General features: G+C 35.0%; 8 protein-coding genes across 12 annotated transcripts; 5 read left to right on the top strand and 3 right to left on the bottom strand.

Annotated features, from left to right (window-relative positions):
* The first annotated feature begins 1,299 nt into the window (after positions 1 to 1,299).
* On the top strand, positions 1,300 to 3,254 carry LOC133302741 (MYB-like transcription factor 4). The gene is made up of 3 exons (XM_061502556.1): positions 1,300 to 1,539; positions 2,018 to 2,147; positions 2,485 to 3,254. The coding sequence occupies exons 1-3, from the start codon at positions 1,410 to 1,412 to the stop codon at positions 2,906 to 2,908; spliced, it is 684 nt and encodes a 227-aa protein (XP_061358540.1). The 5' UTR covers positions 1,300 to 1,409; the 3' UTR covers positions 2,909 to 3,254.
* A 12,203-nt stretch (positions 3,255 to 15,457) lies between these two features.
* Positions 15,458 to 19,073, bottom strand: LOC133302745 (neutral ceramidase 2-like). The gene is made up of 8 exons (XM_061502559.1): positions 18,769 to 19,073; positions 18,240 to 18,448; positions 17,959 to 18,004; positions 17,605 to 17,863; positions 16,793 to 16,918; positions 16,642 to 16,705; positions 16,327 to 16,496; positions 15,458 to 16,012 (listed from the first exon to the last, which is right to left on the bottom strand). The coding sequence occupies exons 1-8, from the start codon at positions 19,071 to 19,073 to the stop codon at positions 15,458 to 15,460; spliced, it is 1,734 nt and encodes a 577-aa protein (XP_061358543.1).
* A 2,484-nt stretch (positions 19,074 to 21,557) lies between these two features.
* Positions 21,558 to 25,996, bottom strand: LOC133302748 (zinc finger CCCH domain-containing protein 40-like). 2 transcript variants are annotated; one of them, XM_061502564.1, is made up of 5 exons: positions 25,709 to 25,996; positions 25,215 to 25,484; positions 23,610 to 23,833; positions 22,468 to 22,661; positions 21,558 to 22,350 (listed from the first exon to the last, which is right to left on the bottom strand). In XM_061502564.1, the coding sequence occupies exons 1-5, from the start codon at positions 25,811 to 25,813 to the stop codon at positions 21,815 to 21,817; spliced, it is 1,329 nt and encodes a 442-aa protein (XP_061358548.1). In that variant the 5' UTR covers positions 25,814 to 25,996; the 3' UTR covers positions 21,558 to 21,814. The 2 variants fall into 2 exon arrangements, with proteins under 2 accessions (XP_061358548.1, XP_061358547.1); XM_061502563.1 differs by having other exon boundaries at positions 21,558 to 22,661; positions 25,709 to 25,995.
* Positions 25,997 to 38,492: 12,496 nt separating this feature from the next.
* LOC133302744 (uncharacterized) lies at positions 38,493 to 40,487 on the top strand. Its single transcript, XM_061502558.1, has one exon. It carries the CDS (start codon positions 38,493 to 38,495, stop codon positions 40,485 to 40,487), a length of 1,995 nt encoding a protein of 664 aa, XP_061358542.1.
* Positions 40,488 to 53,253: 12,766 nt separating this feature from the next.
* LOC133302751 (U-box domain-containing protein 11-like) lies at positions 53,254 to 56,366 on the top strand. The gene is made up of 4 exons (XM_061502568.1): positions 53,254 to 53,577; positions 54,399 to 54,515; positions 54,602 to 55,027; positions 55,119 to 56,366. The coding sequence occupies exons 1-4, from the start codon at positions 53,299 to 53,301 to the stop codon at positions 56,187 to 56,189; spliced, it is 1,893 nt and encodes a 630-aa protein (XP_061358552.1). The 5' UTR covers positions 53,254 to 53,298; the 3' UTR covers positions 56,190 to 56,366.
* Positions 56,367 to 57,484: 1,118 nt separating this feature from the next.
* Positions 57,485 to 60,091, top strand: LOC133302742 (pentatricopeptide repeat-containing protein At3g12770-like). Its single transcript, XM_061502557.1, has one exon. It carries the CDS (start codon positions 57,485 to 57,487, stop codon positions 59,951 to 59,953), a length of 2,469 nt encoding a protein of 822 aa, XP_061358541.1. The 3' UTR covers positions 59,954 to 60,091.
* A 2,158-nt stretch (positions 60,092 to 62,249) lies between these two features.
* On the top strand, positions 62,250 to 63,976 carry LOC133302756 (uncharacterized protein At1g66480-like). Of its 4 annotated transcripts, XM_061502577.1 has the most exons (3): positions 62,250 to 63,058; positions 63,092 to 63,128; positions 63,606 to 63,976. In XM_061502577.1, exons 1-3 carry the CDS (start codon positions 62,505 to 62,507, stop codon positions 63,660 to 63,662), a joined length of 648 nt encoding a protein of 215 aa, XP_061358561.1. In that variant the 5' UTR covers positions 62,250 to 62,504; the 3' UTR covers positions 63,663 to 63,976. The 4 variants fall into 4 exon arrangements, with proteins under 4 accessions (XP_061358561.1, XP_061358560.1, XP_061358559.1 ...); XM_061502576.1 differs by having other exon boundaries at positions 62,250 to 63,116; positions 63,603 to 63,976; XM_061502575.1 differs by having other exon boundaries at positions 62,250 to 63,128.
* A 6,020-nt stretch (positions 63,977 to 69,996) lies between these two features.
* LOC133302740 (putative 1-phosphatidylinositol-3-phosphate 5-kinase FAB1C) lies at positions 69,997 to 77,513 on the bottom strand. Its single transcript, XM_061502555.1, has 11 exons — positions 76,164 to 77,513; positions 75,033 to 75,830; positions 74,774 to 74,927; positions 74,340 to 74,684; positions 73,511 to 74,227; positions 73,101 to 73,432; positions 72,871 to 72,994; positions 72,557 to 72,727; positions 70,938 to 72,377; positions 70,573 to 70,839; positions 69,997 to 70,389 (listed from the first exon to the last, which is right to left on the bottom strand). The coding sequence occupies exons 1-11, from the start codon at positions 76,727 to 76,729 to the stop codon at positions 70,135 to 70,137; spliced, it is 5,169 nt and encodes a 1,722-aa protein (XP_061358539.1). The 5' UTR covers positions 76,730 to 77,513; the 3' UTR covers positions 69,997 to 70,134.
* Between the last annotated feature and the right edge of the window lie 56,552 nt (positions 77,514 to 134,065).

The raw sequence follows: 134,065 nt of genomic DNA, 5'->3' as shown, positions 1-134,065 counted from the left end.
GCAAACAAGATGATATCCTTGCTATAAAAATAAATAAACAAATTAATACTAAACCAGTGTATATATAAGATACTAACACATACTAAGGAAATCACTTTTCGTTATATATTAGCCTATAACGATGAAAAGGAAAATATGCCAATTGTGCAAATGTATGACTAAATTTACCTTCTCGTCATAAGAATTGTATGACTTATGTTTAAATCAAGTTTACCTCTCATCAGCTTAAGCATTTTACTTAAAAAATAAAAAGGGAAATTAAATTATTAATCAAAAGTACTCTAGACACGTATATAGATAGGAATGTACGTGCACTAACTAGTCAAAAGTTGTGGTCCGTTGTAACCAAAAACGAAAAAATAAAGTGGGTAACCGTTTGCTGCACACAAGATGAACTATCAAAGTGTCTGTTGGAAGAGATCATCCACAAAACTTGTCGAGAATAGGCCACTAATCAAATTTTTGCATATATAGCACAATAGAAGAAAGAAACAACCTATCATGTGAAAACATGCATCCACCTTATAATCTGATTTCGCTCAAGCAAAACAACAAATGAGTTGGAAAAAACTAACAGTCAACCCCGTAACATGTGACGCACCGCCAATTTATCCTTCACAATTTTAATTATTTTTACATTTTTTTTTTTGAGATATTCCAATCAGTTCATTGCTTCGCGACTAGTCTGATTCGGGACAGATCCGAGGATCAAGACTTTAAACTCTTGTCAAAGACAATACTGGAGAAGATCGAACATCATTTGGTTCTTTTTACATTATTTTTATCACGCCATTTTTAATACTTCCATTTTTAGTTAATAAAACAAGAAAAACATACATTCCAATACAATTTTTTACGATAGTTTTTCCAAACTAAAGAAGTGTTAAAAACTTAAAATAGTGTAAGATTTTATATATAAATAACATCAATTTTCTTTTTCTTTTCTTTTCTGTGTATGCTCACGTTTGCAACCTAACATCATGCAGATTAAAATCAGAGGGTAAGTTAGATCCAATTTAGATGAGTCAACCTAACCGCCAATCACATTAAAAACAACCGTATGTCATACTATACTCTCAATTTGGTTAGGAAGTATAAACAAAATAACCAATACATATTCCAAATTTCCTAAACCATGTTTTGCCATCTCTCTCTCTCTCTCTCTCTCTATGAAGGTGTGTTGTGAGTCACGCATAAACCACGCAGTCGCGTATGGGCAAAACCACCGGTCCAAGTCAACTAATTTCACTTCCTTATATTCAAACACCAACCAAGTATTTATTACCTCCTTCGAGTTTATCACACCCTGTTCAGAGTTCACTTGGTGATCCTGCATATCGATCTCTCTCTTTCTCTTGTCTTGGTTATTCTAGTTGTAGCTGGGGTTCCACTCCTTGAACGTAAAAAGAATGAGGAAACCTTGCTGTGATACCAAAGACATGAACAAAGGAGCTTGGTCCAAACAAGAAGACCAGAAACTTATAGATTATATCAAGAAACATGGCGAGGTTTGTTGGCGTACACTCCCTCAAGCTGCAGGTATTAAACCCCTTGCAACCCTGCAATAAAATGAATTAATATATGAGGTAGGATTCTTTGACACCGGTGTCAAAAAAGATCAATGGTGTCACATGCTTGCAAATCAGAGTCGTTGATTTTTTTTGATCTAACGGTTCTGAGATGAGGTGTCAAAATTGAAATTTGACACCAGTGTCAAAGATCCTACCTCTTAATATATATTATAATTTATATGCATGTGGCATCCGAATATATACATACATATATGTAACAAGCATATATATGATCACACATGCATAATGAATTTACAACATATCCAAAAGAACTAATGGGAGATGGTGTGTTTATATGAGAGCATACATCAATTCCTTTTAAAAACATCTATATCAATTGTTTAATTTATGGTGTTTCAAATATAACCTCTTATTTTGATTTAAATGATTAAGGAAGTGACTTGATGGAAAAATTTAACACACATTTTTGGTTTGATGTTGATTAGGTTTACTTCGGTGTGGTAAAAGTTGTAGGCTGAGATGGATAAACTATCTACGGCCAGACCTTAAAAGGGGAAACTTTGGTGAAGATGAAGAAGATCTCATCATCAAGCTTCATGCACTGCTAGGCAACCGGTGCGAATATAATTATAAGCATAACATGAACCCACTTTTTTTGTTGCTCTTGACATTATATATATAAAAGTGTAAGCCTAATCTCAAAAATTAGAACAACTGAACCCACTTTTTTAACTGTTGATTCCACCTGCATCTAACAACTCATACGAGTAAAAATTAGAACAATTAAATACAATTGAGATCAACAATTGATAATAAGTGTAAGACTTAAAAAATTTTAATACATATAATTAGCAACATTATCACCACTAAATAATATAAATGATTTTTTTTTTCATTGTTTGGTTGTATAAATTGGGCTTATTAATTAATGTTTCACATTGATTTCCTATAGGTGGTCACTAATAGCTGGTAGATTGCCTGGTCGTACAGATAATGAAGTGAAGAACTATTGGAACTCTCATATAAGAAGAAAACTCATTAGCAAGGGTATTGACCCAAATAACCATCGTTTAAGCAAGAAAATCCCTACCCTTCAAAATCCACCAATGTCTGATAATTCAAAATCTTCAGACTTGAAAGACAATTGCAAGAATGTGACAAGTAAGGCCAATGTTGACAGTTATGGTGAAATCTCAGATGCAGCAAGTGGCGAGGATGAGTCATATGCCCTGCCAGATTTAAACCTTGATCTCACTATGAGCGTTCCTTCAGCTTCTCCCAGTATCGCTGAAATCAATCTAAAACCAATTCATGAATCAAAATCATCAAGGAAACTGCATTTTGCTTCCTCTTCAACACTTGTTTTGTTTAAGTAATCAATTTGTTGGCCCAAATAGATAAACTTAGCAAATTATCATATGGAAGGGCAAGTTTTGTGATAATTGACTGCCAGGGTAAGAATGTGAGGGATTTGTGTTCAGTGACATCCTAACGACAAGAAAAAGGACTACACTTGTGTTTCATTTTAAAGGATGAGAAACCACAGCTAGAATGTTGAAACAACGATCTGATCCTGTAAATGAAAAGGCTATATATCTCCTTCATGGAAATTCCAATTCTAAGCAAACAGATAGATTGAATCCACTGAGTAAATGTACTTGTATTAATAATTTCTTTGTGTTGATCCTGTAAAAATGATGAACTTATTAATGAATAATTTACTTTTTCGGTGTTTACTACAGATTTGGCAGTTATATCATTCGGCCTTAACAACAGCGGAAAGAAGATAACCAAAAACAAAAAATGAGTCCGCGCATTTAACGACATATTAAAGCTCAGAGGAATTTAAAACCATTCAGTTATTCAAGTTCATTCATTCAATAAGTGATTTAGGGTGTGCATGATAACCATTCTATTTTCCAGCATTGTTTCTGAAAATAAATAATTTTTTTCTTTTTTTTTTTGGTGAGGACTTTCTTTTTTCTATTTATGTGTCTTGGAACAGTTTCTGAGAAAAATAAAATGTGTTTGACAACATGTTCTATTTTTATTCTGAGAATGAAAATTGCGTTTGATAACACAACAAATAATAAAATAAAAAATCATTTATATTAAGAATAACAAAATTTAGATCACTACTTTCCTTTTCATATGGTGTGGTGGTGGTGGCGGTGGCGATGGCATGGTGGTGGTGATGACGACAGTGGCTGTGGCGATGATGGTAGTGGTGGTGGCGTGGTGATGATAGTGGTGGTGGTGGTGACGACAGTGATTGTGGTGATGGTAATGGTGGTTAATGACGATGGTCGTGATGGTGACGGTGGTGGTAGTGCTTGTGATGGTAGTGGAGGTGGTTATGATGGCATGGTGGTAGTGATGGTAGTGGTGACATCGAAGTGGTGGTGGTGGTAGTGGTGACGATGACGGTGGTGGTACGACGACAACGGTGACGATGGTGGTGGTGGTCATGTCAGAATGGTGGTGGTGGTGGTGGTGATGATGGTAGCGGTGGAGAGTGATTAAGAGAAACAAGTGTTTCTCATATTGTGCCTGAGAACAAAAAAGCAGAAATTTTTTTATTCTTTTTCTGTTCCCTAGCACAAAAATTGAACCGGTTAATTCTCGGGAACAAAAAAAATCGATTTTGTCAAACACTATTTCTATCCATTTTTGTTCCCGAGAACAAAAATTGATTCTGGGATGGTTGTCATGCACACTCTTAGTTACATGACAATAAACTCAAAGAAATCTAAAATCATTCAAATATTCAAAAATTTCTTCATCCAATGAGTTATGAAAGAGTTAATTAAACCTCCTACGCAATATTCAAGGAATTGAAATATCTGATAAAAATGTTTATCTCTATAACATTTTGTTGAGGTAGGTCAATGTTCCTCCTTTAATGCTGATGGCTTGGAGTCATACGCCGCATATCAGGTGTAAGGCTCGATGTCTGATGGTTCTCAACCACTCTAATAAATGCTCCATCACATCTTCATTAACGAAGACCGAAGAAGGGGAAGTTCTTTCCCCACACCTATATAAGGTCGAGAAAACCGTTTGAGAAAAGATTTTTGATGCTCGATCCTCTGTAGAGAAGTTAGAGATCAGTGGGAGTCCTCTTTAGAGACGTTTGAGAGAAAAACCACCATTGTTAATAAAGATTGAGAGTACCACCATTGTAGGTAAGGTTTGAGAGTTCCTCTGGTGAGACTAGAGAAGTTCAATTTTTTGTAACCTGCTATTTTCATAGTGGAAGTTTAATCTGGACTAGTGTCCCATGGTTTTTACTTCTCCGCATTGGAGGAGGTTTTCCATATTAAAATTGTTGTATCATCTTTGTTTCCTACATTTTTTCTCTGCTTCTATGTTTTCTGCGTTTCTGAGATTGAAGAAGACAAAGTATGTTTGCTGTGTTGGCCAAACGGTAAGCAAATGTTTGACGATCGGTTCTGACTGAGTGTGCTGACCAGCTGGGATAATGTTAGCCGATTGGCAACACTGTTTCCGTATGAATTGACTGTTTGAGGGATCGTGTCCTAACAGTGGTATTAGAGCCTGAGTTCGAAGGGTTCTAAGGGTAAAGAGATGTAGACAAATGACAGTATTTCTCATGATGGAGACATGTTAAAACTGACAGTTGGCAATTTTACATACTGAAGGGACACCTCTATTGCAAAGATCTCTACGAGCCTATCCTGAATGCCAATAGACCCGGAGGGAAGAATGAGAAGGAATAGGATATTTTAAATAAGAAGGAAGTAGCTATAATTCGAAAATATATTGATAAAAGTCTCTTCGAGCATGTTGTTGAGTTTACCAATGCCCATGAGTTATGAACGAAGCTCAAGTCCATGATTCAGAAGAAGACTCCCAGGAATAAAGCACACCTGATTCTCCGACTTGCATAATTTGAATACAAGGATGACATAAATATGATACAGCATTTGAACATATTCAAGGGCGTTGTGAATCAGTTATCAAAAACTAAAATGAAGATAAATGATGAGCTTCAAGCTCTGTTGCTGCTCAGCTCACTACCAGAGAGTTGAGATACCTTGGTGGTGACTTTGAGAAACTAAGTTCAGAAGGAAAGTTGACTCTAGATGTTGTAACAGATAGCCTTTTGAATGAGGAGTCTCGAAGAAATGAAAGGGGAATTTTCAGTATTTTTGAAGGGAATGTTGTTGAGAGCAAAGGAAGGAAGAACCGGTGTGGTAAGAGCAAGAGCTATGGTCGTGTCGACCAGGACAAGTACAGAGGCCGGTCGAGGCCAAAGTATTAGCTGACCTGCTTCTACTAAGGGAAGCACGGTCACAAGAAACCTGATTGCCGGACTCTGAAGAAAGATCTGTAAAGCTGCAATGTAAAACTTGACCAGATTATGCCCAAGAAAAAAGAAGATAAAAGCACCACTGCAGTGGTCGCCAACACTGATGTTGAGGTGTTTATTCCTGGTGAGGATTTTCTGAATGTTGCATATGATGACTAAGTGTGGATAGTTGATTTTGCTTACAAAAAAGCTTGACTTTGGTGTTGTGAAGATGGGGAACCAAGTCACGAGCAAGATTATTGGTGTTGGAGAAGTAGCGTTGACCACTGATGTTAGCTGCAGACTTATGTTGAAGGATGTAAAACATATGCTTGACATGAGACTGAACCTAATCTCGGCCAAAAAGCTAGACGTCGGGTTAGTGAGTTTCTTCTATGGTGGAAGATGGAAACAGGGCAAAGGAATCTTGGTGGTTGCCTGAGGAAAGAAAGAAGGTTCCCTATAACTGATGTAGGAGAGACCAATGCAATCCGCGGACGAAGCTAATATTGAGTTGTGGCACAAGAGATTTGGCAACATGAGTGAAAAGGGCCATGAATCCTGAGCAAGAAAGGCTTGTGGCCCGGACGACAATAGCATATGACCAGACAAAATGGGCATATGCTGGAGAGCTGTATGCACTGCCTTGCTAGAAAGTAGCACATAGTTTCTTTTGTCCGACCTGCTCAGCCTAGAAGACGTAGGTATATTATAGACCTCGTCCACATCGACATCTGCTTTATGGGAGAGAGATCGCTCAGTGGATCTCAATATTTTATTTCCTTTATTGGTGATTATTTCCTCAAAATATGGGTATATTTGTTGAAGACCAAATAATAGGTTCTCCAATTCTTTAAAGAATTTCATGCTACTGTTGAAAGGGAGACCGGTCGGAAACAGAAGGTAGTCTGATCGGATAACGGGGAAGAATATTGTGGCCCGTTTATTGTCGGTCGGTATAAGAGTCTAGAAGACACCCCCCGAGACTCCTCAGTTGAATAGTGTTGCCGAGCGGATGACCAAGACGATTGAAGAGGAGGCTAGATGCATGTTATCTCATGTCGAGCTGCCAAAACCGTTTTGGGGTGAAGCATTCTGAACGGCTGTTGATCTGATTAATTTGTCTCCTTCCCAACCGCTTGAAGGAGAGATTCTAGAAGAAGTGTGGACCGGTCAAAAAACAACCTATAATCACTTGAAGGTGTTTGGTTGCAGGGTGTTTATGCATATTCCAAAGGATGAAAGGGTGAAGCTGGACGGCAAGACTAAAGAATGCATATACCTTGGTTAGCCTAGATGTGAATTTGGATATCGACTTGGGGATCCAATCGGAAGGAAGGTTTTGAAAAGCAGAGATGTGATCTTTCATGAAGATGAGACCATCAAAGACATCTCAAAGCCCAAAGTTTGTGTTGCCGACCAGCGTGAAGAATCAGTCCCTCTTGTCCGGGCGAAAACAGGGGGAGAAACAACTACCGATTTGAACGAACAAGAAGATCATCACCAATCGGGCAGTAAGGAAGGTAATGAAGAACAAGGTGATGTCGATCGGCCAGAGGTCCCGAAAGAGAATGTTGAGCAGGACCATCATATTGATCGACCAGAAACAAGACACTCTACTAGAGTAAGGCGACCAAGTATATTGTGGTTGCAAAAGAAGGTGAGCCACATAGTTATGATGAGGCCATGTCGTGTATCGACTGACATGAATAAGAAAAGGCTATGCATGACGAGATGAAGTCCTTGCGTGAAAAATATACTTATAAGTTGATTGAGTGGCCCAAAGGGAGACATGTGCTGAAGAACAAATGGATCTATAAGATCAAACATGAGGCAGCCGGTCAAAAGCCAAGATGCAAGGCCAAGATTGTAGTGAAATAATGTAATTAGAAGAAGGAAATTAACTTTGATGAAATATTCTCATCGGTCGTCAATATGACTTCAGTTCGAGCGGTACTTGCAATGGCAGCCTCAATAGACTTAGAAGTTGAGTAGATGGACGTGAAGATTGCATTCCTTCATGGCAAACTGGATGAAGAGATATACATAGAATAACCTGAAGGGTTTTGGGGCGGCTGGTATAGGAGACTAGGGGTGTTCGCGGTCTAAATTGGATTGATTTTGGAAGCAAAAATCATCTAATCCAATTCCTTCGGTTTGATCATATAATCATCCATTCAGTTTGAAATTTTTTTCAAATCCGATCCGATCCAATCCAATTTTTTTCGGTTTGGATTGGATCAGTTTTTGGTTTTTTGAAAATCTTAAGATTTATTTCATGATTATTGTGCAAATAACATTTTTTGTATATATTGACTTTGTAATTTTTTTTTTTGAAATACAAAAGCATTAGTAACTATAAAATAGTTTTTTTTTTTGGTAATGAGATAAGAATTTCTACAAAGATAAAATATTGTTGATAAGATGTGACTAGATTTTTTCTTGCGTTTAGTTGATGGGTTAATGGGTCTTGGGTTTATAAATTTTTGGGCTATGATTGTGAAAAGACCCAAGTAGGTAGAGGAGAATTAATATATTAGATCGGTTTGGATTGGATCGGTTTTCATCAACCCATCCAAAAACCGATCCAATCCAATTAAAATTTGCGGTTTTTTTTTTGTTTTCGATTTTCGGTTTTTCGGTTATCGGTTTTTCGGTTCGGTCACCACGGTTTGAATCGGTTTGGATCGGTTGATGAACACCCCTAAAGGAGACCAGGTTTTCATTTAGAGAAGAGGTTGTATGGCTTGAAATAAGCCCCTCGGCAGTGGTACAAGAAGTTCGAATCATTCATGACTAATCGCAATTTCAAGAAGACTGAGGCCGACCACTGTGTTTTTGTGAAGAGGTATAAGGCCAGAGGTTTCCTAATTCTACTTTTGTATGTTGATGGCATGCCTGATTGTGGGGCGGGATAAGACTAAGATTGCTGGTCTGAAGAAGGCATTGAACTTATCATTCTCAATGGAGGACCTTGACCCTGCAAAATAAATTTTGGGAATCAAGATCGTAAGAGACCGACAATGAAAGTTGTTGTGGTTGTCCCAAAAAAAGTATATAGAGAAAATCTTACAGAGATTCAGCATGGACCAAGCCAAGACAGTGAGCACTCCCCTGTTCGGACACATAAAGCTGAATCAGAAGCAATGTCCGAGATCAAATAAAGAGAAGGAAGAGATGTTGAATATCACATACCAATCCACAGTCGAAAGTTTAATATATGCAATGGTTTGCACAAGACCAGACTTGGCATATGTTGTTGGAGTAGCCAGCCGATATTTGTCTAATCCCGACCAGAAACACTGGGAAGCTGTGAAGTGAATTTTCAAGTATCTTAGGGGAACAACGAAATTATGCCTCTGATTTGGAGAAGGTAGGGTCGAGTTGCAAGGCTTTATGGATGCTAATCTAGGGGGAGATTATGACTCAAGGAAGCCAACGACCGGATATTTGCTGACTTTTGCAGGAGCTGTCTCTTGGAAATCTAAATTACATAAGTGTGTTGCTTTTTCGACGACCAAGGCTGAATATATTGCTTCTACTGAAACCAGCAAGGAGATGATGTTGATGAAGAAATTTTTACTTGAACTTGGTCATAAGAAGGACAAATATGAGCTGAAGTGTAACATCAAAGTGTCATTCAACTGACGAAGAATTCAACCTATCACGCCCACTCGAAGCATATTAATGTGTGGTATCACTAGATCTGGGCAGTGATAGAAGAAAAACATCTTGAACTTGCACTACAACAAAAATGGCATTTCACCACGACAATTTAGCAATGCGTAAAGCACGTTGCAATTAGTGCGCGTAGACCCGTTTAAACTGCTGGCCATCACTGGCACTGACTTCCCACTCACTACCCCGATTTCCCTGGATGTCTAAATACCCAAATACATTTCGATCACTTATGTTCACTTAGCATTTATGTTTTGAATTTAATCAATATAATTTTAATTTAAGCTATTTCAAATTCCTATATACAAATAGTAACAACTTTTTCTTTCTCAATTTTAATTTATTACTTCTCTATTTTCTCTATCTCTTATTTTCACAAATCTAATTTTCAATCTCAATCCCAATCGTATGTCTCAGCCGGCCAAAGCAAGTGAAAGACGTTGCTCACCAAGACGAAGTTGTTCGAGTGCTCACTAACACCCTCGAAACCGGAAGCGTAATCACAATTTCTAAATCCCTCTTCTTCTTCTTATACTTCTCAAGATATCTAATTCAATCGCTTCGATCTTGTGTTATAGTTCCCTCACATGCTCTTCCATGGTCCTCCCGGCACCGGAAAAACTACTACCGCACTTGCAATCGCGCATCAACTTTTCGGGTAACTTAACCTAACCTTGTTTAATGTTGTGCAAATAGACCTCTTAAGTGTCTTCAAGTACCTTTAATTTATTTCCTATTTGTGCTGTCACAACTATAAAATATTTTTGAAAATATTTTAATTTTGAAAATATCAAGCTCCTACTCTGCGTTTTGCTATTCTTGCTGTGTTCTTCATTCTAGTTTTGCTAAGAATCTCATCGTCGGAGTCGCATGAATCGAAGGTAGGGATTTCTTTTGGTTTGTAATTTTGGATTATCACTGATTTAGCTTTAACTAGTGAAATTTCTGTTCTTAATTCAAATTGATTTAGCTTCAGCCGGTGAAATTGTGTTCTTATCTGAAAATGCATGTTAGGTGTTTGACAAAAGGTTAAGAAAATTGGACACTTGTTGGTTACTTTGGTACTTCTGGTGATTGTGTTGAGACATTGTTTATCTTGATAAATTAGTATTTTAATTCTTCTTGGCACATTATGAGGAAAAAAAAAAGGAAAAAAATGTGATTGTAAAAGTTGGGTTGCTAGTTGACTGAACACGGTTCTGATTTACAAATGATAGAGCATTGGTTAACCAGGTTTGGAGGACTGCGAGCACATATGCTACAAGGATCTTGTAATAAAGGATCAACAGTGGAATGCTTATATTGATCGTTCTCCTGGAGCTGCCAGTTATTCAGAGGTATTTTCTATCATCGCCCTTGCTTCTTTTACTCACCATATTAGTGATTGCAATCTGCAACTTATCTTGATGATGGTCTGATTTATTCTAACATTAAAGTTATTTTCTAATGATTTCTCTCTCTTAATTACTTTAATGTTTGATTCTGCGACCTTAAAGGAAAGGTTTCTATATGTTGAGTTGTTGTCAGAGAAATGTAGTGTTAGTTCTGAAATGAAGACAATGTTGGGGAAGAATGGCAATTAATTGCAATATGCTTGTAGCTTTTTAAATAGCTTAATTATGGAATGGTTGTCTTTACATGTTTATGATGATTAATCCCTTCCTTTACAGGAACGTTTCTATGCTTGTGTATCTGGTTGCGGTTACAAGGTCAGTATTGAATGGCTAATTTATTTTTCTAGTAGTAACAGCTCGGAAAATCAATAAGCCTGATTTAAAACATGTTTTCACCAACAAGAACAAAAACATGTAAAGCGCATTGGTTGATAGAGTATGAGTATTTAGGAAAGAATTAAAAATATAATATTATTACAGGTATTAATTTCACAAGATATCAATATTCTCCATAAAATAATTTACAAAAAAAATAAATAAATTGTAAAATGAACAGGATTAATTTTACAAAATAAAAAAATAATCAATTAAAAGTTTTGTTTACAGTATATGTTTTTCCTCGTTCGTTTGGTTTCTGGTATATTGAATTGTACTAGCTTGTACTTCATTAGTCATTACTTGGTTCACTTAGCATTTCCAAAGTGTTTTTTTCTTCTTTATTTTATTTTAATCAAATTTTGGTAGCTTGTAATTCATTGGGACGTTTTTTTTTGGTGAGTTAAATATATTTTCCTTCTTTAATATTTTAGATATATTCAGATATTCTCTTCCTTTGTTTGGCACAGAAATTTTCAGTCCACAATTTTATTTTATTTTTGCAGCTATTAGAATTTTTCATCAAGAAATTTTATATTGATTAGCATATTGTCTTTATGAAAATATCTTAGATGGCTATTGCACCTTTTGGTAGTACATCAGCTACTCAGTGGGGAATTCGTCCTCAACTTATCACGAGATCGAGTACAATTGGCAAGATTGCATCATCCTGCTTCAAGTGAGTTCTATGTTTATATATTTCTTGATTAATGCTGATGCTCTTGCACATGGAAAAGAGCTTAATTACTTTAACATAGTTTTATCTCTCATATTATGCTCGTGATATAACCATAAGCTTTTATTTTTGTTAAAAATAAAAAAGTTTGACTTAGTATAAAATCTTTTTTCAAAAGTTTACATTACATAAAAGTCTCTGAATAGGTTAATTAGATATATAAATTTTCTAATGTCAAAACCCACGTCTTATAATGAAATTATGATATCTGGATTCTGGTATGAAATAAATATGATATATTAGAATATAATTAATGAATTGAGTAATAATTATAGGATTTTGATTATACATAAATAATAAATAAATATGTCGCATTCACGAGTTAGTTAGAGTTGTAAATGCTTATGCTATAGCCTATTTAAATAAAAAATTCTCTTGAAATGTCTAAACTTATTTGTTAAATAAAAAATTATCTTGATATCAGGACCTTATGTCGCACCTTGGTCTACGTTGTTCATGGTCATGATCTGCTGGCATGCTTAAGAACCAAAATACGAACGAATAACAAAAAATTGAGGCAATAACGAAGTTGGTGAATTGGATGTGTATGAAGCGTACTAGAATGGTAATAATACCGGGAAGGACTAAGCTCAATACAAATGACACTGCTATGGGTAACCCAAGTCTAGTTGAGTGTGGTGGGATAATTACAGATTAGAATGGCAGCTGGTTAATTAGCAGGATTTTCCTATCGAATTGGCCATTGTTTTGCTCTAATGACAGAGTTGGTGAGGATCGTCAAGGGACTTGAGTTATTATTTTTTTTTCTTTGGAACACTTTATTTTCTGAGTTATGACTTAACAATTCCTTTGAAGTTCCTCAATGGTTGCAGATTTTTAACCATCAAACTGACCCAGTAGTCATTTGTAATAGAATCTTGAAAAGCAGCAGAGTCTCATGACAAAGATGTTAATCGCTCCTTTAATTATGTAGCCTAAAAAATAAAATAAAATAAATTTACTGGTTAATTCTGGTGGATATTTCATACATATAAACTAACGACTAACAAGCTTATATTTGCTTTTGTTTTACCTATGCAGGGGAATCATGTGTTTGAAGTTCCAAATGGCTACAAACTGAAGATAATACCAGGAAGCCCAGGTCTCTTATACTTTAGAAATATGTTTTAATCACCTAAAGTAATATAAGTTAGTGTTGCTATAATGAATATTATGAGAATGTTAGTCTTGTAACCCCTAGTCAAGTTGTTTTTGTTTTGTTTATTTAAATAATGTTACTGATTCAAGTTCATGAATCTCGGTTTGGATTAATTCAGGTTTAGCAATCCAATTAGATCCAATTGAACAAGGTATATATGATGGACAATGGAAGTTGCCTGGAATTAGAAGATAAAAGATTCTCACATTCAGCTAGATTTAGTAGAATCATAGACCACTCACCACTTCAGATGTTTCCTGCGTAAATCATGGTTTACAGCTTGTATTGGAGTTCACCTTAATAATTGTGATTACTAAAATGACAGGTTGAAAAAACGTTACAACCTTTGTCACATTTAGTTGTTTTAGGCTTTTATTGTATTATGTCGATGGCCTTGTAAAATCTGTGTCCCTTCCCCCTCTAATCTTCGAGTTTTCCTTCACCTTTTTTTGACTTTTTTATTGGGATGATGTCCTTGTAACTGACATTGTAACAATGAGAGGGATTCAAGCAATAAATATGGATCTATTTAATTAATTGCAGACCTCTTTTGTAATTATATACATATACTGTCCTTTAAGATCCACCAAATATCTAAAAGCTTACACCCTTGGCTGTATTGTAAAATGTATTTTGTTAAATTGTGTACTACACTTTATTATTTGATTATTTCCCTTAATTTGGTTCTTGGTTCTTGCATCAAATGCAATTTTTATTATTTGTTTTTATATGATAAGGATAATTTGTAATATTTTTTATTTAAAAAAAAAAATTCCTTATAGCCACGGTTTTGTTTGTGGCAAAATAAACTTTTAATCATTGGGATCTAAATCATTTAGCCACGAAATAATGTGGCTAACATAACTGAAACCGTGGCTAATTCAATGTTACCACACTCGTTTTGCCCGTGCTTACATGCGAATAACACCGTGGTTAAAATAATGCAACGCCCATTTTAGCCACGGTTTTGTAAACAGTAGACAATTTGTTTAGCCACGGTTTTATTCATATTTTGCCGCGATATTTGTCGTGGCTAAAAGGAATTTCTGTTGTAGTGTTGCTAAAGTACATACCGACCGGAACTGGGATGATATAATGACGTAGCCGATCGGTGTAAGGAAATTTGAAGATTGTTGTGAAGGTGTTAGTCTGCTGAACCCAGATCGATAAACTGCTGACCCGAAGCATTAAAGTCGAAAGGGAGAGAATTGTTCCTTCTTTAATGCTGACGGCTTGGAGGCTTGGGCATGCACCGCATATCAGGTGCAAGGCTCGATGTCTGATGGTTCTCAACCACTCTAATAAATGCTCCATAACATCCTCATTAATAAAGACCGAAGAAGGGAAAGTGCTTTCCCTACACCTATATAAGGTCGAGAAGACTGTTTGAGAAAAGACTTTTGATGTTCGACCCTCTAAAGAAAAGCTAGATAGTGAGAGATCTCTTTGGAGACGTTTGAGAGAAAAGCCACCATTGTTGGTGAAGATTTATCACCATTGTAGGTGATGTTTTAGAGTTCCTCTAGTGAGACTAGAGAAGTTCGATCTTTTGTAACCTGTTATTTTTATAGTGGAAGTTTATTCTAGACTAGTACCCCGTGATTTTTACTTTTCCGCATTGGAGAAGATTTTTCACGTTAAAATTGTTGTGTGTTCTTCTTCTTCATTTTTGTTTTCTGCATTTTTTCTCTGCTTCTGTGCTTTTTGCATTTCTGTGATTGAAAAAGACAAAGTTTGTTTGCTGTGTTGGCCGACTGGTAAGCAAGTGTGTGCCGACCAACTGTAATAGTGTTAGCCGACCAGCAATATTGCTTTCGCTCAAATTTAAAATGATATGGTGGCATATTTATTCTAAATTTAAAATGATATGGTGGCTTTTTTTTTGGTAGATATGGTGGCTTTTTCTACGTGATACATATGTTGTACATAGTACTGATAATTATATAAAAATAATAATAATGACAAAAAATTGAAATATCAAATCATTTGGGACATTTCTAATCTGTTGGATTTTGTCCCGTTTATTAACACCAACTGCAGTTGGATGAATTCATTTGTCACTCATGAGGTAGGATTTAAGGACATCAATAAAGCTTTTGATTTATTGAGTAAGGGCTTAGGGAAGTTTATTCAATGCGTGATTTGCATGGACAAATGAGGACATCTTATGGAATAAGCCCTTGAATCATGACATGCAATATTAAAAATATTGGACAGTGCTCCTTTCTTTTTTATTTGATGAAAACATTCTTATAAAACAGGTATGCTATTCTATTGCACTGCAAATGCACTTGAAGCACCAGTAAAGTATTTAATTGGGGAGGCGATGGTGATCTTTGATGCTCCAAAGTGTTTTAGTCTGTATACTCCAGAAATAGCATCATTTGGTATTTCCCATTCTATGGTAGCTAAGCCATGCAAGGAACTATTATCTACTTTCCACTTGAAAAACAAGCTTAAATCATCATCATCATAAGTAGCAATCCACCTTTCCCCTTGAAGCATCTCCACTGCAGCAAATGTGCCTTCTGTTAGAAGGTCATTTCTTGGATTGGCACTCCAGAATGTAGCACTTGGTCTATCTCCTTTGGTAAAATAGTCCCTTGCTGGAAAGGCTATATCTTCCTTTATGTCACCAAATTTGATGCCGTCTGGAGTTGAGTCTCCAAAGGGACCAAGTAAGAGGCTTAGTTGTACAGATGAAAGATCAGGTGGCAAAGGACCTTTTCCAATGATTTTTTCCCCTTTACCCATTGCTTGTGCTAGTTTCTTAAATTCTTGGATGTATGCAGATAATGTGTGAGGACCATAGAGTGTTGAAGCAGCCTGCACATTTTGTCATTACTTATTAGCAATAATTTAGATCTAGCTTGTCTCAAGATAAAACCTGAAAGCTAAGTTAGCATGTGCTGCTTGCTTATGCCTGGTATAAAAATGGTATTAAGACAGAGCAATGAAGAAACTAAATTAATCTAAGCTTTAATTAATTACACATTTCATTGGATTAATTAAAGTTAGCTTATTGCCACTCTTGAAGTTAAATAAAAAGATAGATCTTCTTTTAACACCAATTGCTTCTGTCAAAAATGGGTTTCCAATAGGTTTATAGTAACTTGGCATCCTCTTCTGTTCATCCATACCTCATACCGTTGGTGCTGGTATTCTTCAAAAGTCGCAATATATTGTGAGTAAGTATTTGTCAGTCCTGCAATAACAACATGTGTTTCATCATTGAATTCTCTATTGCTGCTAGATATTAATGTCTCCTTCACTGCCTCTCTTAGCCTTCTGCCCGCCATTGTTGTGAACTCTGCAATAGTCAAAGGATTAGAGCATGTGATTCTCCTTCATTCTGTACTTATCAATAATGCAAATTCTGTTGAAAACTTCATATTAAGTTCTAGTATTTTTCCTTCAGATTCAATTCAAGGTCTGACAATGGCAAGAACACAAACCTCCAGGTACAGAAAGAATGATCAATTTTCCCAACCTCAGCATTTGAATTGGAAGAATTGCCGGCTGTACAAATATCCAAAATACTATTGATCAGAACATTGTTATCTTCGTTTACATAAATAGCTGATAAGTACTTAACTGTAGTCTTACCGCCCAAGGATAAGGATCAAACATTTCTCCAGTGCTCAACAAAACTTGCTTTGGTTTTTGACAGTCCACTTGATATTGACTTGGTTTTTTCAGCAAATCCCTCGTAGTTTTCCAAAACGGATTAATCTGCACAAATGGATCTTATTTAATGCTTAATGCACAGATAGAAGAATAAGCAAAAGCTTGATACAAGGATGAGTTCTTGAAATTCCATTTTGGGTTATTTAATTGAACTTAAAATGGGAAGTTGCTGAGTGCTGGAAAGGTCCTACTCTAATGGGGCCTTTGTGGCATGAAGGATAAGAAAGAAAGGAACAATGGCTAATTCTACTTGTAAGGTGAGTTAGCATATGTTCCCTCCTGAAGTCAAAAATTCTATAGGAGGTATGATCCATTTGAATCCACAATCACTTGTGACATTGAAGAGGGAAAACTTGTGTAAGTTATGTCATCCTCACTTCCCCATTGGTTTTACCATTATTAGAAACTTAGAACCCCCAAACCCATGATATGATTGGGGAGTCCTTAGTCGGAAAATGTTATAGCTTCAAGTTTTTTTTTTTTTTTTTTCAAGTCTTGGAATAAGGTAAGGTTGATTCTTCTGACCGGAAGGTTATGAGTTTGAGTCCGGAATGTAGCCTCTTTGCAAAAATGCAAAGATAAGGCTGCAATCGACCCTCACCCCTATCCTTCCAAGTCGGGGAGGCTTGTGGACCGGGATTTGCTCTTTTATTAGCTTCAAGTTTTTACATACTCACTCATCATCATTGGGAAGTATATGTATTGCAAAGCAAGTTTGTGAGGACACTTACCTCTGTATCACCTTGTTGAAACCCAAAAGCACCTGGCCCATCTGTAGTGCCTGCTGCAAAACCAGGACCAAGAGCTGCAGGACAGGTTTTAACCACCTTGTTGCTGTCCAATTCAACTTCGATGTCTGTAAAGTTGAGATACACATGGCGATAATCAATCTTCCCTGTCAGTTCCTCTGAAGCAGATCCCAACAGTTCCACAGCAGTTCTGAATTGCCTATCACTTATGATCATTGTGCTTAATATTTCATCTGGGTACCTTCTCCATGCAAAATTTAAAGCACATCACGTGCACATCTTTTTCTACAAGCATTAGGAAACAAACATGCATACACCTCATCTGTTTATACCTGCTTATATGCACTTGCACTCCTGTTTATACCTGCTTCCTTCACATCTCCTACAAGAAAGAACAAAGCAATATATCAGAATTTCACGTATGCAAGTTTGAAGTAATACCCTCATGAGTTCTTAAACATTCAGTAGTTGTTGATTTTCATAATATATATTTGAAATAATACAAACAACCAATAAATATTTAATAATTTAGATGTCAGTGACAGAAAGAAAAAAGAGCACCAAATTATGAGGTTGAGTTCATTTATAAAAGCATGGAGACACTGAGAAATGTTCACCTATATTCATAAAAATGGAACCAGGCTTGAGGTTGCTATGAGCTTGAATAATACTTTGTTCTATTGCGTTAGCAATGGCATCAAAGGATTGTTTCACGAAACCCAGAGAAGTCACAGAGTAAACCATGTACTGCAGATAACCGCCAGGGCCAGCATGTGTATGAATCCCACTAATCGCTACATTTTCTTCAGTATACAAATTTCCAAACCTTCACAAAGATAATCATTACGAAAAAATCATGCTATTTTTCTACTTATATATGCAGAGTATTTACATGCACTTTCAGTTTAATAAGATTCGTTGATATATATAAGATTTTTTAAGGTATTTAATATTTTTTAAGGTATTTAATATTTTTTGGTTTCTCTTAGTATCCCAATTTTGTTTTTCTGATTATTTTTGGTCTGGACTGTTGAACCATGCAACTGAGTCATGTCATATGTGCGTAACTTGGTGTATAAAGTGAAGTCCAAAAACCATGTTGGACAAATGCTTTTAAGAGAAGATGTGTTAGCTAAATTTTTGTACCTTAAATTAAGTCTCTCAAGAACCTTAATAGTTAGAAGCTGCGATGCCATTCCCGCATCAAGATTGACAAAAACAAACCTAGGGCCTTGAAGGTTCTCAGCCACAATGAAAGTTCTAGCTCTTAGCCTGAAATGAATACCAGCTGTGTTCTGTTCAAAGTTGGCATAACCCATCATGTTCACATCAGCAGCAGGACCAGTCATGTCATAGCTTCCCATTCCAATTAAGTACTCACCATATATGGTTTGCATCCAACTCCAAGCACATACCAAACCCAAAGCAACAATAGTAGGATTTCGCCCCATTTTGCTAGTAATTCCCTTATGTTGATGTTAATCTTCTTATATACATAATTACTAGCTGAGAATTTCTTGGATTTCGATACAGCTCGAGCTAACTAAGTTTGTTCTTTCTTCCTGTCGTTAGCTTACATGCTGGAATCAAGTTTACTTCGGTTAGTACGAATATGAATGTGATATCCAAGGTATACTTCTGTCCCTTACTGGGATCTACAACTTAGCTACCACTGTGCATGTGGTTGCATTGCATGTTCTGATATATAAAACTTCACTTTAAGGGCATGGAAGAATAGTAGTAATGGTAGTTTCCTTTTTGTTCTGGGCATTGAATTTAAAAAATATTGTATTTAGTGAAATACTACTGGTACATGATTAGATATCGTTACCATTATGATCAGAAAAATAGCTAAAGCACACCAATTTCTCTTATTGTTGTATTGTACAACATCTTATACTAAACAAGCAGTGTTCATTTTCTTTTATACATCACAAATTACTTGCTATACACGATGGTTATAATTGAAAAAAGATCCGAACAAATATATATGAAGATCAATGTTATAACATTATGAGTTATTCTTCATTGTGTTAAGGTCCAATTTTATTGAAATTTATTCATAAAGAAAAAACAAATCTTTAACCATGTTCAGAAACTTGAGGTTGCCAATGAAATTATAACGAATATATGGCAAAAATAAATTGTTGTGTAGCTTTCATATTGCTAACTTTGTCATCACTCAAAGCTGAATAAGCTAGAACAGGAAGCAACACGCACGAAAGGTACAAGCTAAACACGACATAAAAAAAAAATTCTTGAGGACTTCAGGCAACAATTAAAGGACAAAAAATAGTGCTTGATACTGCTTTAGTGTTCACTAGGCATTGTCTTGATAATATCGGAATCACCTGTAAACGTCATTATCAAATAATCAAGAAAACGAAATCATAAAATTGCTTTGTAATCTTACATGAAAGAAGGTAGGCAATAGATACCAGGATCAATAATGCTGAGGCAGCAAACCCTGTAATATTTGCCGCATGCTGTGCCCAAATCCACGTTGTCTAATGAGCAATACTACTTTGTTATTGATGATTGATAGAGAAGACAAAAATTCAAGAATCACAAAAATTGTCATGTTTGTCCATTGACAAATTCTCGGTTATCACATCTTTGATGTCACACAAGCCTATTTCAACTCGTAGGCTGAAAATTATAACCATTTGCGTAGTTGAGGAAAACAAGCCAGTGAGTTCTGATTCTGTGAACTACTCATGTTGAGGCACATAAGAAACTAGTATCTAATGTCATAGTCACAAAGCATGTCGAATCCACTCTTTTAAAAAAAATTAAATAAATAAGTGAACTCCACAAAGCATAAATAAGTGAACTTCACATGCTTTGTGTCTCTAACATAGGCAAAAAAATTTATTTATTGCAATTTAATTAAATAATTACATAAATATGACAGTTTTTAAAAATTTTACAAATCTATTGCACAATGTGACGTCACTTTTGGGCGTCACATGTGACGCCTAAAAGTGGCATCACATTGTGCAGCTTATATAATCCCCCACTCTTCCATTCACTCTTCACACCTCTTCTCTCTCTTCACACCTCTTCTTCTCTCACTCTTCATGTCTATTCCCTTTAATTTAGTATTTGAATTTTATTTCTACTATTTAAGAATGAGTTTACGTCCTGATTCTGTTCGTGTTGTGTTATATTACAATGGTAGGAAGATAGAAGGTCGACGAGGTGTCATGTTTGCAGGTGAAAAAAGACCGACACGTATCCAACGCAACGCAACCATTGGCGAACTGCATCAGAGAATTCGGCAGAAGTTAAGTCTTCAAGGCAACCAATGTATCACTCAGAGACGCCCCAATAGATCTGTAAATACTCCTCAAACTGCAATAAATGTGTAATTATTTAATTAAATTGTAATAAATAAATTTTTTTGCTCTCTAACATGAGATACTAGTCTACTATAACATGAAATTACTATTCACCTATATAAAAATGCCTCCTGAGTTACAAGAAAGTTGGAATAGTAAAAGCAAAAGAGCCCATGTTAGCTCGAGTATCCGCGCTTCTGTAGTTGCCGTGTTGGACCCCTTCTCAAGGGGATTTCATATCTTCTCAAACCATAAAGATGAGAAGAGGAGACAACGTGATCCACCCAAAGAATCTCACTCTAAGCAAACTTCCCAAATCCCAAGTTGCAAGCATCTATTCTAGCACATAAAATGGACATGCAGAACCGGAGGCAAGGCATTTTGTTTAACAATCCAGATTAAGAAGTACTTGCAATGCTGGGGAATAAGCAAACACCAAAACCACTTCTAGTTCTCACTACATTTAAAGTTGTTTAATCTCTCGAGGCATGCTGAAAACACCCAATTAGTAAAGCCACCCCGCACTAGATATTTATTTAAACGTTTAAATTCGAATCCCATTAAAAAGGAAGAAAAAGGAACAAATTGGCCAATTTTTACCAGATACTTTATTACCAAAAGCTGAGCATGACAATGCTCTGACCAGGAAGACAAAGGGTAATTAAAAAAGCACAAAATTGAACCGTAAATCAACTTGTTCAAGCCACAAGGCAAAACAATATCAAGCTACTTGAGACAGTATATTGGCTGCCTGAGCCAAAATATCTTCCCTTTCGACATGGTCAGTTTAAGGAAAAACTATGCCTAATAATAATTCAACATAGCAACAAGCACTAATACATGGGCAAATTTCACTGCTGCTGTGACCCTGATGTTGATGTTCCAGTTTCGGCTGGTGCAGACCCAGTCTGTGAAGACCCTGGCTGCATAGAAAGCTGATATGGATGATTTGGAGCTGGTGGCTGTGATGTAGCCAGTGGAGCATTGTATGGTGGTGGGTACTGTTGATAAGGGGGAACTGGTGGCATATAACCATATGGAGGGTAATACTGATGATGATATTGGCCAGGTGGAGGTGGCATCATTGGATGGGGATAATGTTGCATTTGCTGCTTCTCCAAGCTGGGTTTGTTCTCCCCAGACCCAGTAGGCCCACCAGGAGGACCATCTTGAGATGGGACAAGAGCACCCATTCTTTGAGGATCCATTGATGGGTAATAGCTTCTTTCCTGCTGAGGAGGAGGAGGAAGTGGATTGTTGTAGTAAACAATTCCTTGGGTTTGATCCTGGTTCTGCTGCTGTGATATAACTGCTCGAGGCAACAATCCACTATGAGCCACAGATGCCTGCTGCCTTGCTTGATCAGAGACATCTGACTCAGGTTTTGCTGACTGAGGCCTGCCCCACATCAGCTTTAGCCTTAGGCCTTTAATAACCAGTTTGTTGGAGAGTTCTTCTGCTGCCTTTTCTGCACCTTCTCGGGTTGTATAGGTTACAAAAGCACAAGCCCGTTGGAGAACCATTTTGATGGATTCGATTTCTCCATGGGCATAGAAGTTATCCCGCAAATCCTGCTCAGTGACCCTAGCATCCAGTCCACCAACATATAGAGTTTTAATGCTCTCATCCTCAGGAGCCTCCAGAGAGGTCATCTCTCCTGCCTTGCCAAGTAGCTTCATAGCCACCGGATCATTCACCCTGCATGTTTAAAGAACATCAAGACAAATTCTTCTAAAGAAAAACAAAGTTAAAAGCATGAAGCATATTTAAAATGTCATCAACTACACAACAAAATATCACCAGTATCTGTAGTTACAAGGAAATTGTGCAGACTGCAGAAAATTAAAAATCAGAAGGATATAGGCTAATATGAGATTGAAAAAAGAATTATTATTGTATTCATGATGTGGATTAAAAAATAGAAACCATAAGGTTATCCTCGAAATAAGTTTGATACGTATTTGTTGGCTATTGACTGTCTGCTAAATCATTTTTGGCTATGTTAAAAATTAAAGGTAAGATACTATAAAGCCATCTTCATTCATCCATGTTAAAAAACTGTCTTACTACACATTAACATGTAAAATACAAGTAGCAAAAACAAATAAAATGTTACTAAAAGTAGGCAAAATTACAGTTTACGAACCATACAGGCAAGGTACGCTTTTCATTTCACCAAAAACCAAACAAAACAAAATACACGACTTTAGCCACATACAGCAGGAAACAAAGAATGAGCCAAACTTGCAAGTAAATGGAATTACTAACTTAGTAATCATGAAAATTTCCCACTTTGAATCCTCAAATGTTAATGCCAAATAATGGTCAAGTGATAAAAGTTATATGATGACTCAATGTAGTGGCATATGGTTTGCTTGTTGTTTGAAACAAAGCTCCAACAAGCATGCCTACTTTTCATCATAGTTATAGAGTAGGTCATCACACAGAACAACCTCAAAAGAACCAAATGAATGCCTGATAAAGCAACAGCTATCCCCATCGTAAAATGGAAAATGCTTGACTTGCTGCCCAGTGCTAATGACAATACATGGCAAAACTAAATTGGAAGAAAAAGAGTAACTGAAAGAGAGCTCAGGTTAGAAAAACCCACAACCAAAAGTGGAAGCCATTTACAACCATACATACCCATAATAACGATCTTTGATATTTTGTTGAGACAACTCCCCAGTTACAGGCATCTCATGCCTATAAGGGCACTCAGCTCCTCTAGTACACTCACCCCTTATGTAGAAACTGCAAACATGTGCCCGGTTTCTTTTGTAATATGGTGTTGTCCTTTGAAGCTTCAGAATAGTATCATTTGGGCGTGCTTTACCAAAAGAGGATTCATAATCTATACCAGCTCGAGCCTGCACAACGTAACGATTTTAGTAAAAAGATCATCCTGAAGTAATGACTAATATGAACTGGGTGACAGTAGCACATAAATTTTAAAAAAAATTAAATTGATAAAAAAAACAGCACTGCAGAAATTTGTAATTTTAATAGCCGGTGCCAAATACGAATGTGAAACATCAGATTTCCATGGTTGAGGAATTATGCTTGTAAGAAGGCAAAATAACTTCATTGCACTTCAATAAATTATGGCTCTTTGCAAGAAAATGTAATGAAGCAGTTTTGGGTAATAAATATAACTCCAAAATATTACAAATCCGTGTAAAACACAACAAAATAAGAATTCACTCGCAACTACTTATGGATTGAACTTAAACTCATTCCTACTGAGAATTTTACCTAAAAAAAATGAGAAAATGATATCACAAGGTAGATAGATAACTTCAGGTGGAAACTATGCAAAACTGGAATTTAAACAACATAAAAGCGTATAAAATCTCAAAGATGAACACATATGCTAGTGCAGTCAATCAGATAAAAGAAAACAGCTGAGAGATGAGAGCACACAACACACATTATGAGTAAACTCGAGGATCAAGCCAAGTTATCCAGAGATGGCCATATATAATCCAAAACACAGAAGGTTATTGAATTGATTAGAAAATGGGGGAGGGTGCAGACTCATAATTTGTCGTAAAATATTATTCAAACAAAATCTTCAATGGTTTTTTCTTCAACTAACCCACATCTATAAACAGTTAGGGCAGAGAATTGAAACCAAGACAAAGAGAGAAGTGAATGTTCGGAGTGGCTTGGCTCCTTGGAACAATTTTTTATGACTAGCTTTAATGGTTTTGGTAGAAGCTAAATATTTATGGCAATGAGCAATCTACATGAAAGAAGCAAAAGCAGTGGTTCAATCATCCAGCGAAGCAAAAAATGTTGCAGCAGCAAGTGCTACTGGTCACACAAAATGAATAAAGAAAATGTTTTTAAGACACCAGACAACTCAAATAATGCTTCATCATGATGGATTGTAAGACACGAGACAACTAAAACAATTGTAGCTCAAGCAATAAAATTTCAGCAACTACCATCCATAGTTGACACTCTTGGTAGTAGCAAAAGTAAATCTATCAGACAGATGCAAGCATCCCGAATATTGCAAAGCCAATGCATATCTGAAGTTCCCATAATAAAAATGTAATATAAGATATTTAATTTGTCAGAGCACGCTTTTTCATATGCAAATTGAAACAACAACAATAAACTTAGGGGCAAACAACTTGCATCTTGAAACAATTACAACTCATTACTTTCCCCATCTTTAATGAATTATGTTCAACACTTCAACTATCATCAACTATAAGCATGCTTTATCACAAGAAAACATACCCTGCGGTCGTGCTCTTCAGCAAAATACTCCCTATTAACATCACTCTTTGGAATGGCATCATTGGAATCGATACTGAGAGCTGTGTCGCGAACTTGAACTGGGAGTCCATATTCAAGATCCAGAAGGCACACTTGGCAAACATTCTTCAATTTGCTACATGTCTGGCATATCTCAGTTTTCTTATATCTAGCATCTCGACCAGGTCTCCATCTAAACACAGTAAATGGCCGTGTACAAATCTTACACTCCTTGTCATAGTCTGCTTTTGTCTGCATCCAAACATAAACACAACAAAAACCAATTAAACAAACACCTCTTCTTCTTTTTTAGGTTTTGTTTTTCACTACCAACTTCCTGCAACACAATAACCCTTTCGATTTCACAAAATAAAACAGAAACATTCAAAAGAAGAATTCAATCACCAAGAAAGACAAAAAACAAAACAATCCAACAAAATTTAAAGCGAAAGTGGGTGCGGGGAAAGAGAACGAACCATTCGAACATAAGGGCTGTCTCCAAGGCAGGATTCGCAGATGATGGGGAAATCGGAGCGCTCCCAACCGTCGGCTTCGTGGTCCCTCAGCAACCTATGCGCCATGTTTAGGGTTTGGAGGGGTTCTCCTCTCTCTCTCTCTCTCTCTCTCTCTCTCTGGTTCAACAACTACAACGTCTTCCTTCTCCTTAAATGGTTTCACCAGAAGAAAAACAAGAAGAAGAAGCAAACGAAAAAGAGCGTAAATTGCGAATCGGGTTTCTGCAGAAGTAAAACAAGAAGAAAAAACACCAAACGAAAAAGAAGTAAATGCTTCGAATAATAAAGAAAATCAAAAATTTGTTTTCACTTTTATTTCTCAAATTACTTTTTAAACGATGTTTATTAAGATGGACTTTCCAAACTTGATTCTGAGTGGGTTCACTTTTATAAACTTTATTTCAGAACCTATTTGATTAAAAATATTTCTCATCTTAAATGACATAACACCTCTGTACTTTTAAAAGAGATAGACACAGAAAAAAATTTTATTTAAACTTTAAATTAAAAAAATCATTCACTTTCTCTCTCTCATGATTTTCATTTTTTGTGTCTCTCTTTTAAAATGGCATAATTTATATCATTTAAAATGACAAACACCAAACTTTTTTTTTTGTTTTTTTGAAAGATACTTTTTAATTAATTTCTTCTCTCTAAATTGTTTCGTACATTTTCAGAATTTAGATTTTCTAGCTTCTAGTAAAAAACTGTAAATTACACTATATTTCTTAAAAATTTATCCAAGCGCTCTTTAATCAACTCGATTTTGTTTTTAGATTTCCGTACCCATTCATTCATTATTCGATTAATCTGGTAACTCAATTTTAGTCATTAGGTTTGATAAAAAGTGATTTATATTTAGAAAACTTTATTTAAAAAGTGATTTTTGACTAAATTATTTGGATATTATTAATCAAAATTATTTTGAATATATCATTATCAAATCAAAGTTAAAATTATTTTTTTGTATATGACCTGTTCTAACATAATCAAGTAATATGCTATGGAGCAACCGACCCAAAAGAGACCGCTAGACCTAGATCGGATCATGTATTTATAGATGGTAATGTAATGCGGTAATATAATTCCCATAATATAAAAAAGGACGAGATAAAGTAGGATTATGGACTCTCTTTTTTAATTCATCGTATGCAATATCATCTTAATATTATTAATTTTAGGAAAAATTTATTTTTATCTACTGTAATTTTATGATTTATCACTTAATTCTTTGTCGTTATAAACTTGTCACTTAAATCTTTATACTTAAATATTTTTTCTTTTAACCTCACGTGATTTCAAATTTTTCACTTACAAAAATATATCATTTATACCCCTTGTGGTCTTATAAATATATAAATATTTACTTTTTCTAAATTTTATTTTATATAAGGAAAAAGTATCTAATGTTACTTTAGATAACTTTGTCTAATATTCATCAAAACGACGTCGTTTTGTAGTTAAAAAATTAAAAAATTAGAATGATAAAGACTATTATAACTCTGAAATAAATTAAAATTACAAAAATACTATGATTTTTGTCTCAAAACGACGTCGTTTCGGAGAACATTAAATAAGTAAGTTTAGAAAACACAAACCCTTTATATAATTATGATGTTATCAAATAAATAATTAAATATTAAATTTAAAAGTATTTCAAGTTATTTATTTTGGAATTAATTTATAAATTATCTTAACTTTTTTATTTATTATTTAAAAATATATTTAATATTATTTAAGATAAATTAAATATATATTATCAAAATAAGATATTTAATTTCTTTAGATAATTTTATAATACAATCAAGTAAAAAATAGATAAAATAAAATAATATTAGATTTGAATTTATTTTCATGATAAAAATAAGAACAAAAATCATTTTTATTTATCTGCCTTAAATGCATTAGATGAGGATATAAAATAAAAATAAAAAAATTTATATGTATAAAGTTATAAGGATATAATTGATATTATTATTAAATTAAATTTAAAGAAATAATTTATATTTTTCGTTACATAATATTAATTTATAATATTATAATAATATAAAATAAAAGTTGAGAAAAAAATAGGTTACGTACATATAAGATCACAAGAAGTAAGTCATATATTTTTATAACAACAATGAGTGTAAGTGAAATTTTGAAATCATATGAGATTAAATGATAAATTATTCGAGCACAATAAATCTAAATGACAAATTTAAAATCATATGGAGTCAAATAATAAATCATAAAACTTCCTTAATTTTATATAATTTTAAATTTATTTCATAAAATGATGCAAAAGTAAAGAAAATATCGGCTTTGACCAGCATTTTCTTATGACTTTTTATCAAAGTCATGGCTTTTAACCACCGCTTAGGGTTAGATTATACTTTTTAGTAATCTTTACTTTCACCCATTGTTATTTGTGTGCTTATCATTTAGCATCGTGTAGTTTAAAAATAATCACTTATATCCGGTGTGATTTTCCTATGTGTCATTTAATCCCATAAATAACTAAAATGCTCTCATAAACCTACCAAAAGAAAATGCTCTCATAATATAAAATGTAAAATATACCCATGACAAACAAAACACTAAATTAAAGATGAATTGTCAAAAATATCCTGAATTAAAATAAAATCATAATATATTTTATCTTATTAAACTTTAGAAACTTTGCTAGTCAACGACACCAGATCCTTGTTGTTCCAAATTGATGTTTTATCTTTCTATTTCACCTTGACAAATGGTTCGTGAAGGTTATTATATCTGCTACTCCATCAGAAAAGAATATACACGACCTGGTGTTAGATATTACTCTAAGCCATTATGTATTCCATCCAAGGGACCTCCTTCACGTGTTCAATAAAAGGAAGAACATCTACCACATTCTGTACATTACAATCAGTTAGATGCAAATTCTATAAACAATCACCTCAACCTAACACCTTTGGTATACAGTATCTCAAAAACTAGCTCAAAGGGTGAGAGTGTCCAAGGCCTTATAAAGGCCATATTAGTTGCTGATACAACTAATGTGGGACTATATATTTTAACACGCTCCCCTCACATGAAAGCTCATTGGACTTGAAGAGTGGATGATGCAACAGGCCCAGCCAGTCTATCTATGCTAAGAAATTCCACTAAGATTAATTGGGAGTCGGCGATATTTGAACCCGGGACACGACACGAGACTCTGAAACTATGTAAAGAATCACTTCAACCCAAAATCTTAAGGAGTTGTTAAGTGAGAGCCTTTTTAATGATTTATGTTATTCTCTAACACATAATATAGCTAGACGTTAGAATTGGCCTTTGTACAAGTTTTAATAAAGTGATTGCGGATATCTGCTGCCGCTGAATTACATGAGTGTCTGCAAAAAGTTGGCGCAAACAAAAATTCAAGAAGCTTAAGAATTAAGACAGAATCAATGCAATGATAAATGTGAATTTCAAGCAATATATTCGTGATTTAAATATATGGCGGCGACCATGTTCCAAACAACTACTTTAATTGACATTGTCCAGCTTATTTTCAAACCAAAGGTTGGTGTCTACGGTCAAAACATATCTATAATGAAGATTAAGTTCCCAGCCTATCATATTTGTCAAAAGCAAGCAGAATGAAGAATATACAGGTTATTAAGAACCAAAAAAAAGAGGAAGCAAAAGGCCAGCAATATATTATACACGAAACACTACACCTCCCTCCTCTCTCCCAAAGAAATAGCAGTACAAGGCTTTCCACACTTTTATAACCATATATAAAAAATCAAACCCTTTATTTCTCTTCTGAAAACCAATAAAAACATAATATGTTTTTGAGTTGCCACTTTAACAATTAAATTATAAGGAGCTTTGCACTAAAATGGAAAAAGGATCATCCGAACCAAGTTTGCTACTTGATATTGTAGGCTGTATAATTATGATTTAGATTAGACCTGTAAAAAAATATCATAGTTTAAGTAGTGCCTAAGACTTTCATTATCTAATTCCTTTGGTAGGCCAAGAACATAAAGACAATGGGTATTAAAAGTAGGTGAAACTAGCCTAAAACCTCCAGCTTACCCAAGAATCTTCAGATATATATTCTATTTAGATTTGTGACTTTATTAGGATATTACAAACGTCTATTACGCATTGCAGAAGAAAAGAAATATTTACAAGAAGCAAACACAGGGTTGAGGTAATCAGATAGATACCCTGGCCTTGCACTCAATTTATCAAAGTGCTCCAAGATAAAAATGCTGCATGTGTGCCTCAACACATATTTGGCTTTGGCAAGTGAGAAATTTAAAAAACAAGCATTATCATTGCAGGGAACAAAAATGTGGCCGTGCAGATTGCCAAAAAGCACCCACTGCAGATGTAATATTTTTCAATTACAACACCAACACTGAGTTCACAAAATAATTAAGTATCATATAAAAATTTCTATTATCTCCAAACATAAATTGCTAAATTTGAATGCTATTGGTGTTGCTGGCTTGCTGCAGTGGTTGTGATTCAATAGCACTTGAACTTCCGGTTATACTTGAACTTTCAACTGCATTTGGCCCAACCCAAGGCTTAATTTTAATTAGGGATAATTTTGATCTTTTATTTTTAATTTAATATTTTGTTTATCAAGGGTATTTTTTATATTTTATATTATGAGGATATTTTAATCATTCAGCGGGTGTTAGAAATCGACAATCACACAAAATCGAGAAAAGAAAAAAGAGAAGAGAGATTGACATGATGATTTATCCTGATTCACCAAATATAGGCTACGTCCAGCTTGTCTGTACTATATCCATCTTACCGCCACTCGTTACAAGTCACTCGGTTTACAAAGAAAATATAAATAAGATTAGAAAATACTAACAACTATTCATGAGCTAAAGCCCAAATTGCTAAGAAAATTACAATAAATCAGAGATCCCCACAATAGTACATAACGTCTACGGGCATGGGGGCGCTGCTCCCCAGACTCCCGTCCACTCACCTGGGAGCAAAATCTCAGTTGTCCTTCTGCTGACCCCGACAACAAGAACATTCATCAACATGCGAAGTATGAGCCACCCAAACACTTTCCTCATTTCATAGAGACATTATTTAGGTCTTTCTTCTTCTTTATAAATAAATTTCACAGATTTATTTTGTTACCTTAGTCAATTTTTCCCCAATTTTTTAATAGAGCACAAAATGTCAGGGTAATAATTCTCAATACAATTCACTGACACAACATGAACATGTATGTATTTAGTTCAACCAATTTTCAAATTCGCGTCAATTGTGTATTAACTTGCAGACACAATATTAGTCCACGTTAATTTTTCTTCAAAGTTATTTGTGTTGTGACATGTCAATATAATAAAAATAATGTTTAGTACATAAGTTATGTATATAGTGTCAACTCATATAATAAGTGTGATACTTTAAAATTGATGAGCTATTTGTGTTGTGTCGACTTGTAAAATAAATGTATTGTTTCGTGTCAATAATAAGTCCTTAATTCACTATGTATTAAGGATTAAATTGAACAATTAATTAAATTAAATTCAACCAAAACACATGAAAAATTATGATATAATTATTGATTCATCTTAAAGAATATTACAAACATTTTTTCCTTATTGTTATTAGAGAATTTCACACCTTAATTAAGGCCTTTTTGCCTGCATCACAACGCCGAGCTCAGCATTTTTGGTATTGTACTGTATTTTGTTTTTTTCCAAGTAAATTCTTGCTATATATGTAATGTCATTTTCCAATATGACATCTAGTGGATAAACAACAAAATCGGACGATGTTTACGAAATATACTATATTAATAAATCATAGTAAAAAAAAATTACAAATGTAGTACGTAGTGTTAATGTTTAGGGGAGCCCAAATCAAGGAGATTAATATCATCCACGTATTAATGAGCTAAGTAACAAACCTATTATAAATGAACTCGACATCACATAAAATCTTAAGTGATAGGCTCATTAAGTTCATGGATCCTCATATTTATATTTTATTATTCACAATTAAATTCTTAACAATCTCTTCAAGTGTGAATCCTATAACTTGTCAACTTTCCCTTGGATGCTCATTTCTTCGAATATTTATGGAATTATCAACCAAGAATGAGCAAGTTTTAGTTTCAAAACATGAGTTATCTATCATCTCCAAATACCTGACCCAACCAATTAACCATTGATTTAGATATCACTATTACACTGTCAAGAAGAGCCCAAACAAATAAGACTATCACCCACGTATCAGTGGGCTAAGCAGCAAGCCCACGTCACATATTAACAAAAAATATTAAGGATTTGACATGTCCAAAAAATAATGAATTCGAAAAATTGTAATTTTTGAAAAGGATGAAAAGGTTCAAATCGGAATCGAATTAGTGAATTAGAACTTCGAATATCAGTTATTAATTACCAAAATAAATAAATAAAAAATTAAATTTATGAATCCTCACATTTATATGTTACTTGTTTAGACTATATCTTTTCGTTGTAGTACTTTATCATCTAGATTTGAATTCTCAAGAGTTAAAAAGATGAAAATTAATATAAGAAAAATAATAATTGTTATTCCTACCACAAAATTCGATGCCTTGGGGATACGAAAAAGGCTTTGAAGGCAATGGTATGAACCTAAACCTTGCGAACCAAGGGAAAATTGCAAGGGAAACTAGAAAATACAAAGGTAATGATAAAATGAATATAAATTATGATTGAATGTGTATAGAATTTCATCGTAATAATAATTAAAAGGAAAAACTTCACTTTCACCTGCTATGGTTTGTGTGTGTATCATTTAGCACCTTATGGATTTAAAATTATTATTTATATCCATTGTGCTTTTACCATGTATCATCTAACCCACTGTCAGGCGGGTCCAGGTGTCATCACACTTGAATACTCCAACAATTTCCCTCTCAAGTGTGAAACTCATCATTGATATGTTTCCCCTCAACCGAGTACTTCGGGACCCAAGTTCTCAACCCGCCTCCTAGCCAATCCAGCTCTGATACCACTGTCAGTCGGGTCTATGGGAAGCCAATGGCAGAAGATCACCACCAATAAGCTAAGTGGATCAAATACACCAAGTGGATTAACTTGCAGACACAATATTAGTCCACATTAATTTTTTTTTCAAAGTTATTGTCAACCCAAAACCTTAAGGCATTGGATTCATGAGTCCATCCACTTATATTCACTTCACTTAGCTCATTACCAACCAACGTGGAATTCATCACACTACTCCAACATAAAGAGGAGTACCTTTCATCACTACTAGGACCCTTGGAGAGGTAATAAACAAAATAAACTCATTAAAACCTATTGGTAATAAAATATAGAACCTTCACTTGATGGAGGCAATGACTTTGCTCAATGTTACATTAATCATGGATGATTGGATAGAACAAGTCTAACAATTGATCTTTGGATTATGTAGAAACACCTAAGATGGAAAATAAGCAAATGTTAAATAAAATATAAACGGCACCAGAAATTGGTTAATTAAATGGTTGTTATATATATATATATATATATATATATATATATATATATATATGGGTTTAGCAGATGTACAGTGGCCGAATCTAATATTTGGTGTGGTCAAAAAATTATAACTATGTACTACGGGTATTACATAATTATAATATTAAAGCTATTTTTTCTCTCTTCTTAATAACTTTTCAAACTGTTGTTGGGTGATGTTGGAGAAGAAAAAAATAATTTTAATATTATAATTATGTACTACCCATAGTATATAGTTAAACTTCTGAAAAAAGGGAAAATACAACTTTAATATTATAACTATGTACTACCTGTAATATATAGTTATAATTGTTTGACCGCACCAAATCTTATATCTGGTCACGAGACAAATCATTTTAACATATATATATATATATTTGGAAAATAAACTGTGCACAATTTCTTGACGCAGTTGTTTACATTAAATGGAAAATAAACAAATGTTTTCCAAAATAAGTGAAGTTAATTACATTTTTTTTCTTAAACTATGCACAATTTCTGGTGCAGTTGTAACCAAATTCAAGTAATTCGATCTCATAAAGAGCCCATTTGGTTGGGCTTCTCAAGAAAAGTGTTTTTTTTTTATGTTTTGTTTATTTTAGAATTGTTTTTTACAAAAATTAAAGTTATTTAGATTTTTAAAAAATATTTAACTTTTGATTTTTGTTTTTTTTTAAAGGTAAAAGTTTTAGCTTTAAAAGAAATAGATTTTTAATTTTTTTTATCACTACTGCTTCTTTTAGATGGAGACATCCAAACATACTTTTTCTGATAAGTACTTTTTTTAAAAGAAAATAGTTTTTGAATAAATAAAAAACACATCCAAACGGCCCTTTATCATATATAGATGTAATCACAACAACATGAATACTTTTTTTTAGTTTATTTTTAAAGTATCTATACAACCTTATTAATTTTAAATTACTCACATCTCAATAGTTTATTATTATGAATAATTATTACATATTGTTCTGGCATTTTTAGTACTATCTCAATACAACATACTAACGATTTTGTATTTAGTAATTAACAATGTTTTCATTCAATTTACAAAAAAACAGTCGAATTGTTTTTCTTTTCTATACTAGCCTACTTTTTGTTTTTGAGAAAAAAGAAATTATGCTTATTTAACGCATTACTAAAAGGGGAAAAAAAGATGGTATTAATAAAAATTAAGTGAACGAATTGGAACTGCTGTCAATTATCATTGTTATTTTGGGTCCTACGGCACTAAATTAAACACGCGTTTTGAAAGAAGGAAAGACACGGGAAAGGATCTTCAAAGAGTTATTGGATACCAATAGATTGTGTTGTGTTTGGAAGGAAAGCAAAAATGTGCAACACGATCCAAGGTTTGGTGTGTTGGGAAGTGTTTGTAATAATTAATTGAATTGAATCAAATAAAATGAAAGGATAAGAAATAAGCCTATGGTCATCTAATCTAATTAATCAAAACCCCCCAAGACAGCTAATTAATTGTTGGGGCCACGTCTGAAGTTAATCAATAAGCGTGTTGTCTTTCTGTTATCTATGACCAATCAAAGTATATAAGTTTGAGATTATCAGGCTAACATAATTCTTCTTTTAGCATACAATGTCGTGATATATAATTGTTTTCTATAATTAATTGGACCCCTCATTGTTGACAAATACAATAAATTAATACTTATCCCACTCATTTCCTCATTCAACTTATCAAAATCTCTTTCTTTCTGTTTTGCTGTTCTGACTCAACTAGCACCGAGTCTTAACCGAAGCTCCGTTCCTCATATGATTCACCAACTCTTAATGACTTCCTCTTGTTGAGCTGTTGAGTCCAATTTCTCCATTGACAAAATTATACTAGATATTGTATGTATAATTAATATTTAGTAAATTATATTTCTTTGATACAATTAAAGTTTGGGTCGATCTAAATATTAGATCTCTGTGGGTATCAATTCCTTATTTATAAATGTTCTTAAAATGCATATTATTGTCACAAATATAATTGAAGTATTAACTTAAATGATAATCCCATTTTTTCAAAATTTGACTTCGAGTATACCGAGAAAAGCGGATGACGGAATAGCAAAGGTTTAGTTGCTTCAGGAACTATTTTAAGTCTTGAAAGTGACCGATCAGTTGCTGTTAATGACTTATGTTGGCAACAAATAGTCTGAAAATGATGTTGCCTTATAGCTTATTATTATCATGTTGACCTTACGCCAACAATGAGATATAAGTGCCTAAACAAGCAGTTATATATTCTGTACTCTTTTACTGTAATTTATAAAGGATTAAAAGTTTGTCCTCTTAAATTATGTAACTTATGTCATTTTAGCAATTTATAACTATGTACTAAGGTAGTACATAGTTATAATATTAAAGTTGTATTTTTTTCACTTTTCACATCAGCAAACAATGTCTGAAGAGAGAGAAAAAAAATGCAATTTTAATATGAAGGATAAAGGTGATTGAGGTGAATGAAGTACTGTGTGACCTATATTTTTTATTTTCAAATTAGAACCATTACCTACTTGCACTGATTCCTTGCCATTGTATGGTGTTTTGTTGAGCAGATTGTTGACATCCGGTTTAAAGTGGTTAGTGGCACTAGAATTAGGGTACTAGTTTGGATCCATTACAGAAAAGAATTCACCATCATGTTCTTGCTTTGAGAAAGAAGCTTCAGCAACATGAGGTTGTGGTGTCCTTGCATTGGCTTGATTGAAAGGGCTAGGAAAATTTTGGTTGAACCTGTGATGACACTCCCAACCTATGTGTCCATATTTGCCACAGACCTGGCATTGAGGTCTGTTTTCTGAGTTTCGACCTCCTCCTCTTTGAAATCTTCCTCCTCTGTTAGTATTTATGGCTCTATTGGAATTATTGAAGTTATTGTAACCTCATATATTGTTATATCCCCCTATGTTATTGTATCCTCCTCTAAAGTGGCTTCATCCTCTATTGAATTGCATTTATGTTATGTTTTCCTAAAGAGTTCCTAATTCTGCTTTCTTGTGTTTTTCTAGCCTCTTCTCCTGAGCCATGAGTAAAGCTTCGATTCCTCCCATAGTGTATGGGTCTTTTCTTGAAATCACAGAGGTGACAAACAGATCATATTCTTCACTAAGACCATCCATTATTCATCAATATGGTCCTCTACATCAATGGGTGAACCTGTTGCAGCCAACGCATCAACAATTTTCTTTATTTGGAGGAGGTATTTGCAGACACTACTATCTTTCTTTGTGTTTCTTAGCTGAAGTTTCAGCTGTTAACTTTTGCCCTAGTTTGTGAGGCAAAGAATTCATCAAGTTTGTGCCAAACTTGGTAAGAATTTTCAAAACCTACCATTCTTGTGTCGATTGTTTCTGACATAGAGCCGAGCAGCCATGAAAGCAAAAGTTGATCTTGTTGTTCCCATATTGCAGCATTGCTTCGACCATCATCTGTGGAATCTGGTGATTCTTGAGTTATGAACTTGGAGGGATTGTAATCTTTGATGGTAGCCACGGCCTGTTGCTTCCAAGGCAGAAAATTTTCTTCATCCAATTTGAAAGAAACTGGATTAGAAAAGGTATGAAGAGAGTTTGCAATTTGCGAAATTGTGGTTACATGGGAACTTTCTGTGGATTCTGTGGTCTCCATGGATCAAGATGAGCTCTGATACCATGTAAGATATCAAATATACTTTTGATAAAGATAGAAATCAAGAAATGAGTTCTGAGAGCTCTGTGAGCTTGTGTATTCTCTGTAAAACTAAATCTATATGTACATTGAGAGTTTACATTGTATTTATAGCCTATACAATCAGAAGGAGAGTGATAACTGAATAACTAAAGTTAGTTAGAGTTTGTTGTGATGATTAGTGGGTCGTAACTGTCTATTGGGCTTTCAAGATCCAAAAAAAGTATTCTATTTGATAATAAAATTTGAGACAAATTTAATTTGAGGTTCTTAATATAGCCTGTGTAATTGATAATTTAATGTTATTAACTTCGAAATTTATATATTCCATGCCTGAACCTTGAATCCCTCCTTCGCTCTCATATTCTTCCTATCTATGTATGTCTTGCTCTCTCACAAATCACAACCACCACTTTTTCTTAGATTATGCGATTTTTAAGAGAGATAAAAAAAGAATGGTAGTTGTATGTACAAAATTTCTCACATACATTACAATATGGGTGTTCGCGGTCTGGATTGGATCAGTTTTGAAAGCAAATATCATCCGATCTAATCCTTTCGGTTTAATCATTTAATAATCCATTCAGCTTGGATTTTTTTTTTCAAATTCAATTCAATCCAATCCAATTTCATTCGGTTTGCATTGAATCGGTTTTCGGTTTTTTGAAAATCTAAGATGTTATGGACCAGGAATAGGCCCATGATCAGTAAGGCCCACAATCAGGGCAGGCCTACAGGTAAGCATTATAAATAGGAGCTGGACGCTACAGGTATGACCTAATCTCTTTTTACTGATACGCACAACGAGACAGTACGCACACAAACACCTCTTCCAAGGCTAAGGCCATTAGATAATGTGTGATCTGCTGTCCTCAAGATACCTAACTCATAGATATCCAGAGAAGACACCTGGATCATAGATCAATCATCCAATCCCAATTGGACACATCTGCTTAAGGCAGAACATTGGCGCCGTCTGTGGGGACCTTTTCCACGGCAAACGTTGTGAAAGTCAGCAAAATCGATGGTGAGAACTACGAGGAGTGGTCTCCGTCAGCCCACCATATCAAACCTCCAGGTTCCTCCTTCTGTTAGGGAAGGTCCCGCGGAGTCAAGGCAGCAGATGCCGCAAATCCCAGATTCAGATGCGGTGCACGTTAGTGACGTGCATTCAGATTCAGCATCAACTCCTGCGGTCAACCCAAATGCCCCGTACCTCTCAGGGTTGCAACCAATTGAGGACGCAACGACAGAAGCCCCGGATCCACAGGTGACGAATTTAGCTATAGAGGTCGTACTTCGAAGGATGGAGGAATTGGAACAGCGTAATGAGCTGCAACGGCAAGCAGATGCAAGACAAATCCAAGATTTGGAGGATCGGTTGTGGCGCGCAACAAACCCAGATCCTGAGCAGGCCATCGCGTAGGTGGTGACGGATCTGCAAACTGCGAACCCCCAGCAGGGCACTCAAGAACGCTCCAACCGTCCTGCAAGGGCTAATGCTGGACCCGGGTGCATCCCACAAACCCTAGTGCATCCCACAGCCACGGAACCCTATGGGCCCGGGACACGATGGACACAATCAGCAACCCCGGCGCGCGCCAGACCCGCAGCGACTTGCCGAGATCCACCGTCAGGGGCCCATCGCTCGGGCTCCAGATGGCGTAACCGGGGTGTACCGAAGAAAATACAACAGGGGGAAGTACAATGACAGTCCCTTCGCTGATGAGATCGTGGAAGCCCCATACCCGGAAAATCTAAATTTATCCGAGTTGATTAAGTATGGCGGAACACAGGATCCGCAGGTACACTTGGATGCCTTTGATACAACTATGTACATCAAAGGGATAGAGGAACCCTTAATCACAAGGCTTTTTGCAACTACATTAACTGGTGCGGCCCAGGCGTGGTTTTCGTCATTACCGGCGGGATCTATCAAATCCTTTGAGGAGTTTGGTGGGCGCTTCTTACTAAATTTCGCCACCAGTAAGAAGCAGCCGAAGTCAGAATTCGCATTGGGAAAAATTAAGCAGCAGCCAAGGGAGACATTACAGAAGTACTTGGATCGGTTCAAGTTAGTCGCGCTCCAAGTACCCGGGTTGCCAGAAAACGTTCATTTACACCTGGTGATAGCCGGGCTACACGGAACATCCCGGTTAGCTAAATCAATATATAAGGATCCGCCTCGGACCTTAGTTGAGTTCAATACACGTTCCAAAAAATACCTGGAGCTCGAGCAGATGGAATGGGAAAATATGGACCAAAGGCAACAGCCTGGTCAGGGAGAAAAGCTCGGGGGCCGACGGATAAATGACCTTCGAGGAAAACGGCAGGACGATAGGCAGCAAGCCAAGGGAAGGTTTGATAAATATGCCCTCTTGAATTCTCCTCGGTCGCAAATATGGCGCGAAGTCGCGTTCACCGATATGAAGAAAGTCGAGCGACCTCGGCCATTACAAAACCAGGCTGGTTTGGATCGAACCCGGTACTGCGCATTTCACGACGGTCCGGGTCATACAACAGATGAATGTTGGGATCTTAGAGATGCAATTGAGAAATACATTAGAGAGGGGAAGTTGCGGCAGTATTTGATCCGTACGCAGGGATGGAGGAATAGGAAGAGAAGACGAGGGCGGCTAGGAAGCCCGCCCAAGGAAAGGAAGTTTAAAGAAGAGGGACGAGGTAAGAAGCCGATTAAAGAAGACGACGAGTTCCAAGAGCCGGAGTTCGAGTGCAACGTGATCAGTGGAGCTTTTGGCGGTGGTGGCGACACCATGAACGCACGACGTAAATATTTGCGTGAGGTGCTTTCAATTCGAGAGCGCCCTAAGTTCAAACAGGAAAAGGAACCAGAACAGCCGCTGCTATACTTCACGAAGAAGGAACTCAAGGATGTAGTGCCAGGGCATGTTGATGGGTTGGTGATTACAGGAACATTGGTAAATTGCAGAGTTAGGAAGATTTTCCTGGACAATGGAAGTTGTGCCGATATAATTCTGTGGCACGCATTTAAGAAGATGAATTTAGATGAAGAAGATTTGAAGGCTTGCAACACACCTTTAATTACGTTTAATGGCCATAACACTACTCCCAAGGGGTATATTGATCTTCGATTAACATTGGGGACTAAGGAGGCATACAAGTCCGAGAGGGTGAGGTTCATTGTAGCCGACTTTCCATCCGAATACAACGTGATTTTAGGAAGACCTATAATTCATGCCTGGGACATGCTAGTCTCAACCAAGCATCAAAAGTTGAAAATGATTGGTAAGCAGGGGACGGTACTTACCATAGCTGGGGACCAAAAGGAGTCTCGGGATTGTTATTTCAGATCTGTACGGATGGTGGACCAAGATCCCAAAGACGTAGCTACGGCTAAACAAGGTGGTTACCAACCTTCGAAGCGGAGCTCGGTTAATATGGTGGAATTGGATATGAGAGATGAAACACAGATGCCAAGGCCGGAACCTGAAGGCGAGTTAGAGGAGGTAACCGTGGGAGCGCCAGGACAAACAACGAAGATAGGAATTGGGTTCATTCACAGCAGCTGAAGGCCAGCTTAAAGGGTTAGTGGTGGCAGTGGACTATTTCACAAAGTGGGTTGAAGCGGAGCCAGTCGCAAGCATCACTTCGGCTCGGATTCAGCGATTTTTGGAGAGGAATATAATATGTCGGTTTGGGATTCCAGCCGAGGTGGTAACCGATAACGAGACCCAATTCGCAAGCAAAGGGTTTCAGAACTTGATGGAGAATTTCCACATCCGGCATCGCTTTGCCTCGGTTGAACACCCTCAAACAAATGGCCAAGCAGAGGCTGCAAACAAAGTAATCGTGGAAGGACTTCGAAGGCGCATGGAGCAATCTGCCAAAGGAAGGTGGGTGGAGGAGTTATATTATGTCCTGTGGGGGTATAGAACCACAATTCAGACTTCTGTTGGGGAATCCCCATTCAGGTTAACTTATGGGTGCGAGGCCATGATTCCGGTAGAGTTGGGAGAACCATCTTGGAGAAGGGTTCAAGCCCTGTCGCAAGCAGAAGAGGTCAACAGCAGTAAAATAGCCATAGAGCTGGATTTGATAGACGAATGTCGGGTCATGGCGCACTGTAAAAATGTTAGCGCCAAGCAGCTCGTGGCCAATAGGTTCAATAAGAAGGTGAAGCCCAGGACGTTTGAAGTGAAGGACTTGGTGCTCCGACGAGCAGATGTCGGAGGACGGAACGCGGCTGATGGGAAGTTGGCTCCAAGACGGGAAGGCCCGTTCAGGGTAAAGGAACAACTTTCAAGAGGGGCCTACATTTTGGAAACCCTGCAGGGGAAACGCCTGGCAAGAACCTGGAACACGGATAAGCTGAAAAAGTATTACAGTTGACGGAAACCTCAAGGCCTTTTCTTTCATCTTTTCTTTTATTGTATTATGCAATTTGAATTATGAATAAATTTTTGTTTCCTGTTATAATTGAAAATATATCATGAAGCAGCAGAACCAAAGTGTTTCTACCATTAGAAATAAATCTGAGGTATTTGAACCTAACCCGCCAAGGTGACCGGGGTAGGAGTTCTAACCTTGCAAAGGAATCCGGGGTATTTGAACCCGTCTCACCCAGAGGGTGGGATTGAGTGTTCTAGCCACGGAAATAAATCTGGGGTATTTGAACCTATAATAGCCCAACTTAATTAATTAGTAAATCAAGTGTAATTAATTAATTAAGCATGTTTTACTGAGTGAAATTAAGTATAAGGCTTAATTAAATGAATCTGAGTCACTTTGGAGTTAAAAAGTGTACTCAGTGAAAATTAAGGGGTATAAATGGGTACTGGTGAAAGTGCCCAAAATATAAAAATAAAAATAGTAATATTCCTAGAATAATATTCCAGACTTTTGGGTAAAGTTTGGTAATTAATGGAGTTGAATAGATAGATGAACCGATACCCGCTTTTTAACCACTTAACAAAGTTAAGTGGCATAAAGTAAAAAGCAACCAATTCCCCTCCCCATTTTCACGACACCAGCAGAAAGAAAAGAAGGAGAAAGAAGAAGAAGGAGAAAGAAGGAATGGGAAAGGGAGAGAGAGAGAGAGAGAAAGCAAATCTCAACCAAATTCATCCGTTCAAAAGCCTAAACCACGTAGATTCTTCCCCTCTTTCATAATCCTAGCTTTGTTTTGAGTGGGAGTTATTGGGGAGAGAGATATCAACCCTCCAAAATTCGCCCCTTTTGGTGAGAGTTGGGGTTTTGGGGTGATTCTCTCCATTGAAGCTTGGGGAGCGCTCATTGCATCGTTGTGTGGTCATTGGTGGTAAGTTTCCACCACTTTGCACACTAAATCCCTAGATTTTTGCATGAGTTAGGGTTTGTGAATAGTGTATTAGGGTTTTCATAGAAATGTGATTAAATTGACTATGCTCTAGGAAGTTTGAAACTTAGTAGATGTTATGAAAAAATGCTAGAAATGAGCTTAGTAGTCAAATGAGTAGGTTTGGAAAATTGCAAGAATATGACACTTGGTTATGAGTTTTCTTGCATTGTTGAACCATTGTTTGGTTGGTCATTGATTGTATCCTTGTGTTGTCTAGGATTGAGGCAATTGGATCAACCTTAATTGACCAACCTTTGGAGCAAGCAATGGAGTTGGATTAGTCCTTGAAATAGGTAAGTTCATCCTTGTGTTGTGGTATGAATAGGATAGCTTGGATTGATGATGATGAGTTATCCTTGAATGCAATATGTTAATTGCATTACCCTTGTATAGGTGTATGTTTGTAAAAGTTGATTGCTGAAACTGTTGGTGAAGAACAAGGGTCGACTGAAGCTTTGAGGTAAGCCTTCGGACCTTGGGTGTAATTCCCTTGACTGTTCTACCAAGCCCTGAAAGGGTAGAGGTTGTGATTGTGTATATAAATGCAATAAAATAGTGTAATGCTTTGTTATACGTATGTGTATGCATTTGGTGTGGCATAAGATGGTGTTTCCCTATGTGGTATGTTGCATGACGATGCGTAAATCATACTTGGTAGTTAGCTGGCCAGTAGGACTATTTGCATCTGAGTTTCCTTAGGACAGCTTGAGAGCTCGAGGGATTTCTCCTGGAGATGTATTGCACTTTGCATAGATATGTATTTACTGCATTATTATTGTTATTGCTATTACACTGATATGGAACTGTGGGGTGGAGAGATGCTCCAAGGACCCCTGGTTTACTGGATATATTCGTATATCTCACCCCGTGTTGTGGGGACCCCCTTTCAGGTAAGGATGCTGCAGGAGCCTCTGGTGGCAAGTGGCCATATCTGGATTATGCATGAAATATGGCACTTCTTTGAGTTTATGCATGCCTTTTGTAGTTGACATGTATAGGATTTTATTTTGAAAGCCCATGATCATTTGTATATCTTGATTCATTGGATGAACTTAGCCTATGCTCATGCCTTTGGTTACACCTTTTGTTGATGGGAGCCAAGGGAATGATCATAGTGTTTTGTAAGCTAAGTTCTATGATTTGTAAAGGATATGTAATGTAAATGATGCCTACTTGAAATTCAATATATGCATGCTTGTTATGTATTGAGTTGTTGAATTGGTTGGGCTGAAATCAATTAGGTACCCTCTTCGTTTAAACTGGTAAACGATGAGAAAACAAAGGTCATGCTGCCCAAATTCTAGCTAAATCTCATGAGGAGAGGTTGGATGAGTGCTAGGATTTAGTTTTGGGGCATGGACATTTGGGGTTTGTAATGGGGATGCATTTTCCCCTAGGCTTGGACTTGAGAAATGTGGGAATTGGAATTCCCTGGCAGCGCGCTTAAGCGCCCAGGAGCGCGCCCAAGCGCCCTGCTGCCCCTGCGAGTGCCAATGCATTCTGCCTCCTCGCGTTGGAGCGCCCAAGTGGGGGCTTAAGCGCCCAGGATTGCGTGCTGGAGCACCCTGGCGTGCGCTTAAGCGCCCCTTGCTGCAGAAAGTTGGGTGGCTTACTGCCCCCTCGTGTTTTAGCGCCCAGGGTGGGGCTTAAGCGCCCAGGGTTGCGCGCTTGAGCGCCCTGGTCCGCGCTTAAGCGCCCTTCGCCACTGAAGGAGGAGATGCTTCTGTCTCTGCGCGCTAAAACGTTTCCGTGGGAGCTTGAGCGCCCAGGATAGCGCGCCTGAGCGCCCTGTTGCGCGCTTAAGCGCCCATCCACACTGGAATGCCTGATGCTTACTGCCTCCGTGCGCTTAAGCGCCCAGATGGAGGCTTTAGCGCCCGATAGCGCGCGCTCGAGCGCCCGGTAGCGCGCTGCAGCGCGCGGGGCCTGTGACCAACACTCTCTTGTGTTGCTTCAAATTGTCCTAACTTGGGCTACAGTGCTCTGATTTGAGCACGGTTTGAAGCCACGGGTAGCTAATGAAGAAACCTACAATATAGTAGAAGTTGTGAAATAAATAAGAAGTAAATTAATGGTTTAAAAATGGAAAATGAACATGATGTTGAGCTTAATTTATCTGTTTCCGCAAAGTAATATGGTTATGATCACGAAAATGGGTATTATAAGTTCGGTACGTTTTAAAATGAAAAATTTATCCGGATTTTAATTGAACCCATGTGATTGTAACTGCGCTTAATATCATAATGCGATGTTAACAAACCAGTTCTAGAACGGGGTGTTACAGAACCCGTCCAGCCCAAAGGCAGGATAGAGCGTTCTAGCCCCGTAAGGCAATCCGGAGGAATTGAACCCGTCTCACCCACAGGGTGGGATTGAGTGTTCTAGCCCCGTAAGGCAATCTGGAGGATTTGAACCCGTCTTACCCAGAGGGTGGGATTGAGTGTTCTAGCCACGGAAATAAACACGAGGTATTTGAACCCGTCCAGCCCAAAGGCAGGATAAAGTGTTCTAGCCCCGTAAGAAAATCTGGAGGGTTTGAACCCATCTCACCCACAGGGTGGATTTGAGTGTTATAGCCACAGAAGCAGATACTAGGTATTTGAACCCATCCGGCCCAAATCCCGAGTAGGGTGTTCTAGCCCCGTCTAGCCGCGGTAAAATTTGAGGTATTTGAACCTGCCTTGCCTTAAGTGCAACTTAGTGTTCTAACCCTACGGCTCGGGACAAGATGTTTGAACTTGTCCTCCCAAAAAGGGATCAAAAGGAAACCAAACATACAGGGTAGAAATATTCCGCAACAATATGTCGGAAGTGATCAGATATCATCAAAAGCAAAAACAACGGCCAATATGCAGCCTGGAATTCAAGAATGTTAATTCGAAAAAAAAAAAGATTACAACATACTTCGGCATCCCGGGTCTTCAAGGATGATCCGAGATAAGGGGGAAAATTTCTCTCATTTCTTGCTCGAATTGCTGCGCCACGGCTTCCATCACTGGATTCCCGGATGGCGGTACATCGTTGGTGGTTTCCGTCTCCATAACTGACGGGAAGAACGTGTCGCCCAAGACATATCCGAAGCAATCCAGTTGATCCGTGTTCAAGGTCGCATCAGGATTGAAGTGCTTGATCTGGTTCACAGCATTGTTGAACGCAGTTTCAGCAGCGTTCTCCAGCACGGATTGACTATTGTCGTAATCAGCTTGCAAATTCTGGACATCAGTCTCCAGTTTCTGGACCTGCTGACTCAGAGCAGCGTTGTTCCTCTCCAACTCGGATAAGGACGATAGTTTCCCTCTGATAAAGTTTATGATGGCTTCCTTGTCTACCTCGAGTCCGAAGGAATCCGAAATAAGCTTCATGTCAGCTTGTTATTGCTCCAACAACGCTGTAGCAGCAGCAGCGGATAGGGTCAAACTCTTGTTATCCTCAACCAATTGGTCGTGGGCAGCTCGGAAGGTGTCCCTGTCAGTCTGGAGGGCATCCTTTTCGGTATGAAGCTCGGAGTGCTTCTCCAGCAGAACCGAGTACGGTTTCACCAAAGAAGCCGTTTTGTAAGCGTATAGTTCGGCCATCTCCAGTTCTTTTACTTGGGCCTGTGACAAAATGCCAGTCCCGTAAAATTCTTACGGTGGACGAGTCACCCCACGCAATTCTGTAGCCACTCCAGTTGCCCATAGAGCACCTCTCTTGAGCTCGGTAGGGAGGGGTGAGGGAGCCGGACTACCGCGCTCCATAGATTCAGCAGCCCTGGGAACCCCAGTCGAACCGGCGGGAGCGGGTGCTTGGTAATTCCCAATCTCAAGCCAACTATCATCACTGGTTAAATCCAGCACGGAGGCGGCGGTGGTCGCTCGAGGGGCATTGCTCGTCCCAGCAAAAGGACTGGCGGTCCGTGGCCGCTTCAGGGCGTGGGATTGCGTCCGAGCAGAAGACTTCCCTCGCCGGGCTAGAACGTAATCTGGAACCTTGTCCGCAGAAGGATTCATTTGGGAACCTGCATACATGAGAACGCAACCCGGGGTTAGTAAGCAACACACCAATAACACAAAATATGAACATATGCATATAAAATCCGTACTAGTCTCGGGAAGGTCGGTTGCAGACTTTGCCACTAATGAGGCGGCGCTCAGATGCCCTTGGGCCGCGATGTGAGCCAGCAAGGTCTTCGCATGTGCCTTTTCCTCGGCTGACAAACCCAGCCGGTAGTCTGCCGGCTTCCGCAAGTGGTGATCATAGGACTAGTACATGGGGAATCTCCCTTCCCCGTTCTCATGAAGAAACCACGGCTTGGCACCGACCTCGGCAACAACTTTAAAGAATGCACCTTTAAAGTCCTTAAAGGAGTCACTGTATACTGAAAATAACCTTCTGGATTCCGGTTTCTTTCCACCACGACCCCGGATGCTGGTCCATCCCTTGAGCTCGGCAGGTTCAGACCCGGTGCGAGGGGTGTATATATTAAAAAAGAAAAAAAAAAGAGGCACCGTGCTGGGTACGGACAACGAGGTGCATAATTGTTCGAAGGCAACAATATAAGCCCAACCATTGGGGTGAATTTGTGTGGGGGCAAGGAGAAGGTGATTCAGTAGTTGAATTTTAAAAGCGGAAAATGGAAAACGGATACCAATTTTGGTGATTAAGTCACGATAGCAGAAGAAAAATGGCGGTTCTTTGGGATTCCGGCCCGAGCAGACGGGTTCGTCTTCGGCGGGACAGAAAGTATCAAATCCCTCTGGGTTGCCTATGGGAAGCCCGGAGATCTCCTCCGTCGTCATATATGACCGGAAGCTAAGCACCTCCTCGGTCACCCAGGGAAGCTGCTTACGAAGAGTCATATCCACGGCAGAAGAGCCTTGCTCGGCAGGGCTGATGTCGGCTTCTCGGCCGTGACTGGATGATGTCATTTCAGGGGCAAATTCTGCAGAAGGGGACCCCATCAAAACCTAGAACAGCAAAAATGGGGGATTAAAAACAGAAACAGTACGTGACAAAAAGTGTACGTACCTGAGCTAAACAAGCTATCGTTGGAAGAGTCGGACGAATCATCAGAGGAAGACAAGGAGGAAGAAGCAGGATCTGGTAATCCAGGATAATGGGTGCAACCTCCTAGCACCGCATCGGCCATAAAATCGTTCCCTCTTTCAATAAATCGGCTGCTAAGATAGACACAATTAAAACACGGATCTATGTTTTTAGCACCTGGGATGGTGGTTTCGGACTGAACAGGAACTTGAAACCAGGTAAGGCTTGGAGCCGGGTTAGAAGCCGAATTGGCAGAACCTAAGCCTCTACCTAGATTTGGATGGGAACGACAGGATGGAACGGCCGGGATTCGGCCAGATCGTTGGCGATGTCCTCGTGAGGAAGGACGGGATGAAGAACTTCCTCTGCTTCTATTGCCGCGGTAGCTTCTAAGCAGGGCGACCTGGGTTTCGTCCTGAGTCCGAGGTATACCGTATAACCAAAACCTCGCTCCGGGAGGGAGACTCTGGACGTATCTATCCTCATCCCGTATGGCTTGTTCTTCCTCCTCTCGTAGGATCTCATCACTACGGCCAAAAACGCGGGGGCATGTGGACGTCCTTCTACCGTGCAAATTCCCCCCGCTCATGCTATTAAGGGGAGAGCAAGGCATAAACAGGTGGGCAAGATAATAAAATGGAAATAGGCAACTCGCAGTTAAAATACCCAAGCAAAGCATCCTGAAGGGTATATACCTAAGTACACGTAGCCTAAACAAGCATACCCAGAAACAGAAAATGTGCCCCTGACAAGCATACATTTGAGCAAAAGGAAAATCAAAGCAAGAGAGGAGGAAAAATAAAGTAGGTTGAAGCACATACCTGGTGTAAGTAGAGGATGCGAGAGATAACAAATGGTGGGGAGCTGGTGAACGGAAGGAAACCTTATGGAACGTAATGCAGGAAATACTGGAGAAAGTTTCTCAGCGCGTAATGCGTAATGCAGCAAGTAAGGAAGTGAGAAAGGAGGAGGCACAAATCAAATAGGTGAAACCCGCGAAACCAAAGGTCAAGGGTAAAAGGGTAACTTCGGGGGGAAAGACGGTTGAAAGGACGCTGGGGCAGTCGCAATAAATGCCAATGGCTCGAGTAGGCGTAATGGCGCACGTTGCGCAGATATGAGAGGGCCACGTGGAAAGTTGTAATGATTGCCTGCAAAAGGAGGATCTGTTGCGATTGCCTAGGCACCCATTTTCACTCCGGCATCCTGAAGGCTCTGCTACTCGGCTTTACATCCCGGCATCCTGAAGGCTCAGCATACCGGGCTGGGGGGCAATTGTTATGGACCAGGAATAGGCCCATGATCAGTAAGGCCCACAATCAGCGCAGGCCCACAGGTAAGCATTATAAATAAGAGCTGGACGCTACAGGTATGACCTAATCTCTTTTTACTGATACGCACAACGAGACAGTACACACACACACCTCTTCCAAGGCTAAGGCCATTAAATAATGTGTGATCTGCTGTCCTCAAGATACCTAACTCATAGATATCCAGAGAAGACACCTGGATCATAGATCAATCATCCAATCCCAATTGGACACATCTGCATAAGGCAGAACATAAGATTTGTGTGATTATTATTGTGCAAATAATATATTTTTTGTATGTATCGACTTTGTAAAGTTTGTATAATGATTATTTTGCAATCTAGAAGCATTGTACAACAAAAAGTTGAATTGTCGTCTTTTATCTCCAACAAAAAAATTATAATTTATATTATGGTTGCCTGAGATACGAAGTAACCCAAATTTTGATCCTATAGATGAGTTGTTGTACAGCAATAATCCATGTAATAAAAATATATTATGTATCTTACAAAAAAAAACATAACATAGATAAAGCATAACCCATTTTCTCCAACATGATGGGTTAATGAGTCTTGAAAATAGAATTTTGCTATATGATTTTTGGGCTATAATTGAGAAAAAGGCCCAAGTAGGTAGATGGTAAGGTTGGGGAATCATTGGATCAGTTTTCACCAACCCATCCGAAAACCGATGCAATCCAATTAAATTAAATTTTGCGATTTTTTTTTCGATTTTTGATTTTTGATTTTTCGATTCAGTCACCGCATTTTGAATCGATTTGGATTGGTTGATGAATACCCCTATTACAATGCTAATGTACATAAATATTTTAAGTATGACGACAACTCGACAAGTACCTATTGAGATAGTAATGAGTACGAGTCCTATACAAAAAAATAAAAATAAAATTGTGAGGTATGTGTTATACCAATACTTACTTTCACAAGTTTTAGGTAATTATTTTATCTAACTGAATTACTTTTGGAACCAATTTCGGATTAGATTAGTTCTATCCAATTCATGTAATAAAATTTGTTTATATTAAACGATACGATTTATTCCTTTTTATTCAGATTTTTTTTTTATTATATTTTCCTTTTGAAATCTTAGTGTCTTGTAATTCCATACAAAGAGCAACTTTCAAAACCAATATTCATTGGTTTAAGTGGCAAAAATTTTATTTTCCTTGAATAGAGAATTAGAGATCTCAAGTTCAAATTCTTTAATGGAAAAATTGAATATAGATGTTAAAAGAGCCATCCCATGCACGACTCTCTGAAATTGAATTATATATGTGCAACATATACTATCTCTCCACTAATTCTGACTTTAAGCTTAGGCTTGATCTAAGCCAGAGAGTATGAAATAGGAAAATAGAGAAAATAATTAATGGTTCCGCTTCTTCAAAAATATTTCCTTTCTTGTTTAATTTATTGATTGATTAAGTATTAAATTAATTTAATCACTAATTTACTTAAACATTTGACCAGTGAAATGCTTATATTCTGATATATCATATTATTAATTAAATGTAAATAAATTATTAATTTAATTAGCTTAATAATTAATTAATATTTGAAAAATAAAAAAGAGCATACCTAATAATTAATTATGCTTACATATTAGGTTAAATTTGTTTAATTTTACCAACGGATGTTAATCCGTACGGTAAGTAAGGTTTCAAATTTGATTATCTAAAAAAGAAAGTTTCAAATTTGATTTTTATAAAATATGGAAAAAAAAATGCTGAAAGATATTTCTTTCCCTAAATGAGTTTAGGGCCTTTTGACCTTACTGATTCAAGAGCAAACTCCACCATTTATTTTATCATTTTGATAAAATATTTGGTTTTTATATATAAGAAAATTTCGAAAGTTACACAGATTGAGTCAAAAAGGCTCAGTCTACCGACTAAACTCAAATTAGACGTAATTCAAAGACATTTTCAGATACTATAGATGTTTGAAAATGTCTGACAAAAAATAAAATACAATTACATTATTATTTAATTTCATGACTTATATGTAAAGAAATAGAAAATATTTTCACAAGGTGAACTTTTTATCATTCTCCTTATAAAATATATTCGAATCAATCCGAGTCTTACGCTAAAGAAGCCTTCACAACTTAGGCAAAATCTTAATAGCGACAAATTTTTAGTAATTGTCACAGCCACATCGATTACATTACAAATATAATATAAACTATACAATTATTTATTTGCTATTATTTAATAACTTTAGTTATTGGAAAATTTAGTTACATGATATGATATCAAACTATTTATAATAAAATGATATAGAGTTTTATTCTTGTCATTTTTATTGTTTAAATAAATATGGTAAAAAAATTTAGGGTTTTATTATTCTCCTTCAACATAAGATAGGTATCTTATGTTGTAGAGATAAAATGGGTGGGTCCCACCATTATAAGAAAAAAGAAAAGAAAAAAGGTGAGGTGCGGAAATCGAAGTGAGAGAGTAGAAGAGAAGTAATCTTATGTAAAAGGAGAGTAATATTTCCTAAAAATTTAGTACTGATAGATGTGTCTTTTATTATCCACCTGTCAAGTTCTATGACCTCTTGTATGAGATGTATTAGAAATATAATATAAAGTATAAAATCATTTATTTACTTTAACCTAATAACTTAAATTTTTGAAAAAATTCGATAAACACATCAAAATTAAAAACATATACGATTGACTTAATTATGTTTAGTTTATTTTCAATACCACATTAATCCACGTATTCCTAATTTTAATAAGAGAATACGTGTTACATGAATATTAAAAATTTACTAGCTAAGTCTAAAAAAAAAGCCTCCCATTCGGTGAAAAAGCTATTACAATTTGTCATAAAAAGATTACAATAGATAAATTACCATTCTCTTATGTTCATCCAAATAATAATAAATAAATAATGACAAATTAACTATTCTATTTCTACTTTGTTTTTGTTTTTGTTTTTCATTTGTATTCCCTCATTTTGTTGTCAAGCACAATGATCTTAATTTTTTTTAATATGAAGTATATGATAGTAATTAATATTTAAGAGGGACTAACATTGTTATTTGTAGCAATGTACAAAAGAAAGAACTAAACCTTAGGACAAAACACACACGTATGTGCAAAATAATTAAAAACATAAACAAAGTAATAGAACATTTAAAAAGCCATTTGTTTAGTGTAATGAGATTCTAAATTCTAAAATAATTTATTCCAATCAACACAAAGCGGAACACGCCTCGCGCCTTGCCTCTACGGCATCGCTCAGCCTGCAGCATTGCAAAGATCTACACTTGTAAATAACCAACAAATAAAAACTAATATTATATTTATATTATATTACGAATCTTCTTTTCTTCATTTCTTTTTTCCATTTTAATTAAACGTTTCATGATTGTCTTAGTAAGACGACAATATGATGGCTTTACAGGTTGGCAAACGACCTTGCATCCTTACCCTTTTTTCTTCCTTTCTTAGTGCTCATATTCCAGCTAGCTACCAAAATCATAATAAAAAAGTAAAATATCATTGAAAAAACAAAAAAGATATGTTGCCTATGCTCACGCGGAGCAAGATATAGGAAGTTAGGATAAACATTAATAATTACAAAATTTTATGACAAATATATTAAAAGCATTATTTAATTTTATTTTTTTAAGAAACAAATATACGATATAAATAAATAAAAATCCATCACAATCGTGCTGTAAGAATAGAAACGCGAAAATAGTTAGTAATAAATATTCACGGTCGAAAATAAAGAAGACAAGCTGTTGTCAAGGTATAAAGAAACGAATTAGGAAACAAAATATTCACTCTTACGGTCTTTACCGATTTGTGTCAGTAGAGAATCGAGAAAATCAGGTCAACATATTAGGAAGAGATAATATTATTTTTATAGAAATGTTAAATCTTTAAAGTATTTCTCTATATTATTTTTATTTATTGCTTTAAAATTACTAACTTAACTAGAATGAAGAATCCCATTGACATATTCATTATATTGGTGTCTTCGCGTTAGAAACAGAAATTTTTTTTTTTTTTTTTTTGATAACATTAATGGGCAAACATTTTCTTAAACAAAACAAACGCACAGACGTACTTTCCTACATAGGATTTCGCATCTCCACAAATTTTAGCATTATAATTCATAATATTCCAAAATTCCAAACCCAACTGAAAGTCATAGTGAAGGTAACCATAATGTGCACAAAGGAAAATTATCATGATATAAAATAAAAATAAAAATGAAAGATAGTGTAGTTGGTTGCATTACAATTCATAATATTCCAAACCCAACTGTATCCTCTTGTTTCCATTCTCTCTCTTTCATTATCCTTCAATCTTTCTCCGAGATTCTCGCTTTCCACTCTTAAACCCTCTCTAATAAATTTACAACTATATTAAATAATTTCCGTTTTTCTTTTAAATTGAATTAAATATTATTAACTAATTAATTAATAATTTGAAAACCAGATGAAGGCGAATCCGAGAAACTCATAACATAATTGTTGGTACGTGTCCACACCCGATAAGTCTCATCACGCACTTTATTAGACTCTTTCTGACTTTCCCTCGAACACATAAACTGCAACAATGGCCGGCGAGCTCGCCGGACACCACACGCCGGAGCTCCTTAGTCTGGTTCACGACATCGCCGGAATGTGCGCCGGGGCTGGAGGTGTGTCCTCCTCCGCCACCGCCATTGCCGCCGATGCCATGTTTAAGAAGGATTGCACCGATCTGGTTCGCAGGATCTCCCTCCTTACCCACTTGTTCGAGGAGATTGGGGAACTGAACAAGGTTTTCGATTCTGCTTCCAGTTCTTCCGCTACTGCTTCTGCTTCTGCTTCTTCGTGGTCCTCTGATCTGGTCCTCGCTCTTCACTCTGCTAAGCGATTGCTTTCGGTGGCTAGGAACTTCCGTTCCAATTGCTCTTCTGTGAGTTTCTCCATCTAACGCTCGTCCTTCTCATCCTTCTGTTCTTTGTGTTTCCGAATTCATGCTTCTGTGCATTGTGTTTGGTTGCTATTTGCTGAATGCTGCTATTGATGTGCAAAACAAATCAGGAGAATTGATCTAATCTCACAGAGTGTAGTTCCTGCTTTTGTTTCTTGGGTAACCTGCATCAGCGTGTTAGCACAACCCCACATTTGAATGTGGTTTTGTTGGGTCTTTCAATAATTTAGATCTGTTTATTTTTCTTTTCTTTTTATTCCTCGTCATAATCGTGGTACAATTTGATGAAAGAATACCACGTTCAATTTGATGAACCGAAACAGCATCACATAATTTTTGTTTATTTATTATTTTTGGCTTTAATTTGGTATTTTGTGATTGGGTTGAGTCTGCAATAATTTGTGTTGATCTAGCCATCTTGAAGTTCCTAACTTGCCATCCGTCCATTGTTACTTATGAGAATAGACATTTCAGGAAGTGATATAACCTTTATCGGATTTGAATCCATTGCTTACATTACATATGTTGTGTGGATGGGTATGATAAGTGCTATCAAACCACTATATTCACTATATTGTTTCATTGATTGGAATCGTTCTTCTGTTCGGCATTTTGTATATTGTTCTTTGTGGTTGTCTTGGTAAATATTTATATCATTACAACATTTTCTTCAAATAGAGATGGTTTTTCACTTCTCAAATTATTTAACTTGGAATCTTACGAATGCTGAATTTCTGTGGGCATGTATATCTGTAAAAGGATGTCTGTGTACATTTCTGAATTTTGGTATATCTTGATTTAAGGATGGAGCTGCCAAGACCATTGTCTTCCAATTTCAGTGTGTGACATGGAAATTGGAAAAATTATTAAGCAACTTACCATATGACAATTTAGACATCTCAGAGGAAGTCAAAGAACAGGTAGAACTTTGATAAATGTGGTGTTTTTGTTACCTTTACCGACAACTTCGTTGATGAAATTGCTGATATTATCTTCTTTTTTCTAGGTGGATTTGGTAAGAACACAGTTAAGAAGAGCTACAGAAAAATATGGGTATATGATTTCAACAATGCCATCTTATGAATTATCCCAGCCTCTGGATCAAGAACTTAGTCAGGTTCTTGGCAAATCTCTGAGTGGATTGCACAAACAAAACAGCTGTCCTGAACATTTATCAGAACTAGACAGCATTCCTAAAATCAATGGAGGGAAAAGTTGCAGCACATATCGAGCAGGATCTCGCTTGGAAAGAGCAAGGAGCATTTCTGAGGTTTCCTTATCAAATGTAACTGATCCTGAAAGTCAAGAGATTTCTGAGAGAAAAAGTCAACCTCAAGTTAAAAAGCCTGGAGCAATAGTAATTCCTGAAGATTTTCTATGCCCTATATCCTTGGAATTAATGAGGGATCCCGTTATTGTGGCCACCGGTCAGGTAAGTTCGTCTCAGATGTTGTGTAAAATACAATGCATTTTCCTGTGAATTCTTGAGCTCATCTATATTTCATGCTTCTTTTGTTCCGCAGACATACGAGAGATCTTACATACAGAGATGGATAGATTGTGGTAATGCAACATGTCCGAAAACTCAGCAGAAGCTCCAACATTTGACCCTTACACCTAATTATGTTTTAAGGAGCCTTATTACTCAGTGGTGCGTAGAGCACAACATTGAGCAGCCAACTGGACTAACTAATGGCAAAATAAAAAAGAGTGATGGATCGTTCAGAGATGTTACTGGTGACATAGCAGCAATTGAAGCTCTGGTCCAGAAGCTCTCCAGCCAGTCTGTTGAGGAGCGTAGAGCAGCTGTTACTGAAATTCGATCACTATCCAAACGAAGCACTGACAATAGGATACTGATTGCTGAAGCCGGAGCAATTCCAGTTCTAGTGAACCTTTTAACTTCAGAAGATGTATTGACGCAAGACAATGCAGTTACTTCAATTCTCAACCTTTCTATATATGAAAACAACAAGGGACTTATAATGCTTGCTGGTGCCATTCCATCCATTGTCCAAGTCCTCCGAGCTGGAACCATGGAAGCAAGAGAAAATGCAGCGGCAACCCTCTTTAGCTTGTCACTTGCTGATGAGAACAAAATAATAATTGGTGCCTCAGGAGCTATACCCGCATTGGTGGAATTGCTCCAAAATGGGAGCCCTAGAGGGAAGAAGGATGCAGCAACAGCATTGTTTAATTTGTGCATTTATCAAGGGAACAAGGGCAGGGCCATTAGGGCAGGGATCATCAAAGCATTGTTGCTGATGCTTACAGATTCAAGCAAATCAATGATTGACGAAGCCCTAACAATAATGTCGGTTCTTGCCAGCCACCAAGAGGCAAAGGTTGCTATAGTAAAAGCCAGCACTATACCAGTTTTAATAGATCTTTTGAGGACAGGATTGCCTCGCAACAAAGAGAATGCAGCCGCCATTTTACTTGCCTTATGCAAGAGGGATGCTGACAATCTTGCTTGCATAAGTAGACTCGGTGCTGTCATACCTCTTTCTGAACTTGCTCGGAGTGGTACAGAGAGGGCCAAACGGAAAGCTACTTCATTATTGGAGCATCTTCGTAAGTTACAACAGGTTTGAATGGTGAAGTTCTGCAAGGAACTTCAAATTTAATATCTTCCTCTCCGATTATTTGACATAATTTTCCACACTTCGGTTTGCAAACTGATCATACGAGGGTGAAATAAGCAAAGTCAGCCTCATTGGTTCAGTTCATTCTTTCCTTCTTTTTTTGGTTTGTTCTTTGTTGACCCCTCTAAGAGCGTGTAAAGAAATCAATTGATGTTGTTTAAGAAATTCTTACGAAAGTTTCTATTTTCCTCTTCGATCCCTGTTGAAACGTTAACTGTATGATGAGCTTCCAGCTACCTACAATAACTAAAACTGGACAGTCACAGAATTAAGACATTGTTTGAGTCTCAATAATGTAAACAAATGTATAAAGTATCAGCACTGATAATGTTATTTGGGCTCCCGAATATGCTGTGATGCTTATAGTCTGACCATGGATAATGGGCAATCATGGATAGTTTTGTCAAGAATCAGTTATTAGATTGGCCAGCAATGAGTAATTCAAACGATCACAATCCTCCAATCATGTTCCTTTGGAGTTTATGAGTTTAATTCTGACGCAGCTTTCAGAGCAAAGGGAATGGTAGGAAGAAAGATACTTTTTGGTTTTCGAAGTAGTCTTCTAACTTCCTTGGCTGAAAAACAATAAAATAAGAAGGAAAAGAAAGTGTTACTGGCCAAACTTAATTGTGTTTGCATTGGTTGAAAGTTTTTGTGCTCTTAATTCGTGCAAAGGTTACGTGACAAGAAGCTTTTACATTCACTGAATTGCGACCTTTTATTCATAATTTGCAAGCTACATGGAAGCCAACTAAGTTACAAAATGACAAAAATCGGTGTTAAATTAAAAATTTTGACACCGATATCAAAAGATCTTTCATAAAAATTATATCATTTTAAAATTGACCATAAAACATTAACTTAAAAGTAGAAATATTTGTTTACCGGACAAAAAAAAAATATTCAATTGGTATAACTCAATAATATAAGTTTAAGTAAAGAGAGAATCTGACTTTGATTCCGTAAATATATTTTTGGAGATGGTCAAAGAGCTTTCATTTTAAAAAATATCAAATATACTGATGATGGAAAAGAAACTTAAAGTACAAATTGATTTAAGGATCATAACTTTTAAATGTTAAAAATCTCAAGATCATAATTTTTTTTGAAAAAATTAATTAAAATTCTTGATTAGAAAATAAACAAGATGAGGTCTTAAAATTTTGAAAATTTTGGCAGAGCAGACAATAGCGTTAGAAGTAGCGCCCTTTTAGACTAACCTCTTGTTCTTCCTCTTATGGTTGATGCCTTTATCGTATTTTCACCTCAGAGACGCAATTGCGAAGGCCAGGATACCCTGCAGCTGCAGGCTCATTTACAACGCTGCACCTGCACCACCCCCAACATTTGCTTCTATTCAAGATGCCCCATTCAACCAACCTCCTTCCGTCTTCTCCTCACTCTTACATGATTTCTCGAATACCCTTATCCATGTCAAGTCTATTCATGCACAGATTATTAGGAATTGGGTATCCACTGAACACTTTTTGGCGGCAAAACTCATCAAGTCTTATTCTGATTTGGGTTTTCTTAGTGTTGCCCGCAAGGTGTTTGATCAATGTTCTCACCCAGAAACCACTCTTTGTAATGCCATGATGGTTGGGTTCCAGAGAAACCATCAATACAAGGAGGTTCCCAAGTTGTTTAAAATGATGGGGTCTTGTGATATAGAAATTAATAGTTACACATGTATCTTTGCTCTCAAGGCCTGCACCAGCTTATTGGATAATGAGATTGGTATGGAAATTGTTAGGACAGCTGTTGGGAGGGGATTCCATTTGCATCCTTATGTTGGCAGTTCAATGATTAATTTTTTGGTAAAATCTGGCAATCTTGGTGATGCGCGAGCTGTCTTTGATGGGATGCCTGAAAGGGATGTTGTCTGCTGGAATTCAATCATTGGGGGTTATGTGCAGGAGTGCCTCTTTAAGGAGGCAATTCAAATGTTCCTTGAGATGATTGGTTGTGGGATAAAGCCAAGTCCTGTGACTATGGCAAGCTTACTCAAAGCTTGTGGAGAAAGTGGACTTAAAAAAATTGGAACATGTGTTCACAGTTGTGTCCTTGCTTTAGGCATGGGCAATGATGTATTTGTGCTTACTTCATTAGTTGATATGTATAATAATATGGGTGACACTGACAGTGCTTATTTGGTTTTCAATAGCATGTGCAGTAGAAATTTGATTTCATGGAATGCTATGATTTCAGGATATGTTCAAAATGGTATGATACCTGAATCTTTTGCTCTATTTCATAGACTAGTCCAAAGTGGTGCTGGGTTTGATTCAGGAACCTTGGTGAGCCTTATTCGGGGATGTTCTCAAACATCTGACTTGGAAAGTGGAAAAATCCTCCACGCTTGTATCATTAGAAAAGGACTTGAATCAAATCTAATTTTGTCCACTGCAATTGTTGACATGTATTCTAAATGTGGTGCCACAAAGCAGGCAACTATTGTTTTTGGAAGAATGGAAAAAAGGAATGTAGTTACTTGGACTGCTATGCTGGTGGGTTTATCGCAAAATGGCTATGCAGAGGATGCCCTGAAATTATTTTGTCAGATGCAAGAAGAAAATGTGGCTGCCAATTCTGTCACTCTTGTTAGTCTTGTGCATTGCTGTGCCCACCTAGGATCTCTCAAGAAAGGAAGGAGTGTCCATGGTCATTTGATCCGGCATGGTTATGCATTTGATGCAGTTAATATGTCAGCCTTGATTGATATGTATGCCAAGTGTGGTAAAATTCACTCTGCTGAGAAGTTATTCAATAATGGATTCTGTTTAAAAGATGTCATACTCTGTAACTCTATGATCATGGGTTATGGAATGCATGGTCATGGAAATAATGCTCTCTGTGTCTATGATAGAATGATAGAGGAAAGGCTCAAGCCAAATCAAACTACATTTGTTTCTCTTCTAACAGCTTGCAGTCACTCGGGCCTTGTTGAAGAGGGTAAGACTTTGTTCCACTGTATGGAAAGAGATCATAACATTAAGCCTAGTGATAAACACTATGCTTGTCTTGTGGATCTTCTTAGTCGAGCAGGCTGTCTTGAGGAAGCAGATGCATTGGTGAAACAAATGCCCTTCGAACCCAGCACGGATGTGTTCGAAGCTTTGCTAAGTGGTTGCAGAACACATAAGAATATTAATATGGGGATACAAATTGCAGATAGATTAATTTCTTTAGATTATTTGAACTCTGGAATTTATGTCATGTTATCAAATATATATGCTGATGGAAGACGATGGGAGTCAGTGAATTACATAAGAGGCCTCATGAGGATACGGGGCCTGAAGAAAACACCTGCTTATAGTTTGATTGAAATAGGAAACCGGGTATACACATTTTTTGCTGGTGATGATTCACATCCTGGTTGGACAGATATTTGTCAATTATTAGAAAATTTGAGGCTTGAGGTGGAGGCTTCTGGTTACCTTCCTGATACCAGTTGTGTTCTTCGTGATGTAAATGAGCCATTGAAGGTTAAGTTGCTCTGGGGACACAGTGAGAGATTAGCTATTGCATTTGGTCTTTTAAGTACACCATATGGAAGCTTGATTAGGATCACCAAAAATCTTCGTGTTTGTGTTGACTGTCATACTGTTACCAAATACATATCAAAAATAGTGAAGAGGGAAATTATTGTTAGGGATGCTAATCGTTTCCATCATTTTGTTAATGGGGAATGCTCCTGTAATGATTACTGGTAATGAGGACAAGCTGAGAAGCTATGGGCAAGTGGCAAAAGTTACCTTAATGAGGACATTAATCAATTGGCTAATGTCACATTATTGGTACCCATATCTCTAGTCTGGGAGAATTTACAAGAAGAGAAATATGTTTATTTCATCCTTAAATTTAACCAAACCTACCAGTCAATTGTGTTATTGTGGCGGGTGGTGTTGTAATTCAATTCTTTAAAAAAAATGTCGTTAGTGTTTGGCATCACTTCAAAACTTCCGTAATTTGGTGGTTGGTTTGCATGAAGAAACATGGGAGTTGGTGAACGTTACAATCGTCTCAAGTAGTAAATCACGGGAAGAACACAGTATGAATAAATTAGATCTAGCACAAGATTTGTTGAATTACTCACCTCTCCTTTCTATAAACAATTCATGATTTAAAGTTTTAAGACAAAATCTTTTCTGTTTATCTTTTTTAAAATATATATACTTCCTCTGAACATATGAAGCTAAAAAGAAAATAGAATGTTGGTGTAATTATATGGGAGGTTGTATAATTTATTAATAATCATATGATTCCATTAATCTTACAAAGTTTTATTTGAATATTCTATTTCAATTGAAGTAATCTTAGCCTTTTAGTTTATAATCTTAATACAATTAAATTCAATTATAAATGAAAAATAATGATACGATATTGCCGCAGTCACTCTTATGATATGGCCTTTATATGTCAATTTATGCTATTAATATACTGTGAGCTTAGGATAAATAAATTTTGTTATTAAATCTTAATAAATAAATAAATTTAAAAATATTAAAAATTACATTGTTTAATATTTCATAAAATATCCAGTGACTAAACCCTTATTCTGAAATGAAACCATAATAACGATAACCCCAATGACTAGGCAACACGACACAATTTGAAGGAGATTTTTTTGTACAATTTGAAGGGCTTCTGGATGCTTGGATTTTATCAACAGTACTGTAGCCGAATAACAAAAGAAAGATGCTTCTCAAGTAAAATGAATAATTAACAGTTTGGTCCAATAACTTTTTTGGAAGGAAACCTCTTCTAATTTGATGAGCCGACTATCAGTGTGGACTGTGGACTCTAATTTTGGCCTTTAGTATCTATTCAAATCCCAAATCTTTATCTTTCTTTCTTTTCTTTTTTCTTTGCTCGTATTCCTACCCGTATTCACATGGCAAAGGTAACCGTAACCCAAAGAAATTTCATAGTTAATTTAATGCAACTTGGATATAAATTACTATGTATTAAAACGTCTCACTTAAAAGAACAAATTTTGGGTACAGCTGACGTAGATACATCCTATTCAAAAAAAATAAAAATTTTGAGATTTAGATAAAAGGGAGAGGTTATAGTTACTGCCTCTTTTTCTTACGACATCTTACTAGCAAATATTAACCGTTAATTTTTGTTAATCTAACAGTTATAATTTATTGAAAAATAATAATTAATTAATAATAACCCAATAAATTATAATAGTTAAAAAGAGAAAAGTATTTCTTTAGTCACCGGAGATTTATCTTCAGTTAACTTAAACGACGTCATTTTGGGATTATAAGATTAAAAATTATAATGATAAAGACTAATATAACCCTGCAATATATTATAATTACAAAAATATCTTGATTTCTGCCCTAAAACAACGTTATTTTGAGCTCACTGGAAATAACTTTATCTCCCATGACTGAAGAAATTCTTTACCCATTAAATTGACAGAAATCATAGGATAAAATTTAATAATAAGAATAAGAGATAATAAGTGCATCTTTTCTCGGAAAAAAAAAAAAGATGTACACAAGTGAATAGTAACTAAGAAATTTTCCACTTGAACGGAAATCACATTTCAATTAATAACTACGAAAAGGAATGCCTTGATGATGAAATCAAGTACTTGTTCCACGTATACGAACAAACCAAAGTCAAAATAAATCTCAAAATCACATGCGAAAATTGCCCGGCTTTGAATTCATGTATCCTTGAAACCACGCCGCGATTGCCGTTAGTCACGTCTTCGAAAATATCAGAAAACTAAACACTTCATCCTTAAAAAAACACAAAGTCCACTCTGTTAGAGTTTTTTAAAAAAATATCGCCATTGGGGCCTTGTGTAAAATATTGAAACATGGTTGTTGAAAAAGAAAATTAAACTCAGAAGATATACAGGGTCACAACTCACAAGGCCTTTAAGAGACAAATAGAGTCGTTGGTTATTTATGTTTTTTTGTTCTTTTGAGAGCGAAATGCTACGTTGTTTATTGTTTTCTGTTTAGGTATTTCAGTCAAAAATTTGTCTCGTTTTTAAAACTTGCCTTCTTTGTTGACCAAGGACGCCCCAAAATCAGGAACAAGTATAAAATCTTGCCCCCACCAATTCACATGTGAGCATTAGCACTTCGAGCCCTTTGGTGGTTTGTGAGGATTACCCGGAACGAAAAATTGTTTCTTTTTTATCAACCTTGTTGAAGGGCTATTTTCAATGCTCTTTGGTGCCTCAAACTCACAAAACTAAAAACCAAAGACAAATCATAGTTACTTGGGGTTCTAATGGGTAACGCCTTTGGTTCAAAGAAGACCACAAAGGTCATGAAAATCGATGGTGAAACATTCAAGCTGAAGACACCAGTGAAAGTTGGCGATGTGCTTAAGGATCATCCAGGTCTTGTTTTGCTAGAATCTGAGGCAGTAAAGCACTATGGAACAAGAGCAAAGCCTTTGGAAGCACATAAACAATTGCTACCAAAGAGGCTTTATTTTCTTGTGGAGCTTCCCAAAGAGACAAAACCAAGAAGGGTTCGCTCTGGCATTAACATGAGTGCCAAAGATCGCCTCGAGAACCTAATGCTTACTAGGAGGTCTGTTTCTGATCTTTCAATCATGAAACAAAGCAACAACATGGATGGTTGTGGTGGTGATGAACAAGAAAAGGAGAATGGTGGGGTGAGGTTGAAAATGAGGCTTCCAAAGGCAGAGGTGGAGAAGTTGATCCAAGACTGCAAAGATGAGGCTGAGGCTGCAGACAGGATCATGCGTTTATATATGGCTAATGGAAGCAGAGAAAGTGAGAATAAAACTGAGGAAAATGGTGAAAAGAAGATGGTGTTCGACCAACAAATGCATTGCAAGGGTGGTAGAGACAGAGTTAAGGATAGTACAAAGGCACGACGCGAGGTTGGTTTTTCTTAAAATTAGATAACTTTTATGGTCATGGATTTTTTATTTTTTTATTTTATAAAGAATCAATTCAACCCAAATTTCAATCCAAAAGGTTGTTGTGCTTGAAGCATGAATATTTCATAGATCCATTTTTTAAGTTCTACTTTGTGCTAATTTAATTTCACTAAAAAATGTAATCATGAAAATCGATTCCGTAACTCTGGTGAATTCTGTTTGGATTTTATGTAAACATATTCTTTTAAGTCCCATCTAGAGCATTCATTGAAACTTTTGTAAGTCACGTTGCATTAAACAATTGTGTCATATAAACGGTGTGAAAATTTAAAATTTTCTGTGACAATATTGCTCTTTGTCCTCTCTTTTTTATAACTTCTTACTTTCATAAAATTTCATACTTTGTGTGACTGAGTTTATTACTTATGAGTATGAATATGGGGTGTAACTAAATTGAGTGTGTTGAATTTGCAGAAGAGGGTGAGTTTTATGCCAATCACCGAAGGAGGGATTCAAGTAGCTGTGGCTTCGTGACCACTTATATGTTATATCACATTAAGCATGAAGCCAAACATTGAATCCACAGGGATGCTGTTAGCCTGGCGAATATATCACCAAACGAAGGAGCTTTTGTTACGCTTGGTTTAATAAGAGTTATATTATACTTAGGATCACAATGGTTACAGTTGGATATTTGTATCTATATTTAATTTGTTTCATAGAATAGAATCTTTAGTAAAATTAATTGCTCTTTGGCGCAGACACCTGTTGCGACTTGTGACTAATTGTTATCCTATGTGTTGTATAAATAGCATAACTCCTAAAATGATATCTGTACCCTTATATAGAAAGACACATTATGTATGATTCACTTGATAATTAATTTTTCAATTATATCTTGTGCTTCTCCCAGTTGATTGTTTATGATAACCTACCAGTTTTGAAGTTGGAATAAGAATTAGTCGCAAAAGGTAACAAGGAAAGCATGGTAAATTACAAGCATACGATCCCTCAATCAGAACTCGACCATGGAACAAGTTATGAATGTTCATATGTGAATGTTTAATAAGCTATGAATATGAACGATGAATAGTGGTGGAATTAGAGAGGGGTTAGGGAGGACGATCGCGCTCCTAAGTTCATACAAACCTTTGTCTTAATCCCATTCAGACTTAAGAGAATGATAATATAATATAAGTTCACCCTCCTCGATCAAATTTAATCTTCCAATTTTCATTCTTACCATTCTTTGTATAGGAAGAAATTTTGAAATTTTTGTCCAAATTTGAATATGTACTATAACCCACTGTTCCATTATTTACCTGAGATGTGTGACCCTTCGCCCCTCTCAAAAAAAATTCTTGACGATGATACATACAAGATAGAAATTCAGATACCACGGAGGTAGGTCTCGAGGGTAGCAGACTCAGATTGTATAAATATTTTGAATGGTCAAAATTTCTTAAATTATTATCCCCAATTCATCGAAATGGTCCGCAAGATTAAGTTTTTTTTTTTTTTTTTTTTTTTTGGGTTCACCGTCATCAAGCTTTTAACCTTAATATTTTAAGCTAATAAAATTCTTTATTAGATTAAATTTATAATATTATTTAATCAATTTTAAATAAAATCTCAGTCGTTGAAAGTATTATTTTCTAAGAGGTTTGGATTTTTTTAAAGAAGTTCCATATTACAAATGGTTTGGTTGTTGTGTTCGGCATAATGAATTAGTTTCTCTCGAGCCAATAAAAATGTTCTATTTGTTTTTAAAAATAGAAAGTTTAAAGAGTATCTAATTGATCCACTTACATTTGACCAATTGTACATGGTCCAACTATTGATTCAATAAGTTTGGAGTCAATCAGAATTGTGACCCAATAAATATGGTTCACTTGTTAGAAGAAATAGCAATTTGAAATATAACAAATTGCGATCAAATCCAAATCCAAATGAAGCCGCATATATGATTGTGATTTGTTTGGAAGGAAAAGGAAAGCAACTAATTCGGCATGATTTGATATCTAAGATTTGTGACGTGTTTTGAATAATTTAGTTGTAACTATTCATTTATCTATATATTTTTAGAAAGTAGTTATCGTTATATTTATTTTTAGGGAATTTTCTTATTTTTAGGATTTTAAATTTTAAATTAATTTGTAATTAGTATGTAAAATGGTGTTTAAGACCCTTGTCATAGGAGTTAGATTTTGTTATTTTGATAATAAAAATTGAGAACTGGAGTGTTACTATTTTATTGTATCATAACTTTCTGTTATGCCACACTTTCTATGCACTTTGACATCATTTGGTATCAGAGCACTAGGTTGCCTTTAACCAAAGGCTGAACATAATCATAGAGGTCGTGGATAGCGAAGTTGTGAAAGCAAGGGACATGGATTCATTTCTTAAGAAGACAGACAACCGCGTCAGATAGACCCGCAAGACTTAGAAAATGAAGAGCTCAAAAGGCGGATCCAGGATTTGAAGCGACAACTTGAGCATGCGTTGGAGAAAAAAATTCAAGTTGTGTAGCGGCTACTTGTGCGGGCGCAGAGCAAGAAAATCCAAGATTTGGGGCATGACTCGTGCGAGCACATATCGAGAAAATTAAAGTTTTGGAGTGACAACTTGTGGAGGAGCGGAACATGAAAATCCCAGATTTTGGGCGACGACTTGCGTATACAAAGTCGAGAATTCAATTCGAAGAAGGAAGGGAATTAAAGGACGCATATGATGACGAAGAAGAGGACGTTAATCCCTTGGGGATTCTAAACCATGGACAGAATTGGGAAGTATCACCTAAAAATCAATCCATTTCTCAAGATATCAAGATGCAAATCAACATTCATGACTTTGATGTCTATGATGATAATACAGTTTATGATGATTATTCGATTTATGATAATCATCCATCTTATGATAAAAATTTGGTTTATGATAATAATCCAGTCTATGATAAATCTAGTTGAGAATTTGATGATGATGATATAATAGAGGAAGAATTATTAATTGAGTTTTACCTAAAGAGATTGATATCAGTCAAGATGAAGAAGATTCGAGTATGAATATTTTCCTAGTAGGGAAGGATGATGCACTTACAGTTGACCAATTGCACATGGTCCAACCATTGATTCGAGAAGCTTGGAGTCCACCAGAATTGTAGCCCAATAAGTATGCTCAATTGTTAAAAGAAACAATAATTTGAAATATAACAAATTGCTATTAACTCCAAGTCCAGATGAAGCATTAAATATGATTGTGATTTGTTTAGCAAGAAGAGGAAAACAATTAATTTGACATTATTTGATATCTAAGATTTGGGATGTGTTTTGAATAATTTAGTTATAATTATTCATTTATTTATTTATTTTTAGAAGGTAGTTTATCAATATATCTATTTTTAGGATTTTAGATTTTGAATTAATTTGTAGTTAGTTTATAAAATGGTGCTGAAGACCCTTGTTGTATGAGTTGAATTTTATTATTTTGATAATAAAAATTGAGAACCAGATGATTACTCTTTTATCATATCTTAAGAGTGTGCATGACAACCATACTATTTCTTGGCACTGTTTCTGAAAAGAAACAATTCTTTTTTATTTCTATGCTTTGGAACAGTTTATGAGAAAAGAAAAGTGTTTTATAACATGTTCTATTTTTATTATGAGAATGATAATTGTGTTTGACAACAGAACAAATCAATGAATAAAAAATTATTCTTATTAAGCATAAAAAAATTTAGATTACCATTTTCCTTTTCATATGGTGTGATGGTGGTGGTGATGGCATAGTGGCGATTGTTGTAGCGGTGGTGGAAATGGTCGCGATTGATGTGGTATGGTGGTGGTGATGGTAGTGGCTGCGACGATGGAGGTGGCAGCGGAGGTGGTAGTGGTGGCATGGAGATGGTAGTGGTGGTGACAACAGTGGCAGCGATGATGGTGGTGGCGATGGTAGTAGCGGTAGTGGTGATGGCGCGGTGATGGTAATCGTGGTGGTGGTGGTGGTGATGACAGTGACTGCGGTGATAGTTGTGGTAATCGTGGCGTTGTGGTTGTGATGGTGGCATTGTGGTTGTGATGGTAGCGGTGGCGTGGAGGTGGTGGTGGTGGTGATTGTGATGGTGGCGATGACATCTGGGTGACGACGGAGACGACGATAGTGGCGGTGGTCGTATCAGGATGGTGGTGATAGTGGTAATAATGGTAGTGGTGGAGAGTGATTGAAAGAGACAAGTGTTTTTCATTTTGTGACCGGGAACATAAAAAAAAAAATTGATTCTTTTTTTTGTTCCCTAGCATAGAAATTGATCCGGTTCATTTTCGAGAACAAAAAAATAAACTGGTTGTGTCAAACACTGTTTCTATCCATTTCTGCTCCCGGGAATAAAAATTGAAAAAAAATAAACTAATTATGGGAAGGTTGTCATGCACTCCCTAACTTATGTTGTGCCACCTTTTCTCTGCACTTTCGGCATCAATAATTCCCTTTTTCTCGTAATTGAAATAAAGATTTTTGGAAAAAAATTAAGAGTGGGGGAATTATAGTCGCAATTTAGGGTCAAGGCAAATCCCTAAGCTAAATGGTAGTCATGAATAGGAGACTCTTAAATTTAAACTCAAGTTATGTGTTTGTTAGGGACAAAAGAAATATCAAGTGAACCAACTTTTTTTTGTGTGGTAATGAAGTGAACCAACTTTCCTTGACTGCAATATTGTTACTTATAAAATTGTTACTACTGATATTAATGTTGAACTTGAAGGTTGGTTACGCACTATTAATTTTAAATTATTATGTTTATTTTATTGTAACTATTGGTGAAGTTTTTTTTTATGCTTCTTGGTTTTCAAGTTTCTCCTGTCATTCTGTTTTTAAAAAGTGTAACTTGGTGGCTGATTGACTTGCAAAGCATGCTAATAATACTGGTCATAGAATGTGGACTGAATCACCTCCTAATTGAGTGATTGCATTGAGAAATACCTTCACCTCAAAAGCTAATAGCTTTTGAATGTATTAGGTAAGATATTGATATAATACATTAGTAAGATTACAACCACCAACGGACCGTGATATAATAAAATTATACTAATCCGTGAACCATGGTTGAATTTGGTTTATGAAATTGATGAAGCATAAAATAAGGTTTAAGTTAATATCTTCCATTTTCTATTAAATTTTAGTATATTTATATGATCATCAAGCATGTGGATCAATTGATAAGGAATTATTTCATATTAATCAGTATTTCGAGTTCGATTATTGGACATATAATTGTGTTAAAATCTTGATAGCAAGAGCTTTGACGCTATTGTGATCCTTCCTAATTCGAATTGGATTAGTCGGATAACCGATAGAGAAATCCAAATATATGTGTGTGTGGGTAAAGTATTTCTTCAGTCACTGGATATCAGTTATATCCAGAGACGCCCAAAGCTACATTGTTTTGAATTAATGAATGGTGTTTTCATAATTTTAGTGGAATTAATGAATAGTGTTTCAGTAAAATTTATATGATAAAAAAAATAAAATTATAGAAACATCCTTCATTAATTCAAAACGACGTAATTTTAAGGGTCGGAAGATAACTTATTTTCAGTGAAAAATACTTTACTCTTTATTTATTTATCTATTTATTTAAAAGTGGTTTAGTTTTTTATTATACTTTCCCTCAAATAAAAATGTGTTATTCTTAATTTTATTTATTAAAAATCTTAAATTTCTTTTTACTTAACTATGCATATTCTCTATTTTAGTTTTAAATATTTTTTTTTAATATATACTTTCCTAAATTCTAACCCAAAAAAATAAAAGAGTACATTTCATTTGTATCTTCGCTGACTAATGGCTTTCTGATGTCACTATGCAAAGCATCTATTGTTGACTAATTATTCTTGTTGACTGTTTTAGTTTTAAATATTTTCTTTTAGGGGAAAGCTAATATTATGTAACATAATATAAAATTTGTTACCTACTCACACATTGGTTTCCACAACAGCATTTTTTATTTTTTGTTTTTATTATATGTATAGGACCCACATGATTTTTGTTTGAGTAGAAAAAATGTTTTAGATTATGTTACATGATGGTAGATTTACCCTTTCTTTTAATGCTCTTTCCTAAATTTTAACCCAATAAAATAAAGAATTTCTCTTTTCTCATGTCATGAAATAATATCTCTCATGCTATAGATATAGCAAGTGATAAAGCTCATCACTAGTTAAAACAAAAAGAATAGCACAAATTTTGATATCTCATAACATGAAAAAATTATCTCCTATTACATAAGAAAATAATTTCCTTAAAATAAAATAGTGCATTTCCTTTGTATCTTAGCTGACAAATGGCTCTCTCATGTCACAATGCAAAGCATCTATTGTTGACTATTTCTTATGTGCGGAAAAAATAGAAAATAATCCAAAAAATGCCGTCCAAATAGTACGCTTTCATGTGCAAGTCAATTTAGTAAGCTCTCAAAACATGGCCTGCACATGTAGAAAAGTCGAAAACCTCTCTTATCAAGCAAATTTCCTCACTTTTCCATCTAAACATGTGCCAAAAAGTTCACAACCTGTTATATTCCAGGAAAAAGCACAAGCTTCCGTAAGCCGTGAGGCAACTCTCTATCATTCAAAGAACGCCATCTTATGGCCAATCAAAGCAAAGCTTAAATAATTTTAAAATACATTTTAATCTTATCATAATATTATGTTATAAAATACAATAGACTATAATATAATATACAAAATGAACACAGGAACACAAATGTCAAATTAAAAGAAACAAAGAATGCATTAAAAGTTAACATTAACCATTGGATGTGATGGAAATATTTTTTATTAAAAAATGGTAATATTCCCATTTGTATTGATATAATTTTTCTTTTTAGAAGTAAAATACAACTAGTTGTATCCAAAATATCCAAGGACTATCCAACATGGATAGGCAACTATTATGAAGGGCTTTCCTTGCCACAGAATGTTGAGAAAAGAATACAATTATAAAAATTTCAGGATGACCACTTATCAGGTAAGGTGAGAAAGTAGGTTGTCATAGCCTTCCTGAACCTTTTCTTGTATTGTTTAGGAGAAATAATTGTTGGGGCAGCATTTTTAGGACCCCCAAGTATCCCAGATTGCTTAACCCATGTCTCCAAATGCTTGTCCCAGGTGTATTGTCTCATGTAATCAATGATCCCCAAAACAAGCTCCTTGCGCTCATCATCCACCCCCACCAGCAATGAATAATCCATTACATCAACAGACTGAACCAAAATGAAAGCCAGTGAGTAACCACCTTACAAAACAGGCAATTTCTACAATTTAAATAAGTGGTAAAACCATGAATATGAATGTTAAAATGGCAAGTTAAAAACATTTGTATCAGAGTAACAAGTGAAATCATATGTGGTATCAGAATTGAGTTATGTAACCAAAATAAAGCTTACCGCCAAAAAGGATGTGTCATTCCAAACAGCTCTCTCGAGTCTTCTCTTAGCCCTACTCCCAAGGAATATAGGTTTTGTCCTCAAAGTTTCTAACAAATTCAGGTCTAACATTACTTTGTTTGTCCCTGTTGTATCCGCATTGTACCTAGATCTTTCTGAGCCCTTGAGATCATATATCCTGGATATTTTTCTGTTATAAAAGAGATTCTCCATTACCATCAGGTCAACTTTTGTCTCCTTTCCACCTTTTGGGTATTTGATATTCACCTGTCACCAAACAAGATATATTAATTATAAACATTAAACTTAACATTTATCAAGAGCAGTCTGAAGCTTGTATACAAAGCCAAAGAATGAGTTCTCACCTGATATATACCAAGAATTTTGGCAAGGCAAGTTGGGCCTCCTGAGTTCAAGGAATCCATCAGGTATGTGAAATACTGAGGTGCAAATTCTTCAAAGGAATCCAATTCTGTCCTAGTCACTTGTTTAATAATAAACCTCTCATCCCATGACTTGGCAAAATACACATTACTTTTGCCTCCTTGTGCGCTCCATCTCTGGCCACGGCTCAAGGATCGCACAAAATCGACTTCATGGGGACAGCACTTTCTTCTAAGTGATTCAAACTGCTTTGCAAAATAGCAAGTGACAGAAAAATTCACTTTACCTCCAGCACCCAAAGAATCATCTCCAAAAGAAATTTGTAAGTGTAAAGATTTTTTGGAGTCCCTACTAAGAAGAGAACCAATAGAAGGTGTAGCATCTTCAGATCTATAACTAACATAATTGATAAAATCCAAGTCCAGAGCACCCCACGCCGAAAAGCTTGACGTGCCTAAATCTTCTTTGTTTCTCTCTCTCCAGCCCCCTTCATGTAGTTCTGACTTCCCAGAAACCCAATCTTCGTATTTCTTGGAACTAAGGGCATATGAAATTATGCTACAGAAATCATTGTCATAAACAGCAATGACTCTATCACTCTGACGGTTTTGGGGAAGCAGCAACCGAGCACCTTCAGCTATGCGAGGCACGGAGGAAATGAACGATGGCGTGGATCCCAGAATCAGATTTAGATTTTGTACCTCCCATGGAAACATTTCAAAGTGAGTTTGCAAATTAGGTACATGGTCTCTAACCATATTCCTGTAATCTCCAGAAGCATGAAAAGATTTAAGTGTCAAAAACGAGGGCAAGACCTCCCTAATTCTTTCCTGAACTCTTAATGCTGAATCAAAAGAATGAACTCTCATTGGTTGTGTCAACATTCTCAAAGGAGAATTACCACTAACATTGGTTTGAAATTTATGAAGTGGTTCAACATTCAACGGAGGTTGATCAGTTCCGGTCCATGCAGAATCTATTTTCTCAGAAAGATTGGATTCCTCAGATACTGTTTGGTTGGCAACAAATTCACCACTTGAATGTACTTCCTCTCCATCAAGATGACATGTAAATGCTTCAGAAGCACAAGGTTCAAGTGGGTCATCCGGCTCTGCACGCATATGACTTTCATGAGACTCGTCCAATTTTGAAGGCTGAGAATAATTTTGCTCAAGCCCACAGTCAAGATTCTGATCCTTATGAAATGAGTCAACACTTAATTCTTTAACATCCGTACCTAATTCTTTTTCTTCTTTAAACTTGGAACTTAAGCATCTTTTACTAAAAGAGTCCAATGAGCATAGCCGGTTATCCCAAACATGTGAACAAATTAGAAGTGAAAGTCTCAAGCGATTTAGTTCCAGAATGTCTAAAGCCATCTTCTGTGGTTGTGGGGTCTCTGTGGCTGATTTTAACAAACGCTATACACACGCATAATTAAAAGGGAAACAGAACAGGAAGTTAGATTCAAGTATATTCATAAGTGAAATGTCAGAATACGAATACACATACAACACTTGCACACTTACGAGGTTCAATAAACCAAGTATCCTAATATAACAATGATAAATTGACACCAGATATAAATTAGTTTGCTCACATGATAATCAGTTCTTCCTCTTCGAAGCATATCTTTCAGATCTGTTATGTGGATATAAATGTCAGAGGTATCTGACAGCTCATTTCCAATACCAGGAGATACAATCTTTTTTTCAAAGCGTTCAAGCACATCTGATATCTCCACATACAAGGTTTCCACTTTACTAAAAAGCTGCACAAAAAAGAAGGGGGGAGTTAAAATTTTGATAATAAGGAGTAGATAAACACAAATTTACAATCAATCTAGACTCTATATTGTTCAACACCACTTTTAAAATGTTCAAGCAAATATTGATAGTAGTTTTCTAATATCACCTCTCCTGCCTCCTTTCTAATCCACTCCTGTTGGATGTGGCCAAATTCCAGCATAGATGGAGGAAGATGGACAGAAAGAATATCAATAAGGGAATACCGGAAGAAAGCAACCATGTTCCCAAACCTGTTTACATCAGGTTGTTTATCACCATTTCAAGTATCAAGAAACAACAAAAACTGCATAAATAAACAGAATAATCAATTAGTGATTCCTTGTCTGGATGATTTACCCATAAAAACGGAGGCAATCCCTCTGCAAAGAATGTCCACAGGTTGCAACTCGATTTGCAGTTGCATGGTTTGAAAAGCTAAGTTCCAAGAACTTTCCAAAAGACAATCCCCAGGCAGCATCCGACATAACAACTCTCCGAGTTGCTGATGGAACTCCATCCACAAGAGGACACTTCAGACACCGGTGCCACATCCAAATCTTGCCATCGCTTTCCCCTGGTAGCTTCACAGAGGGAAGGCGCCTAACATTGACTGTAAGATTTCCTTGCAAGTGTGTAAAACAAAGGACATGAGCCTCTGGTGGCTCTTTACAAGACTGACAGCAAGATGTCTGGAAAAAAACAATTCTAATCATTTCACTTCAGAATTAACTGGTACCAGCAAACACAGAAAAATAAACACAACTTACCTGACCAAACAGATCATTCCGAAGATATCTCCCAAGTGGCTTATCAAAAGAGCTATAGAATTTTATGCGCAGCAACCTAGTGCGTTCACATACACTTCCTTTCGATACACAATGACTGGAAAAGTACACCAATATGCTCGGATGACCATCAGTGGCAGAAAAGTATTTACCAGAAAACTCATCCTCGCTAATCTTGTCTTTTGTTGAGTCAGCAACTTCACCACACTCCCCCTCTTGGACTGTGGTTTCTTGTAAATCTGCTTGCAAAAGGTCTCTCGTACTAGATATAGTGCCCCCTGCTGATTCATTACACTGATGCAAATAATCTGATTCTACAGTCAAATTAGAAGTTATATTGCTATAATATGAATCAGAGGGTACATTCTCAACACTTAGGTCATCAAAATTTTCTGATGCTGATCCCAAATTTTCATGCTTTAAATCATGACCAACAAAGTCCTCCACTTTAGAAGCATCATCAGCCTCTGATTGGCACATGGTTGACGGAAGGGTGTTAGATGTCATACAAATATCAGCATCAGCTCTTGCACTAATTGGCATGTCAGTTGAGTCTTTTACTATCATTTTAGGTAGGGTAGCACCCTCATCCGCAAGGAATGATGTCTCATGCGATAAATGATAGGCTGCAAAAACTGCATACTGCATGACCTCTTTGATTTTCTTTAGTTCTGCGTGGCATTTGCCCTTCAGTAAGACCTACAACAAGACTAAAAATAAGAAACAGACTCCACGGCACACATCCATAGCTTACACAAAAACAAGCACGTAACAGAAAGTACAGAAGAAAATACAAGAAAAAGGAAATTACCGTGCAACTCAAACGCCGCGGACAACCTTCAAAAAACATTAACGTTTTAGATGGCTTCTTGTTGAAATGATTAGCAGTCTCATGCTCTTCCACCATTCTGTCTAATCGGAACATTTCACAGTGCCCCAATCGTGCTTTTGATAAATTATCCACTGATGAAATGATAAGAGCACCAGTGCAGCGAGCTATACGCTCTAACAAAGGCCTTTTAACATTCAACACCAAGGAGATTTCCTTTTCCAGCAAATATGTCTGGGCAAATGAAGCTACACTTTTTTCTACCAGTAAAACATTTGGTCGAAGAGCCTCAATTTTTGAAATTATCATCTTCAAATGTTCATTTTCCTGCCAGCATTTACAATTCAGAAATTCTTTCAAAGAAAAAACAAACTTAACTGAAAGACACATAACCAATAGGTGAATCATGAAGGCACCTGCTGCAACAATTTATCAATAGAAGCTAGTTGATTTGGAGCTTTCTGATATTCCAGTGCTCCTCCTAAAAGGAGTAACCTAGGCTTTTCGTATTGAGACATCATGCGCTTATGCGTAATATTTTTTGTACAAACTACTCCTTTGATAAGGGTGCTGCAAAACATGAGTCCATAAAATTTAATGCTTAATCACATAGAAATGGCTAGGGACATGGTGGTAATCTGCAAGGTATATAGGAAAAATTGGAAAACATATTACCTCTCACTTGGGCTTCCAGATGCTATACATTTTACCTTTACATAATCACCAGGATCCATACTGTCACCTTTGCTAGTATCTGGTCTCACAAAGTTACCAGCCTGCCATGCTATTGTTGTAACTATGTCAAACCAGTCCTCAGAATCATTTTCCTTACCAACTTTAATTCCTGCATCTTGAAAAAGCTGCGAAACAAGAGCTCTAAAATACCCCTGTATGGTAGCTTTCAAAGGTTCCTTGTTTCCCTCATTATGTTTCTCCCTTGCACGAAATATATTAGATAGACTGCTACTGGATGAGAACATGGCACCTGAGTCACCAATATCATCATCCTCATCATCATATGCAAGGAAATTACCTTCTGCATCATCATTTTCATCATCAGGTGGTGGGGGGAACCAAATAAGGCCATTGTTCTCAAAATCCAATGGCCTCTGTGAATTCTCATTCTGGTTCCGGAAAATTGACAAGTCATCAGAAAAATAAGCAGTATTTTCTGCATCCTCGGTCCCTTGTTCAGGCTTTCTTAAAACAGCCACACTTTGTTGACCAAAGGGATCATCAGACTGAGAGATGAGGCTTTTCTCCTGCCCCTTCTGTACATGAAGCCCAGCCCTACTAGAAGTAAAACTAATCCTAGAGGGGCTCTCTGAAGGGCTTGATCCCACAGAATTATAGTTGTAAATGTTATGACTAGCACTAACGCTAATTGAATCTATATCTGAACAATTATCACAATATGTACGTGATGGGCTGAGAGAGTGCTTCTCAATATCCTCAGTCCCTTCTTCATCGCTCCTACATTTATATACAAAATATCAATAATGCATGTACAGAGGAGATTTTGGGAAGGGAGATTAGTTGAATTATGCAAGTCACTTTGAGTTTCAGATAATTAAAAACATCATTTGTTCACTACCTATTATGAGAAAACACACACACACACATATATATATATGAGAACATATTTTCAGAAATTAAAATGCCAATAAAAATTTACCCTTTCAGTTGTCACAGAACATAGCACACCATTTCCATAACATATCAGATATGCAAGAATTTTTTTACGAATTTCCAGAATAAAAAATAAAACCGTGTAACTTCCTGTAATAAAGATGAAACTATGATTACCTTAAGATAGATGGATCAGTAGATACTGAAGAAGGGTGAGTACCAGACGAGGCCATACTTCTGTTGATCAAGGAATAAGGATAATATCCATAATCTTGGTAATCAAAATAGCGTTCAAAGTGGCTTCCCTGATTCAATTCAGTTATAGGTGGAGAACTGATTCTTTCACTTTCAACACTAAAACAAGGTGAAGGGGGCTCAGGACTTTGTCTTGGACTCTCTAGTGGAGAGGCTGAAGGATGAACTTTCTCACTACATTTCCTCGGACCCTCTAAACAGAACTTGCAAGAAGGGATGGTTTCCCTTAATCTAGTGTTGTCAGATTCAAGATTTTGGAGATCACAAACTCGGACACATTTCACACACAACCAACAGCCACAGCTTTTACAATTGTATTTGTACTGAGTCATTTCATTGAAATTTTTGTTACACTCACAACACATTTTGCAGCCACTATTGAGCATATCAAGTTTGTCAGACAAACAACGCAAATCACTTCCTCCCCAAGAAATCCAAGACTTAACCTTTTTTATTAGATCTAGTGGTAAACTATCAGGTATTCCCATATAAGATGCAATGACCACCCAACAGATAACTCAGCCAGAAGAAACCAAAAACAAAAACAAAAATCTACCCTTTGGCACCAGAATACTGATCACTAAAATTGTCTAAAAATAAAAAAATCAAGTGAAGAGTATTGGTAAAACCCACACTAAAATTGGGGGGGTGGTGACTGGGATTGTATACATCAAATAATAAATTATTTTGTTTTTTGTTTTATCTTTTTTTTTTTTTCTCTTCCTTTTTGGCGATTGCAAATCCTCCTGGGAATCAAATAATATCAAAGGAGGAGATGCGACACGAAAATCTAGGACTCACCAATCTAGCACTATTTACACCGAATTCCTACCAAAACAGCAATTAGAACAACGACACAATGTTTCAAATATCACAACAAAGAACAAGAAATTTTCCCCAGACCCTGCAAGAAAAGCACGAAACTTTCAAATGGTAATGACCCCACAAAACTAACCGATCCCTAAATCATCAAGATTGCATTGTGGAACCGATTCAAGCATTACCCCACCAGATAAAATCACAAAAGAACGAAGACCCTTAATAGAAAACAAGTTTATCTTTTAGTTTTGAACTAAAAGATGAAGTCTTTGAATACCTCAAGAAGAAGAAGAAGAAGAAGAAGATGAGAGAAGAGAAAACGGTGAAGGAAGGAAGGAAGAAACTTTAAATGATGGGAAGAACTAGAACGAAAAGCAGAAAGAGAAGAAGTACGGAGAAGGTTCCCTTTATACTGGAGTAGGCTCGCATCTCAAACAACGCCATTTTTCACCCTCAATGGTTTCCTTTCCTTTCCTTTCTATTCTTTTCTTTTCTTTTCAACTCATCACCTTATTAATATTTTATATTTATATTCATAAATATTATTGATTATTGATTTGTTGATTTTTCAAAAAGAGCACGCAATATTCTCACTCTTATATTTTTTTCACAAAAATAATGATGGTTGAATCCTTTTGAAATGTTACTATTTTTATTTTTATAATATCTCCCTCCTTATTGGTCCTCCAACTGCATGCTTAGCTAGGGTTTAATTTAATTAATGTCCATTATCTTATCTTAAATCGTACTATCTTTGCTTATTTAATTGGTTTTGTTTTTTCTTTCACCTTTTTTTAAACTTTGCGTGTTTTGATCCATCTGCAAGCTTTCCTGTTCATTGGTCAGCATCAATGTGCAGACCACAGGTGAACTCTTTTTATCACTTTTTTAAATTTGTAGCAATACATGAATTAGTTTCTGTTGCATTGGGAGAAACTAATTTCCTCCTATAAATCTTATTCGTCCCCCTTTTTTTCTTAGGGAAATATTAATCTATGTTCTAAAAATTAATATTTCATATCATAGATATAAAATATGTGTAACCTATTTTTAAAAAAAATAAATAAATAAATAAGTGAACTCCACATATTTTATATTTATAATATGGGATAAATTATTTTATCTATTTTTTTCTGTCTAGCTTTCTATCACCCTTCAATATCGTTAAATTAGAATCTAAGGAGAAAAAAAAATAAATGTTAATTAAAATTCTGATTTAATGATCTGTTAAAATGATAGGCAATGATAAGAAGAAAAAAAATAGATAAAATGAAACTAATATTTCTATTTTTTTAAATAGTGGATTCCAAATCAATTTATTTTTACGAGAGAGTCAGAGACCATATTTTCTTCTATAACATGAGAAAAGTATTGCTCATACATAATATATAAAAAGTACTTTAATTTAGACAATAATAAGAGGCAATTCTATTTAGGGAATATCAAAAATTAAGATTTTAAATTTTTTCTAAAAATAATATTAGAAATAATTGAAAATACACTTTTACCTCACTTATATACCAACTGAACTGTCACGATAAAAATAACTTCTCTTTGAATGGGAAATATAAAACATGGCTTAAAAGCCATCATTTATTTAACATTAATGTAAAAAATTTAAATATCACGTGTCAGATATGAAGTGCGCTCGTAACCCGATCCAATTAAAAGGTAAATTAATGTGCATGACGAAGAACTTTTGATAATTTGTTATTTGACGCCAGACTAGCACTATATTTAACTATTTTAAATTTTATTTATTTGCAATTGTAAACGTTAATATAATGAATGATTATTTGCAATTACATTTTAAAATATTTATCATGTTATTCTCGACCCATGCAATGGGTTCATAGCTTCTACTAGTAATGGACTACATAAGCAAACAACTATAATAGTAAGGGTGTGTTTGTGAGAGGTTTTTGAGGACATTGATAGGCAAATGTGAAGTGGAGAAATTGGGTGCTCATGTTTGGTTGAAAGAGGTTCTAAATTTATCTATCTAAATGAGTATGCTAGCAAACCATTTTGTCTATCATTTTGAGAAGAGATTGCCGGACAAAAAAACCCTTTTCATATGTGGTTAGCTGTGTATGTGTATTTGGTTTAGTGGGTGTAATAAGCAAAAGACCAACTCCCTCTGTTACGAGCGTACTTCAATATTTTAATATTTTAATATTGTAATGTTGCCATCTAGTTTTGATTCTTATAAAAGACAAATAATTTATTATTATTTTAGCAAACACCATCTTTTGTTTCTGTCCATGTATTACTATATGTAATTCATCTTTCTTTTTTTCTTTTTTTCTTTTTTTATAAAGAAAAAAACAAACATGATTTGAATACCTTAGCTATTCGTTTTAATTCACGGCCGTTTTTATAACTGATTCATTTTTGAAAAACAAGGTTATTTTCGCAATAGCACATTTTTTCCATCTATATTTTACCAAAAACCAAGCATAGAATTTATAAAAGTTACCTAATTTTTCCAGTAAATTTTTTTCCAACCAAACAACTATTTTTACATTTTCCTACCAAACTCACTTCCCAACCATTTTCCTACTAATCACATTTTCCTATGATTCATAAAAATTTCTCCTCAGCCAAATGCCCCCTAAAGGATATGATCTAATATTCTATTGTAGAATCATTTGACTTTCATTTAAAATCTCTCATCTACATGCTACAGATAATTTTATTTATAAATAAGGTTTAACATTTCTATTTTTATTGTACTAATTATTTTATGTCACACTCACATAAAAATAAAAAGATCCCATTAATTTATTCTCTTTCTCCTTTTTAAAATGGAATCCACTTATTTTTATGTGAATATGGCAAAGAAAAAAAATTGCAAAAAAAGTGTTATAGACTCATATATGAGAATATGAGACTCATTTAGTGTATTGCCCAATAAGAGGTAATCCAAATAAAAATCTGAGATAATCAAAGGAGAATATTAATCCAAGATATTAACCCTAATATGACAGCATAAGACTTGGGCTTGGGCTTCTAGGGGAGGCACAAAAGGTCCAGAATTCTCATACCCACATGTAAACTCTATAAATAAGAGGTGAAGCCTACAGGTATGATTCATTCTCTCTCTATTTATTGTTATGTTGTCACTGTGCACACATATCATCCATTTGGCGAAAGCTGTTATTTACTTGTACACAATGATCTGCTATACTCAAGGGTATCTAATTCATAGATACCTTAGAAAGAACACCTAGATCCAAGATAAATTCACTAGTCCTTTGGGCTAGACATCTCTATCTTCGGGACAAAATATTGGCACTGTCTGTGGGGAACAAATAAATTTTATTCTCACAGCTAAGAATGGTTCATACAAGGAATAGCAGCCACCTACCGCCACAACATAATCTATCGTCAAAGTCTAATCTAGTAGAGTTGGATTAACCTCATAATCATCCCGAATGTGAAGCTACACTAGATTATGATGCGGTGCATGTAAGCGAATATGTCTCGGATACAGCCTCCACGCCTGCTCCAGTCGTGAATCTCCAAAATCAAACAGCGCCTCATCAGCCTCCACTTGCAGATCCAGATACCTGTCTTGCGCAGACTACATTCAATGCAATCTTAAGGCTGATAGAGGAGATGGAACACCGCAATAATCTTCAAAGGCAGGAAGATGTTCAAAGGTTTCAAGAGATGGACGAGCGATTTCTGCAATTGAGAAATACGAAACGCACTAGAGGCCAAATCTGAGCTGAAGAAGAGAAAGACAAAGGGAGGTTTATCATGGCAAAAATGTTATTGATAATGAAAATCCGGCCAAGGATGTCAATAATCATGTTTGAGATAGAGGCAATGAAAGTCAAGGTGAAGCTGATATAGGTCGAATTAAGAACGTCGTAGTTCGCAACTAGAATGCTGAAAGAATAAGAAATGCAGAGCCTAACCGAGATGAAGCTGATCACAACTGGGATATTCAGATTCAAGGTCGAGCTGGAGCTGGAACGTATAGGAGAAAATATTATAGCGGGCGATACAACAATAGCCTTTCACCGATGATATTGTGAATGCACAATCCTCATAAGAGTTTGATTCGCCACACTTGCCGAAATATGATGGAAGTCAGGATCCACAAGTCCATATAGATATTCTTCATACTGATATGTATATACAGGGAATTGATGAACCTATCATTTCCCGGATATGTGCTACAACTCTGACAGGAGCAGCTCAGACATGATTTTTTACTTTGCCAGCAAATTCAATAAGATCCTTTGAGGATTTCAGAGATAAATTCTTGCTGAATTTTGCTACAAGCAAGAAACACCCGAAGTTCGAGTTTACACTTGAAAAAATTAGACAACAACCAGGGGAGAATATTTAGAAATATTTGGATCGTTTCAAGGATGCAACATTGTAGGTTCTTGGATTACAGGAAAATGTACACATGCATTTGATTGTAGCTGGCTTGGATGGTTCATCTACACTGGCAAAGTCAATTTATAAAGATCCACTAAAAATGCTGGAAGAATTTAGAGCTCGGTCAAAGAAATATTTGGAGCTTGAGCAAAGAGGGATAACAAATACTCTAGGAAAAGATAACTAGGGTAGAAGTCCAAGAAAGAAGAGTGCACTTCCAAAAGAAATAGAGCGTCCGGGAAACAAGAAGCAAGCATATTTTCGGGGTAGAAACTCAGATGATAGATCTCAGGTTGGAATGTATGAAAAATATACCCCTCTAAATGTACCTCAGTCTTAAATTTGGAGGGAGGTAGTTATGACTGAGAAAAAGAAAGTAGAGCAGCCACGACTGGTATTCAATAAAGTCGGGTTTAATCAATCCAAGTATTGTACATTTCACAATGGACCTAGGCATACTACTGATCAGTTTTGGGATCTTAGAAATGCTGTTGAAAGATTCATCAGAGAAGAAAAATTACGCCAGTATGTGATCAAAATTCAAGAATGGAAAAATAATAAACGAAAATAAAGAGGGCGTAGCAAGAGCGAAATTCTGATTCCTAAAAAGAAGATGAAAAGGGAAGAAATGTAGAATCTAATGATGATGAATTTCCTGAAGCCGAGTTCGACTGCAATGTTATCAGTGGAGATCTTGGTGGAAGGGGAGATACAATAAGTTTAGGAAGAAAATATCTTAGGAAAGTGCTCTCAATTAAGGATCGACCAAAATTCAAGGAAGATTCCAGTAAACCATAGCCCCTTTTGTGATATTTCACTAAAGAAGATTTGACATATGTGGTATCAAGACATGAAGATGGACAAGAACCTTGATAAATTGCCTGGTTAAGAAGATATTTATAAATGCTGGCAGCTGTGCCAATGTCATCCTTTTGGATGCCTTTATAAGAATGAATTTTCAAGAGTAAGATTTAAAGTGATGCAAAACTACCTTGATAGCCTTTAATGGAGAAAATATCTTTTCAAAGGGATATATAGATATCAGATTAACTCTGAGAACAAAGGAAGCCTTTAAGTCGAAACGAGTGATATTCCTAGTAGCTGACTTCCCCTTTCCACACAATATAATTTTAGGGAGGCCAACTATTCATAAGTGGGATATGTTTGTCTCTACCAAGCATCAGAAACTAAATATGGTGAGCAATAAAAATGAAGTCACCACCATTCAAGGAGACCAAAAAGAGTCACGTGAATGTCATTTTGAGGATGTCAAAGATAATGAAGGAGGGCATTAATATCCACCCCAGATTCGTCCAGGGGATAGAGTGGGGAAGAAAGAGATCTCTCGTCATCCAAATAAGCCAGTCAACATGGTTGAATTGGATAAGAGAGAAGAAGCCGTGATTCCAAGACCGGAGCCCGATGGAGCATTAGAAGACCTTATCCTGGGCAATGAGCCTAGTCAATTTACTAAGGTTGGTAAAGTTATTAACTCGAAAATAAAATCCGAGTTGATAGACTTTCTAAAGAAAAATAAATATGTTTTTGCATGAAAATCATCTGAGATACTTGGGATCGATCCCAAGTTTCTTTGTCATAAGTTGTCACTATACCACGGGTCAACCCCGGTTGCATAAAAGAAGAAAAATCTTAGACTTGAAAGAAGGCAGGTTTTGGAGGATCATGTAAAGGAGCTTCTAGATGCTGGGTTTATAAGGGAGATTCAATACACTACATGGTTAACCCACGTGGTTATGGTGAAAAACTCAATGGAAAATGGAGAATCTCTATGGATTATACTGATCTCAATAAGCTATGTCATAAAGATTCATATCCAATGTCCAATATAGATAAGCTTGTTGATAATTCATCTGGGTTTCAATTACTATCTTTCATGGATACATATTATGGGTATAATAAAATACCAATGTATCCGAAAGATCGAGAAAAGATGGCATTCATTTCGAAGAAGGCAAATTATTGTTATAATGTAATGCCGTTTGTTTTGAAAAATGCAGGGGCAACATATCAGAGGATGAAGAATTGAGTATTTGAAGATTAGCTTGGAAAAATTATAGAAGTTTATATAGATGATATGATTATAAAATCAGTAGATCCTGCAAACCATGTTCAGGATTTGGAGCAAACTTTTCAGAATTGCGAGCCCACCATATTTGGTTGAACCCGGTTAAATGTGATTTTGGAGTCCCTGCTGGAAAAAATTGAAGGCTTATGTTAACCCATAGAGGAATTGAAGCAAATTCAAATAAATGCAAAGTTGTGTTAGACATGAAGACTCCTAAAAATAAAAAGAAAGTTCAACAGCTAACATGTAGATTGGCTGCATTGACTAGATTTTTGTCAAAGTCTGCAGAAAATGCTCTCCCATTTTTCAAGTTATTGAAAAAAGAAGCTGAATATGGATGGAACTCAGATTATGAAGCTGCATTTGAAAAAATTAAAAGATATTTGGCAGCGCCTCTGATTTTATCAAAACCGAAATCAGGAGAAATCTTGATTTTATATTTGGCTGTTAGAGAAGAAGCAATAAGTGTTGTGCTAGTGAGAGAAATAGATCAAGATCAAAAGGTGATATATTTTGTTAGCAGGGCTCTTTAGAGTTCTAAATTGAGATATCAGAAATCAGGGAAAGTGACATTTGCCTTACTATTGCAAGGAGACTCCGTCCATACTTTCAAGGGTCCAGATTGTTATCAGAACTAATCAACTAATTCGGCAAGTGTTGCATAAGTCGAAGTTAGCTGAGCGGATGACTAATTAGGCAATCGAACTCTCTGAACTTGATATTATTTATAAAGCTTGGCATGCCATCAAATCTCAAGATTTAGCTGAATTCATAATGGAGCTCACTCCATCTAATGGAGGGTGTGGTGATAATGATGACATGAGGAAAGTTTATGTCGATGGATCATCAAATACTAAAGGGAATGGAGTTGAAATCATTGTGGAAAGTGCATAAGGGGTTTTCGTAAGCCTTGATAGCTGGAATATTGCAAGCAAAGGAACATGGAGCCCAGAAAATTAAAGTCTTAAGTGATTCACAGCTTGTAACTTCACAAATTGAAGGGAGATATCAAGCTAAAGGGCCTCGAGGAGAGAACAACAGAGCTGATATTTTGTCTAAATTGGCAAGTACAAAGAACCCAGGTAATCATATAACTGTGGTTCAACAGAGTATAGCTAAGCCAAATTATGTGATTATAATCATGTCATTAGAAGATTGGAGGCGACCAATCATTGCATACTTAGAAAGAGAAATATTGCCAGAAGATTCAGCCAAAGCCAAGAAATTGATCCAAGATGCAGTTATGTATACAATGACAAAAGATTAATTATACAGAAAGGGCTTGCATTCTCCAATATTGAAATATTTGAACTCAGAAGAGGTTGAGTATGTATTGGCAGAGTTCTATCAAGGAATTAACGGTCAACACATGGGGGAAAAACTTTGGCTCGAAAAGCTCTTCGAGCAGGATATTATTGGTCAACTATGGAAGTTGACGCAGAAGAACATGTCAAGAAATGCAATAGTTGTTAGAAACATGCAAAGATGATATTTTCTCCTCCAGAAAAATTGACTTCCATCGTGTAACACCCCGTATATATCCGGTAATGTTATCATACTATCGTATTAAGCTGCGCTTAATTAAAAATGCGGAATATCTTTTTCTTTTCAATTATGAAGTCATTATCATTACCAACTTGCTTATTAATTAATTAATAAAACATCGCCTGTATGCAATTGCAATAAAACAGCTAGCTGAAATACCTCATTAATTAAAACAACAATAAGGTATGTCTCTAGTCACGGAACTACAACACGTAGACCGGACCAACTATCAGTTTATACAACTCAACTCAAAAGTACAAACCACATAGTGGCATGGACAACTCTCATGCTTACCCAAATAAGGCAACAAAGCCCAACAAAAGTCTCAACATCAGCAACATAATAATAATAATGCGGAAAACATAAACAGCATCCAGCCCAGTCATGCTAGCAAACAAGCAGTAAAATCATCAACTAAGCTCTGGCCTCCTGCCGCCAGAGGCATCAGTCATCATATTACCTGAACCTGAAATAAGCATTCCCCAAACGTGGGGTGAGATCTCTAAACAAGAAATCTCAGTAAGGCAAGGGGTCCTCAAGGATCTTCCACCCCAAGCTCACTTACATGTGTAATATAAGTTTAAAAGCAGTTCATCAATATCATTTCTGAAACAGTGTAATGCAGCAGATAATCATGTCATGTGTGTCAATACTATTCTACTGGCCAGAGAAATGCAGGAATAAGTATACGTCTATTACCCACAATTAGTGCGAGACGCCACTTGCATTCACCCCGGATCACTATACCGTATGATGCCACATACTCAGGCTTACCGTCAAGATGAAACAACACATGCATATTAAAAGCCATTACATATAAAGCTCAACAACATTTCAAATATTCAAAGCATGTAACACAACATGCATATAACTATGCCCCCATGGGACATGGTGGAACCACAACATGGCTAAACCGAGGACACGAAAGCTTACCTTGCAAGCTAACACCCAAAGCCAAGAGTCCACAGCTCAAAGTCCAAACACGGCATATTCACAATCTGTTATGGACCAACAATACATCAACAATTATACTCTACAAGTATACAACATAAAGACAACGCCTTTTCATTACGTTTTACGTCTTAAGGTTTCTCACCAAGCCATAGGCCCTTAATCACTTGATTCTGACTTACATTAATTAATTACAGAAGTTCAACTTCCTCAAACTAGGGTCCACAAACCCATAGATCAGTTCTGGATGAACAGTACGCTACTGTTCCTCGCAAACCCAGAATATCTGAATATTCCTCGGGGACATATCCGGATATCCAATATCCGGATATCTCACAGGCAATATCTGGATATCAAATATCCGGATATCACTATGGCAATATCCGGATATCTAGATCCCCATATCCGGATATCAATATCCGGATATTCCACGACAAATATCCGGATATTTGGCGACAGAATGCAGTTTCTGCATTTCGCGAAGATATCCTTCCAAGGTCCCATTTTTAACACTTTCAAACGTTAAAGCATGCATCTTTATACAGTTTTAGGGTCATACCACTGTTGGTTACTTGTTTAACTCATTAAACATGCAAAAACCCCTCTTTTACTCATCAAAACACATGATCAAGGTTGGTGACACTTACCAAAGTCTAAAACAGAGGCAAAGGGTTGCTCTTGGAGCTCACAACCAGCTCCCAAACTCTGACTTCAAGGGTGCACAAAATACCACCCAAGCAAGGATCTTTCTTCACAAAGATTGCTCCTTGGAGCTCCAACAACCCAAGGAAGAAGCTCACACACTCACACAAGGCAACTCAGACCCCAAACAGCCTCCACACAACCACCACACTCAGGAAAAGTGCTCCTTTCACACTCACAATGATCTCTCCCACTCACCCAAGGTACAGAGTGAAGAGAAAATGAAGAAAAGAGGTCACAAGGCTCACAAAATAGTGGTGAAGCAATGGAACAGTGGAACCAGTAGCTGACCAGCCCCACACTCATGTAGAGAATCTGTTTCCTAGGGTTTTGTGCCATCACAAGGGAAGCCTCAAACACACTATATTAACTTTAATTTCTACGCTTAGAATTTTAATCCCAAACTCAGGATTCTTAAACTACACAATTTTACAAGAATTATCATATTTTTTTATAATTTTCTGAGCACCTTTCCGGTACGCGCTTTTCATAGCCAATATCAGTTTCTGGCACCAGTTCTTATTATTTTGACTTGAAACTCGTTTTCCAAGTCCTACATATTATTCTAGTAATTATCATGCACTTATTATAATTTTTCGGGATACTTTTTCGGTACGCATTTATACTGACTAGCAGAACCGGTATCTGCACTTTTCTTCCGAAAAGAGACTTTCAGCATTCTTACTCACTTACTATAATTATTAGAGCCTCATAATAATTATTAGGGTCAATTATGGAATTATTTCCTAATTTCACATAATTAATTAATTAATTTCCTTAATTAACGGTGCGAGTTCTTACACATCGCAGCTCCATGGCCCTTCTATAAATGGGACATGGACCTTCTAGGACCATTTAAAGTGGTTGAAGGGCAGTTACGATAGTTGATTATAGTTGTTGATTATTTCATAAAATGGATAGAAGCTGAACCCGTTACTACCATTACATCGGCTAAATTTCAAAGATTTTTTGAACGAAATATTATTTTCAAATTTGGAGTTCTGGCCGAGATAGTAACAGATAATGGAACCCAGTTTATTGATAAGAAGTTCCAAGAATTGATTAATGATTTCAAGATTCAACATCACTTCACATTTATTAAACATCCCTAATCAAATGGGCAAGTTGAAGCTGTTAATAAAATAAGTTGGGTAGAGCAATTATATTTTATCTTATTGGGATATAGGACAAGCACTCAAACAGCAACTAGAAAGACTTCATTCAGACTTATTTATGGAAGTGAGACTATGATCCCGGTTGGAATAGAAGAGTCATCTTGAAGAAGAATGACAGCTTTGAAAGAAGAAGAAGAAAAGAATAGCGAAGCTCTAGCTATAGAGTTCGATTTAATAGATGAAGCCAGAGTTATAACACATTGTCGAGATATGGCAACTAAGCAACTAATTGCAACTAAATACAATAAAAAGTAAGACCAAGATCGTTTGAAAAAGATGATTTGGTACTTCAGAGAGAAGATATAGGAAATAATAATGCCAAAGATAGAAAGCGAGCTGCAAACTAGGAAAGTTCTTACCGGGTAAAAGAGAAACTTGGTAAATGAGTCTATATCCTGGAGACTTTAGAAAAGAAGCCTGTCAAGAGAATATGGAATGCGGATAAACCGAAGCAATATTACAGTTAGAATCTGAATTCTATAGAAAGACTATTTTGAATATTCCTTAGTACTTAGATGAATTATTTTTGTTTTATAGGGATCGTTTAAAGTCAGCTACTTTGATAAAATCATGTAATCAATATTTTAATTTTGAATATATAAGAAAATTTTCATTCAAGTATATTCTTAAAAGTCAACTTTGATGCATCAATATAATGATCCAGGTTAAGGAGGCGAATTGTCAAAATGTCTCTGACCAAGTCATAATGTTCACGAGTATGGCTAATAAGTCGAAATTGAACATATGGCATTATCGCTCTTAATATGGGAAAATTGATCTCGGTTAAGATGAAAATCGAGTTATTAATTGAAGGGTTCATAATATGAACTTACGCAATATACCGAGTTAAAATAAATAAATGTCATGATAACTTTAAGCAAATAAAAGCGTGGATTCTACATAATATAGTATGACCTTGGCCAGGTCAAAAATATACATTGGATATAAATTTGAGTTAATAGATAAATTTTTTTTCATAAACCTAAATACTGGGTAAATAAGCTAAGATCGTATCTTCAATTAAGATATATGATTGTAAGTAACTAGATAAGCCTTGGCCTAAATGGCCAACCACATTGAAATAAAATCGAAAGCAAAGCAATGCATGCAAATATTAAACAATGCAAATATCAAAGGAGAAAAAGTATCAAAAGCAAAAAGAACCGGGAACAAACCTGGCAATATTCGTTACAATACCAAACGGGGCCTAAAGGCCCCAAATCAAAATACAAATTCAAACCGACATTTCGGATCTTCACTCTTTAGACATATCTGGATGATCCAGCATCAAATTGTTTACCCCAGCAGCAATAACATCTCTAATACCTATTTCATCATCTCCTTCACTATTGTCTCCATCCTACCGAGTTGGAGAATCAAATTCTTGAGGAGAAGGAGGTGGAGGGATTAATTATCCATTCTTTAGGTAGGCAAGATGATCCATTCCTTCAGTCTTGAGCTTGATACCCGGGTTGAGAAACTTAATTTGAGAAAGAGCATTGTTGAAAGCACTCAAAACAGCTTTTTTAAGCTCGAAATGATAATATGAAATATTTGCTTGAGCTTCTTTCAACTTTGCTTCAGTTTGCTCTATTGTAAATTTGCAGTTCTTCAGAGAATTAGTATTTAAAGAATTGGCCCTCCTGGAAGTAATCAAATGATCCTTCACCGTCTTTAGCTCCTCCTTCATTTTGGTAAACTCCTTAGAGGGCTTCTCGATTTTGGCTTTTTCTTCTTTGAGAGCAATTAGCTCAGAATATGTGTTTCCATATTTAGTTTTTAGAGAGGTATAAGTCTTCACCAGAGAAATTGCCTTTATAGAAATATTTTAATATCCTTCAGTTCCTTGACTTTAGCATCAGAAGGGGCACAAGGCTCGTAGAAACGAGTAAGAGGTCAGATAACATTGCGAAGATCTCCAGTAATTCCAACCTCCCAAATAGCACCTCTTGATAGACCAATAGGAGGAAAATGAGGAGGAAGGTTTGAATCTACTTAAAATTGAGGAGAACCGCCAGCTGCAGAAATCAATATGTTTTTGGATTTGCTAGCCAGGTTTCCCTTAGATTTAGACATGCCAACAGTGTTTGTTAGGGCCTTAGAATCAGGAGCTTTGCGTTTCTTTGTTTTTGAATCAGAGGCAGAAAGGGACTTATTGCTAACCCGGTTCAAAGCAGTGGTGAAACTTGGTTGTTCATCCATATTTCGAACTGCAAAATCAAATATAATAAAATTAGATATGTAATGAGATTATATTTCTTACATAAAGTATAAAAAAGAGTTAAATCATACTTAATTCTGAATCCAACTCGGCTTGAGATTTAAAGACAAATGAGGCTAAGGTAACGTGGCCATGCTCTTTTTGTATGCAAACAATGAAGCAGCAGCCTCAATTTCAACATTCGTGAGTTGAGTTTCTTTGAAATGGTAACTTGATGGACGAAAATTATGATGGTCTGGAGACCAATAAAGTGGTAACTTCCCTCAACATCTCCTACTCCAGAAGAAGAAAGAAACCAAGGTTGTTTTCCAACTCAGGCAACAACCTTAAAATATCATTCTTTAAAGTTTTTAGAGGAGTCTGAATAAACATTGAAAAGAAGTAAGGATTGAGATGAAATAAAAGAAAAGTGGAATAGTACAGGGCAAGGTTAAATATGCACAAAAACGCTCAAAAACTTTGACAAAACCTCAACTATTAGGGTGAAGTTGAGTAGGAGCAATATGGAGATGATTCAAAAGATTAATTTGAAACTCGGATAAAAGAAATCGAAGACCGGTTTTCATAATGAAATCTTAGTATAAAAAGAAAAGAGAAGGTTTATCCGAGTTACTCCAGAGCAAACTGACTCATTCTCATTGGGAGGAATAATATCATAATCTTCTGTTTTGCCAAAAAAAGCTCGGCTATGTCCTCCACACTCATCTCGGATAAAGTATTCAAAACTTCATACGTCACCCAAGAGTATTTAGATATTAAAACAAATGGAGGACGTTCGGAATCTGACTCAGCAAAGCGAAATTCCTCAATAATTTATGCAGAAGTTGACCCCATAAATACCCAATACAAGGAAAATCAGAATTAGAAGGAGTATAAATATACCTGAAACAAAAGAGCTACTAGTTGATAAGCTGGATGGTTCATCCGATATTGAAATTGGATGAATTGCATCACTTGGAGCCGACTTAGGTTCTGAAATATTCTTATGAGAATAACTTAATAAAGTAGACTCGGCTAAAGAGTCACAACCTTATTCTATGAGCTTATAACTTAAGAAGACACAAGAGTAGTAGGGGTCAGCTTGTTTAGATTTTGAAGATTTTGGAGTTGTAACTTTTGAGAAAGTTGCTATATATGATATATGATGAGAAGTTATACCCAATGGATTTAGTTTAGTCCTTGAGATATATTGTGGAGTGTGAATATTCGAGGAAGATCTACCTCGACCACAGTTCCTGAAATTTTGTAATCCGAATTCCACCACAATATCCACGAAGTATTGCTTCGTGTTTTTCTTCTTCTGTTTGAGGTATTCCCCATAACCAAAACCGGGGTCCAGGAGAAATCTTTTTGAGAAACTCAGTCTCATCCTCTTTTATAACATCATCACGGCCAATATGCTGTGGATTTTTCTTCCCTCTCATTTTTAACAGAAGTCGAATACAATAAACACTCAAGTGTTTTACGATAAACGGGGAAGAGGAATATGGTTGATTTATCCAAAAATAGGCGAAGAGATTCAAAAAATTATTTTGACAACTATAGAGCCAGTACTGGGTAAAAACAACAAGTCAAAATTGTAGAATAGCAACAAAGATTCAAGATGGCAGAGTAATCAAAGAAAGAAGAGCATTAAAAAGTTTAAGAAATAAAGTTCTTGAACATACGGCCCAGAGATGAAGATATAAAACATAAATTACTTCGAATGCTCAAAATAAACCAAAAGAAGAAAGATTTGAAGGATAAAAGCAAGTACCCGGACAAGAAATATCTAGGCACCAAGAAGCATTCCAAATGAAGAAAGCAAGTACCAAAGCATTTTGTATTGCAGAAATGAGTGAAGAAAACAAAACGAAGACCCCTCAGAAATGCAAATGAGAAACGAAGGAGAAACAGGGGGAATTTGAAAAATAAAGTGTAACAGTTGCAAATACGAAGAGCAAAGGACAAGGGCATAAGCGTTAATCCATCTCTAAAGTAATGATTACATGGATGAAACGATTTGTGCATTAAATGCGCACAAAACGCGAAGACGACATATGTTGACTACAACACGTTAGTCTAATCAGAAGTTGCCGTGTGTAAGGATATCATCATTACTTGAAAGTATGAAGTTCTTATCTAGGATTCATGATCTTATGGATAAGATAAAACCAATATGAATAGATGAAAACTAATTGTTAATTTGGTTCATGTGAAGTCAAAACATAAGAAATTATGTAATGACTAAGAACCGAGGTCAATACAAAATGAAATGAGAAGATTAAGAAAGAAACTTTCTTGAAAAGAAAAGTAACAACAAATCTTGTAAGTTGCACTTAAACCAGATCAATAAAAAGTTCAAACTGGGGGCAATTCACCATTAGAAAATCGAAGGAAAACCAAGGTTGATCATAACTTGGATTATATTCATATGAATTATATCATGGCAACTTGAAGATTCAATTTCCTGGGATAGAAGACAAACATATTATCCCGTAGAATTAATTTGACACAATAAATCCAGATAATTCTCAATGGAAATCCGGGTTATTTTTAATTGAACCCTGATATATATAGAAATTCGGGTAATTTTTCAAGATTAGAAACTTATATACACCCCGACAATTCGGATATTCAGATTGTCTGGCTGGGGGCAATTGTTATGGACTCATATATAAAGTCAATTTAGTATATGGCCCAATAAGAGGCAATCTAAATAAGAATATGATATAATCAAAGGAGAATATTAATCCAAGATATTAACCCTAATACGATAGTATCAGACTTGGGCTTGGGCTTCTAGAGGAGGCACAAAAGGTCCAGAATTCTCATACCCACAGGTAAACTCTATAAATAAGAGGTAAAACTTACATGTATGATTCATTCTCAAGTTGTTCTTCACTTACTTGTGTATAGTGATTTGCTATATTCAAGGGTATATAATTTATAAATTCAAAATAAACTCAATAGTCATTTACGTAGACATCTCGGTCTTCATGATAGGAAAAAAAGAAAAAGTATTTTTCTCTTATAATGAGTTAAGTCTATTAAGAATACAATTTCTAAACCTTGTTTATTGTATACACATTTCAAATCCTTCGGCCTTGAACATCTCTATGCAAAGTGATTATGTTACTTCTTATCGTCCCATCCCTAAACTCCTGTGAAGGTACAGATTTTATAGACTACGATTATACGGTTTATCTTCACAATCCTTTCATACCCATCACTTATAATGAAACAATAAAACATCAACTAAGTGGTGTACGTGAGGTAAATTTTATTAAAATAATTTGAATATTGTATTTTGACTTTTGTGTTATATAGCTTATAGTACATTGTTAATATTATCAATTACCACTTTAGCATTTTTTTTTGTGTGGGTTCAATAGCATTTTTTTATCAGCACCGCTTCAGCGTTTATTCTATTTGATTAAAGCATTGCATAAATGCGTGACACACGTACCTAAAACTAAATTGCAAAAGAAATTTGATTTTCCCCTCATTGAAAGAATTTAATGAGAGCGAATACTTTAACAAAAATAAAATAAAATCTTGGTTTAAAGGTGACTTTATTTTTCTTGCATAGGAGCCATTAATTGACTTTATTACTAAGATTACAAAGATAAAGCATTAAAAACTACTACACCCATCATAAACATACAGCGCGCACCCTCGATAAACATAGAAGTTGGTTTTTTTGGTGGATCAGCATTCAGGTCAGGTAACCGGGTCCAATAAGATGCGATCCGATTCATGATATTTCTAGACGCTTTATTATACTCATTTGATGGGTTTTTTTAGCTTAAGTTAAATGTATTTTAAAAAAAAATCTTATCATTAAAAGAGTTTTTTTATAATAAATTAAAACATTTAGGAAAAGTTTTTTTTAAGATACACATCAATTTTTTTGAGTTCTTATTTTTTTCGGTTGTGCCTTATTTTAAAATTGTATTTTTTTTTCAACCATACTAACAAATTATTCGATTTCTTCCTCCCTTTCAAAACGCCAAGAACGTCACCAAAAAAATGAATGAATTGTATTTTATTTTATTTATTTTTAGAGATATTTTTTCCTTTAAGATCTTTGTCTTTAAAACCTTTGTCTTGTATTTCTTATTATATTTGTGTTTATCTATATAACAGAGATTTTTAATATCATTTATGGTAATTTTAATTAGAACACAGGACTAATGAAAGTTATATTACCAAAGAACTTATCTTTTAACTTGAACTTTAAAGTAACTTTTAACCTGAAAGTTTATATAATCATAAATAACGTTTAACTTTGTTTTTTGAGCTCTTTCCCTTAGTTTTTACTCAAAAATAGCTTTTAACTTAAATAAATTCTCCAATAAACTAATAGATGATATTTTAAAAAAAATATTATACTTTTTAAATATACTTATTATTATTTTTTATTTTAAAAAGTTACACTGTTTTTCTTGAGAGATATAAAAGTGTTTATTTTGTTTATTTTAATTTAATAAACCTCCTATAAGTAATGAACTAATATAAACCAACCTTTAATAATGATTTGGCACTTACGATCAAATAAAATTTAAAACTTACTGTATCAGTTTTGTTTGATATTTCATCAAACCCCATGTATTAGCTTCACAGAATTGCAAACCTCACTTAATTTGGAGCTCTATAGCTTAAGATATCGCAATTTTACTAAACTATATCCCTGCTGTCACAACTACAGTAGGTAATCGACCAAAATGATGGTAGTTTAGTTGGTGCATGAGAGCTAAGCATGTGGGAATGAGAGCATGTATTTGATCATTTCCAATATCATTTTTGGAAGTGATTTAAAGCTTTAATATTGAACTCACCCCAAATTTCGAATTAATCTATATAAAACATATGGGATTATCAGGATATAATTTCAAAAATTTCATCCAAAATCTTCTAAAATCCTATAGTTAGTTAATAATATAGGTTCAAAAGTAGTCACTAACGACATTGAGAGTTACAAAGAAGGAAATTTGCATTCCAGAAGCCCATTCACATTAAAATAGACTAAGGTATGACACATATTAACTCTCATGGAAAATGATGGAATATTTAAAAATAGAAAATAGGGTAATATAATTCAGACATCTCTTAAGCTAAGGGAATGTAATTTATTTTATTTTAAAAGGAAAAGGGTTATTGATTAAATTTTATTCCTCATTTAGTATAAAGAATGATGGAGTGTAAGAGACAATAGGTAAGCCTCACAATTTCTCATTTTGCCCTTTTGAGATGATTAGGTAAGAAGCAAGAAAATAAATGAGGAAAATTATGGTTAAATGATAAATGAGGAAGGATATTCTTATTACCAAATGTTTTTGCTAACTCTCTAATCACTGTTTAATTCCATTTTTCAGCTGACAATCTCTGAAAAGTTTATGAAAAAAACATTTTTTTTGGTAGATAGTTATATTAGAGTGATAGCGGATTGATAATATAAATATTTGATAATAAAAATGTCCTATCTCATAATAAACATTATAAATATAGGGGTTTACTTTCATCATCTTGTTGGAAAGAAACAATATTTTCTAGTGACTTATGTGTTTGATAAGGCCCACAATTTTTAAAAAAGAAAAAAAAAGGAGGATTCAAAACTCAAAGTGTCAATAGGAAAATGATTTTTCTTTCCTACAACATAACATATACATTTCCCATAAATATAAGCTGTGCGTATATGAATATATATATATATATATATAGAGAGAGAGGAATGATATTTTAAGTACCAAAATTTTTCACTACCAACTTACTACCTATCTAATCATCATTATATTAACATTTTCTCTCTCTTCAAAGACTTTTTAACATTCTCTCTCTTTGATCCAATTGATATCATATTTTTGTAAAGGGAGAGGTTATATTTATCATTTCTTCTTCTTACTACCTCTTACTATCAAATTTTAACCGTTGATTTTCGTCAATTCAACGATCATAATTTATTAGAAATTAATAAATTAATAAGTATGACCCAATAAATTATAACTGTTAGATTGATAAAAATTAATGATTAAAATTTAATAATAAAAGATAGTAAGAAAAAAAGGTAATAATTATAATATCCCATTTTGTAAATTAATATTCATTGAATAACATGTTTCACTTTTATAACTTTTGTTTTAGGTTTTAAATTGTGATTTCAGTCGCATCACAACTTGAAAAGGCTTGGTCCACTAGTTCCCTGTCAGGTAGTACCAGACGACACATTAAGGGATTTTTTTTTAACGTGCTCCAAGATCATTATTTTATTAGGTGATACTTTATCCAAAATAAAAAAAATATGATTTGATTTAAATCTCTCATTTTCAAAAGAATTTTCTCCCAATCCTTTTTTTTTTCATTTTTGGCCTGGACCATGTTGCACCGGGTGCACTAAAAATACGCTCAACATTAAGACAACAAGCCTTATTATGTTGAAACATTTTAGACATTCTTCATTTTATCGTTGCTTTTTTGCGTAATTAGGAAGTAATATTTATTGGTTTATACGGGATTTATTTTAATTAGGACGTTTTGCGTCAGTTGGGAACAATTGGAAAGCTTAAAACCCTTTATTGTTTTTTTAGGGTAAAGTCCCTTTTTGATTTCTAACAAAAAATACGATTCATATTTTTGTCCTATACAAAAAAAAGTTAACTTTTGGTTCATTTACAATTCTAATTTTTTAAAGGGATAGGATATTATGACAACCAAATAATGTTACTATCAATGTTACTATCACATTTTAACCGTTGATTTCCGCCAATCAACGGTTATCATTTTTTAAATCAAACTCATTAATTAATTATTAATTTGCAATAAATGATAACCGTTGATTGGCGGAAATCAACGGTTAAGATATGGTAATAACATTAGTAGCATCATTATTTGGTTGTCACAATATTCTATCCCATTTTGAAAAATGTGATTATTCAAAAATTTAATGAAAACCCAATTTAGTCTCTAAAAAAGGATTAATATATATATATATATAATTTTTTAATAAGAGACAAAAATAAAGACCGTATTTTTTTATTAGGGACCAAAAAAAACTTTACTCTTTTCTTTATCTCATTTATGCCTCTCTGGGTTTTTTTCTAGGACAACGTTAGTTGGTCCCTTCCTTCAAAGTTGTTCCATTTAGGAATGGTTGTTGGTGAAAGTATTTAATTTCAGGATGCCATTATATGTTTTTTGAAGAATTAGAAACTTGAAAAAAAAAAACTCAAAAAATTAGCTTCATTAGATTTTAAAAGTTAGAAATTAATCAAAGAGTGGTTTTTTTTATGGTATACCGACTCTTTAAGTCAGTTATGAGATTAATCTCGAGTCGGGCTTTATTTACACTTAAAACTTTTCAAACCTTCTCAGAAATGTGTTTGGTGAAAATTGACAGGATCTCTTCCCACCTACTTAGCCTATGTCACCAATTGCGCTATACCATTTAATATTAAAGTGAAACTTTTAAATAAAAAACTTCAAGAAAAATCATAGAATTTTTTTTTCAAAACTCATTCAAATACACCATTTACTGTCCTTGACCCATTTTTTCTGAGTCAACTTGTTTCATTAGCCTCACTTTCTCATGCCGAAATTGGGCATTCTTAGTTGATTATTTATATTGTTTTCTTTTATTATATTTTTCAAATCTAGTAATTATATTCCTAGGTGAATAAAAATATACGTGTTGATGTAAGTATCTTTAGTCTCGAGCTTTACATGTATCACAAATCAATCGTATTGGCATATAATTTTTTTATTTTATTGCTAAGTTGATATGAGTAAATAAAAGCGCATTTCCTAGATTACAAAAAAAGACGCATTTCCTTAAGTTTATATTAACGAATTAAAATTTATTCATATCGAAGTTAGGATTAAAACGTTATTTTTTATAATCCGACATAGTAATTTTAAACTTCTAACAATATTCTAAATATACATTAACCAACTCTTTTAAGATTAATAATATTTGTTTGTTTATTTTGGTTTTTACGTGTATGACTTATACCAATATCGTGATTTATTTTGCTTTGGAAAGCTATTGGTCGAACACCACATTGGGCAGACACTAGGTTACGAAAAGCTTTGCGGTAAAAATTTCCCAACTCTCTGTATATATGTGGACGCAATGAGCTGCTATTCCTTAATCGCATATCATTGTAATTTATTTGACTTATTTATTTATATAGGAATATAATTTCTCTTATTACATGAAACAAAAATTATCTCATGTATATATAAAAAATAAGTGAAATCCAATGGCGGAGCCAGCTCCAATTTTAGTCCGGATAAAAAAAAATTACATATCAAATTATCAAAATATTTATCGTAATTACATAAATTTATTAAAAAAATTATTATAAATTGTAGCATACTAATATTAATTACATATTTATCATTTTGACCAACTTACAATTGCACGAGTTAATAAGAGATACGCACAAGTGACACAGTGGAAGGAGATATGCACAACTGAAAGCTTTTTCTATTACAATCAATTCTTCGTTTCGCGATTAATTTGATTTGAGACGAATTTTGAAATTAAAGCTTTAAACCCGAAAAAGGGATATGCACAACTGAAAGTTTTTTTTATTCCAATCAGTTTATCGCTTCGCGATTAGTTCGATTCGGAACAGATCCCTAGATTAAAATTTTAAATTCCTTTCAAAGTCGATACTAGGGAGGATCGAACACATACTCTTACCCTTACTGGTTTAGTTCCCTTGCACTAACTGAACTACTTTTTTTTTATCGACACAAGAACGGGCATTGCAGGTACTTACGACAAAAATTGAACAAGTTGCATCATGCCTTTTAATATTTAATTACTCATTATATTTCGGGAAAGGTTATGTCTATAAATTTTTTTTATAAATTTTTGTAAAATATATTATGTATTACCGGAAGTATATAGTATAACCTAATGTACTTCTGAGATTATATAATGTAGTTTGTAAAAGTTTGTAAACAAAATATTTATAAATATAACATTTCTCTTATATTTATAAGCAATAGCAAAATAAGTAACATATATCATATAAATGAAAATAACATTGATAGGACATGACCAAGCAAATTAACCAAAAACAAGGTCTTCAAAATATCTGCTATATACTATGGCAGTAAATTCTGATCACGAACTTAACATGATGTACCCAAATTGCCATCAGACATAAAAAGATCCAGTCTAACAAATGCACCTAATGGTGGAAAATGCAAAAATTCATTTTATTATAAATTATGACTTTTTATTATTATATAAAGACACCCTTATGATTCTGAGTTTGTCAATATTAAAGATTCGTACACTAAATCAAATGAGTAATACAAATTTGGTATCTTGCTAATTTTCACAAAAATACAGTACGGAATGCGCAAATTTGATCTCAACAATAGGTTTTGGAAACGTGGTGGTTTCTAACCAAAAAATTTCCGAAACCCGACACAGCCTTTGCAGAAGTCATGTAGGCACAAAGGACAATACAATTCCATAGAAAGCACAAATTTTAATTTTCTTTTTAGGTATAATTGAAAATTGAACACATGACCTAATATAACTTACTTAAATCTCTCACCAAATATACTGTAATTTTTTAAATAGGACCAAATTATAATTTAATCCGGTCAAATTATAATTAATTATATAATTATTTATAATAAATAAAATTTGTTATAATTTAGCCCGGGCTCGTGCACTCCCAGCTTGTATGTGACTCTGCCATTGGTGGAACCATTAAAAAATAAATAATAAATTTCACTCATTTTTTTGTACGTGTATAAGACAATTTTAAAAGATTATAAATGGGCACAACGAATTGGGTTGTAGCGGGTAATGCTTCCGTATCACATATGCCTAGGGGTGTCAATATGGGTTTTGACACGCGGGTCGACCCGTAAAAAAATTCGTGTCGTGTTCGTATTGGAAAAAATGACACGCAAAAAATTCGTGTCGTGTTCGTGTTTATGAATTCGTGTTCGTGTCGACCCGTATTATTTTTAATTATTATTTTTTTATTTTTTTATTTTTTTATTATTATTTTTTTATTATTATTTTTTTATTTTATTTTTGATCTATTTTTTAAATTTTTTTGTTAATTACCGTTTTGTCCCCTATTTTGCGTGTTATTCGTGTCGTGTCGTGTCAACCCGCAAAAAATTCGTGTCATGTCAGTGTTGAAGATTTTGATACGAATGAAAATTCGTGTCGTGTTCGTGTTGATGTATTCGTGTCGTGTCGAATTTGTGTCGTGTCAAATTCGTGTCGTGTCAACCCATATTGACACCCATGCCTAAAAAATATGATACTCACTTTCGTTCTTTACAAAAAAAACTTATATTAATCCTTTTTTAGAGACTAAATTGGATCTTCATTAAATTTCTGAAGGACCATATTTTCAAAGAACTGAAATTGTAGAGAGAACAAAAGTTGACTTTTTTTTGTAAGGGACGAAAGAGAGACCATATTTCTTGTTAGGGACACAAAAGAGATTTTACTTAATATATTTAAAATCAATTTTTGATTTTTTTTTTAAAAATCAAGTATGATATCATTCTCTTATTTAGATGTCTTAATTGAAAATCAATTTTAAGAATACACGTTTTATTTGGATTATAAAAAAAATGCTTCAATAATCATATATTTAATAATTATAGATCTATAATCAATATTTTAAAAAAATTAATTATGATAAAATAAATTTGATATTTAGATGTATTGATTAAAATTTTATTTTAAGATAATATATATTATTTGGATTGTATATAAAAATCTTTTTTTTGGTGATTTTTTTTTTTCATTTGTCTTTCATGTTGCTGGAGATGTTGTATAAATGGTTAAGAATAAGAAGTTGGAAGAGTTGCGTCTTTTCATTTTCAAACAGTCGTGTCTCTTCATTTGCGAATAGTTGCGCTTCTTCGTTTTCAAACAGCCACGTCTCTTCGTTTCTGAAAAGTCGCGCCTCTTCTCATATAACCGTTCATCTCTTATAAATACCAGTGTTCTGTAAACTCAAACACAAATATTTCGGATACCTTACCAAAACTCTGTCAAGACTAATCCTCCCATATTGCCTTTGTCTGCGATTGATCAGCGTTCGTTGTGTCCGCCAGTGTTGTTTCTTCTGGTTGTGCCACCGTCAAAACAAAGGTAACACATTATCTCTTCAAAGGCATTTGTCCACTAACCTTAGGCATTGTTAAGAGAGCAAATTTTCCTTAAGATTATTAATGGTGGTAATGCAAAATTTGTGTTGTTGGTTATAAAGATATCAAAAATCACAAATTGTATGCAATAATAGAATATCAGAATGCAATAAGCAAGTAAAAACATCAGACGTTAAAAGAAATGATGAATGCTATGTTGATTACTTCCGATTTACCACAAAATATATGGTAAGAAGCCATACTAACAACTAATTTTATACGAAATAGAATGCCTCACAACAAGACAAATAAGATCCTTACGAGGCATGGAAATGATGGAAACCTTCCCTCAGTCACTTAAAAGTGTTTTTTTTTTGCTAAGGTTGCGGTCCCTAAAACCAAAAGGGTTAAAATCGGACCTAAAATCGTGCATTGTGTTTTCATAGGATATGCTTTTAATAGTAATGCATATTGGTTCCTTGCTCATAAATCCATGTTAATACGATTATAGAATCAAGGGATGTCACATTTTTTGAAAACATCTTTTTGTATAACATGGTATGTGGGGGAAATAATAATGATGATAGTAATGATAAGAAATCTCAGGATACTGCGACTAGTGATGTTCCAACTGAAGAGGAAAGACCTAGACATAATAAAAGACAAAGGACTGCAACATATTTTGGACCATATATATCAATATATATGTTAGAAGATGAGCCCCGAACATTTAAAGAGGCCATGGCTTCCTCGGAAGCACCATTTTGGGAAGAAGTGATCAATAATGAAATAAATTACATCCTGTCTAACCACACATGGGAAATGGTGGATCTTCCACCTAGCAATAAGCCGCTAGGAAGCAAGTGGATTTTCAATAAAGAAGATGAAGACAGATGGCACTATTAATAAGTATAAAGCTAGACTTGTAGCCAAAGGCTACAAGCAACAGGAATGGCTGGATTATTTTTATATTTATTTTGATAAGTATAAAGTTAATAGTCAATAAAGATGTTAATTGGTATAGCAGCTCTGAATGGGTTAGAGATACATCAAATGGATGTGAAGACAATCTTCTTAAATGGTGATTAAAAGAAGAAATTTATTTGGAACAACTCGAAAGGTTTATTGTCCCAGGTCAAGAACAGAAAGTATATAAGCTGATTAAATCTTTACATGGCTTGAAACAAGCCCCGAAACAGTGGCTTGCGAAGTTCGATAAAGTAATATTATCAAATAGATTCAAAATTAATGAATGTGACAAGTGTGTTTATGTCAAAAATATCAAACATGGTTTGCCATTGTGTGCCTATATGTTGATGACATGTTGATTATTGGTAGCGATATAGAAATGATAACGGCTACCAAACGTATGGTGACCAGTAGGTTTGATATAAAGGATATGGGAGTTGCAGATGTTATTCTTGGAATTAAAATCTGTATAACAACTAATGGACTGACACTATCTCAGTCTCATTACACTATCAGTATTGTTGAAAAAGTCAAGAATCAAGAAATTCCATTAGTTAAGACTCAAGACTCTAGTAGATGCAAGTATGCATTTCCATAAGTATATTGGTCCAGCTGTAAGTCAAAAGGAGTATGTTAGCATTCTAGGTAGTATAATGTATGTCATGAACTGCAGTAGACTGGACATAGCATTTGCAGTAAGCGTGCTAAGTCGTTATAAAAGCAACTCAAGTGAGTATCATTGGAAAGCAATGAGAAGGGTCTTGGGATACTTGAAGCTTACTCAAAACCATGCTCTGCATTACTCGAAGTACCCTGCAGTGTTGAAAGGATACAGTGATGCAAATTGGATCACCGACTCTAGTGACACCAGATCCACAAGTGTTTATGTGTACACACTTGGGTGGGGGTGCCGTTTCTTGGAAATCATTCAAACAGACTTGTATAGAAAAGTCGACCATATAAGCTGAATTTATTGCCTTAGACAATGTCAGTGAAAAAGATGAATGGCTACGTAACTTCTTAAGGATATTCCGAGATGGCCTAAGCTAGTGCCATCTGTGTGCATATATTGTGATAGTCAAATTGCACTTGGATGAGCAAGGAATGTTATGTACAATGGTAAGTCTCAACATATTCGTCGAAGATATGATATAGTAAGGCAATTGCTCTCTAGTGGAATAATTGCAATTGACTATGTGAAGCCAAAAGAAAATATAGCGGATCCATTAACCAAAAATGCAACTAGAAAGTTTAAGTATAGTTTGTCGAAATGAATGAGTTTAAGGCCATTAAAATGTTGATCATTGCGGACACTCTACCTAGAAGAGTGGAGATCTCATGAACTAGATTCAAAGAGAAAATCAAGTGACGATTGGCGGATAAGCATTGTGGAGTTATCTCAAAACTCATACTCCTTACTGGACATGGTAGTGCATAAGTAAAAGGTAAGCAAGTAGGCTTTTAATGATTTCTGATTCTGATGTGTTCAGACGGTGTAGGTTGGGATGCATCTTTCGAAATCACCTATATGAGCGTGAAGTGAGGGTCGCTTCTGTGAGAATATAACAAAGTTGTATTCTCTAATGCACCCGTAGAACCAGGAGGTGTCCATGGCCAAAAAAGACTCAAATAGAGAACCAACCACAATCGAGGAGCAATTGTGTGTTTCTATTATCTTGGTTTACACTCGAGCGATTTTGCACCGATTGACCGAGTAAATCTGATAGGTCTAACTAGAGATGATTATAAGGCATTGCGTCCACCAATCCCAATGCAATTGTTGCTCATTGATCAGTCTCAGGTTATACCTAGCTCGAGATGTAAATGATCTAAGAGTATAAACATCTTACTCATTTGGGCGATTGTTGTATAAATGGTTATGAATAAGAAGTAGGAAGAGTCGTGTCTTTTCATTTTTGAATAGTTGTGCCTTTTCATTTTCAAACAGTCACGTCTTTTTTTTTTTTGAAAAGTCGCGCTTCTTCTCCTATACTCGTTCTTCTCTTATAAATACTAGTGTTCTGTAAAGTGTAAACTCAAACACAAATTTTTGCATTTCTTACCAAAACTTTGTCAAGACTTATCCTCACATATTGCCTTTGTCTGCGATTGATCAATGTTCGTTGTGTTCGCCAGTGTTGTTTCTTTTGGTTGTGCCACCGTTGAAACAAAGGTAACTCGTTCTATCCTAGAAGACATTTGTCCACTAACCTTAGGCATTCCTTGTGTCCGCTAGTGTTGTTTCTTCTGTTGTGCCACCATCAAAATAAAGGTAACTTGTTCTATCTTGAGATACATTTGTCCACGAATTTTAGGCACTGTTCTAGGGAAAAAATTGCCTTAAGGACACAGTATTCAATATTGAGCTTAGGTGTGATTTTCTATAATTTTCATACTTGCAAATTATATTCTGATTTTCTCTTATTTCATGCAATTTTGTGATTTTTGATATCTTCGTAACCAACAACACATATTTTGTACTACCACCATTAACAGGAGAGACATATCATCTGCAGTAGACACATCAAAAATTGCACCATGTGGGTCCCACATATCATTTATCTCAACAATAAAAGACAAGTTGTCTCCTGCTACAGGAGAATAATATTTCCTTTTTATATATTACAATACTAAAAAGGGTATGATATAATTTGTTTAAATTATATAACATTTGATGTTTTAGGGTGAACTTGGTAGAAATGCTAATAGTTGTAAAAGACTCACAATGATTATAAGTAAAATGTTAAAGTAAAACTTAAAAAAAAACTTTTCAGCATAATTATCAATGTTTATAATTAGCGTTCCACATTTATATCGAACATGTTAGAAATTATCCAAAATGGATTTTATCACAAAATTGTAACACCCTATTACGTACATGTTGTTAACATTGCATAATATTAAGCGCAACGTAATAATAAAATTAAATTAAAAATATTCTTAAAATTTGATTATACAAAGTCAAGTTCAATATTACATCTGAAGTACATCATAATCTAAATTGAAAAGAAATATTTTTAATTCTATCAGTTGCTCTACTGAACTCTGTACAATCTTCAAAGTCTCTATCCATAGTGTTTTATCTTACTCCAAAGCTACACTTACTAGCATGCTTACTTTCTAAAAAGGTCACATAAAATCAAACACGCGTGAGATAAATCACAGTAATATTGAGATTTTCTAACTATAACCAATCCAACCATTCTCTCAAAAAAATTTATAATAATAAATTGATATCATAAATAATAATTATAATCCCAGACCTTTGTGGGTTCTCAATAAATATATACCCAAACCTTGATGGGTTTTTGCATATAAAAGACCATGTAATATTTAACTGAAGCTAATTAAATTCCCAATTCTGTGGGTCTCTTGCATGTGAAAAGTTATGTTGTTGCCGAGCTCAAGCCATGATAATGTGTCCCTTACCCTATAACTGCATGATCCCCTTGTGGGACAGTTCACAATAGTCTTCATCAGTTAAAATTTACATATTCTTTTAGTAGTTATTTGATATCAAATAATTCCTTAATTTGATAATCAATCTTTGAAAAGGAGTAAAATAATAAATAAATGAAATCCACAAAATAAAAGATAGCAAATAAATCAAAAGAGTAGAAAAGATTCATAAGATAATATTTGGATAAAGTAACGGTACTTTCTCAGTTTTTAAGAAATAATTCTAAAATACCAGCTCTAAATATCAAAGAAATAAACATAAGAGAATGAAGTTTTACATCCAATATTACTTTTCCCATCTATTTTCTTTCCCTTTTTTTTCTTTCTCCTTCCTCTCTTCTTCGATTTTTCCTTTCTTAGTTTCGTCTCTCTCTCACTGCTTTTTCTCTCTGTTTCTTTCTTTCTTCTCCACCTTTGTTTCTTTGTTTCCCTCTTACTCTCTATTTCTCTTTCTTTTCTCCTCTCCCTCTATTTCTTTTCTATTTTCATTTTTATGTTTTTCTTCCTTTGCTTTCCCTCTGTTTCAAATTACGTAATCGCTACTTTTTCAAATAAAAATATAACTTCTAGCTAAAAATCATATATGTTTCATAGGGTTGTATGTTTATCTATAATATTTATTTATTACATATATTTTTTTATTTATTTTATTATTTATTTATTTATTTTGTTGTTTTCCTTATTATTATTATTATTATATTTATTTATTTAATTTTGGGAAAAATATTTCTGCAGTTACTGCAAATAAGTTATCTGCATTTATTCCTAAAATGGCGTCGTTTTGATATTGAAATCTTAAAAGATTATAAACATAAAGACTATTATAACCTGAAATAAAATAAAATTACAAAAACACCATGATTTCTGCCCCAAAACGACGTTATATTGAGCTTACTGTAGATAACTTATCTACAGTAACTACAGAAAAAACAAACCCTTTAATTCTAATGCTGCTTCGAATAGCAGCATTAAAATTACACTGTTTTTAGTTTTCAGGCGTATCTTGCACCGTTTTACTGATTTTGGCGTATCTTGCATCAATTTAATTAAAAGTGCCAAAATGGGTGTCGTCAAGGCTTTTTTTGCGCCCATGAACAGTAATGTATATATATATAAATAGGAGAATATTAATCTTATGTTACATGAAAGTAGTTCTCTTATGTTATATAGAGAGTTTAAGTGGAGCCCACTATTAAAAAGCAAAAAAAGGAAAAAGATTCGATTTTTGAAGTGAGAGAAAATGAGATAACTATCTCATATAAAATGAGAGTAGTATTTTCCATATATATATATATATATATTACATTTGGCTGTTACAAAAATTGTTGTTATTGACAAAATTAAATAAATTAAGTGTTACCAAACACATGCAAACTTTTCAAAATAAACATGAAATATTTTAAAGTGTAATTTGTGGGAGAATTAAAAAGTATTTTTTTTTTGTCCAAATTGTGAAAAAATCAAGAATTAAAAATAATCCCACCCAAAAAAATAAGAATAAAAAGTATGAAATATTTTAAAAATAAATAAATATATTTAGTGTTAAAAAATAATTAACAGCTTTTCTAAAGATCAAACACTTAACCAAAATATATGAAAACAAATTTTATGATATATATATATATATATGAAAACAACTTTTATGATATATATATATATATATATATATATATATATATATATATATATATATATATATATATATATGTAAAAGCTATTGTCCGTATTATCCACAAACAACCTTCTCTTGTTATAACACAGTTAGGTTGCAAAGGAAAAATAATCGAGAGGCTTATTTGACATGAAAACTAATTGAACTCTTTCTCAATCTCTTTTTAAATAACTTTTTTAATTAATTGTTCCTATAGTTTCAATTTATAAATTAGAGCTGTGATTTGTACAAACATACAAATACGATAAATAGTTTTTCATATTTATAAAGTAGTGAAATGTAGATTTACACTAAGCATTTTCCGAAATGAAATGACATGCCCCATGCAATATTTTCAGGTGAGAAAGGGTTTGGTAGCATTGGCTTGGAAAGGGTTTGGTAAGCAGACAACATCTGCAAAGGTGGTGTGCCTGCTGATTTGTGCCGAAAGATACAATGCCTTTTCTTTCAAAATTTCTTTCTCTCATTTATTAAGTACATTTACTTTGTTGGCTTTTTCTTTGGTATACCATAATTATTCTAACCTATTTTTCTTCGCCTAAGAAAAATTGGAATTCTAAATCACAATTTTTTAACTCTTAATTTCAAACACTTTATTTAAACACAAGTTGGGATATATAGTCTTGTTGCCTTTCCTTCTGCTTATTCATGAGTTACATCATTGCTACACACAAATAGTCACTAAATGATAATAAAGAAGAGTGAAACAAACCGCCTTAAGGTTGTCAAGCGGGCAAATCCGCTTTTCTTGGTCATCTTCTGTATTCATGAGTCATTTCCATGTTATTCATGAGTCATTTCCATGTGTAAGTTATTTTTGGTTGGTAGGGAGGCATTCATCGAACCTTTTTTTAAACGTGATGCTTGTCCTATTGAAATGGCATAAGGTAGGACCTCACTTCTTGAATTATATTTTATGAGTAAATAGTATATTAGTTTAGTATCTAAATTTGTAAAATTCGTATTATATTAATTTTTTTTATCTCAATTTGATAAAAAAAGAACAAATATTATATGAGTTTTATAATTTTAAAGACGATTTCTCTATCTCTCTATATATATAAGGGCATGATCATTTGATATCGGTGTCAAATTTTGAAATTTGACATCAAATCTTAACTGTTGATTTCCGCCAATCAAACTTATTAATTAATTATTAATTTACGATAAATGATAACTGTTGATTGGAGGAAATCAATAGTTAGGATTTTGTGTCAAATTTCCAAGTTTGAAATCGGTGTCAAAGAATCATATTATATATATGTATATATATAAATAGCATAAATTGTTAAGCTAATCAAAACCAATAATAAGGCCCGAAAGACTATTACAAATCCATCAGACAAAGTGCCTGTTTGGATACTCTTTTGTAAGCTAGAAGCTACTTATAAGCATAAGCTAGGCCAAACAGATCTTGAGAAAAACTCTTATAATTGAAAAGCTCTTTTTTTATAATAAAGAAAAAAGCTAAAAGTTAAAAGCTCTTAGGAGGAGCTGTTTTTAAGCTCTTATATGTTTTTCTTGAATTGTGTGTTTTTTTTTTAAAATAAAAGCTATAAAGATATAGAGAGATATAATTTTATTGAAATATGTGCTTTTAAGTAACTTTTAAGCTAAACTTTTTATGTAATTACCAAACAGCTTCTAGCTTTTTTTTGTAAGCTCTTTTTTTTAGCTTTATCTTATAAGTAGCTTCTAGCTTAAAAAAGAGAGGATCCAAACAGGCTCTAAAGCAAAGGCCAATCACAAGATCAAGTCCAAAGGCATTACTTACTAGTAAGAAAGCGTATGATCCACGTACACACCATTTTACGTAATTACTTCAATAACTTAGAACTGATCACCAACTCACTTAGTCAATGACAGAATGATATGGACAATTGTGAATTTGGCAAGTGTACCGATCATCCCAAGTAATAAGTGATAAGTAGAGTATCGTTTCCACGAGAATCGAAGCACCAAATTTATTATAACTATTATTTTCTTGTTGGATTGACAAAATCATTTTAGAGAACAATTGGTGTTTGTGAAAAACAAGAACAAATTAAGAAAGTAAAGACAGTTTTCAAGATTCTTTTTAAACTCAAGAACACAATATTAATGATTGAGAAAATATTGCGGTAAAGAGAAACAAACACCTTTATGATCCCCACCTTGTAACTTGGATTAACGTTTACATTTAATTATTCAATTGATCAAACTACTCACTATCTTTTATTTAATTGGTTAAGTCCTAATTCCTTAATGACTTTAACCTTATTAACTCTATTAGAATCCTAATCCCTTAGAAATCCATTTTCAAGTTAAGCCTTAGAATCAGTGAATCTTTAACGCTTGCGGTTCATGTAGCCTAACCCTAGTGCATATATGAACAATTATCTTACCTTTTGTCAGGAATTAGAATCCCAATATCCCTATTGAAAACCCTAACCCTCGCAATCCTAATAGATTGATCGGTTCTAGAAGAATTATAAGATGAAGAACAAGGTAAAATAAAACTCAATCTAAATAAATAAACATAAATTCAACCAAACTACAAGGGGTTCACATTAGGAGTTGTGACCCTTACCACAATAATAGAAACTAGCCAGACATATTCATGTCTGACGAATTCAATGTAAAAGAAACTAAAATTCAGAACCTAATGATGAAGAATAGGATGACGATCCTCAATCTTGATCTTGAGATTCTTCAAAAGCTCCAAGAACTCCCCAAGAATTCTCACACTCTCTCTCTTTTGTTATTTTCTTCTCCTTCCTCCTAGTGGCCTCCCCTTCTTTCTGATCTCCCTTTTTAGGGTTAGGAAGAGATCTTCCAAAATTACCCTCAAATTGGGCCTCATCCAGTGCAATTCGCATCAAATTAATAATTATAAAAGACGCCCGCGCGTACCGCGCCAGATTAGCGCGTACAATGCCAAATTCGCGCAGATCGCGCGGAAAAATAGTAAGTAATTGGTCTTATGGTGCGGATCACCCCAGTTACCGCACGGATTGCGCGGGACTTTGCAATTTTGACTTTCCTCTTTTCACTTCTTTCTGGTACTTCCTGCTATCAAAATGTATAAAAGGAGTGAGAAAATGACTGAGAAGGAATAATCAATATTTCTAACATTTATAAACCATTTTCGCTCATTTATGATTAATTCCTTGCTTCTTTTAGCTTAGAAAGCATCATATGCTAGATGCATATCAACAAGCTTCAAGCCAAGCCTTAAATTATATATCGTGAGACATCACAAAGTGAAAAGAGAGATCTAAAGACCTCATAAATAATCCAATCATAAGGCATATCAACCAAACTGTCATACAAAGGTGGTCAAATGAACCTACAAGTAGGTCATGCCGCACACTATAAATATAGAGGCAAATACCTAGTATGATCATCTTTCTCATGCATACAATACTTATTCATTAAAATACTGACTTGAACATAAGAATTTCATGCAAGTACCTACCCTATTAGGTTCCAATCAAATCATCTAATTTAAAGCACATCATCTAAAACTTGGGATATCATCTCGCTAGAAGATCAAGAGTCATTGTACTTGCAAGAAACAACATCATACTTCTCCAACTTGACCAAACTTAGCCATGTATGATTAGGCTTAATTTGTATTGGCCTGATGATAAGCAAAAATTAAATCCAAAAAACCAAGTTGCTTAATTATTTCATTTATGAATAGATTTGTTTATTGGCATTATATGGAGCTCTAATTGTCCCTGATACAAATGGGTAATTAGTATGTTGCTAGACAAGTGAGGAAAATTAGGAAGTTTGTTATTTTATTTTTTTGTATTTTGTTATTCCTTTTTAGATACTTCTAGAACCCCTTGGGTATTTAAATAGAGCATTTGCTCATAAATGAAGCAAGCAAAATTCAATTAAGTAAAGAGTTTTTCTCTTGTAGGAGGTCCCTCCCTTGAAAAAGGTATAACCGTATAAGAGGTTTGTTCCCTCGAAGAACGTTTATCCTGGTTTGTATCAATTGGTGTTTTGATTGAGAGCTGAATAATGGTTGGCTCCTTCCAACCATACCACAAATATGAGAAGTATCAAGCTATGTAGAATCAAATATTAGAAAGCCAGCAACAAATGCGTACACAAATGCAATTAATAATTCAAACACTTTTCAGTACTTAATCCAAAACCACAACCTCCACAACGTCATCTACTCAACCCGCATCAGACTTAACCTTACTCACAACCGACCACAACTCAGTTCCTCCGACATTTACCTTGGACTGCCAGATCTTGACTCTTTATCCCTTCACCAGAGTATTATGTGGGTAAACCATATCTGATCAAACCCACCTCAAATTCAACTTCCTCCGCCCACCTCGCAGATTCCCCACTCGTAAATAATCCCAACCTAATTTCTTCAGAGTTTTCTTTCGCGAAGCCAGATATTAACGCCTTTGCTTCTTCATCGAAATTTCACGTTCATAACCCAGATATGTCCACCCGATCTACTATGCTCCTTTAGAAGCAACACCGGTTTTGAGACACACAAGCTCTAGTTTTACTGTAGACATTATTCCGGTCATGAGCAAGCTTCACAAGGCCTCCGAAAATAACTTCACTGCATCACTAAAGTCCCTCGTCGCTAACCCAGATATGGACAACCAGATGCACATCATTTCTCCAGATCCAACATCTGGGTTTAAAGATCTAAAATGTGGTTCTTCTCAGATCATCGTTCCATTCACATGCATGCTCAACCCCGTCGTCATTCAATCTCACTTTCGACCAACCAGTTTCCACCCATTGTATGTGACTTCATTGTTCACACTCTTTGTTTTATTTGACTGGGCTGACAGTAATAGCACATTTGTTGTTTGCATAGAGCAGTTTCAAGCCATTGCACTGAAAGTTTGATAAAATGTCTCTGAGAATGGTTGCTGTTTGGAATTATTTATGGGATCTCGGGGTAGAAATTTTGAGCATATGATGTTTCAGTCCACCAAACAACTAAGATTTGTGGCATGTTGATGTTGGAATTGATTTTTTTTTTTTGATGATATTTAGTAACCATCTATGTAGTCCTAGATTCCTTGCCTATTCATATACTCTTGATATGGGTTTTTTCATTATTCAAAAATTGCAAAGGCCAATAAAATTTGGGTTCATGTCAATACTACATATGCTAGAAGTGTTTGTAAATGTCCAGAGCACCGTCATTGATGGTGTTGAAGGTGAAAAACCGTGTAACAAGAATTGCCCAAATGGTTCTTAACAAACACTACTAGAAAAAATCTCTATAGCGACGGAATTGCTATGAAAATTTTGTCGCTAATTTCATCCTCTATACTACTTTCCGTCGCAAATTTCCTCGCAAAATCGTTTGCGAGGGAATTTGTGACGAAAAGTAGTAGCGAGGATGAAATTAGCGACGGAATTTCCATAGCAATTCCGTCGCTATACAAGTTTTTTCTAGTAGTGAAACTCCATTGTTCATTATTTTGGATTAAGGACAAGAGTGCTATGATAATTGCTGTGAATTATAGATTTAGATATTTTAATGATTATTGTTAGTTTTGATATATTGTTAAAAGGCTCAATATCTATTGGATTTTGGAACTTTGTCATTGGTGGAGAGCAAATAACATACTCTTGTTATGGCCTTACTGAATTTATTTTGGTTTCCACCATTCACTTGCTTATATGTGTGTTTGCTTGGTGTGTTTACATGCAGAATTTTGGTAAGTTTACCTATCTACCTTGAGGATAATGTGTTTGTTAAAGGGTGTGGAATCATACAAATGAGTAATTAATATGTTGCTAGACAACTGGGGGAAATTAGGGAGTTTGTTATTTTGTATTTTGTTATTTCTTTAGATACTTCTAGAATCCCTTGTGTATTTAAATAGAGCATTTGCTCATAAACGAAGCAAGCAAAATTTAATTAAGTAAAGAGTTTTTCTTTTGTAGGAGATCCCTTCCCTCTGAGAAGATATAGAAAGTTCATTTCCTCGAAGAACGTTTATCCCAGTATATCAATCCCATGTACTTGTATTATAGGTTATAGTTAGATCTAAAGTAAAATGGGGATAAGGTAAGGGTGTTCAATAACCGATCCAAATCGATTCAAATCGTGATGACCGAACCGAAAAATCGATAACCAAATAAACTGAAAAATAAAAAAAACCGAAAAAAAAACCCGCAAATTTTAATTGGATTGGTTCGATTTTCAGATTGGTAGATGAAAACCGATCCAATATATTAATTTTCCTCTATCTACTTGGGTCTTTCCCCAATCATAGCCAAAAATTTCTAAACCTAAGACCCATTAATCCATCAACTAAACCCAGGAAGAAAATCTAGTGACATCTTATCAACAAAATTTCATCTATATATGTAGAGCTTCATATCTCATTGCCCAAAAAAACTATATTATCGTTTACTGATACTTTTGTATTTAAAATAATAATAATTACAAAGCCAATATATACAAAGATGTTATTTGCACAATAATCATGAAATAAATTTTGGGATTTTCAAAAAATCAAAAACTGATCCAATCCAAATCGAAAAAAATTGGATTGGATCGGATCAGATTTGAAAAAAAAATTCAAACCGAATGGATGATTACATGATCAAACCGAAGGAATTGGAGCAGATGATTTTTGCTTCCAAAATCGATCCAATCCAAACCGCAAACACTCTTAGGATAAGGCATATAACCAAATTAAAATTCCTTTTTTAGTTTCTAACCTATCACAGTCCTTTTTTTTTTTAATTTAGAATTTTATTTACTTTAAGTTATCCATTGGGAGGTACTGATTAATGGGAATCAGGTAAAATACCAGTCACGCGTGATGCTTGCTATCTTGTCATCATCCACTTCAGGATCGAACTAGTCCTTAAGCATAAAGATTAGCATTATGACCTTAAGAGGGGCTATTTAGTCTCTTTTGGCAATTCTCTGACTAAAAACATCGCGAATATGTCGCTTCTTGTGCATGTATGTCTCTCTGCATTGGTCGGCTTGACCATGTTCCCAATAACTTGATTAAGGACAAACTAACCCTCAATATATGTTATGTCACACTCAAAAGTTTTCTCACTAATCAGTCGGTAAATATCACAATCACAGGTGGTGCTAATTCTAATTAATGCCAATACATTGTGGATTAATTAATTAGCTTGCATTGCCTTGATGTTGAAATTAGAAGGTTATAATGACAACTGAAAAAGGCAATTAAAGGATAATGGAACTGAGGGAGGATGAGGTAGAGGCTTTTAACTTGATAAATTTAATGCTCTGGGATAGATTAATAGTTCCTTTGCCTTTCGGTACAAAGTTTGGTACTACCTAATATTTTACTGGATCTACGTTATTTCAACAACTGCTCTAAATGGTAGTTTTTTGGTTCCTCTGGTAGATACTGGTGCTGTTGTATCTTTCTGACTGTTTGGTGAGAGATCATTATTTAGAGAAAGTGAACTCCAATTCCAAGTTTCCACTTTCAAACTAGCCAAACTTTTGCCCTAGGATTCTATGCTGGCGACTTACCGTTCCATGAGCTGGGGGCCATACCCTACACTAAATAAATGCTTTTATGTTCAGACTTCAGATTTCTTGTTCGGTGTGTTTATTTTGTGTAGAAGACAGTAATGATTCCCTGCCGGAGGCTTTGTCCTCATTTATATGGAGGATATCAATGCATACAAGAGGTGGTTACAGCATATTATGGTGCCCATTTTTGTGTGTCTCCCTGATACACCATATAGACCAACCATATGGTCATGCCCATTTAAATGTCACTTTTCAATTTATTTTTGAAAAAAGTTATATTTACAAACTCTTTTGTTTATAAATTGTTACAAACTCAACTATGTATTTTTAGGAATAGACTCAATTAGGAATACATTTTCAAAAATACATTGTATGATTTGTAAGAGTTTATAAATAATTTTTTTTTTATAAATATAACTTATCCCTTTATTTTTTATCGATAAAAAATTACAAAAAACTAATACAAATTACTGTTACTTGCAAGGAAATAATATAAGTCATTTTCACCAAGGGTAAATACTTATCCATTAGATTCTTCATCACTTATTCAGGAATATGAAGTTTAGCCTTTAAGGGTGATTTCACTAAAGTGATCACGAGCAAAATTGAAAATCGTGGTTGCCACTTTTGATGAACTTGGCTTATAATTAAGTTATTAATATCCGGTTCATTGACTTTTTATCAGGATAGCAAAATTGAGCGCAGACAATTTCTTATCCAGGATAGTCTCATTCTGCTACTTGACATAAAACCATAAATTGATCACATAGATTTCAATGTTGCGGCAAGACTAAACTTGTACTGATTAGCGTTAAGATTAGAAAAGAAAACATATAAACCACTAAGATTGATCTAGTGATAAGGAATTTGGATAAGTTATATTTTTTTTTTTTTGATAACAGGATAAGTTATATTAAGTTGTGTGTTATTGTGTTTAATTACCACCAATATATATAGGAATTTTTTTTTCATGTTACATGAGATACCATCTCTCATGTTATAGACACAACAAGTGGTAGGTCTCACCACTTGTTAAAAAAATAAAAAATAAAAAAAAGATAGCACAGATTTAAATGCCTCATAATATGAGAAAATAATTTTCATATATATAAAAAAAAGAAAAGCAGATATATTTGACGGACCACCGCAGAATTTGAAGATATTAAAAGGCCTTCAAGATAGAGCCATAATGGAAATGAAAAAGTGAAAAAGACTGCGGATAATGCTAAAGAAAAGAATCAGTTCGGCCCAAGAATATAGACTTTAGGTTATAATAATTTAAGGTGAAGCTATCTTTTTGCCATCACAGAGACAAGACAAGTTCATTCATTCTGTCCCAGATAAATTTTATAAATTTCGTCAATCAAAGTTAAATTATTTTAGAATTAAAGGGTTAATGCCATACTTTTTGCGGAATAAATAATTATTTTGCAATTTAAATTAACCGTGTTTGGTGTATAAAATAAAATTTAAGCAAAAGAAAAATCAGGCAAAGGACATGACACAGACATATAACCAAAATTTCCATATCATGTCCTTGCTCGGGCAATGATTCTGAGTCAAGTCTCTCTAAAATAAAAAAACCCTCAATCACAGAATATTGATTTAGCAAGTTGGAATTGTTTGGATTTGTATGCGTATATCCATAAGTAAAAAGTAACATACAACCAAGTTTAGGGCTGCTTTAACGGTCTACAACGTAGCCTAATTTTAAATTTTTTTTTGATAACACAACGTAGCCTAATTTTAAGTAGTGTTTAAAAATCCCGCCCCACGTCGGGGTCGATCCCTCCAAGTTACTGACTCTTTTTTTCTGAGACTTTGTTTGAGAGTTGATTTTAGGAGAAGAAGGAAAGAAAAATGAGGATTCTAGTAAACCCTTCCCCTGTTTGTGAGTTTAAAAAGATGAAGGGAAGAAATTGGAGATTTTTACTAAATCCTCATTCTTCTTAAAATTAAAGTTCCTTCAATTTGAGGGGTTTAAGAGGGAAAATACTGAAAATTACTTATTTATTCTTAGCATTAAAATGTGAAAACCACATAAATGCGAATCATTTTTAAATGTGACATTATTAGAAAAGTCTCAAATACATACAGAATTTATCAACGAAAAATATTTCATCAAAAACAATGATGAAATTTTTGATGAAAATCATATACGTCAAAAAATTTCCGTGAAAACTAAAGACGAAATTAGAGACGGAACCAGGTTTTGCCATAACCGCTGACATAAATTTTTTACGGAAAAAAATCCAGTCAAAATTATTGATAGAATCTAAATTCCGTCAAAATTTTTAACGAAAATATTTATGTTCAAAATTTTGGCGAAACACATTTTCATCAAAAAGTTTCGACGTAAATTAATTACGTCCAAATTTTTTACGGAAAATATTTTCATCAAAATTTTCCTCAAAAAATATTTCCATCAAAATTTGTGATTAAAACCATTTCTGTAAAAAAATTTGACGGAAAATTTCTTTTGTCAAAATTCTTTATGGAATCTAAATTTCGTCAAAATATTTCGCAAAAAAACATATTCATCGAAATTTTTGACGAAAAAAATTTTCATCAAAATTTTCAACGAAACACATTTTCATCGAAAGTTTTTTACGGAAAAAAATTTCATCAAAATTCTTTACAGAATTTAAATTCCGTTGAAACTTTACGACGGAAACATTTTTGTTAAAGTTTTTGACAAAAAAAAATTCCCGTTGAAATTTTTAACAAAACACATTTCCATCGAAACAAAATTTTCAACGAAACACATTTTGTAAAAAAAATTCGACAGAAAATATTTCTGCAAAAATTTTTGGCAAAAGTATTTTGATAAAAAAATTTGACGAAAAAAATATTCTGTCAAAATTCTTTGCAGAATCTAAACATCGTCGAAAGTTTCGAATGAAACATTTCCTTCAAATTTTTTAACAAAACAATTTTCGTCAAAATTTTTGTCATAACACATTTCCATCGAAATTTTGAACGGAAAATATTACGTCAAAATATTTGACGGAATTCTTTTTTCGTTTAGAATATTTGATGGAAGAAATCATTTTCGTCAAAACATTTGACGAAAACTAAATTTCGTCAAAATTTTTTATAAAAAATTTATTTTTGTAAAAATTTTCATCGGAGAAAAAACTCCATCGCTTTTCGATTAAAAGTATTTCGACCAAAAAATAATTTTGTGACGAAATTTTTGTCGTTTGCAATGTAAAAATTTCGTCGAAAATATGATATTTTTTAGTATTGTGAAAAGTACATAAATAATTTTGTTAGAAATTTTAAATTTAATTTAATTTTTAAAATATAATAACTATATTAATTTTAAAAATGGGGTAAAATAGTAAAAATATCTCATTAACTCTCTATTTTTCTCCGTTACCATTTTTTTAACTCCCAAACAAGGGAATGGAATACCCTTCAATTTCTTTTCCTTTCTTCCCCTCCCTCCACCTTAGAGCCCCTTCCTTCCCTTTCTCTCCAAACTCCCAAACAAAGCCCGAGGGTTCGGGTTAGTAGTTAAACTCTACTTACATGTTGACCCCTCTAACCCCCTGATTGAACCCGTGACTCCCAGGTAAGAGGGGTCAAAGCAATTTTTTTAAAAAAGTATACACGAAATTACGTCGTTTGATGTGTAATAAAAAAACAAAACGAAAACTCGTTGCTGCCTAGATTTGGAACTAGATCTGAAATCTGAATTGTTCTTCTTCTTCTCTTTTGATCTTCTCTCCCAGATTTAGACCCAATCTCCCTGTTTCGGTGATTTCCTCCACTGTGCTGGTTCTTCTCTCTCCACTGTTAATTTATCGTGTCGCCACCTTTTCTCCACTATTCTCTATTGGGTAAGAGACCTCCTTTCACATACTGTTATAGGTGCATAAAAAGACAAGAAGGACCTGAGTTTGATGATATACCTTTTCATTATCTCCATTGGAATATGTGTTTTATACTTTGATAGTTTTATACTTTGATTAGCTTGTTAATATTGACTTGTAGATGTAATTGGTTGAATTATGTTAAGTTTAATGATTGGTGGTTCGATTTTTTTTGAATTTTTCATATGGAATATATATTTATATTTTTTTAATATATAAAATCCGGTCAACGAAGTGACCTAGTGACTCCTCGATTAAATCTGTGATCCCGTGACCTCTGACCTCGCCCAAGTCGATGGCCGGGCCGGGTTTTTAAACACTGATTTTAAGTGTGAACTATATATTTTTTTTCACCAAAAAAATATATATTAAAAAGCTTATTTAATTAAATAAAATAGAATATATAAAATAACTTTTTACGCATGCTAGAGTATTCTATTTACATAATATATCATGATTATATATATTTTTTTTGTTAATTTTATTAAATAGCCTATAGATTAGGATTGATGCACTGATTTATTAATTTTTAATAAAAATATTTTTTGTTTATTATTATGGAAGAGATTATAGTTACTACTTATTTTTCTTACTACTTCTTATTACCAAATCTTAACCGTTGATTTCCGTCAATCTAACGGTTATAATGTATCATACTTATTAATTAATTATTAATTTGCAATAATTTATAACCGTTAGATTGATGAAAATCAACGATTAAAATTTGATAGTAAGAAGTAATAAGAAAAATGGGTAGTAACTATAACCATTTCCTATTATTATAATTTATATGTCTCGAAAGTAAAGAAATAGGTTGGTCAACTTATTTTAATACTAAATTTCATTGACTTATTTGAGGGGTTAGATTTATTGGTTGTTTATTTATTTATTTATTTTATTGGTGAGGGCCAAATAAGCCCAAGAAACTAGGAAGTTAACAAGGACGACGCAGATGAGAAACTACGACTTGTACACGATAAGATAAGATTTGATAGTATAAGATTTGATAATATATGGTCTGATTAAATTTTAATATTATTCAACATTTGGTATGATATTATATAAAATAATGTATTATATAAGATAATACTATTTCAGTGTTTGGTAATACAATGTATAGTACTAGATATAATACAAATAATTTTTTTGACAAAAAAACCCTTTAATAAATAATTTATATAATTCTTTTAAATATGTAATATGATATTATTTTTTATAAAAATTTGTCAATTATATGTCTAAAAAATATATTAACTTTTTGATAATTATTACAATTGAAGCGACACAACGTCATTTAAGACATGTTTTGATTAATTTAAAAAAAGTTAGGATACAATTTATGATTATTTAAATTAAAATTTGTTACCAATTTTTTTTTGATATATTTATATAATTATTTTAATTTTTTAGTCTTCCCCATCTGTTTGCTCTGCGTCTGGTAGTGGTAGGGCACTGGTCTTGTTTATTTGCAGAATTCACACCATTCGTAGTCCTCTCAAAGTTGTCATGGAATTCAGGGGTGTGGTGTTTTCGTTACTGTTCCTATCTTCAATTTCTTCTTTTCTCATTTCATGTTCAGTGCTCCACGATCTATGCAAGGGTCCATTCCTATCAGTGGAGAAACCAGATGTTCTCATTTCACAAAATGACATGTTCTCCGCTGGCTTTCACGCCATCAGTGATAATGCTTACTGCTTTGCCGTCTGGTACACCTTAAATCCCATTGTTGTTTGGATGGCAAACCGCGACCAACCGGTAAACGGAAAGTGCTCAACACTCTCCCTTCTTAAAACCGGTAATCTTTTTCTCAGCGGGAATACCATTCCGAAAATAAAGAGAGATCAATAACTTTCGCAAGAAGAATGAGCAAACAAGTATGCTTTCTTCTCCGTTGATGTCGAATTCCAGTTTTTTTGACCTGTGACTTGAAGAAAGGAGACAACTGAATGGGGGAAGAAAGAGGATGAAGAAGGGGTAGAAGCTGAAGAGAAAGATGAGAAGTAGGGAATTAGTTTAATAGATGAATCTCTTATCAAGAGTTATCCTACCCATCTGGACTTTATAAGTTTATATATCATTTTAATGTATTAAGAGTTTATATATTATTTTAATGTATTAAGAGGTTTTGATGTATAATTTTATATTACATGATGGTCACATAAAAATAACTGAAAATGTCTTAACTTATATTATAAATTTATACTATCAGACCTTATACATATCACCAAACATGTCCTAAGAACAGGAGTTGCCGGGTGACAATTCGTGTTCGCGGGTTAGGATAATGTCGGATTGAGATTTAAGGCGAACAAACCTTACCCAAGCTTTTCCAAAGGTGAGAGTCCTGGGTTTGGGTAACTATAGTTTAACCACGCCCATATTTGGCCATTAAGATCCGAACCCAAAGAGATCAATAAACCAAGACCGCCAAGAAATTTAGGTTGACAAATCTGATCCCAAGAGATTAAATGCGTATGACTGACAGAGTCAATGTCTCCCTAAATAAACCGGAGCTGAAGATGTTCAATAAAATCGTAAATATACATAGGGTGGAGGGAATGTTGCATATGAAACAAAGGAATGGCAGACAATATTGAGTTGGCAAGTGTTACACTACCCGCGAACAAGAGGCCGCAACTGCTCTTCTAGCCATCCTAACAATTTTGAACTTGCTCCATAACTTCAAAGTAGTGAGCTTTGGATATTCTTGACTCTTTTAAACTCAGTAATATCCTAAAATCAAAAATCAAAAAGTGATTTATGCATGCACATATGCACGTACGATTCTAAGTTAACTCCAAGTGCATCAATAAAATTTCAGATTGAATAATATTATTTTTAATTATTTTTATTACACTATATTTACATTCACTCCTTTTCATTAATAAAGCAAGAAAAAAAAATCTTATAGACACTATTTATTTTTTTCAAACAAGAAAAATGTAATAATAATGTAATATTTTTGGAATATAAATACCATTAGTTACACAAATAAGAAAATGCCTATGAATTAATAACTAGATTCGATTTTATTTTTAGAAAATAAATTTAGCCTGTTTAAGTTCAAAACCTAGTATTCTTGATTCATCCATGTGGTTCCTAGGGCCTGTTTTGGATGAGCTTTTAAAAAAAAATGACTTTTTATGTCTTGCTTTTTTTTAAAATAACTTTTTTTTTAAAAGGTAAGGTTATTTTACGTTTGGATGTATGATCTGAAAATCACTTTTACATAAAAAAATTGTTTGAATGTTAAAATAAAAAAAACCACTTTTTATATATATAATTACAATAAAGGTGAGATAAAATAGCATGGTTGTGGGATAAGGAGAGATAAAATAGATATGATAGAATAAGGTTAAAATTATATTTTAAAAATTTATATTATCTTTTTTTCAAAAAGCAATCAACTATTGACTATGAAAAAAACAGTATTTTAACTTTTATTTTAAATTTTATTTTTTAAAAAAGTTGTTATCTAAACATTAAAAATTTTTAAAAGGACTTTTATTTTAAAAAAGTAACTTTTTTAGAAATAAAAGCCTATCCAAACATGCACCTAGTCTAATCATTTGGCTTAGCTGACGAAATGCAAGCGTGTAAAGCATTAGGGAGAGATTATGAAACACTTTGTTCAAACATTATAAAAAATACAGTGCATAGCAAAGAAGGGAAAAAATATTATGAAACACAAAATTTTCTCTCTGCCCAAAGTCTCTAGATTCCAAATATCACATGGTCATGGATATGCTACTTTCTAGTCATTAATATAAGGATAATTTTTTTTTATCAGAAATACAATTAGTAGGAATATGGAAAAAAAAAGTTGTTTGATACGCCAAAATATTACCAAAAAAATTGAGTCAAATTTCTTAAGCCTATGTTTGGTTGAAGGTAACATATTGATGAAATAATAGATATAAATTATAAAAGCAACACGAGAGATCTGTACAAATTGACTTTACACGATAGGAGGTCAATTTGGTCCATCTCATTTTTTCACTTGCCTAGTTATCCCAAAATACCACATTGGAAGTGGTATTTTGGAACAGTGATTTTCTTTACAATTTCAACATAAATATGAATAGATGGGCAACATAGTTTACTAGAATTATTTTTGTAAACCTTGTACCAAACATGATATTTTTCAATACCACTCGTACTTCCCTATCAATCTAAGAAAAAAAACATAGGGGTTTATGAGTGTCAGTAATAGGATTTTCCCTCTCTTTCCAGTAGACACAGTTAACTACGAGGCAGTTATTTAAAAAAAAAAACAAAAAACAAAAAACAAAAAATGAAACCACGTCGTATATCCCTGTAGCATAAAATAAAAATCTTCCTTCAACATTACACTTGTTTTCCCTTAATATAATTACTTTCATAATTAAGACAATGACATTTTCCTATGTTATTCAATAATATATCAATAAAGGTACATTCAATACATTCAGAAACCAATGTAAGATGTATTCAAAATGGTATTTTCTTCCCCTTGTGGTGTATGAATCACCTTTAAGGAGTTTCTATCCAGAATCTGCTGTGATTAATGACATGAAATGAAAAACAAGGCGGCATAAATGAAGAGCTTTATAGGAGTTTCTATTCTAAATGGTATCTTTGATTTGAGTTGTATTTTGTCACTTCATAGGAAAGTGACACTAGATAGCACAGCATTTAGAAAGAAAAAGTGGCCACAAGATATGAAATTCAGCTTGGTGAGCACTAACAAGGATTAACCGTATTATCTATTGAAGGATAATCAAGTAACGAGGTGTAAAATAACAAAAAAACTGAATCGAATCATGAACCGAATCAAATCATTTTTAAAATAACCGGTTTTTAAAAATCAGTTCATAAACCGAACCGATTTTTAAAAGAACCAGTTCATGAGCCGAACTGATTTTTAGAATCAGTTTAAGAATCGAACCATTTTGAACCGAACTGAACCGTTTTCGAACCGAACCGAATTGTTTTGAAACCAAACCAAATTGATTGTTATAACTTTATTTTTTAATTTTTTAATTTTTTTTCTTTTCAAAATAGGGTTGACCCGAACCGGTTCCGAACCGAATCGAACCGTTTCCAACCGAACTGAATCACTTTTGAACTGAGCCAGTTTTGAACCGAACCGAATCATTTTCGAACCTAATCATTCAAACCAATTCGGTTCGGTTCGACCGATGCACATCTCTATAATCAAGCTTGTTCAATGCATCTTTCATCTTCGAGTGTCAGACTGCCATTAAGTAGAAATAGTACTACATGCAATTTTCTTATGATCATTGTAAACATTAAAAAATAAAATAAAAATAAAAAATGGGTTTCTTCATACGGTGTTGATTATAAGAGCAGGAGGGATTTCTTGAAGCATCGGCTACTATTAAATATTTTCTATTTATATTATTGTTAATTCTTTCTTAATTTCTTTAACATGTGAACAAATAAAGCCTTTAAATTCCTAGTTATCACATTTTAGGTCCAGCCCATATGAATAATCCTGTGAATCATTATTCCATTTTAGGCCCAACCCATATGAATAATCTGGTACCGTACTATTATCCAACTTTGCAAGCCCTATATCTCGCTTGGCATAAAAACTTGCCGTGTTATTTTTATTATAATTAATAAATTAAATTAAAAAGTTAATAATCTTAAATCAAATTTCTGAGTATAGTAAAATTTCTAAATCTTTTGAGGATTTCCCCCCCGCTAATACTCAGTTGAGGAATTTATTGTTTTTGTTTACATAATCAAATGAAGAATCTAAGAAAACTCATTTCATGGACTACTAAAGGAATTTTAATTTATTGTACCAAAAAAAAAATTTAAAGGATATAAAAAATTAAGTCATTAATAATAATAGTAAAAATTTATTTTGAGATTAATTATATTTTATTTAATAGAAAAAAGAATTGTCATTGAAAATAACAACTCAATAAAGATAAATAAGAATAATTTCTCAATTTAGTTCTACAAAGATTATGATGTCGTTATATTAGTCCTCAAAAATTTCATTTAAAATTTAATTATTACTAAATTTATCATTTTGTGTTACTATTTTTATATTTTATATCAACATATTTGAGGATAATTTGCATTTTTAAACGACTAATTAAATAAAGAAAAAACTTGAACGATTAAAATAATAATACTCTAATATTTTATAAAAATATATAAAATAAAATTGAGGATTTATCTAATAAATAATAACAATTAATATTCATTTGTAAATTTTTTAAACTTAAACACTCGTCGTTGGGCAAAGAAATTAAAATAATGTAATTAATTAAAATAATTACGCATTTAATGCTGTTTTGTTAAAAATTACATATCTGTTGCACAATGAGACGCCCAAAGAGGGCGTCTCATGTGCAACCTATATATACCCCACTTTCCTTTTTTCACTCCTTACTCATTTACCTCTCTAACCTCTCTCCAACCTCTCTCTAACCGCGGTTCGTAGCGAAGCTCTGCCAACGTAGGTAAGGTCATAATACCTCATATGTATACATTTAAATTACAGTGCTAGTTAGTAATACATGTTAGGATTGATTGTATATTAGAGACTTGGAACATTAGGATAGTCACTTAGAAATTTTGTGTCATGCTATGAATGTTGTAATGATATAGTAATATTATTATTACGTAGTTATTATTATTACCGATTTTTAATTATGTATTAGGGTTTAGCATATTAATTAGTGATTTATAAATAGTGTTAGAGATTTGTAAATTTCGTATGTATGATGTTATTAATGCGGGAGTGCATAACTTTGTAGTTAGTTGAGGATAATGGCTGAGTCATCATCTTCTTCGGGATCTGATTCGGATGTAGAGCCCACCGATCCCAGCATGTGGATCATACCTGGACCCTACAGGTGGGAGATCCTTCGTCAGAGGACGCAGAAAGGTCATATTTCACAGTGAGTGTGGAATACTGAGCATGTAAGAAAGATTAAGACTAGGCGTGGGAAGCCACAAGAGGACCCACCTACCGGTGCTATTCCATAGGTTGTGGAAGAGTACCTCAGACAGGCGGGTTTCATACATGTTGCCAGGATGCAACATATCCAGGTATGTTATTTATGTCGTTTTGTATTTATGTAATTATTTAATAAAATTCGTTAACACGTGATAACTGCGTAATTTATCACAGATAGATACATTTTTAATTAGTGCTCTGGTCGAGAGGTGGAGACCAGAGACACATACATTTCACATGACCCAAGGTGAGATGACGATCACCTTACAAGATGTGGCAGGCATCTTGGGCTTGCCGACCGACGGTACTGTCGTCATCGGATTGACCTCTGAGGATTGGCACGCTGCTTGTGCTGCTGTTTTTGGACAAGTTCCAGAGGCCGGTGAGTTCCATCATTCTGGCGACCTCTGCATCTCATTCTTGGATCAACATTATACCCGGTGGACTGATCATGAATGGAATCATGCTGCCGAGATCTACTTCACAAAAGCCCACATTGCCTGGATGTTGGGGACTTGGTTGCTGGCGGACAAGTCTGGAGGTAGCAATTTTGGTTGCCGGCTTGTCCCGTTGCTAGGTGGAGGATTTGAGGATATTGGCCGATTCAGCTGGGGATCTGCAGTTTTGACACACTTGTTCAGGAATTTGTGTGAAGTGACAGATGCCCGTCGAAGCGACATGGGTGGTTGCCATATTCTCCTTCAAATTTGGGCATGGATACGATTCCCACCCATTGCTCCACCTCTTCCTCCTCATCCAGAGCCGGGCACACATTATGGATGCCGGTATGATTTATTTACTTCATTTGATTTCGATAATGTATGGTTAATAATGTATATACTAACTGTATACTTCTTGACTTTGGACGATTATGTATGGTTGATAATGTTTTTGATTGACAGGTTTAATGTTGTACAAAAGTTTAAACCTCATGAGGTCACCCATTATCGGGCAACATTGGACACACTCTGTAGAGATGAGGTTTGGTGTTAGATACTTACGGTGTTGTTATTTGTCTATGGGTCTATTTTTTTTTGTAACTCTATATATTGTTTCACATTTTGTTGGTAGGTGGTGTGGCAGCCATATATAGAATATGAGTGGCTTCGTGACTCCAGAGCAGCAGTATCTGTGGCTTGCTTCCACACCTATTATCTACTTCCACACAGTTGAGGCATGTCAACCGGATAGGTGCATGCGACAGTTTGGTCTTAATCAACCCATCCCGGAAAAATCTAGAAAATTGAGAGGAATACATGATCATACTCTACGGGGGAAGGTTGAAGAGAACTGGAGACATAAGCTCAGGGCTCACATTGATCGATGGAATACTAGGATTCAGCATATTGTACTGCCACCTCCATTATATGGTTTGATGTCACCTAATTATGCGTACATGGAGTGGTACAGAGAGAGGGGAAAGCGCTACATATCTCGGAGGGCAGCAAAGATAGGGCGCATGGTGAGTTTTGTACTTATTTTACATTTGTTTCACATTTCTAACATTTTTTCGTAATATGCAGATTGACGGTCTTGAAATGCTTTATCATGCAACAACGGCGGAGGAGTTTCCTCGATTTAGACTACAGTATATCCACGAGGAGATAGGCCGGATTATTGGGATGTTTCGTGAGAGTTCACGAGTTGATGAGCCTGGACCTGAGGCACCCCCCGTGCAGACTCAGCCTGATCCTCAGTTGATCGTGGATGTTCCTCGTAATAGACGGGAGGGACGCGGATTAGGACGTACACGTGCGAGAGTTGCTGCTGAGCCTGTCCCGATTATGGCACCTAGACCAGTGGTCGAGACTCAGGGATGGTTTAGACCTCCAGCATTTGGTCCTACTTACGGGTCACAACCGATTTATCATCACGGATCGCAGTATGCGGCAGGTCCTAGTCAGGCGGCGTCTGAGCACCCTTACACGAGCGTGCAGGAGCCAGTTTTCCAGGCTAGTCCGATGGCTATGGCAGGAGCGGATCCGGCATCCTCACAGCCTGATTTCCAGTCCTATTCACAGGGACTTGATGCCGATTACCCCTTTTGGCCTGCAGAGGACACGATGGAGTTGTATCGCTTTGTAGGCCTTGTTGCAGAGAGCCATGACAGTGGGGAGACTCTATTCACTATGCGTTATTATTTATGTTTTGGTTATCGTTCTTTGCGCATTTATATTACGGTAACTAACAGCATAAGCTAATTAATAATACAAGATTAAAAACATACATAAACGGAAAGTAAAAAGTCCAACATAATGGACATTACAATTCGTGCAATAACATAACCAACAGCAAAATAATTACATAATATGCAAATCAGTCGTTTCTCCCACGACTTGGACATCGCCGACGATTATGGCCGCGTTCCTTACAAAGTCCACACCTGATACGGCTCTGGCTTGTCTCAACTTCATCCATCTCGTTGCGGATGCGAGTTGACTTTGGACGACCTTTTGCACGCAACATAGTAGAATCAGGAATAATCTTTGCACCACTAATTTCAGGTATTGCTTCCTCGTTTCCGATTGGCTCCCACAGAAAAGAATAAGCCTCGACCAAGTTAGTTATCAAGAAGACGTCGTCAATGTAAGTGAACGCACTTTGCCTAACACTTAACGCAGCAGCAACGGCGTGACTACATGGATACTTAAAGGCCTTAAACTTTCCACACTGACAGTATCTCTGTGGGAGGTTGACAGAATATGAACGTTCCCAACCTGCGTCAACCTCGAACACAGTATGTTCAACATTGTATGCACGAACGTGGTGGCCTGTTGCATCTACCTGGTTCTTCTTGACCAATTCAACAACATGTTTGGAGTGACGATGAGCTGATTGAAGTTGTGCAAGAGCATTTGTTCCTCTCTCAACAAAATATGCAACCAATCTGCTATATGTATGCTTAACCAATGCTGTTATAGCCATATTTCTGGCCCCCTTCAAAACCCTATTGACAGATTCAGCCAAATTTGTTGTCATATGACCGTACCTCCGTCCTTCAATATCGTAGGTACGCGACCACTTTTCCTTAGGAATCACATCTATCCACTCAGCAATTTAAGGACTACTTTCACGGAAACTCGCAAGATTCCTTTCAAAATCAACCATTGCTGGAGTATAACCTGCACAAATTGGACATAAACGAATTAAACATAAATTGACAGTCATAATGGAAAGAAATAATTACGCATTCAGTCAATAAGTATACCTAAATTCTTTAACATCCGCTTCAAATCTTCATTTCGAAACTTTTGATTGAAGTTGCTTGCAATATGACGAATACAGAATACGTGATACGCATTTGGCGGCTGCCAAGTAGGGTTATTTTCCACAGCAGATATTATGCTTCGATGCCGATCGGATATCAAACATATGTTTGACATCGTAGTCACATGAGCACGAATATTAACGAGAAAATAATCCCATGCTTCCAAAGTTTCGCCTTCTACGATGGCAAATGCGATCGGTAAACATTCATTATTACCATCTTGGGCTATGGCCACCAACAATTTCCCTTTGTACTTTCCATATAAATGTATTCCATCAATTTGGATGACGAGTTTGGCAAATTTGAACGACTCACAACACTGTCTAAACGTCCAAAAAATGCGATGAAAAACCTTTTTTCCAGAAACTAAGCTCTGCTCGGCATAAAGATCATTAGTTTGTATATGATAAAATGAACCTGGAGAAAAGCGAAGCATGTATTCGCACCACTTTGGTAAAAAAGCATACGATTCCTCCCAATCACCGTACATAATTGCCATTGCTTTCTGCTTCGCATACCACGCCTTTCTGTAGGAAACTTGAAAGCCATATTTAGCAGTTATCCTTTCTTGCACCAAAGAGATTGACACAGATGGTTCAGACTTTATCATCCCTGCATTGAAGAGGATATCAGTGCCTCGATAACATCAAACGAATTTAATTACACATTTGTGTTCAATCACACATCTAAAATACAAAAAGGTACCTATCACGAGATCTGCAATAACGTCCGCATCGAGCTGTCTATGACCCTGGGAAATGTGCTCATTCACACATTCGTGTTTTCCACCCCATCTCGTTATTTTCCAATTTTCACGAAACACCGGTTTGATCGCCCTTACGCGCCACGGACAACCTTGATCGTACGCACAACATTTCATGGACAACTTTGCAGGCGTGCTCTCAATTACAATGGCTTCTTGATGCTCCCTAATAAGGTTGTGCTTAAGTGCCATTTGGACATCTTTTTTTGTCGCAAATTCTTGATTGACAAATAACATGTCACCCAGTTGCCACAGACCTTGTATTGAAGCCGATCCAGACACCGAACCATCAGTACATGATTCTTGTTCGCTCTGATAACTCCAATCAATGTAAGAATAATGTGGAATTCCTTCCCAAAAAGGAATAACATCTGTGTCACCTGCAATTGCGGATTATAATTTTTTAATACGAACTTACTAATTCAGGTATTAAATCAGTTATTTATTCACGCAGTATACAAATGGGAACAATTACCTTCTTGTGGAATACCAAACGGAGCAGACGCAACGTCATTCAACTGCGGCATTTGCGCGACGACTGGTTGATGGAATATTGGAATTTCAGACGCACCCATCTCACGAGATTCATCTCCTTCTGAAGCACTAGCATCCTCCGCCAGAAGATATTCTTCCATTGCCATATTTTCATCGTCATCTTCGTCGTGCATTTCCCAAGTCGGATCATTTTCATCTCCCTCAGAAAAGTTACCAACTAGAGACGCATGAGCGGCAGGAGAAGCTGGAAGACGGGGAGAATTTAAATAAACTGACCTCACCGGTATGGGAGCATTCTCCGTTGCGACGATGTCGACATACAACTCTAGAAAATCTGTCCTTGACTGGTTGCAAAATTCTTCCATTGTCATCTCCAAGTCTTCATCGTCAAGCACTTTCAAACTAATGTATTTATCACCTTGCCACACCCTTGTCGTGATCTCAGTGATACATTGATTGTCTTGAAGACTTAACTTCTGCCGAATTCTTTGATGCAGTTCGCCAATGGTTGTGTTGCGTTGGATACGTGTCGGCCTTTTTTCACCTTCGAATATGACACATCGTCGACCTTCTACCTTCCTATCATTGTAATATAACACAACACGAACAGAATCGGGATTTGAGCTCATTTTTAAATAGAATTACAACTAAAATTCAAATACTAAATTAAAGATAAAGGAATGTTGGTGGAGAAGAGAGATATGAAGAGTGAGAGAAGATGTGTGAATTGAATGGAGGGGGTGAAGAAATATATAGAGCACACATGTGACGCTAGTTTTGGGCGTCACATGTGACGCCCCATTGGGGCATCTCTCCCATGGATAAGACACCCTAATGGGGCGTCACATTGTGCAATAGATGTGTAATTTTTTACGAAACAACATTAAATACGTAATTATTTAATTTAAATACATTATTTTAATTTTTTTGCCCTCGTCGTTGTTTAGTGATGTTAACCAGGAAAGAAAAACAAATATTCATTCAATAAGAAATACAAACCAATCCAGGCGGGAGATACGAGATGATATAACAAGCAGCCTTCAATATAAGAAAATGCCATGTTAGTTTTTTTTTAGACATACGAAAAAAATTTCGTGACATGTAAGTTGTAATATTATTACAAGAGTAAATACCATTTTGGGTCCCTAACAAAAAATACGGTCCTCATTTTAATCTTTTACAAAAAAAAAAAGTAGTCAGTTGATCTCTAACAAATTCAAAGTGGACCCATTTTAGTCCTTTTGAGGGACTAATATGGGTCTTTTTTGAAATTGTGAGGAACTACGATTTGAACTAAATGGGTCCACTTTGAATTTATTAGGGACCAACTGATTAATTTTTTTTTGTAAGAGACTAAAGTGGAGACCGTGTTTTTTGTTAGGGACCAAAAAATGTATTTACTCTTATTATAACTTCACTTATATGTAATAATTTTTTTTTCCGGTAAACCACTTATAATTATTATTTATTGATTAAATAAAATTTAATATTTTTTTATAAATAATAGAGTAAATACCCTTTTTCGTCCCTGGAAATATTTGCGAAGCACAATTTAGTCCCTCGGTTTAAAAAAGTCACATTTCAGTGTTTCATTTTTGAAAAAAAGGGCCACGTTCGTCCTTCCGTTAGTTGGCATCTAACGGCCCAACTAACGGTGCACACGTGGATCGTTACTTTGCTGAGTCACCGTTAAGTATGCCAGCTTGGAAGTAAAACGACGTCGTTTTGAAGGTGCCTTATGTCTTGTTGGAGTTTTGAACAGCTGAAGGTCCTATTTGGTCCCTGACAAATTTATCGAGGCCCTATTTGGTCCTTAATACTAAAAAATCACCATTGCAGCAAACCTTTCAAACCACCATTGCAGCAAACCAAGGCTTATGCTATTCGATCAGATTTCCCATTGTCAACAACCACCTGAAACCAAAAAAAGGATTAGAACAATCTTTTACAATATATAACGAGCTTTCTACAGTACATATGAAGGGCCAATATAGATACAACCTTACCCAATGAAGCAGTAACCAACCCCTTTGAACGTCTAGGACATCCAATGACCAGTGCCCAGTACCTTCTTTGTAGGATTCTCTTTTTTGTGTCAATCGATTTAAGGATCAAATGGAACAAGGTCAGAAAAAAATGAAACAGATATAGCAACTTGAGATTGTGACCATAATAGACCAATGCTCTGGAGGTTATATCATCCAGGTCAGCCAGCATGAAGCATTTGATGAAAAAGTATAATTATCACTCACATCATCTGACGCCCTGGAAGTTTTCTCGTGGAAGATGGAATGCAAAACTGCAGCACTTGTCTGTGTCCTTCCCATCACCAGAATGCCAGAGCAGTCTCTGTCCAGTCTATGAACCTTAATATATACAATCTTGTTCAAGTATCAATCTAATATCTAGTTCATACTTCATATATCCAAGCAACCATCAATAATATTGGCACAAAACTAAAACACAAGGCAAACAATCCCACAAATTTCATGGATGTTCAAGCTTTGTAATGATGATAACAGATGCAATGATCTATGAAAAAAATAATAAATAATTAACTTTTACCATTCTTTTTTTACAAAATACCACTTTCCAAAATCATGGCAACTGTCTTGAGTAACAATAAAAGTGTTGTCTAATGAAAAAGGAGAACACATGAAAAAAGAAAAGAAAAGTAAAAAGAACTCATTCTTCCCTTTTCATTTAATGCATTGTTTGCAATTGCAAGGAACTCCTTTAGAAGTGATACCTCTAAAAGGTCGTAAGAGTGAAACCTTTGTAATTAAACCCTGATGCATGAAACAATATATTGCTTCATAGAGGAAAAAAGTTTCATTGTGGGTTCTTATATTATTGTCATTATTACACAGCCAATGCAAAACTTGAGCAAGTTGAGTACACGATATGATGAGCTCCCCGTCCTCTCTGGACACAAACAACTAGTGGTGGATTGTGATGTTCAAATCATTAACGAAAAAGTACAATAATTTGAGTCAATGTGATTTTCCTGCGATGAAATGCAGTTCTCCTTCACCAAATACTCTATTCGACTTTAGTTTCATTTTATCATCATCATTTTTTATTGAATCAGAGCATAAGCCTTGGCCAATGGAAAATCTGATCGAATAGCATAAGCCTTGCCAATAGCATAAGCCTTGGTTTGCTGCAATGGTGGTTTGAAAGGTTTGCTGCAATGGTGACTTTTTAGTGTTAAGGACCAAATAGAGCCTCGATAAATTTGTCAGGGACCAAATAAGACCTTCAGCTGTTCAAAACTCCAACAAGACATAAGGCACCTTCAAAACGGCGTCGTTTTACTTCCAAGCTGGCATACTTAACGGTGACTCAGCAAAGTAACGGTCCACGTGTGCACCGTTAGTTGGGTCGTTAGATGCCAACTAATGGAAGGATGAACGTGGCCCCTTTTTTTCAAAGATGAAACACTGAAATGTGACTTTTTTAAACCGAGGGACTAAATTGTGCTTCGCAAATATTTCTAGGGACGAAAAAGGATATTTACTCTAAATAATATTTGCACCGTCACATTTAATAATTTAAACTTCATATAGATAAAAATAATCTTTAACCCAACAACAACGTCACCGACTCACCATGAGATAGAAGGGAAGAAGTCTAGTAAAAGCAGCAACCCCGTGATGAGTGGTGATGAATCTTTCACCCAAAAAATATCTTAGCCCCACAAGCACAGATAATATTATTAGGGTTTTATAAGAGTTATGTCGTAAAAAAATAATTATGTAATGTTATAGAGATTCATTTTGCATGCCTTAATTTTTATTT

This window comes from Gastrolobium bilobum, unplaced genomic scaffold, assembly GCF_033153095.1.
Source record: "Gastrolobium bilobum isolate Gb01-03AN ecotype WA unplaced genomic scaffold, APGP_CSIRO_Gbil_v1 utg696, whole genome shotgun sequence".
NCBI classification, from domain to species: domain Eukaryota; kingdom Viridiplantae; phylum Streptophyta; class Magnoliopsida; order Fabales; family Fabaceae; genus Gastrolobium; species Gastrolobium bilobum.
This window is presented reverse-complemented; position numbering and strand designations above follow the sequence as displayed.

Bases quoted from the DNA above. Each gene is read 5' to 3' on its own strand.
- LOC133302741 (XM_061502556.1), top strand. From the start codon at position 1,410: ATGAGGAAACCTTGCTGTGATACCAAAGACATGAACAAAGGAGCTTGG. The intron at 1,540-2,017 runs GTATTAAACCCC...GATGTTGATTAG, and splicing joins TACACTCCCTCAAGCTGCAG to GTTTACTTCGGTGTGGTAAA. The intron at 2,148-2,484 runs GTGCGAATATAA...GATTTCCTATAG, and splicing joins CATGCACTGCTAGGCAACCG to GTGGTCACTAATAGCTGGTA.
- LOC133302745 (XM_061502559.1), bottom strand. From the start codon at position 19,073: ATGGGGCGAAATCCTACTATTGTTGCTTTGGGTTTGGTATGTGCTTGG. The intron at 16,706-16,792 runs GTAAGACTACAG...ATATTTGTACAG, and splicing joins TTGATCCTTATCCTTGGGCG to CCGGCAATTCTTCCAATTCA. The intron at 16,013-16,326 runs GTATGGATGAAC...CAAAATGTGCAG, and splicing joins ACCAGCACCAACGGTATGAG to GCTGCTTCAACACTCTATGG.
- LOC133302748 (XM_061502563.1), bottom strand. From the start codon at position 25,813: ATGGCGCATAGGTTGCTGAGGGACCACGAAGCCGACGGTTGGGAGCGC. The intron at 25,485-25,708 runs GTTCGTTCTCTT...GTTTGGATGCAG, and splicing joins ACAGCCCTTATGTTCGAATG to ACAAAAGCAGACTATGACAA. The intron at 22,662-23,609 runs GTATGTATGGTT...TTAAACATGCAG, and splicing joins ATCAAAGATCGTTATTATGG to GGTGAATGATCCGGTGGCTA.
- LOC133302744 (XM_061502558.1), top strand. From the start codon at position 38,493: ATGGGCCCGGGACACGATGGACACAATCAGCAACCCCGGCGCGCGCCA.
- LOC133302751 (XM_061502568.1), top strand. From the start codon at position 53,299: ATGTGCGCCGGGGCTGGAGGTGTGTCCTCCTCCGCCACCGCCATTGCC. The intron at 53,578-54,398 runs GTGAGTTTCTCC...TCTTGATTTAAG, and splicing joins TCCGTTCCAATTGCTCTTCT to GATGGAGCTGCCAAGACCAT. The intron at 55,028-55,118 runs GTAAGTTCGTCT...TTTGTTCCGCAG, and splicing joins TTATTGTGGCCACCGGTCAG to ACATACGAGAGATCTTACAT.
- LOC133302742 (XM_061502557.1), top strand. From the start codon at position 57,485: ATGCCTTTATCGTATTTTCACCTCAGAGACGCAATTGCGAAGGCCAGG.
- LOC133302756 (XM_061502574.1), top strand. From the start codon at position 62,505: ATGGGTAACGCCTTTGGTTCAAAGAAGACCACAAAGGTCATGAAAATC. The intron at 63,129-63,602 runs GTTGGTTTTTCT...TTGAATTTGCAG, and splicing joins GTACAAAGGCACGACGCGAG to AAGAGGGTGAGTTTTATGCC.
- LOC133302740 (XM_061502555.1), bottom strand. From the start codon at position 76,729: ATGGGAATACCTGATAGTTTACCACTAGATCTAATAAAAAAGGTTAAG. The intron at 75,831-76,163 runs GTAATCATAGTT...ATATAAATGTAG, and splicing joins ACTGATCCATCTATCTTAAG to GAGCGATGAAGAAGGGACTG. The intron at 74,928-75,032 runs GTAATATGTTTT...CATGTTTTGCAG, and splicing joins TCTGGAAGCCCAAGTGAGAG to CACCCTTATCAAAGGAGTAG.